The sequence below is a fragment of the Natator depressus genome, chromosome 5, assembly GCF_965152275.1.
Source record: "Natator depressus isolate rNatDep1 chromosome 5, rNatDep2.hap1, whole genome shotgun sequence".
In the NCBI taxonomy this organism is placed as follows: domain Eukaryota; kingdom Metazoa; phylum Chordata; order Testudines; family Cheloniidae; genus Natator; species Natator depressus.
This window is the reverse complement of record NC_134238.1, coordinates 42419460-42539813: the sequence shown is the minus strand read 5'-3', so window position 1 is coordinate 42539813 and position 120354 is coordinate 42419460. Positions and strand designations below refer to the sequence as shown.

Sequence of the window (120354 nt, the reverse complement as noted above, 5' to 3'; positions counted from 1 at the left end):
TTCAAATATATTGATTTCAATTACAACACAGAATACAAAGTGTATAGTGCTCACTTTATATTATTATTTTTATTACAAATATTTGCACTGTAAAAATAATAAAAGAAATAGTATTTTTCAATTCACCTCATACAAGTACTGTAGTGCAAGCTCTTTATCATGAAAGTGCAACTTACAAGTATAGATTTTTTTTCGTAACATAACTGCATTCAAAACCAAAACATTTTAAAACTAGACCCTACCAATCCACTCAGTACTACTTCTTGTTCAGCCAATCACTAAGACAAACAAGTTTGTTTACATTTACAGGAGATAATGCTGCCTGCTTCTTATTTACAATGTCACCATAAAGTGAGACCAGGCGTTCGAATGGGAGTTTTGTAGCGGTATTGCTAGGTATTTACGCTCCAGATATGCTCAACATTCGTATGTCCCTTCATGCTCTGGCCACCATTCTAGAGGACATGCTTCCATGCTGATGACGCTTGTTTAAAAAATAATGCATTAATTAAATTTGTGACTGAACTTCTACTCTTGTTTAACAGTATGATTAATCACATGATTAATCGCCATTAATTTTTTAAATTGCGATTAATTTTTTTGATCACTTAACAGCCCTGCTTCTTTCATATTCTTGTTATTGAATATGTGTCTATTATTGGTATTGTTTCTCTTTTAATAATGATTAAATTTTTATGAACTACACAATTACATTATTGTGAATTACAGTATACTAAAACCATTACAATCACCTACAAGCTGTCTTCACTAACGTCCCAGTTTAAAGACATTACCTCTCACTGTAGCCTTCTGGATAATTGTCAGCAATCTTATTTACATCTAGTTCCCTGGTATGCTCTTGATGCCCGTTAAGAACATCTACATTATTCAATTGTGTCTGTCCCATTGATGACGACATAATTTTTAAGTTTTCTGAAGATGGAGAATGAGTGTTTTGCAGTGCAGGATGATATAGGCACAGTGAAAAGGATTCTTATAAATGTGCAGTAGTCTGGAAGCATAGTTACTCCAAGCGCTTTCCTGATGGGTAACAGCAAATTAAGACACCGTCATTTTGTATGTGTAATTGGGATTATATTTTGCCATGTGCACTACTTTGCATATAACATTGAATTTCATCTGCCATTTTGTTGCCAAGTCAGACAGTTTTGTGAGATCCCTTTGTAATATTTTGCAGTCAGCTTTGGACTTAACTGTTTTGAGTAATTTTGTATCATCTGCAAATTTTGCCCCCTCACTGTTTACCCCCTTATGCAGATCATTTATGAATATGTTGAACAGCACTGATTCCAATACAGGCCACTGGGGGACAACACTATTTACTTCTCTCCATTCTGAAAATGGACCATTTATTCCTACTCTTTGTTTCCTATCTTTTAACTGGAGTGCCTGGCAATGGTTTCAGGATCATCTAATTTAATTTCATGACAAGCCTTTTGTTATCTTAATCATCCTGCCTCCGTTCATAAACAAACTTCCTGCCTCAAGGGCAGAAGCTGTTAGCAGCACAGAACTCATCACATGCCACACTCAAGCTCCGTCTGGAGCTAGGGTGTGTGCTGTGAGCAGACCTCAGGTGCGAAACTATGGCTTGTGGGTGCTGAGCGCCCCCTATTCTTTTCCTGTGGGTGCTTGAGCCTCGGCGCACCTAAGGAGTCAGCAGCTATGCTTGGTGACAATAATACAGTTGTTTATCATTTCAAAGTGAAACTAATCAAGTTAATAAGCTGATAAGGAAAAAGCAACAATAAATGAATTGGCAAAAACAAATGAAAACCACTAAAGGATTGGTGTCAGCCCCTAGTTTTTTCCATGTCAAAACTGCCTTAAGCATCAAATGTTCCCAGCTAGAATAGCTAATTATGTAAATAGTGTTCTCATCAGAGAACATAGATGATCCGGTGCAAGATGCACATGCGCACAACTCCCATTGACTCGCAGGCTCCTTGGATGATATGGATACAACAGCTTTCACTAAAAGGAAAAGCAGATTCAAAGACAAGGCCAGATTCTCTGCTGCACCCAATTTCCACCAGCTGCAGGAGAAAGGGATTCTGTTGGAAGCCCTGATGCTCTGCCTCTCCTCAGGGACAGTTTAGAGTGGACTCAGGGCCACTTTAAAAAATGCCAGCTGCAGTGGATCCATAAGACTACCACACTGACAGGGCATCTGCTCCCATGTACTGCTGGTAAGTCCCTTCTCTGCCCCAAGATACCCCCAGGATTGTCAGTATGAAGCAATCAGAGCCAGGGCTGAAAATCTGGTCCATTAATTTTAACATTTTACTGCTGGAAAGAATTTAAGAGGCTAATTTAAGAAGTAGCAATGGTAAAATAACTAAATAGAAAACAATATACCTGCTGGAGCAATAAGCACCAGTAGAGAAACAAAGTGAACACTGGTTTTAAGTTATTTTTGGAGAGTAATCTTTTTCAGGGATTGGCTTTGTCTCATTTTGCTCTCATTTAGCGTGGTGCAAAACAGGACTGACTTGACTTAATTCAGTAGAATTACACAGGTTTAAAAATGAGGTGAGAACATGGTCTGTAGAATGTCTAGTTCTGTGGTGTCTGTTATAAACCTGGGAATACAAACAGAGCTCTTCTTGTATATAAAATGAAATTCTTTTACCTTCTTAAGGAATATTCTCAGCCATAAAGAGTGATAGGCTGATAAATACACGGAATGCCAAACAGGCAGTTTCATTATTGATTTTTTGTAGTAAAAAGCCTAACATTAGAAGAGCATGAAAGATGCTGTAGTGTGAATATAGTGCTTGGGAAAGGTTCCGGAAAACGCTGGAGATGACACTTATCTATTTGTTCTATAAACAGGTACTGCACAAGGACATATCACCCCACCAATGTGACTTGTAGTCATTAAGTGTCCTGTGACCACTCAGTCCTTGGTCTGTCTCTTGTGACAGGCTGCTGACCAAGGCACTTTGTGAATAAGAAGGGCATTCACTGTGAACTCAGCTGAGACTACTTCATTTCACATAATCCACCCAACAGCCATCAAATACAAATAACTCAGTCACAAGTGACCTGGGCTGGATTCAAGCAAGTGATCCCTGAACATACGGTTCCTTCTCTTGTAGATTCCACATACTAAATGTGAACATGTGCGTAATATAGGGGACATTCCTCCATTGGTGGGATGATGGACATAATGGCCTAATTAGGTCTTCTTGTCTTTAACATCTTTCATTCTCTGACGCCCAGAAGGTTACTTTAAAAACTCCCATTCTTATTGACAAAATAGAGTTCTGTAGAGATAAATCAATGGCTATATAACATTAAGTGCCAAAACAGATAACCTAGGACTTCCTTGGCTTGTGCACGGTCTCTCTATGTTGCATGTTTATAACCCTTCCCCTGCTCTCTCTGAAAAGTTTACATCCTATAACATTTAGACCTCAATCCAGCAAAACACTAATCATGTGAGTAGTTCCATGGAACAAAGTCAAACAAAGGAAACAAAGTCAAATAATATTTTACGTTGTTTGTTTCCCATTAGGGTAAAGTTGTCAGTGGGTACGGTGAGTTGGAGTGAGAGCAACAATGAAAGGCGCTATAACATGACATTGTGTATATCTTTATTCTTTTATAGTAGCAACATTCATAGCCCTACAGTTAGATTGTGTCATCATTTCTGTCAAAAAACCCTACTCCACTCCTGGGCTTGTATCTGCAGCACATTTCTTTAAAAAACAAAAATAAAACAAAACAACGGCAAAGCAATTTCCATAAGATATTATTTTTCACTTCCTGTCATAACCTATTGTGTAGTATTGCTGTGCACAGTTAGGCAGCCCAGAAGCGACTGCTTTTCCCTGGTGGGTGAATTAAGTGTTTTGAGATGAAAGGCTTTATATAACTGTACCTTATATTACTATTTTAAAATCACACAAGCACAACATATTCTTAAATAACCACAAACCTGCAGCCAGGAGGATTTCTTTGCAATTTTGTATAAATAATGATGTGCTTCCAAGATGAGCCCTTGTATGCCAATTTCCAGCCTGGAGCAAAATTCTGAAGCTAAGTTATAACTTCCTGAACATGAAGACTCATTATGAAACACCAATGAACCTTTCACCATGGCATTGGGAATGGTACCAATAGGTGAAATGCTTCTGAACAAAATCTGAATCATTGATCTAAATTGAACCCTTAGTCCCACGTCACCTGTCTTAGATATTCAGGCCTTATTCTTATTTACACTAAGATCATTTTATATTGCCATGAGTTTAAAGGAAATGTATGGCTACTTTAAGGCCCCTTTACACACGTCTTAGTGTAAATGAGAAACTGCCCCCCGACCCCAGTGTTGGATCCAGCAGCTCTGGCAAACACTCAGCTGTCTCCATACATAACTATGGTGTGCAGTGCAATCTGGGACATCCCAGACAGAGGAACCCCACCCAGAGGGTGGAGGGTGGCTGTCAAAGTAAATAGATTCCAACTTTGGATCTCATCCTGCAAGGTTCTAAACAACTCGCATAACGTGCTTGCAAGGCCATGCCCTTATTAAACCCTGGTAAGGAGTCTCGGACTGCAGGATCCAGGGAACTGGAATGTAGGTGGGACAGCCATAGATGATTGTGCCTAGGAATTGGGAGGCTTGTGGTATACTGAAGTGTGTAAGGCACGTTGCTGGGAACCAGAAGCCAGGCAGGCAGGCAGAGTCACAGACGAGGAAGTACACAGATGCCAGTTCATATCCAGGGGAATGATATAATGGGTTGTGTCTTGTTTAAAAGCACACAATAGAAGTACAAAATTTGCAAATGTCACCATTTCATTCTAACTGTTTTCTTCTAACTACTTTGTAGCACTGCTAGTAATTCACAGCATGTTTCACTAGTGGAGAGTACTGTGAACAAGCCAACAGGATTAATATACTATAGAATTGGTTCACAAGAAATATCAACAGCATCATAGTCGCTGAAAGGAGACTTCGCAGAAGATGAGGGTGGGCTATGAAATGCTGGAAGTCTGTCTGGATGGCTGAGGGAAGAAGGAGGAGCTTCTAAATGAGGTCATGGGGAGTGAAGAATTCTTGCAGTCCTGGGTTTGCATGAGTGGCTAAATTATTCCCCTCCTATCTGAAGTGAGTCTACTGATCATTTCAACTTCACTCTTACTACTAAATAGGGTAAAGCACAAATCGGGCTCCCAAGTCATTAATGCAATGGATTCTCTATTTTTAACTTTCATAATGTGTGTACATTTCTGAAATGCAAATTTGATGAGCCTTTACATCTTATTCTTTGATATTCAGCACATTTAGGGCATGACTTAAATCACAGCCTCCCTTTCCGCATCTGCCGGTAACTATAGACACAATTACTTGTAGGTTCAAATGAGGATGTGTCTTGCAGATGACTAAGTACTTGATTGCTCCCCCAAATCAGACAGTTAGAACTCTGCATAGCCTAACTCACATTCACAAAGAGTTGCAGGTACAGATATTTGCACGCATAACATTCGAAGTGAAAACATGAAGACAAGGATGCTTTAATAATTAGGCCAGTCTTCTGTAGTCAGTGAAATTATATGGAGATATTTTCCTTTTATGTATAGGAAATTATTTTAACTAGGTCATTGAGATACTGGATGTTATCCACATTATGTTCCCTTTGCCACTTTTCTCAGCTCTAAATTTACAAACCAAAGATGTTACTTTTTATAAAAATGAGTGACTCTGTATTTTCATTCTGTTTAATGTGCTATGGCTATTATCTTTACAGAAACTTATTAATGATTTTTAAAGCATAGGGATTCTCTTTCAACCTTAGTCATGCCTCATGTACACACTCAAGTGACACAACTCCTTATACAAGCCAACTGTTAAGGGCAAAAAAGTTCATATTACAACCTATTTGTACCCACATAGTATACCAGAGCTGAGCCAATAATTAAAAAAAAATACAGTCAACCAATTTCACATTTTTCTGTTCACAACTCCATCAGCACTTTCAAATGTATTCATTATTAAAATCATTCATGTATTCCTTCAGCAAATAATTTTGGTCTGCAGGTGATTTAAATTATGAATATGGCAATGTGCAAGTTTTAAAATAGGATCTACAATTCACAGTTTGCCCTTTGTTTGTTATATAAGTCATGGGGTCTTGTATCTGTTCCTTGACAGGATGACTTAGGTAAATAGCAAACACTTAGCAAATTTTAAACTGTATACTGGCTTGTATAGATGCAATTCACATTTGTGCTGTATTAATTACTGCTAATTATGGATTGCAAATTTTACTATTGAATTTACCACAGAAATTTGCTTTAGGTGAGTATTCAAGCATTTGAGGTTAAAAAAAAAAGTTTTTGCAAGGATTTGTGGTAGTGAAGCGTTCGAATTCTTGTAGAAAGCAAACAACGTTCACACTGAAATTCACTTTGGAGTTTAAAAGAATGTTTGCAGCTAATTTTTTTTTTGCACTATTTGCTCCGCTGTCCTGTATAATGACTATACATCTCTTAGTTCTGTAGTTGTGTTTAGGACTAGCACCTTGGGGTCCTGACCCATGATGGGGGTTCCTAGATGCTATGGTAATATGAAATGAAAAATGGAAGGGAGAACCCAAACTTCAAAATAATGGGCCAATACAAAGCTTCAGGCTGATTTTTCAAATAGATTTCCAGTTCCCATTCATTTTCATTCTCATTGGAATGAGAACTGAGCATCCTACTCCTGAAGATGGAATTGAACTTCTCAGCCTTAAATTACATGTGAATGAGACTTCCTAGCTGTGGTTATTGTAGAAGAGCCTTTCCTAAAAACATTCCCCTGTCTTAATGTTACTCCTCCTGGTTTGTTTTCGTTCTAGTTTGTTGGCTGAATTATGACTTTCCAATTTCTCTTTAAAACCACAGTAGCTCACAAGAGAACCAGATCCTTGGAGTGAAGAGTGACTGGTGAAAGGGTAGTAATTATTTCTTTTCCAGAACATTTTTTAGGGAGAAATATCCCACAGGGTCAGAAGTTTACCCCTGGGTACGGTATTTTGGCCATACAGTGTCTGATCCAACCCATAGTGATTATCACATTATGTAGAGTCTGTATGCCAAACCCCAGAACAATGCCACAGCAATTCTATTCATACCCTCCATGAAGCAGGCAGATCTGAGTCTTAGCAATACATTGGCATTCCAAAAGACCATATTCTTCCAATGACCTTAGAATAACATGAAGTGCATTGAGACATTAGCGGTTCTTTGGCATCGTCTGTGAGGAGATATTTACATAAGTGAGGCTCGAGTGTATCACTGAGGCTTATGCTCAGGTAGCAGTTCCTAGCTGATTACAAGAGCCACTTGTGATGTTCTGGCCATAGAATGCAATACAAAAGCCCAAAGCTTGAATATAGAAATGTTTATTGTTTACTGATTAAAACAACATGAACAAGCAGTCATTTTGAATTTCCCTTCTTGAGTACACCACCATTTTCATGACTCAGGCTGACTATAGTTTAAAGCTGAAGTGCGCATCCAGTTACATGTGCATTCCTTTTCAGTTATTCAGTATCAAATTAGGAATGGACTTGAGCAATATAACAGTAAACATATTGCTTCCATTCCAGCAAACTGTCTTCACAAAACCCACTTAATTTATTGTCCCAGGTTCACATGCACCAATGCCCTCTAGAATTTCCTACAACAATTCCTGCTTCAAAGAATTTCTAATCTAAAGAAAAAGACAAGATACAACAAGCGGGTGTAACATAATTTGAAGGATATTTTTTTTCCTCTCCAAGACCTTGCATCCAACTGCATAGGCAACAAAGGATCCTGGTCCTCTCTACAACTTTTTCTAAAATATCATTCCAAATTCATGTAACTAGCTATACAGAGTACACAAAGAAGTGGTTTGGTGTACTGGGTTTATTGGCACTAGTTTGGAATGTCCGGGATAAACCCCATGGTTTTGCCACTCCTGAGTAATGCAGCCATCCCAGTTCACACAGCTGTATTCTTTACTTCAATGTAACTAATCGAGGTAAGCCCCAGGTGGGGACAGAGGGTTGACCACGACTAGCTACATCAAGGTAAAAACTACCTATGCCTTCTCTCCACTAGGATTTTATGTGAAGAATGCTATATTGCTGTAAAAACATATATTTTTACAGTGAAGACAAAGCTTAAGCTAAAACGATCAGAGCTGGATTAGAAGACAGTGGTGGCAGCAGCTGCTCTATTAACATAGCAAGATGGCGAATGATGAATGGGACTGTCTTTATAATCGGATTCCAGCCATGGAGATATTTTATCACTTTTTTAATGACTTTTTAATCAGCTTACCTGAAATAAATTGTAAGGAAGAACCCTTGATAGGAACTGCAGCAGTAAAGCAGGAAGGAATGCATGGCTGCATTTTAGATTTGCAAAGGAATTTAACTTAATTTATTGGGCCTGATTTTCCATTGCCTTTCACCTTGTGTAGTCATCTACAATGTGCAACGTAAATGCAAAAGGCTACTGTGCTGATTTGGCAGCATTTCACACCCATTTAGGAAGTGACAACACAAGGCTGTGGAGAAAAGGCCCTCAGAACAGAAAAAATGGTCGGGAACCACCCATTCAAAAGTGGTAACCATCTCAGGCTAGTGAGGCACTGAAGGTCAGGGTTCTGGTAAATAATAATGGGCAGTCCTCTATACTATACTGTGTGTTTTCATTTGAAGGCTAGGTGCCCAGAACATAGAGTGTATGCTTATGCATGTATGTATGCATTTGAATACATAAATCAACTATTAAGCAGCTATTGGTGTGGCAGATTCCCACATTTGGGAGGTGGTCCGTTTGGAGAAGAGTGTTGCACATTCATCTCTACAGAAAGATTCTTCAAAAGCAGAATTAGTCAACCCAGAGTGAGTTACAGAAATGTCAATACTTGTTCCACTAATACACAGCCCAAAGGGTAAGCCTGACTTTCTGTCTGCCTGAAGGGAATGGTATAACTGAAAAAAGTTTTCTGCTGCTCAGAAAAAGTAATAGGTCTGCAGTGAATTTGTTTTTCCTAACTCCACCTTTGAGAACAGCATTTATAATAAAATATGTACAAAGAAATGACCTATATATGTAATTAGAAGCTAATGGCAATAGTCAGTTATTAAGAAATGAGCAAATACTTTTCCACACATTTGACTGTAGTTGACAATGCTTTACACTATAATTCTTGCAAAAGATTTATATGGTGCTGTAAATTTGTACAGCACTTTACAAACATAGATAAGCTGTGTTCCCTGTCAAATATGACAAGGCAGACAAAGGCTAGACAAAACACAGGACAACAGCGTGAGAAAGGGGGGTTCTTGGCAAGCATAAGGGAGCAGAGTTCCTTGAAGTGTACATTCATTTTTATAATACTTCAGCAAATATAGAGGCTGATTCTCCAGTCACTTGCACTACTTGTACATCAGAGTCACTCCATTTCTTCAATGGAATGAGTTCTGATGTACACCAGAGTGAGAGGAGAATGAGGTCCAACATGTTCTTTAGAAATTACTGATGGTCGGAAATCAGAACACTGGACATTGAACTTTGGGGACACTCAGATCCAGATCCAAACTTCATGACAATGACCAGTCTCTATAATGGGCTCAACTAGAACTACTAATCCAAATACCCATAAACAAAGGAGAAGTTCAGATTCAGATCCAGTTGTGGACCCAGCTTCTTAACCTGGACACGTCTCCACTGGACATAAGGATCTCCTAGGCAGAGGGAATCCTGTGGTGGATCAGTCTGCTGGTTTCAGGACTACTCTACGTTGCTGCAGTGGCACAAAGAAGCTGGAGTATTCTGGAGAATAGGGACCATGATATTGCTATTGGACAATTCTGTTCCAAGCATGCATTTTATCACTTCCAATTACTGTAGCAGCTTCCCTTTGATGCATTCTCCTTTATCTCAGTCAAGTGATCAATGTAACAAACTTGTAAAACTCCGTCCCAGGAGCTTGTAAACTGGCTCAACTTTTAAACCTCTCAAATGCTTTCTTGCTCCTGCAAAGCACTCAGAGTTGTTAGTCACACAGCCTGTACTTTTTGCCTGGGAAACTTTCTCTGTATTACTTTAAACACAAAACTCCACTTGTGCAATAACAGTATCATGTAACGACAGGAAAGGAAGTGAAAACTGCTTCAAACCAAGCAAAAAAGGATAAAAGAAACATTAATGCAGGGGTTCCCCTTAACTTGTCGTTCTGTGTCCACATCATGACTTGCAAACCACACTTCAGTTTAAAGACACCTTTGCATAACTCCCATTTGCTTCCAAATTAGCACCAGCAGTTTGTGGCGAGGCTCACCTCCCTTTTTTCAGCACATTAATAATTCCTGAAAGCAGAAAGTTTAAAAAACAGACTTGCTCAGTGGGCAGTCTGTTAAAAAAATGTTCCCCCAGTTTGACAGACTCCTCCCCTGCTTACTTCCTTTATCAACCTTTGTGTCAGCAGGATCCCTGGTGACCAGATTTCACAGGAGGAAAATATTTGAAATTTCTCCTGGAAATTTTTTTTTAGTTTTCTGGCCAGCTTTAATAAATATTAAATACAATGTAATAATGTGGATCTCTTGGCCTTAATGTTTTACAGATACCACCGTTCTGCTTGTAAGATGTAAACGCCTGTGGCTTTTTTAGGGTGCAAAGTTGAAAGCTTTCCAACTTTCAGGGGTACAGTCTCACATCTCACCTTTGTTCTCATTTCACATGTTTCTCTCATGTGTGTTTGGCTTTTAGTTTGTCTAGTATGATGACTTATTTTGTCCTCCTTTGAGTTTTTCCATTGAAGTGAGCAGCAGTGCCTCACACTTAGCCAAGGAGACAATTTGACAATAATAATCTATTTGATCTTTCATCTGTGCACCACATTGAACTGTTAAAAACCTTGGCTGAGGAGCCCATTCCCCAACCCTTTTCACTCCCCCAACAAAATTGGTTCTGTACTTGCTTGACCCACATAATCTTTATTTGATATTTTATTTGCAAGTTGTAGTCCAGAAGGACAATGTATTATGGTGTGGTTTTGCTTGAGAAAAGTAAGCATGATATAGCAATACAGATTTTTGCTGCCCCCTTCCTTCTAACCCTCCAGATGGTCTTCATTATAGAATCCAAAAGGATTTAATGTCATTGGTAAATAAGAAAAATAACCAGAGGATGGTGGGGAATGGAATTCTTGGGAGATTTCCTTCCACAATGATTCCTGAGGGTAGGTCTACACTGCAATTAAAAACCTGCGGCTAGCCCATGCCAGCTGTCTCAGGCTTGCGGCGCTCAGGCTAAGGGGCTGTTTCATTGCAGTGTAGACATTTGGGCTTGGGCTGGCGACTGGGCTCTAGGACCTGCAAGAGGGGAGGGTCCCAGAGCTCAGGCTCCAGCCCGAGCCCAGACAACTGCCCCGCAATTAAACAGCCCCCTTAACCCAAGTCCCAGTCAGCTGGCATGAACCAGCCCCGGGTGTCTAATTTCATTGTAGACATACCCTTAGAGTACCACGTAATTATTTTCCAGAAATTGCTACTGATTCGTTTTTTTGTTTGATCATTCCATATGTCTGAAAACGACGATGCTTGAACAAAATAGGCTAAATTTTGCCCACTGGCCATAAATGGATGCAACTTCAGTGAAATTATCCCCTCGTCCAGCAGGGCTCACTTAGGTTTGGTGAGTTGGGGTTCTAGCTCTTTATGAATTGGTGAAATCTAAAACCACTTTCAACACCTTTTGACGTGTCACATTTAATAAATAATAATTGAGTGCAATGCAAACATTTATTGGGCACCTGTAACCATGCAGTTGCTCTTTAATCATAGTGCATACACAATGTATACATACTAACATATTATGATAGGGAAAGGGATTGGGTCAAGTCTGGATTTGCTGAGTGATTTGGCATTTGCTCTGGGAGCAGGGGGATTGGGAAGTGCCAAGTGGTACTTAGATGCACTGGGGGAGAGGTATATTAGTTGTGAGGTGGCACTCAGGGCAGGCGGGTGATAGGAATGGGGCTGAAACTTGATTGGGCACAGGAGGTGTGGGGGCTCATGACTTGCAGACAAGGGGGGAAAGTCTTGGGGTAGAGCACAAGGATAGAGATCGGGCAAGTGTGCAAGGCATTTGGGAATTTCTAAACTGTGATTGCTTAGCAGAGTGTTGGTCCATGTCTGTGTGTATCTCTACAATTAATGCCTGGCAACAAGGCCGTATCTGGGTTTCTAGTAATAAGTGAAGTTATTGCCATTTACAGAGGGATGGGCTGAACAACCCCTTTGAAGTTGCGCTGCTGTACCTGCTTTATTATTTCATAATAACAGTTCATAACAGTCACATTTCTGAAGACAAACATCTGCTATCCTCAAATAAGGCAATTATATAGCATTTTGGGAAGCACATCCTGGTTGCATTTACGCCAGCATAAATGCAGGCACTGCACTGGGTTTCACTGGTGTTATTCACCATACACACTAGTGTAACTGTCAGCAGAATTTGGCTTTTGATGTTAAAAGCACTTGAGACTGAGCAGGTCTTGGGATCTGAAGAACATACTCAGCTTTTGGGCCAGGTCCCAGACTGCACTAGGGCAGCTTAGTGCCACTCGACTGACACAAAACTTCCCTCAATCTGCTTAATTGGCTACAGGAGGATCCCTGCCCCTGTGCAGGAGGATCGATGAGTGGCACAGAGTAGCTGTAGTGGCTCCTTTGCCATCTCCCCATCTTGCCTGTGGCCCATGCAGGGAGTGTGACCAAAGAAACAGGGGAATGGCCAGGGCATCCCTGTGCTTCTGCAATTTCTATCTACTGTAATGAGAGGCCATAGTGTAACCACCTATAATAATTTGCATCAGGGAAGCAGCCCAGTGGAGAATGACCCCAGAAACTAGGGAGCAAAGGAGGCTTAAAGTTACCTTTACTTCTGCTTCCCAGCTGCCGCTGAGGTACTAGCCCGTTCTATGGACCGTATTTGTACATGGATTTAATTATTGTGTAGGAGTCACATGCTTATTATCAAATGTATATGGAAACATGTTACTACTTCTAACTGCTCCCCTTGTGCACTACGAAGCAGAGAATGGTAGTGCTCCTCCTCAAGCCCAAATGAATAAAGTGAAGTTTGTGTTTCTCAGAAAAGCTGGTTTGGAGATATTAGGAACCAAAAGCATGTAGGTAAAATCTTCAAAAATGACGCCCATCTCAGCTTTTCCATGACAGATTTCACCTAAGCCTCTGCTCAGATTCTCTCCAGGCTTTTATGAAAAATAAACTAACTTTAAGGAAGAACTTGGAATGTCAAGCAGATTGGTTCTATTTAGTTCTATTTAGAGGCAATTAGTTAGGATATCAATAGGCATTTAATGGGGAGCTTAAACCTTAACATCAGAGAGACAAGAGTTTCTCCATGACGATATTAAAGCTGGCAGTGTTCCTTTCAGGATTCCCAAAATTGGTCTGTGCTCAAAAACTGGCTTGAAGTCTGATGAAAGGGGACTGATGTGCTCTTCAGAAATATGTCTTATAAAACACCAGAGAGCCTTCAAAGGGAAAACGTTCAGCATTAATCATCTAGGATAGTGTGCGTGACTGATCTTGTTATGACTTCAAACTGTTAACAGTAATAAACTTTATTTCTACATAGGCCTACACGACAGATGTACTTATTACTCATTTCCGATATGCCAGGCTGTGCTAAGCACTGTGGCAACAGTGTCATTAAATGGTCATCATTGTTCAAGCCAAAAGCCAAGAGGCTGTACATTCAAAAGCAAGTGCCATTTTATTGAAAAATATGGAAAAATTCTGCTTCCTTTCTGTCAATTATTGCTTGTTCATGAGTTCATTTACAATTATTTATGCCTTCTCTTTTAAAACTACCCATATCCATCATAATGCCATGAGAGATGTTATGTTTAAATAACCCTAAATCACCAGCAATCCTCTTTGCACACTGTCAGACCTCTAATTACTTTACTGGGCATTGCTGAGTTAGTGATTTCTACCAAGCCATATCTGTGTCATATCATTCACTCTGGAGGCACCCTTTTGATAGGAATCATTGCCTTGTACAGCGGTTCTCAAACTGTGGTCCATGAACCACCATTACCCCATGGAGTGCTGGCTGGTCACATCTTACTGGCTCAGCTCCTGGTTTCCAGCTGCCAGATCACATTACAAGGTAGCTACAGTACATGAAATGCTTTCCTTACGTTATTTTACCACATCAGCACTGATGTAGCTGCCAGAGAGCTGTTAGCGGAGCTCAGAGGAGAGACAAGGAGACTCATGGCACAATCCCTCTGTGAGCATGAAAAAGTTTGGGACCCTTCAAACTAGTGATTAAAGAGAGTCATGAGATTTGAGGTGAGATCCTGGCCACAGTGAAATCAATGGGAGTTTCACTGCTGCCTTCAGTGGGGCCAGATGTTCATCCCTAGGTTCTGTTTCTGAAATGTGCTGTAGACCTACTGTATAACTTTGGTCAAGTCACTCACCCTCTCTGTGTCTCAATTTCTTTACCAATCTCACTATAAAAATGTGTTACAGTAAGGGCGCAAAGCAATCCATCTTACAATGGATTACTATTGTTGTATCTGCTGTATTTTGGCTGATTAATTTCGAATGCTTCACTATTAAATATACAGAGAAGGATACACTCACATACATTTAAAGGCAGGGAGGTTGTGAGGCTTAACTTTATAAAGCACTTTGAGACCCCCAACGAGTGCAAAATATTTCCCAGTCACATGATGCAATGACTCTTACCAACAGTTAGGAAAAAAAATCAAACTGTGAATTTATGAAACAGCTCGTACAGATAGAAGTGCCCGGTGTTCAGCTGCTGTAAACTGGCATCACCACTAGCTGCGTGTCTGGTCAAAATAGTTAAAGTAGTTGGTATATCTTTTTGAGAGAAAGTTTTAATGATCAATGGATAATTATTTTCTATATTTACCACTTCAAATATCTTCCTGAGAATAAATGACCATGGATCATTAGAAGACATACAGCAGGCTCCTCACCCCCACCACATCTGCTTTCATTATCTTCTTATTTTTTTATTTCCATTCTTCTGCACTCTGTGACCTGTTGTCTTGGCGATTCATCTTCCAAAGTCCAATTGCTATAGTATATCTGATAGTCACAGCTGGGCAGTTTTTTTATTATTATTTGTATTTATTTTTAATGTAAATACTAAGCATTTGAATATTCTACAAGAGTAGGTTTTCAGCAAATGAAGAGGAGATGGTAAAAATGAATCAGCAGACATTCAAGCAACACAGAAGGTAAAATAATGTTACTATTATTTCTGAGACTTGTACTGTAAATTATACTGCTATCATTGAAAACTGTGGAAGTTTAGCCGCTGACTTCAAATATATTCAGAATTGGGCCTTAGTTTTCATAGAGTTATCTTTATGTTATAGGCCCAATCATCAGCTGGTGCAAATCAACATAGCTCCATTGGATCTGGCCCTGTATTTCCACTTTGCAAAGGGTTTTCTTTCCTGTTCTGTTGGATGATCTGTAACTTTAGCTACAATTTCCACAGAGTTGCATGCTAATTCCCTTCCTTTTCTTACCATGTAAAAAATCCACAAGGATAAAAGCCTTCACCTTGTCTTGCTATATTTATTTTTTGGTTTGATTGCCACTTCAGTCTAAAACACTTTGCTTCAACCTTAGATATGTGCAGAAGCCACCTTGATCCACCTTACTAATGGTTACCAATTAAGCGAGCTGCATTTTCAAAACACTTGTTATGCTGTGAATCTTTATGAAAGTAACATGGCTTTGGTTGGATAATTAAATCATCAAAGACCTGAAGCTTTTCATACAATCTTTATTTTTCTTGGGCTGTAAAAAAAGCCCTAAACAAGTTATGATCACTATAAAATGGAAAAATTGGAACACTGTGTACTCTGCAACTTGTTTTTATGTCTCAAAGATGAAGACAAGGCCCCAATTATAACCTGAAAGGAACACATAATTTGCACATATGGGAAGGAACTCCTGCCCCAAGACTTTGCACACTACCATAAATAAATGTAGCATCACTTGACATAAAAAATGAAGCCTTTACTTCTGAGGCTACCATTAAAGAACCAAAATGGCAAAAAGTCAGTTAATGCCCCTGAAGACAGGGTCTGTCAATTGCTCTAACTCCCTCTTTTCAAGCTAAGTCTAAATTTTCTTAGACAGCAACACATTTATATGTAGATAGATAATATTAGCCATCCTGGTTGGTTTTTATATCCTGTTTCATTATTGGGAAATGTGATGAACAGTGAATAAAAAATATTTTCTTTGTTACTAGCTGATGCTGAGGATTTCACTGGCATCAGAGTAATTAGAAATGGAAATGAATTACTGGCCATTGAGTTCATCTTCTGCCTGTGAAGGATTATAGCCTCTGTGTGACGTAGTTCTTTACCATTAGAAAATTGGAACAGTCTATAATTCTGCACAGATGGTGGGTGACGAATCCCATAAAAAATGTTATATGTGGAAACTTTATATAGGTTGTCCTTGTGTCAGCTTGTAAACAAGGTAATAACAGTAAGGAAGGGGACTCAAACCCACAGCCTTCTTTTTATAATAATTAAGAAAGTATTTCTGCTTAATGAACAAACATCCTGCCTCATTAACTGTTGTCTAGTATGGCATCTGAGACACATCTCCTACCACCAGAAACAGGACATTGCAACCGTCATAGTGCTGGAAATCAGGCACTAGCAGCAACAGAAGTCAGAATCTTGGTAGTAAACCAGTTTAATCCTGCAGGAGTATAATTACAAGGGAAGAAGCTCTTAACCTTTTTTTTATAGCGATCAGAGTTTACTCAGTCAAAAGAAACCGTGACCTATTTTTTCTCTTCCTCTTCTTCCAGCCACTCAGCGGCTTAGCACCCTTATTCTGTTTCTACTGTTTAATTTCAGAAAATTGTCCTGCATGTTTCTGATTAATTAAAAATAAAATGGGAATGAATATGTATGTGACCTGCCTGTATAACTGGATGGTATCAGCTAGGATGATACCTAGATTCCAGTGGAACTCGTTAGGTTTTTGCTCCCTGATTTTCCTCTCAAGTGCAGTGGTATAAATCAGAATTCCATCAAAACCAATGGCCTTACACCAGTGTAAGAGAGATGAGAGTCAGGCTGTATAACCACAGAAGTCAGAGGTGAAAAAAACTTAGGGTGAAGTTATGGCCCCACTGACTTACAGAGGGCCACAAGTTCTCCCATTAGATAACGTAGTAAATGCAGCATTATTCCTTATGGCAGTGGTTCCCAAACTTGTTCCACCGCTTGTGCAGAGAAAGCCCCTGGCGGGCGGGCCGGTTTGTTTACCTGCTGCATCCGCAGGTCCAGCCGGCTCCCAGCGGCTGCGGTTCCCTGCTCCAGGCCTGCGCCATCCCTCGGCCCGTGCCGCTTCCAGCAGCTCCTATTGGCCTGGAGCAGCAAACCGCGCCACTGGGAGCCACGATCGGCCGAACCCGTGGACGCGGCAGGTAAACAAACCGGCCCGGCCTGCCAGGGGCTTTCCCTGCACAAGCAGCGGAAGAAGTCTGGGAACCACTGCCTTATGGCATTAGTTTATAGAGCTTTATCCAGTCTAATTTTAAATATCGCAAGCAACAGACTTCCTTATTCCGTAGCCAAGGAATCAAATTATGCCCTCACTTGCAGCTCATGTAACTCTATTACCGACAATGGAGTTGCACAGGGTTTAAGCTCTAAATGAAGTCAATAGCCAAACTCCCATTGCCTTCAACAAGTACAATATTACATCTTAACAGACTTCACTGTTACTGTTTCCTCAGAATTCCACAGAACGCAGGGGTTCTGAAGTGGTCCATGAAGGGCAGGTTGGGGATCACGGTCTTAATATTACTTCACTGCTCTCAGTTGTACACCTTTTTGTAAGGCAAATGCTTCCTCTCTCTCTTGAGTATACAGCTTTAAGCTACAATATTGGAGACAGCTATCACACACCCCTCTTTAGTCATCTTTTAGCATTCCTTTCAAGTTTCCTCAGAAATCAGCCCTACCAGCATTTCAATAGTTTTGTGACTCTTCTAATAGTGTGACAGAGATAAATAAACAAAATAGACATTTAGAGTAAGGATGAGCTAACTTCAAAAAGTCCACAAGTTTGGAAAGACATCCAAAAGTCTAGATCCAAATCACTTTTTGGTCGAGAATTCAGCCTGGAAATATCATGACGCTAAATATTTAAAACATTTTTTTGGTAGTTTCTGGTTTGAGCACTATTGGAAATATGCCAAAAACAGCCCTTGACATTTCCATTCATAGTCCCACATAAACCGGGGAAGTGGAAAGGCACACAAAACAGGAAAAGACAAACGTTACCATTTGGTGTGGGTTTTTATGGAGGTTTGGACACAAGTCAGGTCAATTTATACCCAAACCCATTTGCCTTTCCCTAATTTAGAAAGAGGACTCTTGCCTAACCAAAATCTCAGCCTGTCTCTCTTACATCCCCTCATGGATGGCTAGCCATAACTATAAACTTAAGCTCAAGATTACTAAAACAGGGCTCTTAATCTTTCATGCCAAACTCTTCCTTCAACCTCCTTTCTTGATCATTGTGGATAAAACCATCATCCCGCCTGTCACAAGGGCATCAGACCAATCTCTAGGGCCTTGACGCCAAGTTATGTCTAAATCTTGCAAATCCCTTCTTCATAATATCTCTGAGACACTGCCTTTCTTGTCTAGTCACAAAGCCAAAACTCTTGGCTGATGTGCGGACACCACTGCCGATCATACTGACCAATATTAGCTTATTGTTTCCTTGTACTACTCCACCTGTCTGTCCATATCCATCTATTATCGCTTGACTTATATTTAGTTTGTAAATTCTCTGGGGTACGAGCCATACTTCTGTACTGTGTTTGTACAGTGTCTAGCACAATGGAGTCCTGGTACATGAGTGGGGCTCCTAGGTGCTTCGGTAAACGAAATGATAATAATAAGAAGAGGAGGGGAGAATAGGACAAAAAGAATGTAGGACATTCCCGATACATCTTTGGACTGAAATGACACGAGAAACTTCAACCTGGCAGGAAATTTTTTGAAGAAGTGAAAAGCAGGGTTTAGAATGGAATGACACTTTCAGCCTCTGTCTAAGGTCATCATGTCAGAGATATGCTTTGCAAAATTAAAAACTATTCAGAATTAATTTTGCACTTTATTACAAGCTTAGCAACGAGTCCATTTTCATGGAAAGTTTTGCTGAGATACCTGATAATTTAAGCAAAAATTACCCATGTAGAGCTCCCTTCTTTTCATCTAGAGTAAAGGGAGGCTTATAGTAAAATGCCAAAGACCAGGTGAGGCTATTTCTACACTATAAGCACTACTGCAGCCACACTGCTGTAGTGCAGTAGTGTAGACATTTACTACAGTGACAGGAGGATTTCTTCCATGGCTGTAGGAAATCCACCTCCTCAAAAGGTGGCAGCTAGGGTGATGAAAGAATCTACGGTGGGGATTAGGTCAACCTAACTACACTGCACGGGGTATGACATTTTACACAGCCCTGAGCAATGTAGCTAGTTTTACCTAAGTTTTAAGTGTAGACCAGGCATTAGGATGAACCTGGTCCTCAGGCTGTTTCTGGATGGACAGTCATACTGCGAGACTGACAAAGCGGGTGAGGTAATATCTTTTATTGACCCAACTTCTGTTGGTGAGAGAGACAAGCTTTCACGCTACACAGAGCTCTTCTTCAGGTCTGGGAAAGGTACTGAGTGTCACAGCTGCTAAATACAAGGGGAAACAGATTGTTTAGCATAAGTAGTTAATACATATTCTAAGGAACCATTCAAGGTGAAGTGGCCAGTTAACACACCTATATTCATAGAACAAAAAAAGGGGGGGCCTAGTGAGTTAGAGATTGTTGTATTAAACCATAAATCCAGTTTCTTTATTAAGACCATGATTTTTAGTGTCTACCATAGTTATGAATCTAAGCTCCCAGGCTCATCTTTTGAAGGTGCTGTGCAGGTTTCCTTTGAGGCCAAGGACTGAGAGGTTTGATTGAGTGATTGTTTTGTGGAAAGTGTTTGCTCATGGGTGATATGGTGTTCTTGTCTTTTATCATTTTCGTCTGTGAGTCCATGCGAGAGCATAGTGATTGTCTGGTTTCACCCACATAATCGTTATTAGGGCATCTAGTGCACTAGATGAAGCACGCCACATGTTGTGATATCCATGTGTCGGATCTGTGGATGCTGAATGGTGTGTTGTGGGGGTTATTGATCATTGTAGCAGTGGAGAAACAGCTACAGGATTTGCATCTGTTGTTCTGGCAGGGTTTATGCCGCTTTGAGTTGGCGGGTCCTGGTCAGTGGGGAGCTTGCTTCTGACGATGGGCTGAGAGAAGGTGGAAGGTGATTTGAAGGCCAGAAGAGGGGGTTCAGGAATGATTTCTTTCAGGATGTGTTGCCCATCAAGTATGGGTGTAATTGATGATATCCCAAATGGTTTGCAGTGTGAGTGGTAAGTGACAAGTGGCGAGGGGGGGAGGGGGGGTGTGATCGGAGGGGGGGTATTTCTGTATTTAAGCTGGTAGACTGAAATCTTTAAATTTGAGTCTGGCTGTCTTTCTAAAAGACCTTCTATAGCTCAAACAGAAGTTAGGGGCTTGTCTGAGATTGCACACAGACTGTTTATTGCAAGTATGCAGTATTAACCTTTTGAAATTTGAGCTTTTTTGCTTGGACACATAGGTCACATGTTATGATTCTACTCTTTGTTTGGATGCGCATAACTCTTATAATCAAGTTTCTGGTGCCAAAATGAATTCTTATAGATTCAGATACTACTGTTGTACAGTTTTCCCTAAATGACCTCAGAATTTGCCCCTAAATTCCTTCTTCAGACTGCTACCTGGGATTTATTTTCTTTATTCTTGAGGCAGACGTTTGCTCTCAGATTCTTGAACCCCGTACTCAGGCAAACATCCTACCAGGAGATCTTACTGAGTAAAGAATGCAGACTTTGATCCTCTGAGACCAACATGGGAGTGCAGAAACAATTATACATTTCTCCCCTCTGCATTACTAAATTCTAAACTGCAGGCTTAAAAAAAACCCACAAGCATCTGCTAAAGCTATTTATTTGTGTGTGTGAGCATGTGTAATTTTTCATGTGGCTCCAACTCAGACAGCAATAATCCATCCTGAATCATTAGCATCTAACTGAAGAATAGATGATACTTGGGACACACTTGGCTGAGGCTATTTCCCTCAACAGCCACAACTGATGCTCATATAGTTGAATATCCCTAGGCTGCCTTCACTCATGCAGAGACAAGGTGGGTGTAGTAATATTTTTTTATAAGGCCTAGGGGTCCCGGAAGAGCGGGACCTGGGGGCCATGGCCCCATCACTTTTTGCCGGCCATCAGGACAAGCAATGGGGGACGGGGTTGAGAGGAGCGAGCTGAGGGATGGAGTCTTTGGGGAAAGAGGCAGTGTGAGGGTGTGGCCTCGGGGGGAAGGGGCAGCATGAGGCAAGGGGTGCAGGGGTGGGGCGTCTGAGAAAGGGGCAGCTTGGGGGCAGGGCTACAAGGGAAGGAGTGGTGTAGGGGGCAGGCCCACAATTCAGGTACCAGTCCCCACCCCCCTTTTAGGGAGCTTCCATCACTCCTGATTGGGCCAACATCTGTTAGTGGGAGAGACCAGCTTTTGAGCTTATACAGAGTTCTTCCTCAGCTCTGTGTAAGCTCAAAAGCTTCCCTCTTTCACCAACAGAAGTTGATCCAATAAAAGATATTACCTCATCCATTATGTCTCTCTAATATCATGGGACCAACAAGGCTACAACAACATGGCATTCACTCATGCAGCTCATCTGTTATGACCTCCTGCTTAAAAGCTATTTGGCCTGCTTAGTGGGACAGCCTACAAATTCCACCCTTCTTACAGGAGTGCCTTTCTCCTTTAGTACACTTCTTTACATTTGCAGACACATGAGCAATGCAAGAACACTTAGACAAGACAGTGTTTTGTATTGACCAATGGGTAGATTCCGGCTGCATGAGGGGATGGTGTCTGGGAAATCCATGAAACACTTGAATTTAATGTATTTACCATGAGGGTAGAGGCTACAGGTGCCCTGTAATTACAATAGTGCTGTTAATGGTATCTCATCACTCACACAAACTGCATCCCAATATACTTTACAGAGGCCAAAAATACAGCTACAGACTAGATAAAGAATCAACATTAACAAATAAGAGGAAGAGAAAAAGGAGATATACAGGTGAGGAATAAGAGAACCCCTTTGAGAGAGAGGAAGGATGGCCTTGTGGTTCAGACACTGAACTGACATCTGGATTCAATTCATCCCTCTGTCACATCCTGTGCAACCTTGGGTTAGTCACATATTTTCTCTGGGCCCTAGTTCTCCAGCTGTAAAATTAAGATAACATTTCAGTTCTCCCACCCTTTGTCTGTCTCATCCATTTAGAGTGTAAACTCTTCAGAGGAGGGACAGTCTCTTACTATATGTTTGTACTGTGCCTAGCACAGTGGGGCCCTGATTATAGTCAAGGCCTCCAGGCACTACTGTAATAAAAATAAAATTAACAACAACTCCGATTTGAAATGAGATGAAAAGGCAATGATGCGGAAAGACACACAGGAAGGCAGTTACAGATGGCAGGAGCTACAGAGAATACAGTTCTCACACTAACAGTGGCCAGAAGAGACAAAGAGGAAGTCAATGCTAGTGGGAGGCAGTAAAGAAAGATAGAAAATCAAATATCAAATTATATTACAGTGGTATTATATATATTTCTAGAGAGAGATTGGTGTCAGTGTTTAGAGCTGGTCAATGTTTTCTGAATTTTAATTTTTGGCTAATTTTTTAAAAATTGTGACAAAAACACACAAAAATTGAAAGAATGGTCACAATATTTTTTTCAGTTCTTTAATGAGCTCCAACTGGATTTAAAGGAGTACTTGTGGCACCTTAGAGACTAACAAATTTATTTGAGCGTAAGCTTTCGTGAGCTTCAGCTCACTTCATTGGATGCATTGTAGCTCACGAAAGCTTATGCTCAAATAAATTTGTTAGTCTCTAAGGTGCCACAAGTACTCCTTTTCTTTTTGCGAATACAGACTAACACGGCTGCTACTCTGAAAACTGGATTTAACTTACACATCAGGGATTCCTGAGGGTGGGTGATAGCAAGAAAAGCAAGGAACAGGAGAGTTAAGAAGGTGTCAGATAGAAGGTGTGGAGGGCTGTTTTACCCTACCCTTTCGTACCTCCTGCTGTCAGTTGTTTCTCCAGATGCAATCTAGACACCATAATAATCTCTACTGTGCTCATGTGTTTGGAAAATTGAAGTTTCTATTTATGATGTAAACAATAAGCTAATATTTATATATTCCATGCCATTTAAAGGTGAAATGCCTGTCTGTAGTTCTAAGGGGGTTGCATATTGGACAGATGTTTTCAGCTTTGGTCTCTATTTTTTATAGATATAGGGGAGATATGAAAACTAATGAACCACTTCCACTGGAATTCTCAGCACTGTGATGAGGTTGTGCCATTGCTCTGATATCCCCATTTTTTCCTACCGGTCTTTGAGTTGAGGAGGAGATATTTTTGGTGTTTATTTTGGTTTAGGGCTAGACAGAGAGGAAATTATGTTTCATTGAAAATCTCTTTTGTAATAGTGCTATTTCAGGACTGATTTCCTTTTTGGTAGAGAGATGATCTATTTAGTGGGGAAACTTTTATGTTGAGGGTAACTGAAAAGGTGTGTGGAATGGAGTTTGCATTCATTAACTAGGGCTATTAGTGAACAAAATGGAGTTTCGCAATAAGACAAAACAGGATTACTAGACTGTCCTGGGGAAATTTCCTTTGCTGTGATCTCTGTAATAATTTTATATCAATATAATCCTGCAGAAAGTGATAAATCCTTTCAGAGTCCCAAAATACTGAATAAATAGTGAATAAAATTATTTATTTTCCTCCCAGCTCCAATTAACACAAACTATCACATCCAACTGGCTACTCTCTAGGACTTGAGTTTGTCATTGAATTCACATCAATGGATGCTTGCATGCACAAAAAGCCCTTCACATGCATGTGAGGCCTGCCTGTATGAATCGGACTGCAGGCAGAAGATAAGCACAAGCTAAGCATTTATCCCAGTAGGGTAGCAATCATCCAAGCACACACGAAATTTGATGAATCAGCTACAGTTCCTAAGCAAAAAAGTGACATCCAGTGCATCCCCTTTGTATATTTAGTTCTGTGTTCTACATACACTGAAGCATTAGAAAAAGGATTTAACAGATGTAGCACTGAATAAATGAATAAGTTCCAGAGGTCCAGGTAATATAAATCCACAATGTGACAATCAAGATGGCATTCAAGAACATACTCAGTTCATGCCAGTAGATTCATGAGTCTTACTTACATGCTAAATAACTATTTTTAATCTTAGTTACAGATTAATCAATCACTGGTGAGTCAATATTTTGGCCAGCTAAAACGTGTACAATTGTGACAGCATACATGATCTCTTGGCCCTGGAAAAAGGGGACTTTGCAACCCTTCCTTCTTCATGAGACAAACCTATGACTGTGGCAGACATAGGCAAAAGGTGAGCACAGAAAAAGGATCAGGAGGCTGTTAACCGTAAGTGACACGTTCACAGAAGTCTAGCAACATATTTTAGTTGTGCGCAACCATCAGGATCTAGACCATAGAAATAAAAGTTAGCAGAATCCAGGCAGCTTTCATGCTGATCAATATTGTTTCATTTCTTCCTTGTGCTCCCGTCTGTCTGTCTACATCCGCCTGTTGTCTCATGTTATATTCAAATGGTAAGTTCTTTGGGGCTTTGTAATAGGGGTCCCTGCAGGGCCCTCCTGGCTTCTGCCCCCGCTGGGTTGAGAAAGTCACACAGAGACCTTGGTGCAGTGCTCACCTGGTGCTTTTATTTACAGGTTGTGTTCCCACCACCTTTCCACCATACACGTAGTCCCTTTCTTACAGTCCACCAGCAGGAGAGAGGAGGCAAGCGATCTCTCTCTGCTTCCCCACACTGCCTTTCCTTACTGCAGCTTACAGCCTGTCTAGCTCCTCCCGTGGCTTCCTTCCCCTGGGGCTTTTATCCAGCCCCAGCCTGATAAGGCAGCAGCTGTTCCAGCTTTCCCAATGAGGGCCGGTGATCTACCCAGCTCCGATTCACCTCCCTTATTTGGAGCTGGAGTGACAGAGGGTTGGCTAAGCAGTTTTCTGCTTAGCACCCTGTCACAGGCACATACCCTCTTTTTGTTCTGTGTATGTACAGCACCTAGCACAATGAGGTCCTGGTCCATGCCCGGTGCTTCTCGGCACTATTGCAATACAAAAGGATAATAATATTAACCAGGGAAACAGTTGTAGCAGCAACAGCATTCCATAACTCTCCTTTGTATCAATGTGTGCAGGCAAAGCTTCTGAGTGCAGATCTTATCTATGGTTGAACTAAGCCTCACAATAGCAAGACCTGCATGGTACAGTAAAAGCTGTGTTATCTGGCCCTGTACCAACCAGAAAGCTCTATAAACTGGCATTGCTAATCTTTATTGAAAGTCTGGTTTATAGTCTTGTCGGAGTGGGGCCGGCAGGCTCCCTACGTGGCTCTGCGTGGTTCCCCTGAAGCGGCGACATGAGGTGGAAGAACGGACATGAGGAGTTTGGAATGTGGGAGGGACTGTGGGGTTGGGGCATGGGAGGGGTGCGGGCTCTGAGAGGGAGTTTGGGTGCAGGAGGGGGCTCAGGGCGGGAGCATGGGAGGGGTTTTGAGGTGCCTGATCCGGGGGGCACTTGCCTCAATGTCTCCCCATAAGCGGCAACGTGTCCCTGTCACTCCTAGGTGGAGGTGTGGCTAGACGGCTCTGCGTGCTGACTCTGTCCACAGGCGCCGCCCCCCAGAGCTTCCATTGGCTGCGGTTCCCGGCCAATTGTAGCTGTGGAGCCAGCGCTCAGGGCGGGGTGGGGGCAGCGTGCAGATCCGCTACTGCACCTCTGCCTAGGAGCGGCAGGGACAGGTCACCGCTTATGGGGAGCCGCCCAAGTTGAGTGCCCCCCAGATCCAGCACCCCGAAACCCCTCCCATGCCCCAAACCCCATCCCTGAGCCCCCTCCCACACTCAAACTTCCTCCCTCTTAGTTAACCAGAATTTTTCACTTACCAGCACCCTCCATTCTCCTAACATGCCAGATAAAGCAGCTTTTACTGTAAATGGTTGTGAGGGAAGGCACTGCTGAAAATTTTACTATTTTTTCTAGTTCAGACAAATTGACATTGTGAATACGCATTTGATTCCCTCACAGCCATTATGAATTGTCATGTTAATCCACAGTATGGAAATGTTATCAAATGGATCCTTTACAAGATGGCTCACAACTGCTCAGTAGTGTCTCCGTCCAAAGCATTGCACTGCTAAAATGTTAATATTAAATACGTATTAATTAAAGCTAGTAGAGGTAGGACGTGTGGGCTAGTCGCAGTGGTTCTCAACCTTTTTTCTCATTTGCGAACACTTAACAAATTTCAAATGGAGGTGCGGACCCCTTTGGAAATCTTAAACATTGTCGACAGCAGGGGTGGGCAACCTTTGAGAAGTGGTGTGCCAAGTCTTCATTTATTTACTGTAATTTAAGGTTTCGCATGCCAGAGGCTGGCGGCCGGAACCCCAGACTGGAGGCTGGCTGAGTGGGACCGGCAGACGGGACCCCGGCTGGCAGGGGCCGGCAGATGGGACCCCAGACTGGCAGCGGACTGAGCCGCTCAGCCCGCTGCAGGTCTGGGCTTCCGTCCGCCAGCCCCTGCCAGCTGAGGTCCCGGCTGCTGGCCCCACTCAGCTCGCTGCCAGCCCTGGGTTCCATTCATCCAGGCCGACAGCGGGCTGAGCGGGGCCGGCAGCCAGGACCCCAGGCCGGCAGCAGGCTGAGCCGTTCAGCCCGCTGCCGGTGTGGGGTTCCATCTGCCAGCCCCTGCCAGCCGGAGTCCCGGCCGCCGGCCCCGCTCAGCCCGGGGTTCCATCCATCCAGGCAGGCAGTGGGCTGAGCGGGGTCAGCAGCTGGGACCCCAGCTGGCAGCAGAGTGACACTGAAAATCAGCTCATGTGCCGCCTTTGGCATGCATGCCGCAGGTTGCTGACCCCTGGTCTACAGACTATGCAACCAGGGGTCCATGGACCACAGGTTGAGAATCGGTGAACTGGATGAGAGACTCACGAGATCTCCTCAATTAATCCACCCTTGTGCCACAGTTCACTATTTGTAAAATGGGGATAATCCTTCCTTACCTCACAGAGGTGTTGTGAGAATAATATTCCCTCAGTAACTGTGAGGCAAATGCCTCACAATTCAGACAGAATAGTAGGAAAAATGTATTGCACATGAGAAATGTTACTGAGATTTAATACTAAGATGGAAACAAAATATGAGAAGTCCAGTTACGAGCAGGCAATAGAAATCTGAGAAATCCAATAACACACCAAATAAATTATGTTGAGGGTGGGAGACCTATATTTTCTTTATTGAGAAAGAAATTTGATATATACTAGGCAGAGAACAGAGGACTAATATAATCCTCTATTCTATAAACTGTAATTATATTATGTACAGAAAATGTAAATATTAATACCGCAGAATCCTCTTTAATGTCATGTTTGCAGGTTGAAGGAATGCAGGAAATGTTTAAAAAACAGTGGCCTGTTTGGGATGAATGTGTAATCTGAGGCAATATGGTGATGAGAGTGGAATAAAACCCAGATTCATACATAAGATTAAATGTATTAAATAGATTTTTTAGCACTGCAACATTTTCCTATGCTGTCTATAGCCTCAATATGCTTTATTTAAACAAACAAACAAAAATACTTACCACTGTTTATAGGGTTCACAACACCAGGCTGAAATTCACACCACCCACATAACACCAGATTAATTGGGCCTCATGTGAGTGAGGTGCAGGGGAGCAAGAGGGTGTAACACGAGAAGAGTGCAAGACTGCAGTATACTGCCCTTGTGCAATGTTGTGAGGGCACTGGATCATCAGTGACTCCATGGCTCCTACTCTGGCTCAACCATACCCATCCTAGCCAACATAGGGCCAGCACAGAGAGGCCCACAGAGAGGCACCTCAGTGCAACCACTCCAATAGGCAACCAGTAGTGCAGAGGGACTTCCTCTTGCCTCCTTCACCAGAACACATTTCACCCTACGTGAACAATATGCTTTCACTTGGATAAGTCTTCACCAAATGGTGGTTTTTTTCATGCGCTAACTACTGTATTTCCCAGCAAATGACTGCTCATGCTTACCTTGCAGGAAAAACTGCAGAGCTCTGACTTTGGGTTTAATAGATATCAAATGCCATTTAAACATGTTTAGAAATGGACACCAAGATGCTATGCTTGTCATGGAAGGGATGGCTTGAGAATCTAGGAGATGGCTCAGAAAATGGGGAAGGAATTTGAGAGCTAAATAATCAGAGTAAACAAAAAGGGATGAAATCCTGTCTCTGTGAAAGTCATGGGAACTTTGCTATTGATTACAGTGGAGTCAGGATTTCACCTAAGGAATGGAGATGTTGCGGTGAGGGGGCAGAAACAAATCTCATTTTCCAAATAATCGGTTTTGACTGACCCAGTTACTGCAACTTGCTTTAAACTGGAGGCTAATGCTCAAATAATTAAAAGGATATTATGCATCGGCCATCACAAGCCGTGACTCATTCATTGCACAGTTCAATCAATCTGCTTCTAAATCAATCAGAAAACTTCTTACCAACTGCAATAATTGCAGCCTTGGACTTCAAATGCCTTCTGTCCATCTCCAAAAGAGCTTTATAGAGACAGCAGCTAGATCCTGTCTCTCTCCAGCCCACAAAGTTTCTTGACGTATGTTTTTTTATGACTCTAACCTGATTCTAGTAAGTTACTAACTCCTAAGAGAAAAAAAGAGAACAAGATTTTCATACAATTCCATTAAACAAGGAACTAAAAATACAGAAATCATTGTACCCTCAGGTTTCATTGACAGTAAATAGCCATAGTACACCAGTTAAGACGTTGATTAACTCCAAGATATACAACCTCCTGTCCCACAGCAAAAAGGGGGATTGTTCATTCTGTATGTGACTAACCCATGACTTTCAACAACAGGTGCTTAAAGGATGTTCAGGCACCTAAATAAGTGGTCTAATTTTCAAAGCAGTGACCACTGCTTTTGACTTTAATGGACTTTGGATCAGACCACAAACGCTGTTTTTCAGAGCCACAGTAAATCTAGGGTTGCCATGCGTCCAGTTTTCGACCAGAACACCCGGTCGACAAGGGACTCTGGCAGCTCCAGTCGGCACTGCCAACTGGACCATTAAAAGTTTGGTCGGCAGTGCAGCAGGAGCCCAGGGCTACAGCAAGTTCCCTGGCTGAGAACTGCCACCAATGGGAGCTGTGGGGGTTGCGCCTGCGGGCATGGGGGCAGTGTGCAGAGCCTCCCTGGCCTAGGAGCTGGACATGCTGGTCACTTCCTAGGAGCTGCAGTAAGCACTGCCAGGACCCCAACCCCCTGCCCCAGCCCGGTGAAAGTGAGTGAGGGTGGAGCAGAGTGAGCAAGAGAGGGACAGGGGATGGAGCAAGTGTGGGGAGCCTCGGAGAAGGGCCGGGCAGGGTCGAGGCATTGGGGTAGGGGCAGGGTGTTCAGTTTTGTGCTAGTAGAAAGTTGGCAACCCTAAGTAAATCATTGTATTGCATTTAGCATTTTATGGACTTATCTGTAGTGACCAAGAGATAATATCTGATAGCTGTTTATCAGCTATTAATGGTAAAGCAGATAGTAACCCTAGTGCTCAGATTTCTGCATTAGAAATCCCACCACAATTGGGCAAATAACCTTGTTTGGTAGCCTGCTCTCTCTCACTAGAGCTGGCCTTTTCAGGGCAATGTTGCGGCAAGTTGGATGGTGGCAGTTTGGGACGCTTTAGCTGTCACTGTTTGTCACTGTTCTCAGGTTAAATAGATGACTTCACTTACCAGAACCATCACAGTTAGCGCCTTTCAGGGGGTAGAGCAGGTAAAAAACTGGAAGTATGCTCATGAAGAAAAACAACTTTTGAAAATGTTCGTGACACATTTTGAAAATTTCCAAATATTTCAGTAAAAATGGAAATTGAAAAGTGGACTCTTGTTGGTTTTTTCCCCCCATTTTTAGATTTTTCCTCAGACTCACTTTTTTTCTTTTAAAACCCTTTTCGGACAAAACAGAAAAAGAGAAGGTGTGGGGAGGAAAAGAGAGGGAGAAAATGAAAACCAAAAAATGTTTGTTGTATTGTGTTTTTTACAAAATGATAATTCTAAGTGAAAAAAATTCATTTTCCAAAAAGAAAATGTGACTGAGTGGTTTTATTTCTGAGCAATAAAATTTACCACCACCAAAGACAACCCCAAAAAAAGAATCTAACCACTGAATAGGCTATTGGATTGTCTAATGCTACATTAAATTGCTACCTAATGAACTTGGGTTTAACACTACAGAGGCAGTAAGCGTTATACATCAATTAAGATTAACCACCTCATGTAACTTACCAGTCCAATTATTTTTCATCGTGTCATGAATTGATACTTTTGTAGGTTAAGCCCATGCTAGAAAGCCTATGGGTAAATGCTGCATCTCATTTATAGTCTATATTGCTTTTTCCCAAGAATGAAAATGAAAATTTGGTTTCATTTTTGTCTTGTCTGCCTCCTTATTCTTTTCCTCTTGTTTATAAGATTTAGTCTTCATTTCCTGTGTGACCCATTTTGTGCCCGGTGTATAAAGGAAAAATGTATTTCTAGTTCATGGTGAGTCTGGATACTGGAGCTCTCCTTTTGTATGTCATAACATGAATAACAGCTTACTTTAGCCATGAACAAGTGAGCCAGTAGACAATACAGCACACTTACTGGAAGGGCCTTCCCCTAGCTTGAGAAACTGTTTAGCTGCAATTGATGCAGCCTTCTTCAGTGCAAGGAGAGAAAGTATAGGTCAGGTATCTTTATTGTACTATATTATTTGTGTATCTGGGTGCATTCCATGCCCTAAAAACATAGAGCTTGACTTTTAGAGATGCTGAAAGCTCCCCTCATTTCAGAAGGGGCCTAGATCCTCTAAGGCAATGATTTTCAAACTGCAGGAATGTAAGGCACTGGGTGGCGGCGGCTCTGATTAGCACCCCCGACCGGGCTGTTACAAGTCCCGTTGGCGGTGCTGCCTGGGTACGGCAGGCTAGTTCCTACCTGTTCTGACACTGTGCTACGCCCTGGAACCAGCCAGCAGCAGCTCTGGCGCCTAAGCAGGGGGTGCGGAGGAGCACGGGGCTCCACGTGCTACCCCCGCCCCAAGCACTGGCTCCGCACTCCTATTGGCCGGGAACCAGCCAATGGGGTCGGGGGGGGGCGGGGGACGGTGCCTGCGGGCGAGAGCCACGCAGAGCCGCTTTTGCACCTTCACCTAGGAGCCAGACCTGCTGCTGGTCACTTCTGGGGTGCAGCTCAGTCTGTGATGCCAGGACAGGCAGGAAGCCTGCCTTAGCACCCCCCACCGTGCCGCTGACCGGGAGCCACCCGAGGTAAGCCTGCGGCCCAACCCCCAGACCTGAGGGCCCTCCCCCCATCCGGAGCCCCTTCCTGTACCCCAAACCCCTCATTCCCAGCCCCACCCTGCAGCCCTCACCCCCACAGCCCAACCCTCTGCCCCAGTTCTGAGCCCCTCCCAAACCCAAAACCTCTCATCCCAATCTCTGTTGGGTTGCGGGCATCAACAATTTTCTTCAACTGGGTCTCCAGAAAAAATAAATGAAAACCACTGCTCTAAGTATTTATGTGCCTAACTCCTACTGAAATCAGTACGATCTGCCCTGGGTGCTCAGTATCTCTGAAAATCAGGCCCAAAAGGTACAGCCTTGTTCCCGTTGAAGTGAATAGGGGCTTTGAAGTGAGCAGAATCAGACCCACAGCTTTCTCTCTCTCACCGTTTCCTGCCAGCCACTGTGGTCAGCAATGAAAATATTATAGAAGCAAGCTCTTAGTATGATATTTCTTCCAAATTATAATGAGAACTGCTGTTTCAATAACATACCCAGGCCAGGATCGTGTATGTGTATGTTTGAGCACTGAGGTCACAAAGATTATGGATTTTGTGGTCTGTTGATTTTTTTTTTAAATGAAGTACAGATCCTCCTTATTTGCCCAGTTTCTGGTGCTGTGCTCCTGTGCTAGTCAGCTATGTTCACCCTTGCATTGCAGTGAGAGTAACTTGAATTGTGATTGGTGCCCAGGTGCAGACTCCGTGGGTGCTCTGAGCCCCCACGGGGAAAAAATGGTGGGTGCTGAGCACCCGCCGGCTGCCCCACTATCAGCTCTCCTCCACCCTACCCCACCCCAGTGCCTCCTTCCTGCCAGAAGGCCCCTGAGATCAGTGCCTCCTCCGCCCTCCCTGGGTCTCTCGCCCGCCACAATCAGCTGTTTCATGGCGTGAGGAGGCTGGGAGGGAGGGGGCAGGAATGAGGACGCAGCATGCTTGGGGGAGGGGGTGGAACTGGGTGGGAAGAGGCAGGGCAGGGGTGGAGCGGGGGCAGGCAGAGGCGGGGCAAGGGTGGAGCGGAGGTGGGAAGAGATGTGGTGGGTGTGAGGCCTTGGGGGAAGGGATGGAGTGGGGGGGGAGCTTTGGGCAGAGCCAGGGGTGGAGCACCTCCCGGCATTTGGAAAGTCAGCACCTGCGGACTGTTGAAGGTATATGTGGAGGTTCTTCAGAATTTGAGATTCAAATCATATTCATTGTGCTGCAGTCACACTCATAGCAGAAAGGGGGATAATACAAGCACAAGGGGGGCGAGAGAGAGAAAGAACAGCATAAGGGGAATGAAAAAACTTTGAAAAAAAACATCAAGGGGTTTGTCTACACACAAATTTGCACTGGTTTAGTTAAACCAGTATGAGTAAACTGGTGCCAATTCCTGTGTGGGTACACTTGTTTTAGGCTATGTCTACACGACAGCTTATGCTGGCATAGCCCTCTAGTGTAAGCACAGCATACACCAATAGAAGGAATTTTTCTGTCAGTGTAGGAACACCTCTTCTCTCAACAACTCTTCTGTTGGCAATGGTGGTTTTGTTGACGTAGCTTTGTCGCTGGGGGAGGGTGGAGGAATTTTCACTGCCCCGACTGACATAGGTATGCCAGTATACGTCTTAAATTTAAGAGTGGCTTATTTCAATATATCTTAAACCTGTTCCTAATTGACTAAAGCTAAACTGAAATAAACCTGGGTTAAATCAAGCAGCGTGTGTCGACACAGCCTTTCACACTGGTTTAACTGAATCAGTTTAAAATCACACATTCACTTACTGGTGTAACGAAACAATCCCAGAGTCCACAAAAGGGGGAGGACTATTTGGGAAATGTATTCTAAGGCTTTCACTTACTTCATCCAGCCACGATGCTCTGAACTGTGCGTAGGCATTTCAGTATACATGCTGCATATTAATGGGAGAGGCAAATCAAATAATTCATGTGATGTCTGAATGTTTTTGTGGTTTTTTTTTTCTTTTTTAGCTCATTTGTTTGCACAGTTTCCCATACAATGCGGTTCTGATCCTGATGGGGCCTTTGAGAGCTACTACAATACAAATAATGAATCATATTAAAACAATGGCAATAATTAGTTAATTCATATGAGCTAAAAAAAAGACCCATATTACACCTGGGTGAAAATTTTTTGGCCAAAACTTGTGAAAAATGAAGATTCAGCCACACCAACATGTTTTATGGATTTGTGTTACTTTGCCAGATTGTTTCAGCAAAATAAATAAATAAATAAACCAACCTGAGAAATATTCTGAAAAAAATCAAAATGTTTCTTTTTGACATTTTTTCTAACTGAAACATTTCGATTTTTTTTTGGGGGGTGAAAATGACGTTTCATTTTGGAATTTCCTTTAATTACATTTTTTTTAAATCTAGTAACATTAAAAAATGATCAAAATCAAAAAGAAACATTTCATTTTGGGTCGAACAAAAGTTTCCATTCAACCCAACTATTTTTTTTTCAATTTTTTGCAATTCGCAGTGAACCACAAACTCCATTATTTTCACATCTCTGTCCCATATACATGAAAGACATGCCGTACGTGAGAAGGATTAGAACTGGACTGAGGTTTTTAAATTTTTCACAAACTAACAGACACTTTTTACATTTAAAAAGACCTTTCGGAACTGAAAAGCCATTGCCAAGGAAAAGAGGAGGTCTCCAAAGTGTTATGGGTATTTTCATGAGATTTGAAAGCCTGGATTATTTATCACATACAAGGTTGGGAAGCTCAGTTCTTTGATGGAGAGATGGAATTATCACAAGCAGTAATTGTCATCACTAAAGCTTGGAGGGAAAAGACAGCTCAAGATCTTGGTGAATGAAACATTTAGGGGGAGGGATAGCTCAGTGGTTTGAGCATTGGCCTGCTAAACCCAGGGTTGTGAGCTCAATCCTTGCGGGGGCCATTTAGGGATCTGGGGCAAAAATTGGGGATTGGGTCCTGCTTTGAGCAGGGGCTTGGATTAGATGACCTCCTGAGGTCCCTTCCAACCCTGATATTCTATGATTCTATGACACCTCTCACTTCTAGGTCATTGCTTTGAATCCAGCCCTGATTTATAGTAACTGAATGTATTTACTATTTGTGACAGAAGAATGGCCTACGAAAAATGAGTTTGGTGGCCTCACTTCAGTTCCTACTGGAGATGTCTTGTGCAGTTCACAAAAAAACATTTCCAGAATTGGTACTTTTGTTGGACATAGCAGCAGAGAGGTTGGCTGAATAGACATAGACTAAATTATCCTCCCTTCCCTAGAGAGCATTTTCCAGATTAGGGCTGAATCACATTGACAGGACAATAGGAGGAACTTTGCACTTCAGCTTCCAATGCTGTAAATCCAGCTACTCTCATTACACTGACTTCAAGAAAATAAAAAAAAAAAAAAAACTGACCTGTTTCAGATGAGGAGAGAGAGAGAGAGAGAAGGTCAATTGTATATTGAGATTTCATTTCAGAGTGAAAGACATGCTGCTCATATCATTAAATACTGTATTGGTATTTCTATAGTTGCCCGTGCAACCTGCTTTGCATACATTTACACTCATTTATTCACTCAGATTCGCTGTCTGCACATATACCTCTATGCTTACTTAAAATTCTTTGTTCCCATGAACATTCTTACTGCTAAATTCATTTGCTACTCAACATTTGCATAAAAATTTCAAGAAGGAGCAAACACACTCCAAACCCACTCGGTCCCAGTTAGCAACAATCTCATTGCAGTACATTGATATTTACTGCAGAGCGCACTGGGCTAGAGGGCCCCGTAAAGCTTTCAGTATGATTTAAACTCGCATGGTCTTTATATAGGTCAGCAAAGAGAAGTGTAATTTCCCCTGGTTTCATTTGGTTGAAGTTGCCTGTTCTAGCACTTAATTAATGACTCTGGTGACATGTTTGGAAAGCAGTAATGTTTCTAACCCCAAGTGCACTGCCAAATTGAGTACTTCCTCCTCGTTGTCTATTTTGGAGAGAAGAGTGAACTTAAATCTATGTTCTGCTCATAAAAAGAAAGGAAACTATTTTTATGGCTTCTGAAAAATGTATTTCTGCCCCAGTGCCCATCTATTTCAATTATGGTTGCATGAAAGAAAAGGTGATATAAGGATTTTGGAAGCTAGGGAAAGGAAGAGAGGGGAAGACAAAGAGAAATATGCAATATGGTACCAGTCACAATAATCTGCATCATTGCTTGACTTCAACAGTAAACCTTACCACGCTCTTTATAACACCAGCCTTCAAACCCAAGCAGTTAGTGTCTGTTATACCAGGGAAAAGGCCTCTGAGCTTCACATGCTGCATTCAAACTGAGCTGTAGTGAGGGTGAAAATTATGGAGAAAAATGAAGACAGAGACAAATCAACAGCAATGGGTATATGTCCTGCAGTTATTACTCAGTCCTTACTGAGACACAGCTTCCATTGGCTGAAGTAAAAGTTTTGCCTGAGTCAAATACTGAGTAAGGACTGCAGGAGTTAGCCTGGAATAATAACAGGTTTCAGAGTAGCAGCCGGGTTAGTCTGTATTCACAAAAAGAAAAGGAGTACTTGTGGCACCTTAGAGACTAACAAATTTATTAGAGCATAAGCTTTCGTGAGCTACAGCTCATTTCATCGGATGCATGCAGTAGAAAATACAGTGGGGAGATTTTATATACACAGAGAACATGAAACAATGGGTGTTACCATACACACTGTAACGAGAGTGATCAGGTAAGGTGAGCTATTACCAGCAGGAGGAGGGAGGATAGGTTCCTGGGTTGGTGTTTTTGTTGTGTAGTGTGTGGTTGCTGGTGAGTATTTGCTTCAGGTTGGGGGGCTGTCTGTAAGCGAGGACTGGTCTGTCTCCCAAGATCTGTGAGAGTGATTTTTCAGGATAGGTTGTAAATCTTTGATGATGCGCTGGAGAGGTTTTAGTTGGGGGCTAAGGTGACGGTTAGTGGCGTTCTGTTATTTTCTTTGTTGGGCCTGTCCTGTAGTAGGAGACTTCTGGGTACTCTTCTGGCTCTGTCAAACCATTTTTTCACTTCAGCAGGTGGGTATTGTAGTTGTAAGAATGCTTGATAGAGATCTTGTAGGTGTTTGTCTCTGTCTGAGGGGTTGGAGCAAATGCGGTTGTATCGTAGAGCTTTGCTGTAGACGATGGATCGTGTGGTGTGGTCTGGATGAAAGCTGGAGGCATGTAGGTAGGCATAGTGGTCAGTAGGTTTCCAGTATAGGGTGGTGTTTATGTGACCATCACTTATTAGCACCGTAGTGTCCAGGAAGTGGATCTCTTCTGTGGACTGGTCCAGGCTGAGGTTGATGGTGGGATGGAAATTGTTGAAATCATAGTGGAATTCCTCAAGGGCTTCTTTTCCATGGGTCCAGAGGATGAAGATGTCATCAATGTAGTGAAAGTAGAGTAGGGGCATAAGGGGACAAGAGCTGAGGAAGCATTACATTGATGCACTACATCCTTGCTTACAGACAGAAAAAGAATAAATGGACACAAATCAGACGTCAAGAATTATAACATTCAAAAACCAGTCGGAGAACACTTCAATCTCTTTGGTCACTCGATTACAGACCTAAAAGTGGCAATTCTTCAACAAAAAAACTTCAGAAACAGACTCCAACGAGAGACTGCTGAATTGGAATTAATTTGCCAACTGGACACAGTCTTGAATAAAGACTTGGAGTGGATGTGTCATTACACAAAGTAAAACTCTTTCCCCACGTTTATCCCCCCCCCCCCCCATTCCTCTCAGGTTCTTGTCAACTGCTGGAAATGGCCCACCTTGATTATCACTACAAAAGGTTCCCCCCCCGCCGCCGTCCTCCCCCCTCCTGCTGGTAATATCTCACGTTACCTGATCACTCTCATTACAATGTGCATGGTAACACCCATTGTTTCATGTTCTCTGTGTATATAAAATCTCCCCACTGTATTGTCTACTACATGCATCCGATGAAGTGAGCTGTAGGTCACGAAGCTTGTGCTCAAATAAAATTGTTAGTCTCTAAGGTGCCACAAGTACTCCTGGAATAATAGTGACCATGCACGTAGTTGACAGCCAATCGATGTAAATCAGAAAATGTATCAGCTGTCAGAGTTTTATACTGAGGATGCTTAGGAGAAGAGAGGCTACTGCAGTCCCTTTTTCCCCCCACCATCACCCTGACCATTTACATGCAATTTCCTCAGCTTTGGTCTCTCTTACTCAGTGGAAGGAAACATAGGGTACTATTTATTACAGATGTACTGATTGATTGAAAAAGACACAAAAGGACAGAATAAATTCATCTGTTTGCTTTCTACTTTTGCCTACCCCCGCGCTTTCCGTGTTTTTGTTGTCCTTTGAAATTTGGCCCAACACTGTGCACTTTCACTGACATCAATGGAAAAACTCCCATGGCCCCAGTGATGCAGGGACCACCCCACAATATTTGCTATGGATAACTCACAGGGGTGTTTTAAGGATTGTGAGGTCGACAGATACTACAGTAATGGCAGCCATATAAGTACATAAGAAAATAGCTATATTCCCAATTGCCACTCTGACTTCCCAGAACAATCTATATCAAATACTTCAGCCTTCCTTACAAGAGCAGAATAAAGTTAACATGCATTGAACAGGAACATGGACAAAACTTTTGCAAAAATAAAATATCACCATGCGATGGTAATTATGATATGACCATTCACCATAATATTTTTAGAAAGAAGAATTTAAAAATATATCCTTTGAGGTCTGTAGACTGCTAGTTAATTTTTACTTAACGGCCGGACTGCTGCATATAAACCTGAGCTGGTATAGGTAAATACACCTGTTTTCTTTAAATAGATGCTGATGATGCTGAGGTGTTCTCTGTAGTGAAACAGATACTGGAAAGATGGTCTTGCTGTGGAGAAACCAAAGCAATTTTTCAGTTTTTCAAAACACAAGCATGGAAGAAGGGACTACTGGGATCAGGTAAGACTGAGAAAAAATAATGTCTGATAAGGGAAAAAATTATTATAAACTGCTTAGCTGGACCTCGATGGTACAGCCAGCTGAAAGAATAATGGCAAGAGCTTTTATCTGGCTAATATTGACCGGGGTAGCAAAACATGTGAAATAGCACTGTACTTCTGTAAACTACGCTGATTCTTTGCAAATAATTCTTGCAAACTTGGGGTTTCCTCCAGTTGCCAAAGCAGTCAGTAGGAGCTCTGCCATTGACTTCAGTGGGAGCAGGAGCAGACCAGTAGATAAACAAGAAAAACAGAACCAACGCAAAGTTGTTGTTTTTTTCTTCACCTCGGCCAAGATTTTCAAAAATGACAGGTGATTCAGGGTGCTCCAGTTTGGGGGGACCGAAACGGAGATCCCTTAAAGGAGCCTGGTTTTCCGAGACCAAGTATTCAGCAGTTCTTGAAAATCAGGCCCTTTTAGAATGTCTCAGCCTGGGCACCCAAAAATTGAGACACCTACAATCATCTAGTTGCTTTTGAAATTCTTGTGGAAAAAAATTTAAAAGTTCAGTAGCTTTAAATGCCCGCAGCTCTCCTCCAGAAGATTGCATTATAAAGGTAAATATTTATACTTCTTACCTGTTCCTTTACAGAGCTGCTTTAAAACTGAACAGTGCTTGCAACCACCTTACCCTCCACTGGATTTTTGGGAATGCCCATTTACAGATGCAGATCTGAACTTTCCAGCTTTGGCCTATCACTGTAATGGGCTCAAAGCACAAATCTGACAACCTTCTCCCCCAAACTCTGGGGAAGTTCAGATTCTGATCCAAATCTGCAGCCAAACTCCCTGGCTCTGGTCTATCTCTAGTTCTGTTGTCATGGTTTGAATAGTAAAGTAGTTTGGTATATTGCTTAATAGTGTTTTATTTTATTTTATTCTGGAGGAAGAATATGGAGAGAAGATTCTGGAAGAAATATAATTTTGTAATAAAACCAAAGAAATGCAAAAAGGTAATAGTTATGCAATTTGTAATGCTGTCAACTTTATGGTGATGTTTCACCATGTCACTAATACTAATTAAGGAATTCTCCAGCTGATGCTTAGTTGTGTCTCACTGTCTAAAGGCAGACACTCTGTGTACCACACTAGCCTTTTTCCAGTGGGCTGGGACTGAGAGTCGATTAAGATATGGGACTTGGTATTCCATAACATCCATTAGATGAAGGGAATCCTGTTATTTAGCTGTATTTATCACTAGATCCAAATAAAACCATGCAAGCCTTGAAACACCGTACTGCACCTGCACTGCTTTGGAGAACTGTTTCAGTGAAATCAGATGTAACCTCCAAATTTAATCCTGAGAGATGTGTTAACGGACTTCAGAACTCAATTTTAAACTGAGAATGTATTAGAATTTGGTTTGTTGATGTTATGCAGGCTGTTACAGTGAGTACCAATCTGACAGGGTCTTTTTTATTTTTTAAATGGTGTGATGCATGCTTTTATCTCCATGCGATGGTGATTGGGATATGACCCATCAACACATGTATTTGTGTATTGATTGTGGTGGTGGTGTGTTACGGCATTATGCAAGCAGTTACTGTAAGTTGCAATGTGATGCGATGGCGCTGTTGTGTTATGCAGGCTTCTACTGTACGTAGTGGAGTAACGTAATGGAGTTGTGCAGGCTGCTATTGTGTGTAATATAGTAATGGGAGGCATTGTGTTAGGGGGTTTATACAGGCTGCTACTGTATGCAATGATGTGAGAGTGTTGTTATGTAATGCTGTTATGCAGGCAGTCACGGTATGTAGTGATGTGATAGCACTGGGGCGTTGTGGTGTAATGCAGGTGGTTACTGTGTGTAGTATTATGATAGTGTTGTGTTGTGTAGGCTGTTACTGTATAAGTTCCTAAAACCTGGGCTTGGATAAGGCAATCATTGTATGTACTTTAAAAGGGACCCCCCCCCAGCCAGCATTGAACCTGACCTATTCTACTGCTACTGACACCTGGCAGAAGAATTACATGAGTACTCATTTTCATTTGCTCATTTATGGCCAAATTTTAAATAGCCTTAGTTTTGTCTGTGCACAAAAGTCTCTCTGCATTGATGAACATGCAACTGTGCACACAAATCAGGTGGTAGGCTTGTGATTACATAACCCCAGAGCCCAAATCAGAATATTTGCACATACACAAAATGAAGGCCTTTTAGAGTCTGACATTCATCAAATTCAGACTTAAGATTTACCCATATTTGCATGTCTAATTTGCATTTGCAACTACCAAAACTGTGCTGGCAAATTGGGCATTTGGATCTATTTGGGTGCATAAATACACAAGTGGACAGTAATTGGATGCAAACAACATAGGCCTCGTGCCTCAACTTTCTGAAAAACAGGCATTCAGTGTCAAAATGAAAGAAAAAAAGGGGGGGAAACAGTGTAACATAATATCCCTGTGCATCACATGAGAATGATTCTTCCTGGCAGTAAGGTATTCTTTGCATTGCCTACAGTGACAAGAGCTGCTTTGGAGTCAGAATTATGATAACAGAACCCCTCTTGAAAATTCCTTACACGGGCAGGAGAGATTCTGAGAGATTGTGTCTAGCCGGTGTACAGATGCACAAGGGAGTGGATGAGTAAAAGTGCAAATGGACTGTCAGACCTTTCACGCTCCATTAGCAGCACCAGTCACACCAAAAGGGGAAGGAAGTAAAGAGAGTAGATGGAGCTATAATCTTGCCCCCCACCATACCACCCTGCAGAGCTTATTGACTAAAGAAGGGAGTGCCCACTGCCCCTTCTTAAGGGGAGCAGCCGCAGATGTGATCCCCATGTGCCTTGGAGAGCCCTGGACCACTAGCAGCATGGACCTGTGCCTGTAAGGCACAATGAGCCCATAAAACTCAATCTCCTAGTCCTTCATATCTCATACAGTGTGCAAGGATTTGTTAGGATGCAGTGCATTTGTTAGAATGCTACTACAGCTTTTAACCAAGTAGCTATTCTTTGTATGTAATCCCCTCCTCCATGTGACAGTGTCAGATTTAATAGCTGAAAACATCTAGAATCACGAACCGCCTACACACAAAGACTTGGCACACAAGTTCTCACTGAAAATAGAGTACCCCTTAAAAACTCCTGGGAATACCCTTAGACTCTAATGCCAAATACTTTCTGGGGTTAAAGCAGGGCAAACCACCCTAGAGATTCAGTCAGAAATTACCACAGTGTACAGAGAGAGAGAGAGAAATCAGAAACTGTCTGAAACAGACCAGAAATAATCACCCATTTACAGTGGTGAAGAGAGAGGTGGAAGGGAACAGATCTAGTTAGCAAAGCTGCCAAGACACTGAACAAAAGGCTTAACATACTTGTCTATTCAGTGGGAAAATTCTCTCCATGCATTGCATGAATGGCACATAGTGTACAATGCAGCTCATTGCACAGTGGCACACACTCTTTGCAAAGCCTACTAAATAGTTACACATTTAAAGTTTTAACAGGATGATGAACTTGATGATAAAGCAGTAACTACTTCATTTGTAAAGTCACATCTTAAACCAATTTTTAGACCATATGTTATTCATGTGGGATGTGCCTTTCTTTAAAATATTTCTGTTTCTGATAAAAGCCTCACAGTGTAAAACTACTCTTTTAGAGTATTTCTATTATCTTATATATTAAGTTGATCTTTAAAAAAGAATAGCCCTAACCTTATTAAAAGATTAAAATACAAATATTTTATTCCTTAGAAGTGTCAGGTTTGAGCACTCATCAGCTGTAAGGCTGGGAAGCAGCACAAAGCGATCCCAAGCATACTGCAGAATCAGGGCCATTTTATATAAGTACAAATAATGGCATCAGGTGCAAGACAATGGAGAATCAGGCCCGCAGACTTGGTGTGGACTCTGAGCCAGATGTTTTGAACCTTAAACCTATTCAGATCAAATTAAATCACTAATAATTGGTGCCTTTGGACTGTAGAAAAGTCTGCTGCTGCATCGCTGTACTATAGCCAGCTGCTCTCTTCCTGGTCCGGCAAGGGCTGGATTGTTGCAGTATTGCAAAGTAAAGGGGAATTCACAGCCCTGTTGAGCAGCATCCTTTTAAAAGGGATGTATCTTGCTCTAGTCTAGAGCAAGCATTCCAGACAGGCTCATTGGGATCCAAGTCACCTCAGTGAAGGACAATGCAAATTTCCTCTGGTCTTGACTGAAAAAACAGAGCAGTGGCGCTGGAACAGTTTTTATAGTGGGGATGCTGAAAGCCAGCAAAACTGTAAAGCAGTGGTCCCCAAAATTTTTACCTCGCCCCCCGCTCCTTACCCCTGCCTGTGCCCCCCACCCACACCCCCTAGAGCTGGGGCCAGGAGCAGGGCCGTGGCTCCAGGAGGGGGGGGGACGCAGACTGGTGTAAGGGGGTCGAGGCTGGGGCCGCAGCTGCGGCCCAGTGCACAGTGTTGGGTGTGGGGCCAGGAACAGAACCCCGAGTGCGGGGCTGGCAGCTGGGACCCTGCATGCAGGGCCTGGAGCAGAGTCCCACGTAAAAATGCAGCACCCCCCATACCCTTAGTTCCCGTGCTTATGCAACAGAGGTGTCAGGGGACAGAATAACTCTAACCTCATGTTGCAGCAGCTCTTTATGGGAGATATAAAGGATTTAAAGTAGTAAAGGTCAAAACATACCCTAATAAGAGCCTCAGGGATCTGCTAAAAGAGAGTCATCTTGTCTCCTGAACAGTGGTGCTGGAACATTTTTTATAGTGGGGGTGCTGAAAACTAGTGAAATTATAAAGCAGTGGTCCTCACACTTTTTACCTCATGCCCCCCTTACCCCTGTCTCTGCCCTCCCCCCAATCCCTTGAGCTGGGGCTGGGAGCAGGGCCATGGCTTTGGGTGGGGGGCATCGTGGACAGGTATAAGGGGGCCATGGCTGGGGCCACAGCTAGGGGTGGATGCGGATCCCTGGGTGCGGAGCCAGGAGCGGAGCATGGGGCCGGTAGCTGGGACCCCGGGTGCAGGGCCAGGAGCAGAGCCCCATGTAAAAGCTGGGGGTGCTGCAGCACCACCCGTACCCATAGTCCCTGCGGCTATGCTCCTGAATTCAGTACATGTCTTAATTTTTAAAATCTTTACATTAACCACATAACACTGCTATTCTGGGGACTAAAGACACCCTTTCATAGCTTTAAATAATGCAGTGAGATGAGCTTATCAGAGAAAGCAAGTGTATATTTAGTTGATTTAGTTGGGGATTGGTCCTGCTTTGAGCAGGGTGTTGGACTAGATGACCTCCTGAGGTCCCTTCCAACCCTGATATTCTATGATTCTATGATACATAATGAAGAGTAAATGGGTGTAAAGGCAACTATCCTACCCCTGAAATTCTCTTCATGGAACAGAATAAGATATTTGCGTTTGAAACCCCATTTCAGGCCCCAGATGTTGCCCTCAGACACAGTACATGCACGGAACTCCCACTGATGTCTGTGGGAGTTATGTACATGGATATCTGATGTCAGCATTAGTCTAAGGCAGGGTTTCTCATATTCCATTACACCACAACCCCCTTCTGACAACAAAAATTATTACATGACCCCAGGAAGGGGCACTGAGCTCTCCCAAGTCCTGCTGCCGTGGGGTGGGGAGATCAAAGCCAAAGCCCGAGCCCCACTGCCCCAGACAGGTGGAGGGGCAGAGCCGAAGCCCAAGGGCTTCAGTCCCAGGCAGGGGGCCTGTAACCTGAGCCCGCCGCTCAGGGCTAAAGCCGTTGGGCTTCAGATTCGGCACCGGGCAGTGGGGCTCTGGCCCCAGGCCCGAGCAAGTCTAAGCTAGCTCTGGCGATCCCATTAAAACAGGGTCACGACCCACTTTGGCGTCCTGACCCACAGTTTGAGAACTGCTGGTCTAAGGCATTTACTACAGGCTTTCTAAGTATAGCAGTGTTCAGGCAACATGCCAAGAGCTTGTTTCCCAAATATGAATATGGGATTAAGAGATGACAGGGAATGCTTTTTCAGGATGATTCATAGCACTTTTGCACTGAAGATGGTCTTGTGCAAGAGACTTCAGAAAAATGAGGGGGTGGTGGAAAATCAAAGATGATGTTAAGGGGGGTGAAATTAAACATATCCAAACATTGTCTCAAGAAGAGAAAACACAAACTCCCTGTAGAGAGGTCTTTTTAACATGCAACAAACTTTATTACAACTAAGCTGTACACAAAGAAAAAGACATTGTAGTTGCAACAGGATCAAAGCTTTTGAAATGTTAGAGGATTTGAGAGAAAATTGGAAAAATAACTACAGTTCAGAGCAGAATGTGTTGTCAACATACAATTGGCTATTGTACTAGGAACAGGGACAAACAATAGTTCAATCCCCAAGGTGGCACATCTGTGCAAACATCACCATCAAAGTCAAGATGCATTGCTAGTAATATGGTAATAAAGGTTCACATCACAGTAGCTGGGGGGGTGTAATTGACCTGTCTACAGAGCAAGGGAGTACAGAAGTGTTTGCTAACACCAAGGGAAATGGAGTTCTGAGACACATGTCAGGGAAAAAAGGATAAGACTTCAACAGCCTGGAGAAACTGGTAGACTCTGAATGACTAGGTGAGCCACATATTTTCTGATTTCTCTTTTGTAAGATCAGTGGCTGGTCCTCCCTAGGCAAAGCTTGGGTATGTTTTTCTACTGTTTGACCTTGAGTTAATTTGATCGAAACTTCTGACCTTTGGTGAGAGGTGGTAGGAGGCAAAAAGGTACCTGACCTGGAGTGTCTGGTCAAAGGCATGGAGGAAAAGACTGTCTCTCCTCAAGAGGTCCTCCTAACACACTGGGTATGTCTACCTTTGAGCTGGGGGGTTGTTTCCCAGCTTGAGGCAACATACCTGTGCGAGCTCTGATCAAGCTAACATGCTAAAAATAGAGTGTAGCCAGCATCGTGCAAATGGCAGGAGGATCTAGCTGCCCTGAGTACAATCCCATTTGAAATCCTAGGAGCTTACTTGGGGTGGCTAGCCCCTCCCTCACACTGTCGTACTCTATTCTTAACGAACTAGCTTGATCAGGGTACGCCTGGGTTCCTCAAGCTGGGCATTACACCCCCTGTTCCAACTATAGACATACCCACTGTCTGAAGTTGGTAAGGCACACAGGAAAATGTGATAACTGCAAATAATGAAATCGATAGGGTAAGGGACTAAAGGTTACAGCTCATTAAGAGCTGTTCACAAATGAGCTACAGACCAAAGCTCATCTACTATGCAAACATTTCTTTCTTCCAGTTCCTTCCTTTTTAACCTCACCTCTAACCAATTTTGACTGTCATTAACATCACTTCCCCTGAGACAACATCACAAATAATATTTTAAAAAAAATGAACTAAACCAAAGTGTAACATTTGAAACAAAGTTCATATAAGTTCATGATCTTATATTGTATAACTCTCCTTTCCATTGCCTTTGCTCACTCACCATCTTTCCCTGTCTCAGGTTCTGTCTTACCTAGCCTATACTGTAAGTGCCTAAGAACAGGGATGTAATTTTTTTTATTTGTAAAGTACCATGAACACTTTTGCAGCTGTATGAATTAACATTAATAATAAAACAAGCACTATAATGATTAACACAGCAAATATTGTGCTTGCAAATAGTTCAGATTATCACAAAATGTTTGCAAAATATACAACACAGTGACAAATTTGATAGCGTTTTACCACTATAATTGCTGTGGTTATTCTAATGGAAAATTTACAGGGTAAGATTCTCTGCTTGTGTAATGTGGTGCAGCTAGTGGATCTGCACCAGTTAATGTGAGAAAAATCATGAACAGAAACAAAATTGGTGCAGAACAGCACCAAGCGAAGTTGAGCCAAGTCAGCATCTAGCTTAAGTCTGGGATACATTTTTTAAAATCCCTTTATGAAAATCCCTCACTTCTGCACACAGGAAACTCACTTGCAGTTGTATATTCACAAATATTCTATGTTAGGCACTTCTCTCTAGATGAGAATATTGGAGGGGAGTCCAACATATGTTGGAATTACTTGGTGACTGCAGCCCAAGACTAAACAACAGGTAATGTTTCTCAATTAGACATGCTAATCCTCCTTACAAAAACCAGACAAGTATGCTGTACATTCATACCAAGCCCTTCAGCTTAGTCTTCTATGGCAATCTTCTTATGTTGCATAGCTGAGACAACCCAGCTGTTGCATGGCCTATAATGATTCCAGATAATAGATGAAAAGTAATCCTTTTAAAATCATACAGTGAGATTATATGTATGCATCCCCACAAACCAGTTCATTTCCAGTAGAAAAAAGTGTCATAAAGTATCAAACAAATTGACATTGTTTTCTTTTACCAAGAACCAAATGAAATCTGCAGTTTGAGCAAGCTTAACCTTAGGTGAGAAGTAAAAACCACTATGTAAAATCCATGTGGAGAATGTCTTTTTAGCTGTCTTCAAGAATGATCATATATCTAATAACCCAATATCCTAATCGGAACTGCCCCCCTATGCAAGTCCACAGAAATCAGTGGGGCTGGGTGGAGTGCAATGCACTCTGGAACTTACCCAGGTCATACAAACCAAAAGACCATGACAGGACAGTGAGCTACAGAGCATATCTCTGCCTGTCAGAGAAATGTTCTAGTTTACAATACTCCTTCAAGACTGGATTGTAAATAGTTAGCTCTACTACCCCATCTTCTGACACAAAGGACAAGAGCGCCCCTCCCCACCCTTGGGTGCCTAAACTCTGCCCAGTGCAGGTGGGGAGTAAGAGGGCCATACATGCCTTGCTTGTGACTTGCTGTCCCTGAAATCCAGGGCAGCCCCTAACAAAAGTAACTTGTGCCGCTGGAACAGCAATTACACCAGCCCAGGGTCACCTGAGCATAGTACATTCTGGCCACACTGCCTCCGACTCTTGGTGTATTCCCAGAGTGCTCACTATGTGCAAAGGTGAGAACAGTGAATCTTCTTTCAAGAAGCAGTAACCAGACTGCCTTCTCCTCTGGCATGGTGGGTCACCTATTCATAGAGAGGCTGGGAGCTTCCTAATTCCATTCTTCTTCAGGGATAGCCCACAACTAATCTAGACTGGAATTTCACTCAACCCTTTGGTGCAGTGGGACTCAGTAAACCGTCCACCTCCTCCTTATACTCAAATTTAGTATCACCGTGGGTTTATGCCGAAGAGCTCACCTTGGAATTTGGCAATGTCTCCCCTTTGGATGAGAGTACACCGGGAACACCAAATGTTCTCCACTTCTCTCATTTGCTCCCTCCTCTGCCTCACCCTTCAAATATGCTCCTGTCGTGCTTTTAAAGAGCACTTGTCTGCATATCTTGTTGACATTTTGCTTCACTACACAATCAAGCTTTTCCTCCATTTCCTCAAGAGTCTGAGAAGCAGTTTTTAGGTCTTATTCAGATTAATTGCACTAGTTTGTATCTGCTTTCATTAAGAGCCCTTATACCAGTGAATAGGGCACCAAAGTAAAATTCTCCCTTTTAAAGATGTTTTGCCTACTTGAGGATCACAGAAACAGTAATCAGTATTAAAAAAAGTAGTCTCTCTCTTAAAAGACAAACTGCATGAAAGGATTTAAATTAAAGGAATACATTTGAAAACAGGATTTGAAAAATTCAAATACAGCAAAATGAAGTATTGAAAAAAATAACTGAAACAGAAATAAATCCATGGTCTGCTAAAAAAAAAAAAAAGATTTTAAAGAATAAAGGTTTCCCCAAACCATTCTATTAGGACACTTGGAACCATTCAAAAATCTTTCAATAACATTTTACAATCATCCAGATTGGTTTTCACTGGCTTCCTACAACATTGTTATATTACATTACAGGAAAATATCCTAGTACCATTGTGTTATCATGGAAAGAAATGTAAAATTACAAACAAAGCAATTAGCCTTTTGCAATTAGCAATTGTTTCCTTCTTTACGAGATAAATATTTATTAAAATGCTGTAATCAACAAAAGACTGCACAGTTAGAGAGACAAATAAAATAATGAAATATATGTTATTGTAAACACTCCACAGGCCACACAAGTAAACATCAGTTGAGCTATAACGATTTACACTAGCTAAGGATCTGCTCCCACATGTTTACTATCACTGTTAAAATGGTGGCAGGAACTAATTAAAAACAGTATTTTAAAAGGGGGCCTTTAAAGGTTATCCCGCACTCTTTGGAAGTGAACTGTTTGCACACATAGTTGAAAGAAATGGAAAATACCTGCAGTAATGAAGTAAGAAATACAGAGCACACAGAATCTTGAATGAGAGAACCTTTAGTGGGTCACAGAATGCAAAATTCTTGAGATCTAGGTCTGCATATACAGAGCAACTACCATTGCCAACACCAAAGCACCAGCTTATCTGGAATATAAACAAACTTGCTTTAACATTTCAGGTTTCAGAGTGGTAGCCGTGTTAGTCTGTATCAGCAAAAAGAACGAGGAGTACTTGTGACCAACAAATTTATTTGAGCATAAGCTTTCGTGGGCTAAAACCCATTTCATCGGATGCATGCAGTGGAAAATACAGTAGGAAGATAGATATATAGATATATACATACACAGAGAGCATGAAAAAATGGGTGTTGCCATACTCACTATAATGAGAGTGATCAGTTAAGGTGACCTCTCCAGCTCATCATCAAGGATCTACAACCTATCCTGAAGGACGATCCCTCACTCTCACAGATCTTGGGAGACAGGCCAGTCCTTCCTTACAGACAGCCCCCCCAACCTGAAGCAAATACTCACCAGCAACCACACAACAAAAACACTAACCCAGGAACCTATCCTTGCAACAAAGCCTGTTGCCAACTCTGTCCACATATCTATTCAGGGGACACCATCATAGGGCCTAATCACATCAGCCACACTATCAGAGGCTCGTTCACCTGCACATCTACCAATGTGATATATGCCATCATGTGCCAGCAATGCCCCTCTGCCATGTACATTGGCCAAACCAGACAGTCTCTACGTAAACGAATAAATGGAAACAAATCAGACATCAAGAATTATAACATTCAAAAACCAGTCGGAGAACACTTCAATCTCTTTGGTCACTCGATTACAGACCTAAAAGTGACAATGCTACAACAAAAAAACTTCAGAAACAGACTCCAATGAGAAAGAGCAGAACTGGAATTAATCTGCAAACTGGATACCATTAAATTAGGCTTGAATAAAGCCGGGGAGTGGATGGGTCATTACACTAAGTAAAACTATTTCCCCATGCTTATTTTTCCCCCTACTGTTACTCACACTTTCTTGTCAGCTGTTGGAAATGGGCCATCCTGATTGTCACTACAAAAGGGGTTTCTTTTGTTTTTTGTTTTTCCTCCTGCTGGTAATAGCTCACCTTAACTGATCACTCTCGTTATAGTGGGTATGGCAACACTCATTTTTTCATGTTCTCTGTGTGTATATATATGTATATTCCTACTGTGTTTTCCACTGCATTTATCCGATGAAGGGGGTTTTAGCTCACGAAAGCTTATGCTCAAATAAATTTGTTAGTCTCTAAGGTGCCACAAGTCCTCCTCGTTCTTTTTTTAAAAAATTTCAGTGCATCATTGTTTGCCTTTGGTTTTTTTAATGTGGCTATTTTTGAAACTAAAAAGCTTGCTGCAGTTTACATCTTGTTAATTTTGCCAAGTCTTTTAAGCTTGTGGCAAACAAATAGTTAGGATACACTGCTTAGCAAGAACAATGACTGAGCACTTTTGGAGTCAGCCCACAGGGAAGAAATTCGGTTCTCACAAATAAGAGAAAATGAGACCTGTACTCATAAGAATCCTATAATAATATTTGCATTTCATTAGTGCCTTGCATCCAAGGAGGCCTTATAATACCCTTATGAGCTCAGTAGGATTATCCTTATTTTACTAGTGGGAAAACTGAGACAGAGAGATTAATTGGTTTCCCTAAGGTCATGCAAGCATGTGTCCCAGGCAACAGGTCTGACCTCCCAGTCCTGAGCTTTAACCACAAGACCAAACTTCCTTGTTAAATATTTAATTATAGTAGCTGTAACCACAGTACCACCAAGAGAAAAATCCAGGACTGCTGTGATAAGAGTATAAAGCAATTCACGGTTACTGCCATATTTATTATCCTCTCGCAGAAAAACAAACTGCTGAGGAGCAAAGTTGTTGGTTGATGGCACTCCTGTTACTGTGGTAACAAAAGGTAGTTGTATTGTGTTACCTTATTATATGGTACTTCTTTTAAAATAATATAAGTGGTAGATAATACTGCCTTACTATATCCCATTCTGCTGCAGTACCCAAAGTAGCCTGAGTGGGGCTGAGGCATAACTGAACTAGTCTCCTGGGACGCCAATAACATCTTAAATGACTGTCTTTGAAAGTAATAAAATAAGTATTTAAATTAATGTATTTGAGGTCTGTTCAAATTGGGGAGGGAAATTGTGGTACTCTTCCGAGCTCTGCCCACAAGCCAAGCTCTACCAACTTCAGATGCCCAAATGAGATACTATTCACAGCAGATTAAACAAACATTTAAAATCGGATCACATGTGCTCTGCTCAGACTTGGCTCACCTTCAGTGAGACTTGTGTGCCCACTTGGACAGGTCCAGATAAAGACATAAGCATATCCTTAGGGCCACAGCTACCTGAGTCATGTGATGATGTCAGAATCTAAGCTTTCATTTGAAAGAGTCCCTCCTTGCCTGATTGAAAGAGGTGAAGGCAGGAACAGCAGTATTAGCACCCACAACTGCACAGGAAAAACAATAGCAGAGGCAGTAATCCAGAATCCCATCAAGGACAGCCAAGAAGCCTGCTGAGCTGGGGTTGGAGGCAGGCTGCAAACCTCACCAGGTATAAGCAGAGCCTCAGGAGCACAGCGTGTCTTTATCAGTTAGAGCTTGAAAAATATTGTGAAAGGTGATAGAGGGAAATGGGGAGGGATAGACGGGGTAATGCCAGAGAGAAGCAAAAACAGGCAGCAGCTTAGTCTTGAATTTCCAGCCAGAAACTTCACAGCCCAGTTTGGGTTTGTGTTGTTTTCTTCTTTCTCTCATTTAAAAGGCAACCAGCCAAATTAAAATATAATGTAGATTACTCTTAACAACATGAGTGTGCTTCCTGTTAATTCTATAACTGCAACCAAAACTCCTTGGCCTTTGGCCTCAGAATTTATTGCCAATGGCTAGGGTGACCATTTTTCCCAGAGTAAAAACAGGACACTGTATGAGCTGCCGGGCATTGCCACTCACCTGAGACCCCACCCCGCGTGAGGCTGGCCTGAGCCACCTGGCATCACTGCTTGCCTGAGCCCTGTGCCGCCCAGGACCTGGGCTGACAACCTGAGCTCTGTGCCGCCTGGTACTGACTGCCCAAGCTCCGCACCGCCCAGGACTGGAGCTGGGGCTGACCACCTGAGTCCCATGCCTCCCAAGGCCGACAGCCCAAGCGCTGGCACCCAGCACCTCACGTCACCACTTGCCCCCACCACAAAAATTCCTCCGGTTCCCACTAGGAGGGCACACACTACTTTTGGGGGAATACTGGGCATTTGTTCCATTTGCTCTTGCCAACTGATATTCAGTTGGCAAGAGCAAATAGGACGAATGCCCATTTTTGCCAGACGAGTTGGGACAGGGCCTGAAAAGGACTCTACCAATGGACTCATCAGCATGTGAGTGAATTCAGCCCAGGATATTGCTATTACCTTAAACACTTGAAAAACCTGCAAGTTATGATTACGGAATAATAACTGCAACTAATTAGGATAACCATGGTGTGACACTGCACCCCATATTCTTCTCAGTGATAATATTACGATATGATTAAGACATAGTTATGATTTATTTCATGCAAGATAAGTCATGTGAGATGTCATTGGAATGGTTACGATTTGCTGAATATGATTATCCTATTTGTATGCATGAATCATTTTTATATCTGAAGTTATTAATATTGACTATGTCTGTGCATTTCAAATGTAGTTACACCTGGGGAATGCCACTAGACAACATGCTTTAATTCTAGATAGCTGGGTGGGGAAGGGCCTATTCAGGGAAATGAGCCATTCGGAAAAACCAATAGGCCTTAGGAGAAACTTATCTCCTACCTGGGGAGCCTTCCTGAGAACGCTACAGACAGCCTCCAAGTAATGTTCGCTATGACTCTAAAAAGGCATGTGATGTGACCACGTGTCTCTAGACTCCATCTTGGGATGTCAGTGTTTTTCCACAGACTGGCCTGGGGAACCAAGCTTGGAAACAAAGGGTTCCCGCCATATACAAAAGCGATATAAGGCGGGAGTGACATCATCTGTGGTTCTTCACTCCCCACACAAGAAGACTCCTGGAAACACCTGAGGAACAAAGACTGAACTGGGGGAAGTGCTGGACCCAGGCTAAAGGGATTTTTAGCCTGTGAATGGAACACCTGGGGATTCCAATGGGTAAGCAAGTGCAGCTTGAGCCTTAAGAATCTGCAGCCTGCTTGTATCATCTCTTAGGGTGAGAATCTGCTATTTATAACCAATCTATTTAGTATATTAAGTTTAGTTTGTGTTTTTTGTTTATTTGGTAGGCAATCTGCTTTGATCGGTTTGCTATCACTTAAAGTCTATCTTTTGGAGTTGTTAAAATTATTTTTACTTTATCTAAACCAGTGTGTGGGAATCATAATTCTGGGGCAGAAGGCTGTTGCATATTTTTCTCAACGTTGAGGGAGGGGGTGAATTTTATGAGTTTACACTGTACAGTTCCCTGTGCAGCGCAAGATGGTATAATTTTGGGTTTATACTCCAGAGGGGGTGCATGCCTGAGAATCTGATTCTTACCCTAGCTGTCACCTTTTTATGCAAGGCTGGTCAAAACTCCTGAATGTAACTGCAGCTGGGTGTGTCCCTACCTGTTGTATGCTGGTGAAAGTGCAGGTTGAAGCCTGGAGGGCTTTGCTGCTTGTCACAGCGGCACAGTGTAAGAGGGAGCCCAGGCTGGTGGGTCGGGGGCTCAATAGTACCCCAGTTCCAGGTGGCACCCCAGGGGGAACCCGTCATATATGGTACAGTATATCCTTATATATATGGTGGCAAGGCATTTAGGTAGGGTTGCCAACTTTCTAATCATGCAAAACTGAACACCCTTGCCCCACCCCTGCCCTGAGTCCCCGCCCCCTTCCTCCATCGCTCACTCTCCCCCATCCTAACTCATTTTCACTGGGCTGCGGACGGGGGTTGGGGTGTGGGAGGCAGTGCAAGGTGCGGGCTCTGGGAGGGAGTTAAGGTACCAGAGGGGATTACAACCTGGGGCAGGGGTTGGGGTATGGGTGGGGGTGCAGACTCTGGCCAAGAGGTGCTTACCTCAGACAGCTCCCGGTTGGTCGCGCATTGGGGCTAAGGTAGGCTCACTGCCTGCCCTGGCTCCATGCTGCTCCCAGAAGTGTCTGGCATGTCCGGCTCCTAGGTGCAGGCGCAGCCAGGCGGCTCTGCACAATTTGCACCGCCCACACCCATAGGCGCCAACCCCACAGTGCCCATTGGCCACAGATTCCGGCCAATGGGAGCTGTGGAACCGGTGTTCAGGGCGGGGGCAGTGCATGGAGCATCCCTGATTGCACCTGTGCCTAGGGGCCACAAGGATATGCTGGCTGCTTCCGGGAGCTGCACGGAGCCAGGGCAGGCAGGGAGCCTTCCTTAGCCCCACTGCACTACCAACCAGACTTTTAACAGCCCGGTCAGCAGTGCTGACTGGAGCCGCCAGAGTCCCTTTTTGACCAGGCATTCTGGTTGAAAACCGGATGCCTAGCAACCCTACATTTAGGACCTGATCCAATGCCCACTGAAATCAATGGCAAGCTTTCCTTTATTTTTTGGGCCTTGGATCAATCTCTTAGGATGGGATCCACCAAGCGGCTTAGGTGCTGCAATGCTGAGCACCATGGCACCTAGAAAATCACAGGAACAACAATGCAATCCACAAAGCCTAGTTAGGCTACTAGGTTTCCCATTCAATGAATGGGGAAAGTCAGGGGTCTAAGAATGTGATCCACAAAAGCCAGCACGGTAGGCAGGGAGCCACCGAAGCAAGCCAATGGGAATTGCTAATTGGAGTGGGGTTGTTCTATGCCCTGCCTCTTGGAGATGGGTGCCTAGATCCAGACTGCAGGAAGGTGCCTAGCCCTGATTAGCAATCCACAAATGGCTACCCACTGCCTGCAGTTAGATGCCTTAGGCCTCTAAAGCATTTCTTGCAGGAATGAATTAAATGCCTGCCTCACTCCACACAAAATGGCCAGAGGAGGTGATTGTGCTCACATTATAATTTTTAGCTTATTGGTTAGAGTACTTGTTTCAAGTGGGGGAGACCCTGGTTCAAATCCCCTCTCTCTCCCAAAGGGGGAGAAAGGATTTGAACAGGGTCTCACACCTCTCAGGAGAGTGCTCTAACCACTGAACAAGAGGGTATTCTTGTGAGGTGGAAGGGAAAGGGCTCCCTCAATCTCTCCCATTGAAATTGTTCCACTGTGGAAAAATAATGAAAGAGTGGTTGGAGCTGGGGGTCTGGACTCAGGGTTTCCCGTGTCCCAGGTGGGTGCCCTGACCACTGGGCTACAAACAAGTCACTCCCATGTGCTCTGGCTTTGTCTCTAGCCCAATGACTGTTCCATTGTGGATAAATACTTAAATATTCATTGGGCCAGAGCAGGCTCTTTCTCCCCCACTAACAGAAATGGGGGTATTGAGTCTGGGTCGCCCCCATCCCAGGTGAATGCTCTAGTCACTGGCTAACAGTTATAAGGTGGACACCTGCTGTTGCTGATGGATTTTGAGTGAGACCCAATCCGGTAGGCACATGGTGAGCACGCTTCCTGGATCAGGCCCTGCATATGAGTTAGGTGGTTGAATGCTTATGGATCGTTCTGGCCTGTAGGCAGGAGACAGGCATCCTGACACTGAGAGTGAAGTAGCAGCTTGAATGCCCAGAAGCAGAAACATAGGTGGCTTAGGAGCTTTTACTCTGAAAATGTAGAGTACATCCACACTACAAAAATAACCCTACTCTATAAACAGCTAAGTGCTGTCAGTTGTCCCAGGCTCATGCTACAGGGCTAAAAATAGTCATGTAGAGGTTTCCACTCAGGATGAAGCTCAGTCTCTGAAACTTACAAGGGAGAAGGGTCTATGAGCCCAGGCTCCAGCCCAAGAGAGAACATTTGCACTACTAAGTGTAGCCCTGTAGCACAAGCTCCACAAGCCCAAGTCATTTGACCTGGGCTCTGAGACTCATTCGCTGCCACATGCTTTTTTTCCCCCCAGTGTAGGTGCATCCTTAGGTGCCTACAGGGTTAGGCAGGAGTTTTGTGGATCACAGTGGAGCCAAACCTGGGATTTAGGTGCCTAAAACAGGAACTTAGATACCTAAGTACTTGCATGGATCCCACCCTTAGTATCTCCATGAAAGAATGCATTTAGTTTTTTGGTAGAATCTTTGAAGTTTTTTCAGCTGGGAAAAAATAGAAAGAAAAACATTTAGCACAGTGACTTCTGAGAGCCACATTACTGTTAAAAGCTATGTCTACTACGCCCGATCCTTTTGCTTCATCAAAGGTCATGGGTTTCCCCTGAAAAAGGAAATTAATTGCTATTGCTCAGTGTAACTCTCCTAGAAATTCCTTTTCCTTTGGAGTTCTTTGATGAAATGTTTTGCTAATGTTGTATTTTAAGTCTAGCCTATCAGTGAATTATAAGGTCTGATCTAAAGCCAATTAAAGTAATCAGAAAGACTACCATCATTACTCCAATAGCCTTTGGATCTACTCTATAAACAGCTAAGTGCCATCCTGTGTAATAACTTACAAATAATTTCTTTCCTCTTTACATCACAAAATGGTTATATCATAGCAAAAACCAGTGTAAAGACATTCACTAGTTTTGATTGCACATTTTATTGTGGGTAGATTAATATTTTCAGTGGTTCATGACGTGGCCTTTACTTGTTCTTGGCTCAAAACTTGAAGAATGTTTTTGGTTTTCTTTTGAGTTCTCTAACCATAAAAGTTTTTTTCATCCATTTCAGCAATTTAATTAAATTTAGATAGTTTAAAAAGTAGGATATGCAACTTGAAACTTGGAAAATAAAAACCTTTTAGGGACTGACAAGTTAGGGCCAGACTCTCAGCTGGTATAATCTGGCACAGCTCCACTGTGCTATCCCGATTTACACTAGATGAGAATCTGACCCTTAATAGTTGCACCATTTTTTGAACTTGGTAAAGCAAAAATATACACAGCTCAGTTACTACTCAGTGGAAATGTGTGATATTCCAGAAAAGGTCAAACTTATCCAAATGCTTGGGGTAAATTAGACTGTAAAGCAGTTTTATGTTGGACTGGTTCGTCCTTCCAAAATATATTTATATTTCTGTTTTAAGGATGCTGATCCTTCACTCCTTCCACAGCAAAACTGCCAAAAGAAGTTAGCACTTACAAATATCTTTGCATCTTTTTTCTGCACCTCAAAGAGACTCGTTGACATCAGAGACATAAATTGCTGTCAAAAGTGTGCTTGTGATTCAGGAAAGTATCCTTCTTCAGGAAGGTCACTTAAGCTTGTGCTTAATTTTAAGTCAGCTAGAAGTTTACTTTCCTGAATAGGGATAGATTTAAGACATTCAGGTTTTTAGAAGAGAAAATAAAGTTTTCAATTAATTAACTATCCATAATTGCCTAAGAAAAGCCTCTTCATCTGATCACAACCCTGTTCTCTCAGAAAACTAGTGTTCTCTATGGCTACTGAACAGCTGTGTTCCAGCTGATAAAATTCAGTTAAAGTAAGTGAATAGCTACCACCTGATAAAATACACTCATTTCCCAGCATGGAAAATTATCTAGCTTGCACAATACTATGCTTGATGTAAATATAAAGTATACTTCATTCCAGAAACACCTACTGATTTGCTTTAAATTGGTCTAATAACTGTTATGGCAATGAAATAGCTCCTGGTTTTTTCAAGGTTCATTTTTACTGCAGGTGATATTTATGTAGGCTTGGCAGAATTTTATTTTTTTAATTTCAATGAATAATACTGATGTTTATTTTAAGCATTTTTTCCAATTTTTATCTATTTAAATTGTCACAGTTGTGGAAATTATGGGGATGTCAGATAATTGCCGATCCTGATACCAGTTATTTAATGAGACCAGACATTAAGATTCAAAAAGTTAAACTGTCAACATCACATGTCAAAATATACAAAGTAAAGATCCTTAAATCATACTCTAATACATTTTCAAGCACCATTTTTCTTACTTTGCCTATCTATACATTTCTACTATTATCAATGGAAATACTTTTTCATTGGTTTGTGTGTGTGTATGGTGAAATTGACATTTACTAATAAAAACTTAATCCTTCAAATTCTATATTTATGCCACTGTATTTTTTTCCTATAAAATCATTACCGCTTAATTATGACTAGCAGCTGCTTTAAAAATATTTTACCCACATAGTCATGTTTTGATTGATGATAATAATTTTTGGTCACATTGCTCTACTTAATGCTCTACCGGAGTTACCATTATATAACCTGATTTACAGAGCAACTATCTTGACTTTCTCAAACCACATAAAACTGAAGCTTGGTTGTCAAACTAGAAACAATTTATTTTAGTGATCTTGTGATATAAAATTACTGTAAATCATGGGACTATTTTTGAGTTCTATGATTAGGCCTGGTCTCCAATCTCGCCAGTTTTAAACCTTTATCATTCAAGAATTATTCCAGAGTTACAACAGCATTAATGAGATCAGAAGCAGGTTGCCCCTAGTTTTACAAATATTTGAGATTTTTTTCCAGCGCTAGATCCAAAAAATGAGTAAATTTAAAAAGAAAGTGACATTTTCCAGGCAGATAATCTTTATAAAACTGACAAACCCTTTTGAAAACTTGAAGGAGAAAAGACTTTTTATCTACATTCATTATTTTTAAATGTGAAAAGTACCAACCAATATATACATTTAATTAATTTCATAATTTTAATTCTCCAGCAAGTAAGAGTTTAAAACATCATTGCTTAATAAAGTTTATCACTTCCTATTCAGATCAATAAAATGTTTCCCCTATATTTGCCTATATGTAGGAAAGCGGAGACCAAAACACAAGCAAATGGTTTGCATAAATTATATAATTTGAAAACCTCGTTCTGAAATACTGTGCATTTCGAGGGATATGCACTCTCACACAGGTTAAGGCCCCCTCAAATACTAACCTTGTACATAGAAACCAGTGCTACCTCTCTGACTATTTGCATGTATTATACAATTTGTATTCTCTACGCAAGAGGTTCCAAAACTGTGGTTTGCGAATTAGTGCTAGGTCAGAAATTACTTGTTCTTGGTCTACATAGAGCTGGGTGGTCACATTGTTCTGAGAGGGCGAGATGAAATGAAATGCAAAATTAGGGTGATGAAGTTCTTCCATCAAGTAAAAAACATTTATTGCAAGGAAGACAGTTAACAATACATAAATACTTGCCTAATACTAGTTTTCTATGTAAGCAATTGCTATAGTTGTAATTTTATGGGAGGTCAAGGTGATCTGTCCAATTGTGATTGTGAGAAGAGATGATTCCTAAAACAAACTGTCTGTTAAAATATGGGTCAGACTATGATAAAAATGTAAGAACTCCAGCTAGATGACTTAATAACAGTGGGGTTGTTTTTTTCTCCAGTGGGGACATATGTTATTGTTCTTTACTTGTTTGGTTCTCCCCCAATTATTTGAGCAGCATTGTTAAGAGTTTTGATGTACTTTGGGCAATGTGGACTGAGATATTCTGTTTTATTCAAAAATAATTAATAAAAAATACATTTTAATAAGAATCAAAGCAAAACCTTCTTAAGAATAAGGACAATGATTTTAACTCCCATCTGTTGTAGCTATTTGTTGCACCACACACTATTTTGAGGAGAAAGTGCACACTAAACACCATAAAGTGAGTAAGGAATTTTTGAATGATAGCTCATCCCAGATGCAGCATCTGGTTTTCAACTTTTAAACAAGATTACAGCTTGGTTTATTGCAGCACAAGGAGGTCAAGTGATTTGCCATAGGTCTCACAGTGAGTGGTTGATAGTACTCAATTTGAACCCACATTCCACCTGGCTCCCAACTTTCATTATATTTTCTATAGTAAAATCTGTTCATGCCAAAACAACAAAGACAGTCAGATTAGATTTTATGGTTTTAAAACTCATTCCCCCAAAGGAAAATGCATGAGGTACAAAAGGATGTCCTGAATCCTTAGAGCAAACCAACAACATCGTGAAGGCCAAACTGTGCTACCCTGAGTGAGTGCGCTGGAGTGGAGAGAGACCCATTTTCACTCTCTCCCCACCACTGTCACATGGGGGCAGCCATAAAGTGCCCTGATGCATTTGGCAATCTTTAGGGACTGCCTGTGGTTCCGAAGCACAAGGCGCTCAGGAAGTAGTGCCACCAAGAGCACCCAACACTCCTTAAAAACATGTCTGGCTGGGGGGTAGCCATGGCCTACGCCTTCTGCCTACAAGAAAGAAGATGCAGGCTGTGCTGGGTGGGAGCTCATTTGAATTACTGCTGCTGGCCCAGCAGGCGGAGGAAGGTTGCTGTGTTCCAACACTGCTGTGAGCCTGGGCTACTCGTGGGCACAGGAAAGGTACAGTCCTCTGCACGGAAGAGAAAGAAGTCTCAATGGCCTACTATATCCATAAGTTTCTGTGCAAGAGAATTAGGTAAGAAAGGGATGTGACCAGAGGATGGACATGTTTCCCCACCAGGGCAGACAGTCTGGTTTGCATCAGTGGAGTGAATGGGGCCAAACACAGATAGCCTGTGAAAGAGACATGGGTGAAATGAGCAGGCACTTCAGGTTGGGCAGAAATTCCCAGAGCAGAGCTGCATGACACTCAATAGGCTAGGTTAGCCAGAAATGTTCTGTTTCTTTTGGTTTCGCAAAAAAAGAAAAAGTTTCTATTTGAGTTTCTGGGTTCATTCTGGTTTCAAATGAACTTAAAAACAAATCCAGTGGAAACTGCAGTATTTCACCTGGTTTCTCATCAAAACCATAAATGGACCTAGGTTCACAAATCTCAGCTGAGTTGGAGTTTGTAGTGAAAACAGGTGTGGTTTGGGGGTTCCTACTGAAAAGTCAGAAGAACTCTGATTAAGAGCCCACTCGTATAAGAACAACATCTTGCCAAGAATGCTACGCTGCAAAAGCTGAAAAGCAGCTATTTTGCTGTATCCACACCCTTGCCTAGTATTGGGCCTAAACTGATAGACATGGAACAGACCGTTCATGATATGCTCCTGCCTGAACCAAACTGTCCCAGAAGCAAATAAACTTATGCGCAGGTTAACCTGTCCCTCCCTGGAGCATATCTATCGGTGTCAGAGAAACCCCCTCTTAGACAACTTCATTTCAGAAAAGACCTTCTATGGGACAGTTAATGCGAAGTGTTATGCCTCTAGGTGCAAACAAATGAGACAACCTTTTTTATTGACTACAATTATTTTAATTGGAAGAAAACAAAATGATAAAAAGGAATCAAGGTAGCCCACCAAACGGGTTCTCATTTACCAGCTATCTCCAGCTTCAACTGCTACCAAATGACAGGTTTTATCAACTTAGTCATGAGGAATGTTCCAGGCCTTAAAGGAACAGTAAATTCACCCACAGTATGTCTACATTACAAGTACTACAAAGGCACAGCTGCAGTGTTGCAGCTACGCTGCTGTAGCGCTGCAGTGTAGACACTACAGTGAAAGAAGGGGTTTTTTGCCTCAAGAGGCAATGGAAGAATTCTTCTGTTGGTCTAGCTGTGTCTACAGTGGGGGGTCTGCTTGCCATAACTACGTCACACAGGATGTGATAAATTTTTCAATGTATCTAGGTCAATCGAATTTTTAGGTGTAGACCATTATTGGTACATTATGAGGGGTGTGGACCATGGCTCAGAGCTCTCAAACTCTCTCTCTCAGGTACTTGACTGGCTGGCTGGAGCTTGCTCACATACTCTGGGTCTAATTGCTTGCCATACATGGTGTCAGGAAGGAAATTCCCCCCAGGGGGCAATAACCCTGGGGTTGTTTTGCCTTCCTCTGCAGTGTGTGGGTGCCAGGATTATCTGGGTATATCTCCTTTATTCATTTCCCTGCCATTGCAGGGGACTCAAGCAGTGGTGCACCTCATTTCCCCCTCCTCCCCCCCCCCACTCAGTTCTCCTGTGGACTGTAATACTTTGGTCTCATTTTGGTGGGTGAGTTTAATGTGCGGGTGGTGCAGATTGTCAGACTAAAGGATCTAGTGGTCCCTTCTGGCCTTAAACTCAATGATTCTATGAACACAACACAATCCCCACATTTCTTAGGGCAGGTCTACACTATAAATTTACATCAGCGCAGCTGCACCATAGTAGCGCGTCTGGTGAAGGTGCTCTAAGCCAACAGAAGAGAGGTCTCCCATTGGCTTACTAACTTCACCGCCGCCTGAGGCAGTCGCTCTGTCAGCAAGAGACGCTCTCCCACTGACACAGCGCTGTCGAAACAGGGGGTTAAGGTCGGTGTAACTGCGTCACTCAGGGGGGTGGATTTTTCACACCCCTGAGCGACACAGTTATACCAAAGTACGTATACAGTATAGACCAAGCCTCAGCCTTCATCTAGTACATCCCGTAAGATCTGATTAGTGTCTGGTTGTCACATGGGGACCAGCCCGAGCCTCCTTCTGGTCATGCTCCTTGCAGATCTATCAGAGTTATGGTGCAAAAGAATCAATATCAGGGAATTTCCTACCCATAGCAGTGAGTTCCACCCAATTTAATCAGTATAAAGGGATGTGTGATCTGGGCTAGTGTCAGAGAAACTTGATGGTTTTATGGCAATTGTGAGAGAATATAAGGTGCTAGGACCCTGAAAAGTGAGGCAGCAATAGTCTGCTGATTCATGCTCCCTCAGGCTGATAGCTTAGGCCAGATGGGTCTCATTAGCTTCAATGCAGAGTAAAAAATGTTTTTTTGTTCCCCCGACTCTTCTGGCAAAGGTGGGACTAATGGGTGAAATGAGATGTTTTGCAGGGCAAGTATTAGACACAGAGAGTTTGTAAGGAAGCTCTGACTATTATTTGTGTTTCGTTAGTCTTAAATAATGAACAAAGAAAACCTCAGAAAGGGAGACAGTTTGAATGTTTAACTGTGTGTGTGTGTGTGTATGTGTGTTATGTTAAGCATGGACTCTGCTAATTCATAGCAACCTTAAATAGGCTTCTACGGTGCAGAAAGAACAGATATGTTTCTACTGAATCAAGTCCTTGACTTACGCAGATGGTTATGAGATAAGAAAGAGATTCCTCTTTTTCAAGATAAACTATATTTTTTGTGGAGGAAGTGAACACTAGCCAAAAAGCAAAAATATAATCCATGAATTCCTGTATTTTCTCTGTCTCTCATCCTGAATTAATAAATAAAAGTTAATCAAATACTTACTAGCTGAGTAAATATTTTTCCTTCTATATATAAACCAACCTAGGTCAGATTCTAACGTTTTGGCTCTGTATTAAGAACTGTGTCTTTGAAAAGCTACTCAAGGTTGACAGATTCAAAATTAATTTAACTTTTTTTCTTAACTCTGTATGCTTCACCCATGAGATATAGGTAGCTATACACACACTATCAAAAGACTTTTCTTTTCCTGTAAAAGTAAAATCAATCCATGCCAGTGCCCATACACAATCTTATAATAACAAGTCAAAGTTCACATGGCAGTAGTCAACAAATTTAAGCAAGGTAATATATTCCCGCTTGCTACAAGCTATAATAAATACCATAAGGGGAAGGCAGAGGAGCTCTCTTGTACACATTAAAAATGTGAGAAAAACACAATATTGTTGGGACCAGAAGGGGCTTAAAATTGTTAAAGGAGGGAGTTTTACTTTGGTGTGTCTCTTGGGTAAAGAGCTAATTAATGATAATAATAGTAATAATAGTAACAGAGTAGTTTCCTTAATAAATTTCTAAGTGCTTTAAAGTGGTGGGTATCATTAATCCCATTTTACAGTTGGGGAACCTGAGGTGCAGAGATGCTGAGTGAGTTGTCCCAGGTCAGCAGATCTAGGAACAGGACTCTGGTCTTCTAATCCAGTCCTGTGCCCAAAGCCCAAACACTCCCCTCACCATTTGCAAACTGGACACCATTAAATTAGGCTTGAATAAAGACTGGGAGTGGACGTGTCATTACACAAAGTAAAACTATTTCCCATGTTTATTTTTCCCCCCTACTGTTCCTCACATGTTCTTGTCAACTGCTGGAAATGGCCCACCCTGATTATCACTACAAAAGGCTTTTTTCTCTCCGGCTGGTAATAACTCACCTTACCTGATCACTCTCGTTACAGGGTGTATGGTAACACCCATTGTTTCGTGTTCTCTGTGTATATAAAATCTCCCCACTGTATTTTCCACTGCATGCATCCGATGAAGTGAGCTGTAGGTCACGAAAGCTTATGCTCAAATAAATTTGTAGTCTCTAAGGTGCCACAAGTACTCCTTTTCTTTTTGCGGATACAGACTAACACAGCTAGTACTCTGAAACCTGTAGTTTATAAATGAATTCTTGAATATTCTTTGGAGCACTCATAACCATTTAGCCACCAGCCCTGTCTAAGGAGTAGTGCAGACTGTGCTGTTCCAAGGAGAGCTGGGGGAGGCAAAATCTCTCCCCATATTTACTAGTGTGCAGAAGGAATATACAAGTTGCCCCATCCCCAAGCCATAGCTGGCAAGACCACCTTCCGATTCCCAACTTTGGTGGTATTTGTTTCTCCTTAGGCACATGGATGGAGCAGTTCTGTGATCCTTTAAGCAACAAGACATCTAATGGGCTTGGCCCTTGCACAGGGAGTGTGATGTGGCTACTTTGTGCCCACCCCCTTGTACTCCTGTGTTAGAGTTAGGACCTAACAATCTGGCCCCTAGTGCCTAAATTGGAGAAGACAAAACCGTTTTTGGCCTACAGGTTGAGAAGGATTTTTCCCCACATTTACATGGCTAGGGGCATTGTGGGGATGAAAAGTAGAAGGTCATTTTCTGAATCATCCAATACCAGCCATTGCCGAAGGCAGAATACTGTATTTGATGGATTGAGTATGGCAGCTCCTATGTTCCATTACAAAGTGGGAGGGGCGGGAGGGTACAACCGCTGTCTCAGGGCTGCTGCCTTCTGTTGCCAACACTCTGTACTATTTATAGTAGCTGTACTGACTTTTTCTGTTTGTTTATTTTTTAACAGTCAACAACAAGCAAAGCGCATGGAGGAGCAAGGACAGCCAGTGACAATGAGTAGAGCACATCTGTGACATGAGATGGAAAATGAAGGCCCTGCCTACTTCTTGTCATTGAATACCCCTTGTCATTTTTCTTAAGAACAGGAGTGATAACCTCAGGCACTTCTCCAAATTCCTCATATTCCACTTATTTAAAAATTCATCGGTTGTTTCACAGTGAGGAGATATACTCTACTCCTCTTTTAAAAAAATAATTGTGTCACTGGGATAAAATAGCTGACATGTTTCTTTCCAGAGGTGGCTGCCTTTCAAAGGAGGTGTGGTGCAACTTGAGAAGTGGTGAGAACCTGTTTGCTTTGAAAACAATTACCCCTGTGCAGCAAGTGCTGTGTGAGTGGAACTCCCACATATCAGAGTTATAGCCCTGGTCTACGCTACAAGTTTAGGTCAGATTTAGCAGCGTTAGATCGGTTTAGCCCTGCACCCATCCACACTACGAAGCCATTTTTTCCGACTTTAAGGGCTCTTAAAACCGGTTTCTGTACTCCTCCCCAACGAGTGGATTAGCGCTGAAATCGACCTTGCTGGGTCGAATTTGGGGTAGTGTGGACACAAATAGACAGTATTGGCCTCTGGGAGCTATCCCAGAGTGCTCCATTGTGACCACTCTGTACAGCACTCTCAACTCAGATGCACTGGCCAGGTAGACAGGAAAAGCCCCGCCAACTTTTCAATTTCATTTCCCTGTTTGGCCAGTCTGGTGAACACATCAGCAGAGGTGACCATGCAGAGCTCTTCAGCACAGGTGACCATAGAGTCCCAGAATCGCAAAAGAGCTCCAGCATGGACCAAATGGGAGGTACTGGATCTGACAGCTGTATGGGGAGATGAATCCGTGCTATCAGAACTCCATTCCAAAAGACGAAATGCCAAAATATTTGAAAAAATCTCCAAGGGCATGAAGGACAAAGGCTATCACAGGGATCCGCAGCAGTGCCAAGTGAAACTTAAGGAGCTTAGGTAAGCCTACCAAAAAACCCAAGAGGCAAATGCCCACTTGGGGTCAGAGCCACAGACATGCCACTTCTATGATGAGCTGCATGCAATTCTAGGGGGTGCCCCTACCACTGCCCCACCCCTGTATGTGGACTCCTGCAAGGGGGGAGTCTCACGCAACAGGGATGAGGATTTTGGGGACGAGGAAGATGAGGAGGAGGGGGAGGTTGATGATAGGGCATACAAGGCAAGCGGAGAAACGGTTATCCCCAACAGCCAGGAACTGTTTATCACCCTGGAGCCAATACCCTCCCAACCTGGGCTCCCGGACCTTGAAGGCAGAGAAGGCAGCTCTGGTGAGTGTACCTTTGTAAATATAATACACAGTTTAAAAGCAAGCGTGTTTAATGATTAATTTGCCCTGAAGACTTGGGATGCATTCGCGGCCAGTACAGCTACTGGGAAAGTCTGTTAACGTGTCTGGGGATGGAGCGGAAATTCTCCAGGGACTTCTCAATGAAGCTTTCCTGGATGTACTCTCAAAGCCTTTGCAAAAGGTTTCTGGGGAGGGCAGCCTTATTCCATCCTCCATGGTAAGACACTTTACCATGGCAGACCAGAAACACGTAGTCTGGAATTATTGCATAACAAAGCATGGCAGCATATGGTCCTGGTGTTTGCTGGTGTTCAAGCAACATCCATTCTTTATCTCTCTGTGTTATCCTCAGGTGAGTGATACCATTCATGGTCACTTGGTTGAAATAGGGGAATTTTATTAAGGGGACATTCAGAGGTGGCCGTTCCTGCTGGGCTGTTTGCCGGTGGCTGAACAGAAATCATCCCTGCTGTTACCCATGCAATGTGGGGAGGGGTGAAGCGATCATCCCAGAGAATTGGGTGTGTGTGTGTGTGGGGGGGTGTTAGTTGGGTTTGTGCTGCACGTTAACCTGAAAACCACAGCCCCTCCTTTTAAATGGCCAACCCATTTTAAAGGGCCAATCCAACAGGTGCTTGGTATGTGAAATGAGGGTGCTGCTGTTCGAAACCATTCCCACATGTTAGGAAGGTTAAAGAAGCCAAAAGACTGTGGCTTACCATGGATGCCTGCAAGCCGAATTCTGTTGCCCACCAGCCCTGCATGTGTGCTCTCTCACACCATACCGGCAGGCCCTCAATATAAGAGGCACAATGCGACCTTGTAAAGAAACCACACATGCTATGTAATGTTAACAGCTTGGTTCACCACCATGAAAGAGTCTACCCATTGTTCTCTAAAATGTCTCTTTTTAAAGACTAATCTCCCCTTTTTCCCTCCCGGAGCTGCAAATGTGTCAACGCTCCCCCTATCATCTCTGTCCCAGAGGCTATCAAAGATTAGAAGCCGAAAAAAATGCACTCGTGATGAAATGTTCTCTGAGCTCATGCAGGCCTCCCACGCTGAAAGAGCCCAGCACAATGCATTGAGGGAGACAATGTCAGAGACCAGGAAAGCACAAAATGAATGCGAGGACAGGAGGGACGAGCAAGAGGAGAGGTGGCAGTAGCGTGATGAGAGGAGGCAGGATGCAATGCTGAGGCTACTGGGGAATCAAACGAATATGCTCTGGCGTATGGTTGAGGTGCAGAAAAGGCTGCAGGAGCACAGACCGCCGCTGCAGCCCCTGTGTAACCAACCGCCCTCCTCCCCAAGTTCCATAGCCTCCTCACCGAGACGCCCAAGAACGCAGTGGGGGGGCCTCCGGGCACCCAACCCCTCCACCCCAGAGGACTGCCCAAGCAACAGAAAGCTGGCATTCAAGAAGTTTTGAAGTGCAGTGTGGCCTTGTCCTTCCATCCTCCCCTCCTCCTCCACCCCACCAGGTGCTTCCCTCCTCCCCCACGCCTCCCGGGCTATCTTGGCAGTTATCCCCCCATTTGTGTGACAAATTAATAAAGAATGCATGAATTTGAAACAACAATGACTTTATTGCCTCCGCAAGCAGTGATCAAAGGGGAGAGGGGAGGGCGGTTGGCTTACAGGGAAGTAGAGTGAACCAAGGGGGCAGGTTTTCATCAAGGAGAAACAAACAGAACTGTCACACCGTAGCCTGGCCAGTCATGAAACTGGTTTTCAAAGCTTCTCTGATGCGCAGCGCACCTTACTGTGCTCTTCTAACAGCCCTGGCTGCGTGTAATCAGTGGCCAAGTGATTTGCCTCAACCGCCATAAATGTCTCCCCCCTTACTCTCACAGAGATTGTGGAGCACACAGCAAGCAGTAATAACAATGGGAATATTGGTTTTGCTGAGGTCTAACTAAGTGAGTAAACTGCGCCAGCACGCTTTTAAACGTCCATCTACACATTCTACCACCATTCTGCACTTGCTCAGCCTATAGTTGAACAGCTCCTGACTACTGTCCAGGGTGCCTGTGTGTGGCTTCATGAGCCATGGCATTAAGGGGTAGACTGGATCCTCAAGGATAACTATAGGCATTTCAACATCCCCAGTGGTTATTTTCTGGTCTGGAAAGTAAGTCTCTTGCTGCAGCCGTTCCCACAGACCAGAGTTCCTAAAGATGCGAGTCCACGTTGATGTTGGTGAAACGTCCCTTGTGATCCACCAGTGCTTGCAGCACCATTGAAAAGTACCCCTTTCGGTTTATGTACTGGGTGCCTTGGTGGTCCATCCAAGATAGGGATATGCGTTCTGTCTATCACCCCACCACAGTTAGGGAATCGCATTGCAGCAAAGCCATCCACTATTGCCCAGAGTCACTACCCTTGATAACAGCTGCTCAGTGAGCGTGTTGGCTACTTGCATCACAGCAGCCTCCACAGTAGATTTGCCCACTCCAAATTGATTCCCGACTGACTGGTAGCTGTCTGGCATTGCAAGCTTCCAGAGGGCTATCACCACTCGCTTGTGAACTGTGAGGGCTGCTCTCATCTTGGTATTCTGGCGCTTCAGGGCAGGGGAAAGCAAGTCACAAAGTTCCATGAAAGTGCCCTTACACATACGAAAGTTTTGCAGCCATTGGGAATCATCCCAGACCTGCAACATTATGCAGTCCCACTAGTCTGTGCTTATTTCCCGGGCCCAGAATCGGCATTCCACGGCATGAGCCTGCCCCATTCTCACCAGGATGGCCAAATTGCCGGGGCTCGTACTTTGAGAGAAGTCTGTGTCCATGTCCTCATCACTCTCCTCACCACGCTGCCGTCATCTCCTCGCCTGCTTTTGCAGGTTCTGGTTCTGCATATACTGTATGATAATGTGCGTGGTGTTTAGAGCGGTCACAACTGCCGCAGTGATCTGAGCGGGCTCCATGCTTGCCATGGTATGGCATGAGCAGGAGAGCACAGTGGCAGCGGAAGTGGCGGGTGGATGACGATGCTGATAGCAATATGGCACCCGCACGGAAAAAGGTGCAAAACAATTGTCAGTCATTGATTTCCTGGAGGAAGGGAGGGGTAAGCTGGCAGCAGACGGTGCTGCTGGCTGGGAGAGCTATTCCTCTGCCAATATTCCAGGCAGGACTGAATCGCCATTAGACAAAACTTAAAGAAGAGAATGACCTGAGTCACTCCCATTTATGTGCAGGCGCCCCTGACAGACTTTACCGAGGTCTGTCAGGAGCACCCATGTCCCACCAGAGCACCCAGGAGACAACGAGGATGACTACCAGTTGTACTGTACTACCTGCTGCCACAAGGCAATGAGCTGCTGCTGTGTAGCAATGCAGTCCCACGTCTGCCAGCACCCAGGAGACGTAAGGTGACTGTGAGCTGAGCAGGCTCCATGCTTGCCGTGGTATGGCGTCTGCACAGGTAATCCATGAAAAAAGGCGCGAAACGATTGTCTGCTGTTGCTTTCACAGAGGGAAGGAAGGAATGGGGGCCTGACGATATATACACAGAACCACCTGCGACAATGTTTTTTGCCCCATCAGATATTGGGATCTCAACCCAGAATTCCAATGGGCGGCAGAGACTGCGGGAACTGTGGGATAGCTACCCACAGTGCAACACTCCAGAAGTCAATGCTAGCCTCGGTACTGTGGATGCACTCCGCCGACTTAATGGTCTTAATGGTTTTAAGTGGGGACACACACAATCAACTGTATAAAATCGCTTTCTAAAAATTCGACTTCTATAAATTCGACCTAATTTCGTAGTGTAGACATACTAAAAGCAGAGGGCTAGGATTAGGCCTAACAACTGTAGAGACAGAATTAATGTATGGCACTATGAAGATAGAAATAGAGACAGAAGTAAGCAAGAGAAATCAAAGAACACAAGATACCTTTGAAGTGACATCCCAGTGACTGAGATCTGGGTGGATGAGCAAGAGTTTAATGAGCTTTCCTTTGTGATGAATACTAGTGTGAATCTTATAGTACCCGAATGGAGCTGGAAGTGTTGGTGTTAAACAAAAAGAAGAGACCTTCAGAAGGTGCACCCAAAGGGAAAGAATCGTCACACTGTAAAAACGTCAGCTACATGAGTTGTAATTGCAGAGATGCAAGTAAGTCCGATGGGATAAAAGCTCAAAAGATGAAAACTGCCTCTAAATTCTCAGAGCTTAATTAATACTGTAATATTACTCAGCTGTTTTTAGCACCTTACATTTTTCAAAGTCCTGTACAAAAGTAACTAGTCATTTCTCAAAACAGGCTTGTGAATCATTGGGTTAGAAGATTCATCTAGTCAAGATGCAGGATTTGTTGTGTCTAAACCATCTAAGACAGATGAAAACCTCCAGTGAAGAACCTTCCACAACCTCCCTATGCAGTCTGTTCTCCAAAGTATTGGCAACCACCGCCTAGCTTTGTGTCATCTGCAAACTTGATCAGTATGCTCTTTATACCTACATCCAGATCATTAATAAAGATGTGAGGCACCTGACCCAGAACATACTCCTGTGGAACCCCACTTCAGATGTGTCTTCAATATGACATTATTCCATTAATAGTTATTCTTTGTTTGTAGCTGTTTAACCAATTATGTATCCATTTAATGGTAGTTCTGTTGAGCCCACATTTCTCCAGCTTACTTATCAGAATGTCATGTGGGACTATATCAAAAGCCTTGCTGAAGTCCAGGTATATTATGTCTGCCGCATTCCCTCTATCTACCAAATCAGTGACTCGGTCATTAAGGAAATCAAGCTTGATTTAGTCTTGGGAAATCCATGCTGGCTGCTAGTCATTACCCCTTCATCCTCCAGGTATTCGCAAATTGAATGTTTTCTACATCGCTCTAGTAGCTTCCCAAGTATCGAAGTCAGGCTGACTGGTCTATAGCTTACCCGACTCCTTCTTTTTTCCCTTTTTAAAGATGGGCACTATGTTAGCCCTTCTTTGGTCTTCCAGGATCTCTCCTGTCATCCAAGAGTTTGTAAATATTATTGCCAGTGGCGCCGATATTTCTTCAGCTGATTTGAATTCATACAAATTGGTCAGAAGATCTCTGACTTATTCTTTACTTATCCCGATCTGTATCCCTTTCCCCTTTGTCGTCTATGGTAACTTCACTAGTCATCTGGTCACATGTTATTTTTTATGAGAAGACTGAACCAAAGTAGGCATTGAGCAGCTCTGCCTTCCTAACATCTTCCATTACCAGCTCAACTTCTGCATTGAGCAGTGGGACCCACACCATCCTTGATCTTTCTTTTTTGTCTGACATATTTGAAGAACCCCTTCTTGTTGGCTTCAACATTTCTCGCCAGCTGTAACTCATTCTTTGCCTTGGCTTTCCTAATTTTGTGCCTACACGCTCATGTTATTCCCATGTATACTTCCTTGGTGACATGCCCCTCCTTCCATTTCCTGTATGTATCCCTTCTGGTTTTTAGATAGCTAAAAAGCTCCTTGTGCTGCCACATTGGCCTCCTGTGGCTCGTCTTGTCTTTCCTCTGTGTTGGAATATCTTGATGTTAAGCCTCTAGTGTTACATCTTTTAAGAACTGCCAGTCCCTTCAATTTGTTTTCTTCCTAATTGGTCTTTCCATAGGACCTTGCCTACTATTTCTCTGAGTCAGCTGAAATCCGCCGTTCTGAAGTCCAGTGTCCTTGTTTTGCTGTTCTCGTGTCCTCCTTCCCATAGCATCTTGAATTCTATCAGATCATGATCACTTCCTACCAAGTTCCCGACCACCTTCACATTCACAACTAATTGATCCCTATTGGTCAAAAACAGATCCAAAACGGATGACCCCCTAGTTGTTTCCTCAACTTTTTGAATCAGAAAGCTATCCCCTACACAAGCTAAGAATTTGCAGGATGTATTATGTTTTGCTGCAATGGTCTTCCAACTTCAGGGAAGTTAAAATCCCCCATTAATGCTAGCTCATGTGTGTTAGCTAATCTTGTTACCTGCTTGTAGAATGACTCATCCACTTCCTCTTCCTGATTTGGTGGTCTATATACCACAACATTGCTACTGATCTTTTCCCTTGTTATTCTGACCCATAGACTCTCAATAAGCCTGTCACTCATTTCCCCTTGGACCTCGGAGCAAGTGTACACATTATTGATGTACAGCATAACACCTCCTCCTTTTTTTCCCATACCCATCCTTTCAGAACAAGTTATATCCCTCAATGCTGGTACTCCAATCATGAAGTCTCTGTGATATCAACTAAGTCATCATTTTCTTCATATACCATGACTCCCAATTCATCCAGTTTGTTCCCCATAGTCCTTCAATTTGTATACAGGCATCAAAGATATTTTGTAGACTGCCCTATTGCTTTTCTTTTTGCCTTTTTAAGACAGCTGTTATTTCTAGGCACTTCTCCAGAAATTAGCTCCTTCCCCTTGTCTTCGTTACTTGAGCCTAGATGCATATTGGCCAGATTTTTTTGTCACCATCTCCCACAGGACATAGAATCATAGAATATAAGGGTTGTAAGAGACCTCAGGAGGTCATCTAGTCCAATTCCCTGCTCAAAGCAGGACCAACACCAACTAAACCATCCCAGCCAAGGCTTTGTCAAGCCGGGCCTTAAAAACCTCGAAGGATGGAGATCCACCACCTCCCTAGGTAACCCATTCCAGTGCTTCACCACCCTCCTAGTGAAATAGTGTTTACTAATATCCAACCTAGACCTCCCCTACTGCAACTTGAGACCATTACTCAAGTTTAAAGACATAGTTTGAAGCTTTCCTTATCAGATTGGCCAGACGATGTTTAAAGATGTTCTTCCCAGTATTTCATAGATAGAGGATTACTGGGCAGAACTGGGCTCCATCTTGGAACATCATCTCATTGTCAAAGAAGCCAAAGCCCTCTCACAGACAGCATCTGTGTGGCCATGCATTTACTTCCATGGTTTGACAGTCCTTGCCTGGGCCTTAGGTAAATAGGTAACAGGGAGTAGGTAAATATCCTCATTTTATGGTTGAGGAACATGAGATGCAGAATGGTTTAATGTTACCTTGTCTATGATTTGACATTGCTCGGTCCACTAATCAATGCTACCTTTCTTATTGTAGTGCTAACATGGAGAACACAAAAGGAAAGTAATGAGTGCGGATGAGAAAAAATATCAAGGGACACAAAAATTTAGACTGGTAAAGTGCCTCCAAATGAAAAAGGAAAAATGAGAGAGCAAAATCAGTGTACAGCTCTACCACTAATTATACTTTACCAAACAGCTGAACACAACAGGTCATTTCTGCCTTTCAGACAGAATTACAAACATTGAATAGGTGTGAGGTAGTATGTTCACTAGAAGTGGATAGGCTATTTTGGGTAAAATAATAACAGGATATAAACCAAACCTTTTTGGACGAATCAGAATAATTCTGTTATCTTTATTTCTTTGCATGCACCTCTATCTCTTGGTTTCAGATCTGACCAGATAGTATAAGCAATGCTTTTCCAGTAGTATTTCCAACCTGGTTAAACCAAGAATTTCACATGCAAGCTGAGGCTTCTGAGATATCCAATTTAATTTTTAATGTATATTCAAATCAAACTTAGAAACTATTTGAGATTCTCCCATTTCCTATGCTCATAAAACTGAGGTCACTTAAGAGTTGTTTCCCATAGTAATGGTATCACTGTGGATTGAAATCTCTATTGCAATGCAGTGGTTCTGCCACATATACCTCAGAAGCCCATACACTGAATTCTGGGAGAGTTGTACAAGTTCATGTGATGGCTTAATTTGGCCCAAGATCTTGTGGTAAGAAGGATCTAACTATAGGCAGATTTAGATAGGAAAGTGATGAGCATTATAAGTATGTCTGTAAATAAATTCAAGTGTCCTGATGTGACTTGGCTCTCATTGACTTGGTTTCAGAAACTGTACAGAACAGAGAATTTTGAAAATAAGCTCTGCTGAAGGTCCTGCTCTGATAAAATAAATATATTGGAGAGAAAGATGAGAAAAAATTATGTGACCATTTTGAATTTGATCATGATGTTCCATTCTCACAGAGTACAAAGAAATTGCATGTTATATTATCCCTGAAGGATAAACCCTTGCAGTGGTAAACTATAAATAGTGTGCCAGTTTCAAACCCTGAATGAGAAAGGAAAACCATATTGCGTGACTCAGACATACACAGTTTCCTATGAAGAATACATCGGCACTGGTATTTTTAAAACAAGTCCATACTGCTGAAGAAAAATATAACTGAGAGCCGTAACTTGCCCACTCTTCTGAAGTTCATGTCAGAGGTGGCCTGAACTAAAACCCTGGGTCAGAATTCTGCCACACTTGTGGAAAGCTCCACTCCAGATCCAAACTTGGCAGCATGCTTCTCTCTCTGTAGGGCTGAACCAAAACGCCATATCCCAAAAACCTTTGCTAGGGATTGAGTTTGGGGTTCATACTTTGTAACTTGGGCCACTCTCCAGATACAGGCAAAATCTGGTGACATGAAGTATAAATAAAAATGCAATCAAAATTGATGATATGATCCACAGTAGAAAGGATGTGGTAACTTGTGGAAGATTATGGTACAACAGCAGCAGAAATTGCATGTTTGATAAGTCCCCTGCAGACCTTACCCAGGCTTGGAACCCAATCTACTAAGGGGCCCTTCTGCTCCTCAGTTAAGCAGCAGGATCAACTGTGAGAAGAAATGTGGTTTTGCACTGCCGTGTGTGTGCTCTCAGCTCAGGGATCTGATCAGTGCTGAAGGCAGCACAGACTAAAGCAGTAAATTGAGCATCGATCTTTCATATTGCCAGAAGCGTTTACCAAAGGAGCGGAGGAACAACAAGCGTGTCACTGAACTGACTGCTGCTACACAAAACTATATTCTTGAACCTTCCCATAGCATAACCTTGGAATCCATGAATCAATGTGCAATGTCAAAGCATCTTCCCCTGTGTGTCTGGGAGCACATATTTGGCACTGTTGCTCAGGGGTACCATCACACACATGTAACATCACTAATGTACCATGGCAAGTAATGTTACATCACTAACGTTACAAAGAAATAAAAGGTAAAATGCAAACTTATACCTAACTTAACAAGCTAACAGGTTCAGAGTGGGAGCCATGTTAGTCTGTATCAGCAGAAAGAATGAGGAGTACTTGTGGCACCTTAGAGACTAAAAAATTTAGCTAAAGCCCACTTCATCAGATGCATGCAGTGGAAAATACAGTAAGAAGATAGATATATACAGAGAACATGAAAAAATGGGGGTTGCCATACCAACTCTTAACTAGACCAATCGATTAAGGTGGGCTATTATCAGCAAGAGAAAAAAACTTTTGTAGTGGTAATCAGGATGGCCCATTTCAAACAGTTGACAAGAAGGTGAGAGTAACAGTAGGGGGGAAATTAGCATGGGGAAATAGTTTTTAGTTAGTTTCAGAGTAACAGCCGTGTTAGTCTGTATTCGCAAAAAGAAAAGGAGTACTTGTGGCACCTTAGAGACTAACCAATTTATTTGAGCATGAGCATCCGATGAAGTGAGCTGTAGCTCACGAAAGCTCATGCTCAAATAAATTGGTTAGTCTCTAAGGTGCCACAAGTACTCCTTTTCTTTTTAGTTAGTGTAATTACTCATCCACTCCCAGTCTTTATTCAAGCCTAATTTAATGGTGTCCAGTTTGCAGATTAATTCCAGTTCTGCTCTTTCTCATTGGAGTCTGTTTTTGAAGTTTTTTTGTTGTAGCATTGCCACTTTTAGGTCTGTAATCGAGTGACCAAAGAGATTGAAGTGTTCTCCGACTGGTTTTTGAATGTTATAATTCTTGACATCTGATCTGTGTCCATTTATTCTTTTGCGTAGAGACTGTCCGGTTTGGCCAACGCCCCTCTCCCATGTACATTGGCCAAACCAGACAGTTTTGCATCCTAGTTAGCCCTACTCTCCCAGACCTCCAGTGCAGTTAGTGTTGGTAACAACAGACATCAGCTAACAGACAGTATTTAACATGTTTGCCATATGTGAGTTGCAGCCTGAAAGAAAGTGTATACTTTGAAGGATTCTTTCACAGCTAAAGAAACATTTCTTTGATTTCTAAATAGAAATCTCTATATTACCTTTGGAATAAATTACAGCAGCTAAATCTGCTTAGACCAAAAAATGGTTTTACTTAGACTTTTTATTCAGTTACTTTTTAAACCCTTGGAAATAGTGAATTATCAGAAGAAGTCAAAGAAAGGAGACAACATCTCAGTATAAGTGAAAAATTGTGCTTACTATTCACAGAAGAATATATGCTGCACTGGCAATAATGTGTTATGGGTGCATTAAATTAGCGAATGGTTGTTTAAATTAAAAAAACATTTTATCAACTGTACTTGATAAACCTCATGTACTTTGTGGGCCACCCACTATTAAAGAACAAGCAGTTTTATTGGATTCATTTGGCATTGCCAGTCAGCCATCTGAAACTAACTAAACTCACAATGAACTTTCCCACTAGGTATTGGTTCTCAAGAAATGCTCTGGATGGACTCTAAGTGGCTGGTCTGGAAAATGGAGAGGTTAATTCCAGGATTGTGTAAGCATGCCAACTTTTACAAACATTAGTTTCTGATAGATTGGGGAACACTGCTCAATAATTGTCAATACTGAAGGATGGTCTCCTCCTTCGTCTCATAAAACTATGCCTGGATATTAGTGTAATCTACAAATGATAAAAATAACGTAAAGGGCAATGGCTGTAATTCCAAGTTCATTTTCATATTCATCATAAGTATTTTCTTCTGCCTGATAGAGGTCTCCTGCTCCTGCCACTTCATAGACTGTCTCTGGGTCATATTCTGACTCCCGCTGACTGACTGCTTCTTGGTAGTCTGACTCTTCAGCTTTGTAGCTGGATTCCGGTTCATGTACAGTTGAATATATTGTATTAGAATTCTTGTAGGTTGCCTCTGACTCATATGAAACTGTATCCTCATAAACTGGGCTTGAAGGCAGCTTCTCATCAGCTGGCTGTGGGGTGGGAGATGGAGGTAGAGTTTGTTTTTTCTGTTTAGCTTGTTCTTCTAGTTTCCTTCTCGCCTCCTCCTGTTCTCATTTCTCCTGGGCCATTCTTTGCGCTCTCTCGGCTTCTGCTTTCCTGCTGTCTTCCTATTCCTTTTCTTTAGGTAGGGTTTAAAAGTTAGCTCAGATGTTGCTTGTTTTATTATTCACAGTTGCTACTGGATTAGTCTTCTGATAAGTTGATGACAGTTTCTCAATCTACTAGAATTCTTTGAGGGGATCAACAAACATGTGGACAAGGGGGAACCCAGTGAATATAGCATATTTAGATTTTCAGAAAGCCTTTGACAAGGTCCCTCACCAAAGGCTCTTACGCAAAGTAAGCTGCCACCGGATAAGAGGGAAGGTTCTCTCATGGATTTGTAATGGTTAAAAGATAGGAAACAAAAGGTAGGAATAAATGGTCAGTTTTCAGAATGGAGAGAGGTAAATAGTGGTATCCTCCAGGGGTCTGTACTGGGACCAGTCCTATTCAACATATTCATAAATGATCTGGAAAAAGGGGAAAACAGTGAGGTGGCAAAAGTTGCAGATGATACAAAACTACTCAAGATAGTTAAGTCCCAGGCAGACTGTGAAGAGCTATAAAAGGATCTCTCAAAACTGGGTGACTGGGCAACAAAATGGCAGATGAAATTCAATGTTGATAAATGCAAAGTAATGCACTTTGGAAAACATAATCCAAACCTATACATATAAAATGATGGGGTCTAAATTAGCTGTTACCACTCAAGAAAGAGATCTTGGAGTCAGTGTGGATAGTTCTCTGAAAATTATCAATGTGCAGCGGCAGTCAAAAAAGCGAACAGAAAGTTGGGCATCATTAAGAAAGGGATAGATAATCAGACAGAAAATATCATATTGCCTCTATATAAATCCATGGTTCACTTACATCTGGAATACTGCGTGCAGATGTGGTTGCCCCATCTCAAAAAAGATATCTTGGACTTGGAAAAGGTTCAGAAAAGGGCAACAAAAATGATTAGGGGTACGGAATGGCTGCCGTATGAGGAGAGAATAACAACACTGGGACTTTTCAGCTTGAAAAAGAGATGATTAAGCAGTGATATGATAGAGGTCTATAAAATCATGACTGTGTGGAGTAAGTAAATAAGGAAGTGTTATTTACTCCTTCTCATAACACAAGAACTAGCGGCCACCAAATGAAATTAATAGGGAGCAGGTTTTAAACAAACGAAAGGACTTTTTTTTCTACACAACACACAGTAAACCTGTGGAACTCCTTGCCAGAGGATATTGTGAAGGCCAAGACTATAACAGGGTTCAAAAAAGAACTAGATAAATTCACGGAGGATAGGTCCATTAATGGCTATTAGCTAGGATGGGCAGAGATGGTGTCCCTAGCCTCTGTTTGCCAGAAGCTGGGAATGGATCACTTGATGATTACCTGTTCTGTTCATTCCCTCTGGGGCACCTGGCATTGGCCACTGTCGGAAGACAGGATACTGGGCTAGATGGACCTTTGGTCTGACCCAGTATTGCAATTCTTATGTTCTTATGCATGTAACTCAGTGGAATGATAGAGTGTTCAGTTGGTTCCTGACATAGAATCAGAAGTAGGGCTGGCTGGAAAACAACAATTAGTTTTTCAGGTTTTCAAATTCTCCACACAAAAAACAAGATAATGGGACCCACCCTGAAATACTCAATAGCCCAGTTATTGTCATTCATCTAATAGATCCACTCTCTACTCTGAACCTGGGTGTGTGCTCTAAGGCATCCTGCACCTGAGAAACCTTCCAGATGAAATTTTCATTAAAGCCAATATGTTTTTGTGAAATATTTCTGTTCAGATGAGCCCACATTTTTCAATGGAAAGGAGTTTCATTGAAATTTTTTTTCAGCCAGCGCTAATCAGAAAGCTGTAATATAGGCCAAAAATAAAACTCACTGGGTTCCATCTAGAAGAAAACCTGCTGCCTTACTCAGTTTTTATTTTATTTTTTATGGTAGCAGATGGAGTGAAGTTCTTCTTTGCTCCAGTGGACCTTCATATCTGTGGCCCTCCACTAGAAATTTTTTCAACACTACTTAATTGGCCAGAATGCTTACTTACTATTATGTGATGCAGGGCATCCTCCCAGAAAACAAAGGACTGATACAAAGCCCATACTGAAGTCCAAAAAGCTTCCCTCCCCCACTCTGCCCACCCATTTCACTTTTACAGGCTTTGGATCAGGCCCTAAGAGCTTAATATGGTTTACCACCTTTTTAAAAAGAACAGTCCCCTTTTACAATGGGTTAGCAGATCAGAGGCCTGGAAGCTCCCATGGCCAAGCACAATGGATCTTCTTTCTATTTTCTCTGTCTTCCTCCTGTCTCTTTTCTGCTCCCATTCTCCCTTTATTACATGTTCCTGGCCCTTCCTGGTTTTTGCTCCCTCCTTTCCTGACGGCTCCACCTCCATGCATTGGAAATCTAGGTGGAGTTAGGGTACAGGCATCCACTGGTGGCTCTCAGAGGCCAAACCACTTGTGCTAATGTGGCTATGCTGAGTTCTGAGGGAGCAGAGAACATTGTAGAAAGACTTGGGCAGGAGGTTGCTGACTGAGTCTGTATCTGTTAATAAGAGACCAGGAAAAGACAGTGAGCACCTCTGAAGGAGCTGCACCACTACTGTGTATGTGTGGGAGGGACATAGCTAGGCTCATACAGCTTTTCTATCCCCACTGTCCATTTCTTTTGTCCTTTGCCATTCACCCCCTTTCTGTAAACTAATTTGATACCCATTATCAATACCTGTGGGGGAGGGGGCCGACCTCCCCCTCAAAACTCAATCACCAGATTGAGAAATACTGGATTACAGTTTGTGGCATCTTTAAACCCCTGTTCTTTATGTCCCACTGCTATTCAAAATATCTGGAATTTATGTTATGTATGTCACTATTCTTCATCACTTGTTACCAGAATAGAGAAGAGATCATAGTTTACTCACTTGTCTGACACGCAGAGACATTAGATGCTATGCTCTTTCAGCAAGAGAGTATAATCCTGTACTAGAATGGCCATCCTTATACCCTCCCTTCCCCTTTGCTGTCTCCATTGTAGGGGCATGGTTGAGGGAAAAAGATGTTGCCAGAGAGCCCCTACACTCCAGCTATCCATTGGCTTCAAGAATGACTTCTTTGGCCATGGCCAGATGAGTTTAATTTAGAATAGCCCTGAAGCTGTATTAAATTTAACTGGAGAGCTGGCCTGGCCTATGGTCAGCCCCAGGAGCCACCCCACTCTTCTGCTGCTCATAGTGTACCTCTGCCACAGCAAAGGACATAGCCCATAACCTCGTTCTCCTCTGTCTGTGAGGCTTTTTCCTTCTTCATTACATGCATACTTATTTTTCCACCCGAAATGTTCTCATTCACATGTTTGTTGCACAGCACAAGCATTTCAAAAGGAATAATTGTTACTATTCCTGACCTCCAAGAATCTTTTGTCTCCAAGAATCATGATCTTTTGTAGCCATAAATTAATATCAATTAATTCTTGATGCAAGTGCTAGATCAGAGAGGTTAGTCACAGATCTAAGTTTGCTTCATTATAGCTCTGTATAAACACGTACTACCTAGTACAGGGGCTTGTGGTTTGCAGAAAGTACACCACAAATGACAGGAAGCCTCAGATAAATAATCTAGGCTAAGAGAATAAACAGTGGTTCTTCTCAGTTTGCTAATCTTCTGAATATTTCCATTTTTAGAGTGCTTCTGACATGTTTTTAAAAATGTAATCTGAAAATCTTCATATAAATTGTGGCACTCAGTAGCACCATTCCACTATATTTAAGATTGGGTCAGTGTTTCCATAATATATCCAGTTTCTCGAGGAATTGTTATGATTAAAATCATAACATTTTCCTCTGTGCTAAAAGCTAGCAAGACTTCCGAGGAGAGGCTGAGGGAACTGGGGTTATTTAGTCTGTAGAAGAGAAAAGTGAGGGGGGATTTGATAGCAGCCTTCAATTACCTGAAGGGGGGTTCCAAAAAGGATGGAGCTCAGCTGTTCTCAGTGGTGGCAGATGACAGAACAAGAAGCAATGGTCTCAAGTTGCAGCGGGGAAAGTCTAAGTTGGATATTAGGAAAAACTATTTCACTAGGAGGATGGTGAAGCACTGGAATTGGTTACCTAGGGAGGTGGTGGAATCTCCATCCTTAGAGGTTTCTAAGGCCCAACTTGACAAAGCCCTGGCTGGGATGATTTAGTTGGTGTTGGTCCTGCTTTGCGCAGAGGATTGGAGTAGATGACCTCCTGAGGTCTCTTCCAACCCTAGTATTCTATGATTCTAAGACTTCAACCTGATGTAAATATATATTTTTACCTTGATATCTTTAAAAATTAGTTTGGTCTTTTTAGGTTATATGGATGTGACCAAGTGATGGTTTCTTGTGTATAGGACATTGTAAGGTTCCTTGGATCTCAGGGCTAGGGCATCCCCTTCAGCGGCAGCAGGGAATCAGTGCTTGCACCAGGTTGGTTGATCAGGCTTCCTGGTTCAAAGTCAAGCCGCTGGGCAAGTGGTAGCTCAGGCCTCCTGGATGGGGGCAAAGCAAGTAAGCAGTCAAGGGCTCAGACCTTTGGTGTAATGGCTGAGCAACCAAATAGTCTGTGGCTCAGGCCTCCTGACCAAAGGGTTGGTGCTTATCCAGCACTGAGTGCACAGCCAAAGGTAGGGGGACCTGGGTCCACCCTGCTCCACCAAGTCCCAGCCCAAGGCCCTAGAAGTGATGGGTGATCCCACCACAAGGTTGGCAGGGAAGTGTAGGGTCACTGCCTTGTCTCCCAGCAGCACAGCAGAATCAATGTCTCGCTTTTCTGGGCTACTTCCTACTGGCGTCCACTGGGGCCTGGATCCTCATCTCTGTGCCAGAGCAGCTCACTCTCCGCTTCCTCTTGGGATGTCTCCATCTCCCAGGACAGCAGCTGGGCTTCTCTCCAGGATGGCTCAGGGAAATTGTCGCCCGCCACAGCTGATCATGGGCTCCACAGGGGGTTCGGCTCCTTGGAAAAACTTCTGGCTCCTTCCCTGGTTTGCCTCCAACTGAGCTGAAGGACCCTGCTCTGGCAAAGGGGGCAGGGTTGATTTAACCCTTGTGTCCTGGAATGAGGCCAATGCCTCATTGCGGACATAGATTTGCTTCTTTAACTGCCTTTTCTCAATGTGACATTGAAAATCTCTATCAACAATACACTCGGTTTTTCTCTGTAGACCTTCACCAGCCTGCAATGACCTGGATCTTGAGTACAAAGTGATGGCCAAAGTGCTCCTAATATATCCAGTGTCCCAGAGAGAGCAGCTCTAGCCAAACTCAAACTCAAGCATAGAAAACTTATTGTTTGTCCCTCTGTCACATTCTTTATTCCCTTGGAAGCAAACAGTTCTGACAGAATCCTAGCAATTTTATCTGAAAAGTAGGCAGGAACTTCCTCACAACAGGGGGTTCTTGATTCAGCCCTAGAGCAGAGACAGCTTGGATTTCCCAAGCTTCCCACAACCCAGAACAAATCCACTGATCAAGATTTTGCAGATGCTAAGGCAAGGAACCATTTCCTTGCCTCCCTCACAGCCACAGCATACATTTAGAAAAAAACTATATCCCAGTCCAAAAATCAAATTTTCATACCAGCACCGTCGCAATGCGCCCTTATGCTTTTATTGCTGTGGGTTATCTATAAACCATTGTGACCCATAAGGCCAAATTAGTGAAGAGGGCGCTTAGTTGTGACTTTATGCTTGGTGGAGGAGAAAAGATTGTCATAATATTCCAACAAACTACCAGCCAGAAAAACAAATTGAATAAAATTTGCAATTTCCATTTTATCTGTGTGACGCAACACTGTACTTTTTGCAGTCATGTAACTGAGATGAGTGCTCCAGGAAGAGCAATACAGTAAGAGTGTCCTTGACCTAACTTTTAGAGTATATTGTGCTCTTTAGCAGCACTAATAACAATTGATCTTATAAATTCCCTTCATCAGGTTAAAAGCTTTCTCAAGGCTGCCATGAAACCACTTCTTCTTTCGGTAAGAATATGCTGCACAACCTTAAACCTTCTTGTAATTCAAATCTTTGAAAACTAATGTCATTGTAGTTGCTCTGTAGTCCATCCACTGGAAGTTTGTTTTACTTTTTCTGATTGCGGTTATTATGAGCAAATGCACAAATGGTACAATAAATCTGAATGTGGTGGCCAGCATATTAAATATTAGCACACTATTATTGTGGAAATTCAATGCTTTACACTTAGGGCCCTATGCTGTCCTTAGTCAGGGAATTTTCACTTGGGGGCATGCTATCCTGTCCCTTCAATGGGAATTTTGTCCAAATGAAGATTGCAGGATTGAGGCCTTTAGACTTACATATATACTTAATTTTATGGAAATGAGTGGTTTACTGGAACTACTCACATGTGTAAAGTTAAGCATGTGTGTCAATCTCTGTGGGGTCAGGGCCTCATGTAGTAATTACACTACAGGGGTTTCCCACGTGCAATGTACCTGTACACTGCCTCAGAAGGTATGTCTACACAGCAATTAAACACCTCAGGATGGCCCATGTCAGCTGACTTGGGCTCACGAGGCTCAGGCCAAGGGGCTGTTTAATTGTAATTCAGACATTCTTGTTCGGGCTGGAGCCGTGGCTCTGGGACCTTGTGACGAGGGAGGATCCCAGAGCTTGGACTCCAGGCCAAGCCCAAACGGGGGAGGGATAGCTCAGTGGTTTAAGCATTGGCCTGCTAAACCCAGGGTTGTGAGTTCAATCCTTGAGGGGACCAGTTAGGGATCTGGGACAAAAATGGGAGACTGGTCCTGCTTTGAGCAGCGGGTTGGACTAGATGACCTCCTGAGGTCCCTTCCAAACATGATAGTCTATGATTCTATGAAATACTCTAATTAAACAGCCCCTTGGCCTGAACCTCTTGAGCCCAAATCAGCTGACAGGCCAGCTGCAGGTTTTTAACTGCAGTGTAGGCATACCCTGAGTCACAATTCAGTCCCTGCTTCTCTACTGGAAAAATAAGCTACTCTAGCCATTATCCTGGTGGTGGTTACTTCCGCCTCCTGGCCAGTACAACTGTGTTGGCTGAGGCACTGGAGATGGGAACAGAGCCATAACTTGACCACCTGGACAGAAAGGGAAGTAGTGAGTGGCCCAACAGCTGCTTTCCCTAGCCCTCCAATTGTGACTTGTGATGCACGTAGCTTAGGCAGAGTAGTAAAGGAATGCTTGATGCTCTCTTACTAACCCCTATGCTGTTTCTCATTGTTGCTGGAATCTCTTAAATTACCACAGGCATAGGGTTTGTTTGTTTTTTTTAATGCATGGGCATGTGGGCCAGTTCACAATCAAGACCCAAATAAATACTATGCAATTGTCATAGAGATAGTATGTTACTGCTGAGTCTTTGGCAATTATATATTATAAAGCTACAGGTAATCAATTGCCTTTTTTCCTAACCTTCAACTATTTATTTATTTTATGGTTACATCCAAAATGATTTGATGTAATTTATTACAGTGAATCATTGGCAAAATAATGCAACATGGGATTATGGCATTACCAAGTGTATTGTAATGCATGTACAACACAATCAACGTGATTTTGAGGGGGTTTCACCTACACCTAAAAGTTGCATGTGAAAATTTAATTGTAGCATTGCTGATTTCTGAGTACTCAGCCATGTAACCTTAATGTTCTCGCAACAGTTATTTTCCGTGAAATTATGGTATAAATAGGATCAAAGACTATTCAATCACAAAAATAACAAGGAAGTAGGTTTGATATACTAACCCCTATGCTGTTTCTCATTGTTGCTGGAATCTCTTAAATTACCACAGGCATAGGGTTTGTTTGTTTTTTTTAATGATGGTCATGCCGGCCCTTGGGAAAAGAACTAATTAACCTCATGTCAAGAAATCTAGTATTTTATATTGTGTCTGACATTAATAGCTGTGTGGATGCCAGAGGAACTTAGTTTTCAAGTTAATATGTGGTTTTATTGTTGTTGCTCAAGCCATGTCAAGATATATTTGGCCTATCTACACAGCACAATAAAATTTATATTTATATTTATATAAAATTTATTTATAGCCCCTTCCATACATAGTATCATCACATGCTGTATCAAAGAAAAAACACCTTATAGGATACAGAAACCTTTACATAAACACAGAAGGAAAACAACATACAGAGACAAACAAGGGAAAAGTAAAACAAAAGCTGAAACTTATTAGTAATACAATATGTCCCAGTTCAGGGCAACTACACCTATATTCCCCCCTTAGTGGGCCAGCCTGGGCATGTGCTCTAGGCTCCCAGCTCCCCAGCTGTTGCCGCTCTTGGGACAAAATGCACATCTCTGTCTCTCTCCTTTCTGACCGGGGTAGTTCCAGGCTGCATAGTCCCCTGACTACATTGTGTTATCCCAGAAAAATACTGTCTGTCTAAGCAGACCTGCTTCATTTCTCTCCTTAGAGATGGTACACAGTGTAATTGCCACAGTTATAAGTTACCACACAGCGTTTTCTTTTTTTAATTATTTATAATTTTTTCAAACACAACAAATATACCAAAATACCAGATTCATCATAATACACAAAGTAAATAAAGAGGCTTAGGATAAAGGGAGGGGAAGCAACACATCTATCTTCAGGGTCTACATTAATCATAAATCTAAAAAGTCAGCCCAAATTGCTTTGAATTCCCTTTCTGTGGAATGCTAGTCATTCCGTAGCTGTGAGGTTGGCCATATTACTCAGCCAGGCATCAATATCTGGTGGGGATCAACTTTTCCATTTTTGCAGGATTAAATTTTTAGCGACCAAAGCTGAACATTGGAACCATGCCACCTTGTTACCAGACAATCTCCACTTATCAGAGGGAAGGCTCCAATTTAGCAACCAATATCAAATTGGTCCTTTCACCCACCTCGTATCAGAAATTCTTGATACAGGGGCACTCCCAAAACATATGAGCTAATGTAGCACCAAGGAAGTTACATTTCCAACAGCAGTCAGCATTTATGAGGCCCATTAACATTAGCCTATGTGGGACCAGTGTCTTCTGGTGAATGTGATATGGTGTTCACCCTCACAAGGTAGAGCAGGTTAAATTAGATTAATTAACCTGACAGGCTGCATCTGGGGAGGTCCAGGGATTGAAAGCCTGAAGGAACAGAGGGGCTGATAAAAAGCCAGGAAGTTGGCAGCAGAAAGGGGCTTCAAGAGTAGTAGTCTGCAGTCACTTCCTGGAAGAAGGAAGACACGCTTGAGGCTGTAGATTTAGGTATTCTACAGTTACTCCCTGGGAGGAGGGAGTTTGGGCTAGTAAATCCGGAGAGGGAGAAGCCAGAAAATGTAGGAAGGAGTCCAGGGAAAGAACAACAGGATCTGAGGGAATGCAAACCACAGGTGATTGACATAGGTTCCCTGGACTGGGGCCCCGGAGTAGAGGGCAGGCCAGGGTTCCCCTACCAGACACTGGGGGAAGTGGCACAGACTGGGAAATGGAACAGAAGACTGCCTGGGACAGTTGTCCAATAGAACTTTGATACCCCGGAAGGAAAGCGTTGTTAATACTTTGGAGAATTGCTGTTACTGCTGCTAGTGCTACTGTTCTTGGAGCTTCGGTGTTATCTGCAATAGCAGAGAATTCAGCATGCTGATTCATCGGACCACAAAGTTATTCCTAAAGAAAGGCCACAGGCTCGGTTCAGTGTCGAAGGCACTCAGCCAGGTTTATTGTTGACAAAGCAGGATACTAGCACCCCATAGGAACTACAGGTACACTAATACAATTATGCCCACAACAATGGTACAAGTTAAATCAGGACACCAGGCTCCTGTCCCCTAGGCTAGCACAAAGTTGCCCATTCTATGACTTCTCCTTTTATACATTGATACAAACAACTTACATAGTAGACTCCAAATGTTGTTAGTTACCATCCTTATCCTTGTATCTGCTAGTTCAAACAAAACATCCTTATTCATTATCTATCATCCCCTCCTTATCTAATGAGGGGTAGTGTCTGATCTCAAGGTGGAGTGTGCATGGCCATATCTAACATCCACAAAGATGACTGGCTTAACAAAAGGAGATATGACCATTTTCCAAGTTGGGAAAACTAAATCCTCCCAGAGATAAGGGGAGCTATAATTTGTTCAGAGCCAGTTTAAGTATCTTATCTGCTCCCCAAGGGAACATTCTGAAAATATTATTGAATTAATCGAAATAAATTTTAGGAATAGAAAAGGGATATACAAAATTCTTAGGACATACAAAATTCTGGGAAGGATATTCATTTTCAGTATATTAATTTTACCTCAAAAACTGAAGGTTAATGAACTCCATCTCCCCAAATAGTTAGCCACTTGGGCAATTTTTTAAAAAACACCATAATAGAGGCTCAAATTAACTGTATACCCCATATAAAAATAGTAAGAGGATCAAAACAAATGCCACCGTGGCTAAACAAGAGTAAAACAGGCAGTTAGAGGCAAAAAGGCATCCTTTAAGAATTAAAAGTCAAATCCTACGGAGGAAAATAGAAAGGAGCATAAACTCTGGCAAGTTAAGTGTAAAAGTATAATTAGTCAGGCTAAAAAAGAATTTGAAGACTAACTAGCAAAAAACACAAAATTGAACAACAATTTTTTTTTAAATGCATCAGAAGCAGGAAGCCTGCCAAACAATCAGTGGGGTCACTGGACTATCAAGATGCTAATGGAGCAATCAGAGAAGACAAGGTCATTGCAGAGAAGCTAAATGAATTATTTGCATTGGTCTTCACTACAAAGGAATGAGGGAGATACCCACACCTGAGCCATTCTTTTTAGGTGACAAATGTGAGGAACTGTCCCAGATTTAGGTGTCGATGGAGGAGGTTTTTGAACAAATCAATAAATTAAACAGTAATAAGTCACCAGGACCAGATGGTATACACCCAAGAGTTCTGAAGGAACTCAAATATGCAATTACAGAACAACTAACTGTGGTATGTAACCTATCACTTAAATCATTCTCTGTACCAGATGACTGGAGGATAACTAATATAATACTAATTTTTTTAAATGCTCCAGAGGGGATCCTAGCAATTACAGGCTGGTAAGCCTAACTTCAGTACCAGGAAAATTGGTTGAAACTATAGTAAAAAAAAACAATTATCAGACATATAGATGAACACAGTTTGCTGGGGAAGAGTCAATGTGGCTTTTGTAAAGGGAAATCATGCCTCACCAATCTCTTAGAATTCGTTGAGTGAGTCAACAAACATGTGGACAAGGGTGATCCAGTGGATATAGTGTACTTGGACTTTTAGAAAGCCTTTGACAACATCCTTCACCAAAGGCTTTTAAGCAAAGTAGGGAGTTATGGGATAAGAAGGAAGGTCCACTCACAAATCAGCAGCTAGTTAAAAGATAGGAAACAAAGGGCAGGAATAAATATTCAATTTTCAGAATGGAGAGGGATAAATAGTAGGTCCCCCAAGCATCTGTACTGGGACCAGTGCTGTTCAACATATTCATATATAGTATCATAGCCCATGTCATTTATATTCAAAAATTTATGCAAACATTTGAGATCATCCTGGTTTGGCCAGTAGAGATTGGCAAACATGATTATAGAATTGCCAGTTTCAGCCTTGAGGACACTAAATATGCCTCACTGTGAGACCTTGTGCTCAGAATATTAACATTCAACCTTTTATGTATTAGTATAGCAACACCCCCTTGCCTTAGAATTAGGGCTGTCAAGCAATTAAAAAAATTTATCGTGATTAATTGCACAATTAAAAAGTTAATTGTGATTAATTGCACTGTTAAACAATAATAGAATACCATTTATTTAAATATTTTGGATGTTTTCTACATTTTCAATATAGTGGTTTCAATTACAACACAGAATACAAAGTGTACAGTGCTCACTTTATATTTATTTTTTATGAGAAGTATTTGCATTATAAAAAAACAAAAGAAATAGTATTTTTCAATTCACCTAATACAAGTACTGTCATGCAATCTCTTTATCGTGAAAGTTGAATTTACAAATGTAGAATTATGTACAAAAAACCCTGCATTCAAAAATAAAACCATGTAAAATTTTAGAGCCTGCAAGCCCACTCAGTCCTACTTCTTGTTCAGCCAATCACTCAGACAAACAAGTTTATTTACATTTGCAGGAGATAATACTGCCCACTTCTTGTTTACTATGTCACCTGAAAGTGACAACAGGTGTTTGCGTGGCACTGTTGTAGCCAGCATCACAAGGTATTTATGTGCCAGATACGCTAAAGGTTTATATGTCTCTTCATGCTTCAACCACCATTCCAGAGGACGTACATCCATGCTGAGGACGGGTTCTGGTCAATAACCATCTAAAGCAGTGTGGACTGACACATATTCATTTTTATTATCTGAGTCAGCTGCCACCAGCAGAAGGTTGATTTTCTTTTTTGGTGGTTCGGTTCTGTAGTTTCCACATCGGAGTGTTGCTCTGTTAAGACTTCTGAAAGCATGCTCCACAGCTCGTCCTACTCAGATTTTGGAAGGCACTTCAGATTCTTAAACCTTGGGTCAGTGCTATAGCTATCTTTAGAAATCTCACATTGGTACCTTCTTTGTGTTTTGTGAAATCTGCAGTGAACGTATTCTTAAAATGAACAACATGTGCTGGAAGAAGAAAAGGAGTACTTGTGGCACCTTAGATGCAATGCATCCGATGAAGTGAGCTGTAGCTCATGAAAGCTTATGCTTAAATAAATTGGTTAGTCTCTAAGGTGCCACAAGTACTCCTTTTCTTTTTGTGAATACAGACTAACACGGCTGCTACTCTGAAACATGTGCTGGGTAATCATCCGACACTGCTATAACATGAAATATATGACAGAATGCTGGTAAAACAGAGCAGGGGACATACAATTCTCCCCCAAGGAGTTCAGTCACACCTTTAATTAACACATTTTTTTTTAACGAGTGTCATCAGCATGGAAGCATGTCCTCTGCAATGGTGGCCAAAGCATGAAGAGGCATACGAATATTTAGCATATCTGGCACATGAGTACCTTGCAATGCTGACCACAAAAGTGCCATACAAATGCCTGTTCTCACTTTCTGGTGACATTGTAAATAAGAAGAGGGCAGCATTATTGCCCGTAAATGTAAACAAACGTGTTTGTCTTAGCGATTGACTGAACAAGAAGTAGGACTGAGTGGACCTGTAGGCTCTGAAGTTTTATATTGTTTTGGCTTAGAGTGCAGTTACGTAACAAAAAAATCTACATTTGTAAGTTTCACTTTCACGACAAAGAGATTTCACTACAGTACTTGTATGAGGAATTGAAAAATACTATTTCTTTTGTTTATCATTTTTACAGTGCAAATATTTGTAATAAAAAATAATATACCCTTTGATTTCAATTACAACACAGAATACAATATATATATGAAAATGTAGAAAAACATCCAAAATATTTAATAAATTTCAATTGGTATTCTATATTTTAATAGTGCGATTAAAACTGTGCTTAATCACGATTAATTTTTTTTTGAGTTAATCAGATGAGTTAACTGCGATTAATAGATAGCCCTACTTACAATTAAAGCAACTAGAAACTGAGAGGCCGACACAATCTCTATTCCGTTTACAAGCACCAGGTTCTGTCAGATGTGTCTCCTGGAGCATGGCAATGTTAACATTCTCTATCTGAAGCATTTTGTCACCATAAAGGATGCATACATTACTGCCAATGGGAGTTACATGGGCATAGGGAAAGCGGAACAAACTCTTTTAGAACAACTGTTATTAACTTATTGTAAAATAGGCAACTGCCCTGCACAAAGGTACCAAATTAACAACATTCAATAACTAATCAAATGATGTGATGCATACGGAAATGTATGTCATGGATATAGGCAGGAGGCCACAATGTCTTAGACAAATTATTGATTGCTTAGCAGATAAAATCACTAAAGACCCCTGATGGTCCATAATCAAATCAGAATCTTTGGTTCGTGTGTCATAATTTCCAACATAGTGATGGACACAAGAGACTGAGTACCCTTGAAGACCAATACGGTACACAGTGCCACAATTCTGACTAAGGAAGTCCTTTTCAACCTCAGTATATTTTCTTATAATCCAGCATATTAATCAGGTGTTAAACTATCACTACCAACTATCATTACATTGCCTAATGTACTTAACTGCTAAACTAGCTACAGCAGTCTCCTTATCCTTATAGCTCTAAAATTAAAAAAAAGAGTGGGAACTGCTGGATGCTGGTTGCGTCAGAAACCCAGAAGGCTATGAGTTCCTTCCTGATTAAAAGTGTATAACACTATTAGAGGCCAATCCTATTATTTTATATTTAATAAAGGAACCTTGCAAGCAAGGTACCCATCTAATTGAGATGTGCATTGGCTGAACTTAGTTGTTGAAAAACAGCTTTCAAAAGGTGGTAAAAAACCCCAGAAAAAACAGTTGAAGGCCCGTTCCTACACAGCCTTACTCACATGAGCAGCTGAGTTTTGAAGGACTATCATCATGAATAAATGTTTGCAAACTTGAGCTCTTAGCTGGAACTAAGGAAACACCACCTATCATTAAATCAGTGTAACATCTAATTGCTCTAATGCTGGCTGCTTAGTTACACTGAAAACTATGTGAAAGAAACATACTTTTCTGCAGAAAACTTAGGGGGATGAAATTGATCTGAACCTTCACCTGAAATATAAAGCAAATGTGAGTCTTTTTTTTTTTTTTGAAGTTTAGAAAAAGTTCCAGTTAACTTTATTTATCAACAGGTTACTGAGGCAAAACCAATTTGTCTGCAGTTGTTTTTACTGCACAAAGCAGCCTGATAGCTCTTCTTTTGAGCCTAAGGGACAGTGCTTGGAACACCACTTATTTTTATCCAGTTCTGTGATTGTCTTGCATCCAGGACCCCTGATGGCAGTGATTTAACACTGTCACAGGCTGGCTGACCCTTTCTGGCAAGCTGGGCTCAGCCTTGGCCATGACTTAGGCTAGGTCTACACTCAAAAGTGAGGTTGGCCCAACTATCTGGCTCAGTGCGGGGTGTGAAAAATCCATTCCCTGAGCAACATAGTTAAGCCAACCTAACCCCTGAGGTAGACAGCGCTAGGTCAATGGAAGAATTCTTCCATTGCCGTAGCTACTGCCTCTCTCAGTGGAGGATTAACTACAGCAATGGGAAAATCCCTGCCATTGATGTAGTGAGTGTCTAAGCTGCAGTGCATTTCAAGTATAGACAAGCCCTTACCAGCTATCCCTCAGCCTGACTGATGGGCTGGCAACCTAAGGCCTAATTAGTGACCCTAGCTGGGGGTAATGGGGCTTAATGAGAAAGACTGACCCAACTATGGTGGTGAAGCAGAGAGAGCTCTACTTAAGCAGAGTTGGGAACTCAGTGCAGGAGGAAGAAAGAATGTGGAGAGAGGAACTAGGGGATTTCCCCTCTGGGAAGAGCCTGAGGATGTCAGACTGTCATCCACGGGAAGCAGGGTAGGCTCCTGTGAGGGGAGACCTAGAGTTAGAGCCTGAAACAGGAAAAAGAGACCCAGAGGGAGCAGAGCAGGCTCCTGTGCGGGAGTCGTGAGATAGGGCCTACAAGGAGCAAGGAGAGCCTTAGAGGAGGAAGTCCCTGGTGAAGGGAAGCAGTGGGAGGAACCCTGCTGGGGAAGAAGTGCGTCAAGAGAATCTCTGCTGGGACCAAGAGAAAGGACCTGGAAGAAGAGGATTCAGTTAAGCCTAGGGAGGGGCAGAAGAACTATAAGTATGGACAAAGTTTGCGAACTTGAAGTTGGACCTTCACTTCCCCAGAAAGGGCATAAACTGTTATGTGACTTTGTTGGAGGGCTGAGCCACAGAAGACCCAGAGAGGGAGTTGGGAGAAGATGTTGACTAGACCTGGCCATTGCAGGGCCAAGGAAGTGGCCACCAGGGGATGCAAGAGACAAAGTCCCCTGCAATACTGTGTCCAAGCATGAGGGGTTGCCCTGGAGCTGAGGTGGTGTACTGACAAGGATCTTTCAGCACACCAACACTATTATAGCTGAGTAGCAGAGGTTGCTTCCTGTTTGAAAGATGGCACCTTAGAGACTAACCAATTTATTTGAGCATAAGCTTTCGTGAGTTACAGCTCACTTCATCGGATGCACAGCATGCATCCGATGAAGTAAGCTGTAACTCACGAAAGCTTATGCTTAAATAAATTGGTTAGTCTCTAAGGTGCCACAAGTACTCCTTTTCTTTTTGCGAATACAGACTAACACGGCTGTTACTCTGAAACCTGTTTGAAAGATGACTCTTCTAAGCACATGACTATTCTTAAAATCCACATACTGACTCCAATTGTCTTTAAATTTGCTTTACCCCATGGGAGCTTGGGGTAGGATTAACAGACCACATTTGGGGTCATTTGAGCAAGTGGTACCTGAGCAAGTACCATTTTGTCTGCAGCAAGTGGTACCATTTGAGCAAGCCCCCCCCATAAAACATATGTTTTCAAAATTACTTGGGATTTGTTTTTTTTTCTTATCCCCACTCCTGGGGCAACTCTCATTGAATCTTCCCCAAACTGATATCAGTCCTCAGGATTTATATCAGCGAATGCATGGCTCTCACTGCCCTTTTGCGTAGGCAATACTGAAAAACCTATTGAGAGTAAAGCTTGCTGCTCAAACATGGGCTGGTCCACACTGACAAAGCAAAGAGAGTGAAATGTGCATATGTAGCAAGACAAGAATTCTGTTGCACGCCAGAGGGTTGGCAGGCAGTCTGTTGTCACAGTAACCAGGACATTGAACCTGAGCAGCATTCAAGCACTATGAGTTCATGCCCTACCCTTGGCAGCCTTCAGCAAATGTGAGTTTGTGCACATTCCCTGATCTGTGTGTGTTCTGCAGTAGGATCCTTTTGGAAGCTTTGCCTTGAGACCAGAATTCCTGGGTTTAGTGTGAAATTTTGAAGTGCTCTAAAATCCACACCGAGACTTTTACTTTAGAAGTATTGTCAAGAACATTAGCATTCACTAAATAAAGAGACGATGAAAGATTCTAGTAAGCAGCAATGGTAATGTAATCACGACTCACGCTCTTCACACATTCCCTCAAGAATGGAACTTAATGTATTCACAAGAAAGCAAATCACTGAGTCATTTGGTCATGGGGTTCCTGTAGGCCATACGTACAGGACTCTATCCTGGGAAGCAGTGACTCTAAAAAAAATTTGGGGATCATGGTGGCTAATCAGCTGAACATGAGCTCCCGGTGCAATGCTATAGACAAAAGGGTTAATGCGATCCTGGGGTGCCTAACAAGGATATCTCAACTAGAAGTAGAAGTTATTTTACCTCTGTATTTGCCACAGGTGTGACTGCTGCTGGAATACCTGGAGTAGCCAGTCCTGGTGTTCACAATTCAAGAAGGATGTTGATTCATTGGAGAGGATTCAAAGAAGAGCCATAAGAATGATTAAAGGATTAGAAAACTTCCCTTATAGTGATAGACTCCAGAAGCTCAATCTATTTAGCTGAAAAAAGTGAAGTTTAAGGGGCAACTTGGTTACAGTCTAGAAGTACCTACATGGGGAACTAATACTTGACAATGGGCTCTTCAGTCTACCAGAGAAAGGAAAAACATGGTTCAGTGGCTGGAAGTTGCAACTAGACAAATGCAGACTGGAGATAAGGTGAAAATTTTTAACAGTCAGGATAATTAACCTTTGAAACAATTTACCCAGGGAGATGCTGGATTCTCCATCACTGGCAACTTTTAAATCAAGATTGGATTTTTTTCAAAAATATATGCTCTAGGAATTCTTTTGGGGAAGTTCTACGGCCTGTGTTACACAGGATGATCACAATGGCCTTGGAATCTATGAATACACAGCCCCTCTAACATCCGCAGCTCATAATATTTTCAGATTTTCATCATTCTTTTGGTACAGAGCTAGGGAAAATGGGGGATGAGAGCAGTGAGGGGCATTGTCAAGAGAAGGGATGAGTTCTGAAAGTGTGAGAGGATTGGGAGGGTACGGGGGGGGGCTGCCCCTTTGCCAACTTTCTCCTTTTAGGGCTGTGCTCAGGCACAGCTCCTGGGGGGCCAACACCCCCTCTGCACACCAACCCTTACAAGTGCAAGGGATTAGCCAGACACTGTTTTTTTGAAAACCCAGTTTGAGAGAGAAAGCTTTGACCATGAACTGCATTTCCAAAAATATACTTTTTCCACTACTCCTTGATTAATAAGGGATCATCCTCAAAGATACCTTTGATCCCTGGGAGCTTGGAAGCACTAAAAGGTGCTGCTCCACTAGGTCACTCCTTCCCTGCACTGCTCCTTGAATGAGGGAAGGAACCCAGAGCTTTCCACCTTCCCCTTGCTGCCTCCAATGGGGAAGGGACATCAGGATTAGCTCTTCCCACCCCCACCCCTGGTGCTGCTGCTGCTGCTGCTTCTAGGATAAAAGGGGCAGTCAGAGCAGTGCAGGAGAGTGTGGGGAAGAAAAGAGGGGGTCAGAGCTGTGCAATGAGAATATAGGGAGGGGCTTCAGCTCCCCCAATACTCCCCCCCATCCATACCCCTGCATTTCTGCCCCCTTCAAAACATGCCCCCACTGACTCCATGTTAGTTCTTGCACTGTTCCTGCAGCCTCAGCTCAATTCCTCAACTGTAGGCAGTATTGGACAGGCCTTCTGTGGCTGGTTTAATCATTGCCAAGGAGCTGGAGCAGCAGAGGGGGAGAGCTGGGCTGCAGTACATGGAGGTGCTGAGAAATTATTTTAAAAAACCAAGGAAATTAACTGCCCTAAGTCTTTATTAATGCAGAATTAAGATTACCTGGTGCTACCTCATGCCCTTTTGGAACATCTAGTTCAGCTACACTCAATCCTGTGAAAACCAGCGAATGAAGAGGTTAGCTGCGCACCCTAACTCTGCCCTCTTTGGGTGATGCCCCAACACACCCATAACACACATCCTAGCACTCTGTTCTTACAGATGCTACAGAACACTTTGGGAACAGAGCACCTGGGTGCTGCAGGACACAGTCTCACACCTTCTCCTTGCTAAGGCCAAATTTGGAATTAGGTCAGGTGTAGCAAACAGGAGCTGCCTTCTCTCAAACACTGAGCCTACTCCATATGAACCACCCCAGACTTATAAAATGTTACCACCCCTTCACCTTTGTTCTGAAGATTTCTTCTGAATCGCTTCTTTCTCTTTCCCCTCACTAAGGCTCAGAGATGACGGTCATATATTCCGCCATACTGCTGACAATCCCCAGGGCAGGACCTGGGCACCTCTCCTCATTTCACAACGGAAGTTCTCCAATCTGCTCCAACTAATCCTTCCACCATTGAATATAGTTACACCTCACATAGCAAATGTAGCAGCAGTGCACGTAGATAAATGCTGGAATTCAAATCCACGGAACACAACACAGTCAATGGCACATTCTGAGTCATCCCTCATGTCTGCTTATTATGGCTCCCCTTTCCCTGAACCATTCCCAGCACCTATTGCCAGCTCCAGGGGGCAAAGTTAAGGTCACATGTTAAGACATAGAAATGTAGAGATGAAAGGGATCTTAAGCGAGCATCTTGTCCTTCCCCCTGTGCTGAGGTAAGACCACATACATCAAGACCATCCCTGACAGGTGTTTGCTTACCTGCTCTTTAAAAACCTCCAATGACAGGGATTCCATAACTTCCCTTGGTAACCTACCCAGTACTTATCTATCGTTATAGATAGTTAGAAAGTTTTTTCCTGCTATCTAACCTACACCACCCTTGCTGCAGATTAAGCCCTTTATTCTTGTCCTACCTTCAGTGGACAGGAGAACAATGAATCACTGTCCTTTTTCAACTGCCCTTAACATATCTGGAGACAGTTACCAGGTCTCCCCTCAGTTGTCGTTTATCCAGCGTAAACATGCCAGTTTTAGTCTTTTCTCATAGGTCTGGGGAATAAATGACATGTTTTGATAAAGTCAACATGAAATAGTTTGTAAGATTTCATTTAGTGAAAAATTCCAAGATCTCTCTATATCTGGTCCCACTTCAGGCCAGGATGAAATTTCAGAAACTCAGAATTTTAAATGGGATGGGAATTCTATTTTTTGATCAGCTCTACTTTTATGGCAGCACTGGGTACTTAGTAGCCCCTCTAGTGGGTGGGGAGGTTGTGGCTACTTTCCATTGCTGCAAACTCCCCACCTGGAGAACTTTCCAATGCTTAGGGGCTCTGCCTGCTATATACCAGGAATAAATCTGGCCCATATACTCAAAATATATAATCAGTTATAGGGAGAGATGCACAGAGCCTTAATATTGAAAGAGTCCTAAGATAATTCAGTGGCAAATGAGACATGAGTTTGCTCTATGATGGAGGAGCAAAAAAGTCAATATGGCTTCAGGCTGCATATGCATAGATGTAGCCAGATGCTCCTAGAAAACAACCCATGCCTCTGAGGAAGGTGAAAACCGCTCCAGGTCACTGCTAATCTGATTTGGGGTGGGGGGATTCCTTTCCAACCCCACATATGGCCATCAGTTAGACCCTGAGTATGTGAGCAAGAACCAGTCAGCTAAGCATATGAGAGAGAAAATTCTCAGTACCACTTCAGAGGACTGGCCCAACTTGTCCAGGGTCCCATCTCCAGATGTGGCCATCCATGATACTTCACACAAACACAGTACAATGCAGAAAAAAATTTCCTTTTAGACCCCTACAGGTGAGTGGATGAAACCCTGCAGGGTCTCCCCACCCCTGCCACCAGGTTGCTGAGCCCTGTCCCCCACCATCTCCATAAGCAACACCGGCATACAATTGCACTCATAAATTTGTCAAGATGTCTCTTAAAACTAATTAAGTTGTTTGCCCCCACTCCTCCAACTGGGAGGCTGTTCCAGAGCCTCACTCCTCTGATAGTTAGAAACCTCTTTCTAGTTACCAGACTGAATTTGTACATAGTCATTTTATATCCATTTGTTCTTGTGCCAACGTTGCCCTTCAACTTAAATAGCTCTTCACCCTCCCCGATGTTTGTTCCCCTGATATATTTACAGAGACCAATCATAGCCTTCATTTTGCTAGGCTAAACAAGCCACAGTCTTCCAGTCTCCTAAGATAGGCTCTCCATTTCCCTGATCATCCTTGGAGCTCTCCTCTGCATTTGTTCCAGTTTGAATTCATATTTCATGAACATGGGTGACCAGAATTGTGCATAGCATTCCAAATAACTTACCAGTGCCTGTACAGTGGCATCAACACTTCTCTAACTCTACTGGAAATACCTCGCCTGATACATCCTAGGGTCACAATTTCCTTTTTGCAGCCACATCTCATTGGTGGCTCATCATCATCAACCTCTGATTGACCCACACATCCAGGTCTCTCTTTCTTCCTCTGTCACTTTCAATTAATGAGCCCCCAGTTTATAGGAGAAATTCTTATTTTCAGACCTTACATGCATAATCTTGTACTCTTAAATTTCATCCCATTTCTGTTACTCCAGATTTCTAGGTCATCAGATGTTCCTGTGAAATATTCCGATCCTCCTCTGTGTTGACAATGCTTCCCACCTTTGCAGCATCAGCAAATTTAATTAGTTATATTGGCACAAGAAGTAGGAGGGTGCTAATAAAAATATTAAATAAAATCTGTACAGTAGGGAACAGTCCTGCAATTGTAAAAAGCTGGACTAGTTGGCTTGATAGATCTTTTCCATTTGTAACATTTTTAATTAATGCAACACCTAACATTTACAGCATTCTTTAAAGAAGGAGGAACATTGGACTGACTTGACTTCGCACCGCTGATATTAAAAATGGGAAGTGAGTTTACATCTTCTCAGTGCAGCCTCTAATAAAGTAAACCTCATGGATAAATGAGAGCAAAACCAGAACATAGCCCTTTGAATTAGAGATACTGGACAAATTCAAAAAGGGAGAGCAGTTCAAAAAAAATAGGGATGCTGACTCGGTGAAAGGAAAGCAGAAAAGCTGAGTGTATGAGCCTACCAAAGAATAACAAATCACAGTGTATTCGGGCAGCAGGCAGAACATTTCATTCCGCTTTTTAATATTCTGATCAGTCAGGCAGGCATAAAAATGACCTTTCTTGCATGCATATTTTCATCAACCTGTTTCAAACTAATGCTTATTTTATTTGACTGGAACTCTATTGCCCTTTGGTGTAGCTGATAGCAGATGTTTTCTATTTAAGGATTGTGCTCTTGAGAGTTAAGGTCAGGGCATCACACAGCAGATGTCTAGGTGTACATGTGTAATCTTGTGTGTCCATAGTATTGTTATATGTTTCATGGCTTTAAGTAAAGGATACAGGAGAGTAGAATGGTGGGTTTCAGTTGTGTTCTGTTTTAATTATGTGAGTGGCTGTTATGAAGGATATGATAAAATATTTTATCTCATCTAGGATGACCTCGTGGTCCTGAAAACTGGAATTGGGCCAGTTTTCAAGGTTTGTTTGTCCAGGTGCCTCTGTTGGCTTTCCAAAAAGTAGTGTTTTGTCTCACTTTTGGTAAATGTTGTAGACTAGCAAAGTGAAAGAGCCATCTGCCATCACAGTTGTAAACAGACAGCAGCCTGACTGACAGCATGGGCACTACAAGAACACAGATTTGATAATAGAGGGCTCTTCAGGCCAGCAGACAAACGTATAATAAGAGCCAATGGCTGGAAGTTGAAGCTAAACAAATTCAGAGTAAAAATAAGAAGTGATTTTTAACAGTGAGAGTAATTAACCAGTGGGACAACTTACCAAAGGTGGTGGTGGATTTGCCATCCCTGGAAGTTTTAAAATCAAGATAGGATGTCTTTTTTAAAAATATGCTGTAGTTCAAACTGGTATTAATTCGGGAAGTCCTATGGCCTGTGTTATGCAGGAGGACAGACTAAATGATCACAGTGGTCCCTTCTGGCCTTGGAGTCTGTGAATGTATCTGCAGAAAGGTTGCTTGATAAAGAGCAGGGAGGAGTATGAATCCTTTCCTCCACACCCATTGAAACCATCCCCTAGGCACCTTCCCCACCATCCCATCACTGGTGCCTATAATATAAACTGGTCTGCCAATACTGTGACAGGGAGAAAAATGTCACTATTCATCTGTTGCTCTTTATTCTGGCCAGCAGGTGAAGCTGGACTGGAGGCTTTTGTGTCATCAAGGGAAGGAAAGAAAAATCAAGGATCAGACTCAGCCTGATCTGTCACTTGTTCTTGGTCCTAATCTTACCCATGCAACTGAAAGGGAGAGAGAATTTTTTTTAATTACAAAATCTGCTTAATGTAAGTGAAAAAGCCAGGCTTTTGCTTCCTGTCTGCCTCCAAGCATAATTTTAACATAGTGAACTTCCTACCTCCCCAGCCCACCCTTTTTGGCAGAAGATATGCACATTGCTTGGGAAATTGGAGTCCATTGCTGGAATTGCAGTGGAGGGAGAGAGAGAGAAATGCAAATAGCACAAAGGGGGAGCAGTTTTAAAAAACAGTGAGAATGAATCTGTCAAAGAAGGAAGAGAAAATAAACCTCCTAAAATTTGTCTGTAATCCAGCCCAAGAAAGAAGCCTCATGATAAATGGGTGTAGTTAAACCACTACTTCCATTTTTCTTGTAATGACCACTACCATTACTTACCCTAACGTCCTGCAAAACCCAGGTGACAGCGGTAACAAAAGGCCTGGACTGGCAAAAGGCTGAAGTGAAAGAGGAGCTGCTGTGACCTTCTGATGAGGGAGTGAAACATGACCACTGTGGGACAGCTGCTAATCCTAATCCATTTAACAGTCAGGATTTTGACTTTGAGATTTCCTAGTCTGCCCCAGACAGAGGAAAGTGAAAGAGAATTAAAGACGTTTTTTCAATCACTTCAGTGTGCATTTGAATGGACCAGCTTGTTTTGCTGGCACTGAGACATTTCAAAAGTAATGTTCTGAGGCCGCTCCTGGAATGGATGCAATGTTACAGGGTAACAGGAGAGTTGCTTTCAAGTTCTCTTCCATTTATTGTACATAGGGTTGCATGGTAAGGTCATTTCAGTTTATTCATAATATTTAAGAATTTTCCCCTTGTGGCCTGCAGCAACCTAAAATGAGTTGTCATAGCTTTCATGCGTCTCAGCCTCTGCAGCCTACGCTACATTATGGCTAGCCTTGCACAGGTGCCCATAAGCCCTTTACTCCTGGATGCCTACATACGATTGCAACTGCCTCTTGGTTCTTGCATTCCTAGGCTGCAAGGACAGATCATGGCCAACACTGGGCACTCTAAAAAACCAGGTCTGCTCTTGGCAGGAAAGCTGGGCCAACACAGACGGGAATGTGTGCTCCGGTGAATGCTCTTGGAGACATTCTGAGTCAATCCAGAAGACCTTGGACTGCTGCTGCTGACTCTTCCTCTTGCAAAAAGAGTTGCCACGGTGTATAGAAATATTCTATTTGGTAATCTACTGCCACCGTTTCCCATTTGTTAAAGGTTTTTTTTCTCAAACATTTCTGAGTGAGCTTGGTGTATATAAAAGGTACCCGATTGCCAGTCCTGGATACAAAAATCCTTTCTCCACAGAGACAGCACAATATGGGCTAGTTTCTTCATACCATCTCTCAATTATGGGGAAGATGCAGGAACCACTTGGTTAAATTTTATGGTCTGTGTTATATAGGAGGGCAGACTAAGATGACCATAGGAATGTAGGGCTGCAGGGTACTTCACTAAATTATCTAATCCATTCACCATGCGTAGGAAGGATTAAATACACCTATGGTCACTGTTGTCCTTTCTGGCTACTAAATCTATGATTCTATAGGTGTGGGAGAGTAATTCAGCTTTCTTGACTTATCTAATCTTGATCTTTTTGCTGAGCGTACCAACTAAGGCCAGTTTGCTATGTGTACATTCAGCTGCTACAAACTAGGCTGAGAACACCCACGTGCTTCACACAGACTACAAAAGAGCATCCCATGTTCGTGATTTTTATCCACCACCAACATGGTCCAGATTTCAACCAATTATGAACTAAAGATGAAATGGCCTGTAACCTCTTTGCAACTCCAGTTCCCCACAACTTTATTTACTGATTTTTACCGAATGCTTGTTGAATGAAGCTGCTGCACTGGCTGCAATGTGTGTGTGACTGTCTTGTCTTTTATGGATTGCATTTAGTGTCTCATGCAGTAAATAGTTTGCAGACTAAATTCCATTAAGATGTTTTACTCCAAAAGTGTGATCAGTTAATAGAATCATGAAATTATTTAAAACATGTTACGAACCATAACAAAAAAGACACCGATTTTTAACAGTTCTTTTTTAACAATGTTATAAATTATTTTGAAGGTCTTAAAAGAGAATTATTCTCAAAACTTTTATGCCATGGAATTGGTCAGTTTTAGTTTTAAAAAAACTAAATTACCAAATACGTCAATGCTTCTTTGAAATACCAGGGCACAGCATTATTTGTACGTCTAGCTGCTAGGTTCTGAAAGTGGGGCAGTAATCACTGGTAATCCCTAGGTATTTAAGATTATCATGGAATAATACTAGAAATAGCTTAGCAAATGATTTAAGAATACTTCAGACTGTAATTATGTGCAGATAAAGGTCCCTGGATAAAATTTTCCTAATATGGTTAGAAGTGTATAAAACAGTAACAGCCTTATTGTGGGGCACTCCTAATCCTATTTTGCGTAATTTGGTTGGGAAAGTGGCAGCATGTTACCCTCCGATTTAATTTATATGTAATCAGTATCTTGCTAATAGGATTTTTCCACTGAACAATAGGATACACAGGCAGTATGTGAAAGAAGGGTCAAGGAAAAAGGGAGAGTCTGCACATATCAAAGGGGCAAAAACCATCCTGAATTTGCACCTGTTTGACAAATGAAGAAAGTAGACACACTCTATAAAAAGTCAACATGCATAAAGTCTTCTACCTCTTCTTGATATCCAACCTCTTTAAATGTTTCCTTTATGACAGGGTCCCCACTACTAATCCCTACCTCAATCCTTTGTCGTCTCAGTCATCTCACCATTAAGGCAACACCCACTGAGAGGAAGTTTGATACAGCCACTCTCTCCCTTTGTAAAAAGAAGAGTTCTCTTGTGTTTAGGAACTGGACTGGGACTCAATCAGGAATCAATGCCCAGCTCTGCCAAAGGCTTATTGGGTGACCATGGGCAAATCTCTCTGTGCCTCAGTCCTCTATCTGTGAAATGGGAATAATAATATTCCCTTTGTCTCTCTCATTTAGTTAGATTATAAACTGTTTGGGACCGGGGCTGTTTTTGACTATGTACTTGTGCAGTGCCAAGCACAAGGGGGTGCTGATCTAGGCTGATGCCTCTCAGTTCTACCATAATATCAGCACAAACAATCACTGCTGAATTAATGTTCGCCATGAATCACCAACATATGCAAGGTCACTAATGACACTACAGAGAGTTTTCCTGTACACGGTAGCCACTGTTACAGCCGAGTAAATACTGCCCACCCACCCCTCCCCAAAAAAGTGCACACAAACTTTCAGCTTCAAGAAGACTACTCAGCTTCACCATGTTCATGTCTCTTTTCATTTCCTATTTACAGAATAGCTGTTCTTCACTGAGCATGTCATAGTTCAGGGCAACTGCTTCTGTATTTCCCCTCAGTGGCCCAGCAAGGGCACAAACACTCAGGCTTTCGCCTCCCCTGGCTGTCGCCTCTCATGGGTGGAACCACATTTCTCATTCCCTTCTGACCAGGGATATTTCCAAGATGCAGAGTTCCCAAATCCCTGCCTTCACTGTGGTATTCCCAGCAGAGACACACTGCCCAGGCAGGCCTGCTTGCTTTCTCTGCAGAGATGGTAAACAGTGTGACTGCCTATAATTATAGGTACCACACAGCTCTTTTTATGCCAGGGGCGAGCAAACTTTTTGACCCGAGGGCCACATCGGCGTTGCGCAACTGTATGGAGGGCTGGGTAGGGAAGGCTGTGCCTCCCCAAACAGCCTGGCCCCCGCCCCCATCCACCCCCTCCCACTTCCCGCCCCCCTCAGAACCCCTGACTCATGCAACCACCCCTGCTCCTTGATCCCTGACCGCCCCCTCCCAGGACCCCCCACCCCTAACCGCCCCCTGGAACCCCACCCCCATCCAACTCCCCCTGCTCCCCGTCCCAACTGCCCCCCCCCCAGAACCTCTGCCCCATCCAACCGCCCCCTGCTCCCTGTCCCCTGACTGCCCCTCAGGACCCCCTGCCCCTTAGCCAACCCACTCTGCTCCCCGCCCCCTTACCATGCTGGAGCCAGCCACGCCTCCATGCTGCCCGACAGTAGCGGCGGGCCAGAGTGCTGCCCGCGCAGCAGTATGACTGCGGGAGAGGGGCGACAGCAGGGGAGGGGCCGGGGACTAGCCTCCCCAGCCGGGAGCTCAGGGTCCGGGCAGGACAGTCCCGCGGGCCGTATGTGGCCCATGGACCGTAGCTTGCCCACCTCTGTTTTATGCAAACCTATTTTAATCTTAAGGTAAAAGCACTACAGAGAAAATGTATTAAAATAATAAATGAACCTAGATGCAGACTAACATGCTTACCAGAGATCACCCCAACCCTAAGGGGCTCTGGTAGGAGCAGTCCTTCAACACCCACCCACAGGGTTTCCTTGTGGCTTCAAGTTCATTACAGCTTCAGCTCAGAACTAGCATCCAGTCTTACAGGGCCTCAGTATGCCAGGTCCTGCCAACCCTCCCCTAAGGACTGGGGACTTCTCTGGACTAGGGGTCCTGTCCATTTGCTGGATTAGAAAGAAGGCACTGAGCCTGTTTACAATCAGGCTATTATCCAAAAATCCTTCCTCTGTCTGTTGGTCCCTGGACAATCCTATCGGAACTAGCATATGCAAACCTCTCTGGGGTGGGACTCCAAAGGGCTGGTAACCCAAGGAATTACATAGCATCCTCCTTGTCCCAGAATAGTTACATACAATTCCGTAATAACACATAACCAATTGCATTTTTAATACAGTGGACCCCAAAAGTACTAAAACTAACTGAACAGGGTTTAACTTTATTGAATTAAGTTTACCTCAATTCCATAAGGTTTGTGCAGGATGGTGCAGGATATTGTCAGATGGCCACAGGCCAAACTTGCGAAGGCCTTACACTCAACCCAATGGGGTTTCTCAGTTTAATCTGTATGTATGTACATAATGCCATAATTTCTGAATGCCCCATCCAACCAATTCCAGAATTTCAGGGAATGCTCACGGCATCAGTGGCCAGAACCCTGTTGATTTGGAGAAAATTGGAAACCCAAAAGGGGGGGAATGGAAGACACATGAAGCCCCTTGAAAATGCTTTAGTGCAGCCACAGCCTCAAGCACCTCTGCAATTGCCTATAGATCAAAGAAAACTGGTTAATGACACCCATCAATGCCTTCCAACATAACAGTACTCCTATCTCATCTCTGGCTTCAAGGTACTGAGTTTGGTAAGTTTATGGAGAGGATGGTATGATGACCCTGCCTACAATGGCACATGGGCCCCCTGTGACTTCTAGTAGGAAATATCCCCAATGGCCGGATATGGGACACTAGACGGGGAGTTGTGATTGCAGAGCCATTGGCCATTATCTTTGAAAACTCTTGGTGATCCAGGGAGGTCCTGGATGACTGGGAGAAGGCTAATGTAGTGCCCATCTTTAAAAAAGGGAAGGAGGAGGATCCGGGGAACTACAGGCCAATCAGCCTCACCTCAGTCCCTGGAAAAATCATGGAACAGGTCCTCAAGAAATCAATTTTGAAACACTTTGAGGAGAGGAAAGTGATCTGGAACAGTCAGTATGAATTCACCAAGGACAACTCATGCCTGACTAACCTAATTGCCTTCTATGATGAGATAACTGGCTCTGTAGATGAGGGGAAAGCAGTGGACATGTTATTACTTGACTTTAGCATAACTTTTGATATGGTCTCCCACAGTATTCTTGCCAGCAAGTTAAAGAAGTATGGGCTGGATGAATGGATTGCAAGGTGAATAGAAAGCTGGCTAGATCATCGGGCTCAACGGCTAGTGATCAATGGCTCCATGTCTAGTTGGCAGCTGGTATCAAGCGGAGTGCCACAAGGTTCAGTCCTGGGGCTGGTTTTGTTCAATATCTTCATTAATGATCTGGAGGATGGCATGGATTGCACCCTCAACAAGTTTGCAGATGACACTAAACTGGGAGGAGTGGTAGATACTCTGGAGGGTAGGGATAGGATACAGAGGGATGTAGACAAATTAAAGGACTGGCCCAAAATAAATCTGATGAGGTTCAACAAGGACAAGTGCAGAGTCCCACACTTAGGACGGAAGAATCCCATGCACCGCTACAGACTAGGGACCGAGTGGCTAGGCAGCAATTCTGCAGAAAAGGATCTAGGGGTTACAGTGGACAAGAAGCTGGATAGGAGTCAACAGTGTGTCCTTGTTGCCAAGAAGGCTAACAGCATTTTGGGCTGTATAAGTAGGAGCATTGCCAGCAGATCGAGGGACATGATCATTCCCCTCTATTCGGCATTGGTGAGGCCTCATCTGGAGTACTGTGTCCAGTTTTGGGCCCCACGCTACAAGAAGGATGTGGAAAAATTGGAAGGAGTCCAGTGGAGGGCAACAAAAATGATTAGGGGGCTGGAGCACATGACTTATGAGGAGAGGCTGAGAGAACTGGAATTATTTAGTCTGCAGAAGAGTGAGGGGGGATTTGATAGCTGCTTTCAACTACCTGAAAGGGGGTTCCAAAGAGGATGGATCTAGACTGTTCTCAGTGGTAGCAAATGACAGAACAAGGAGTAATGGTCTCAAGTTGCAGTGGGGGAGGTTTAGGTTGGATATTAGGAAAAACCTTTCCACAAGGAGGTTGGTGAAGCACTGGAATGGGTTACCTAGGGAGGTGGTGAAATCTCCTTCCTTAGAGGTTTTTAAGTCAGATTTGAGAAAGCCCTGGCTGGGATGATTTAGTTGGGGACTGGTCCTGCTGTGAGCAGGGGGTTGGACTAGGTGACCTCCTGAAGTCCCTTCCAACCCTGATATTCTATGAGTTACTACAGTGAATTCTTTCCCAGGTGTCTGGCTGGTGGGTCTTGCTGACATACTCAAGGTCTAACCGATCGCCATATTTGGAGTCAGAAAGGAATTTCCCCCCAGGTCAGCTTGGCAGAGAGCCGGGGGCGGGGGATGGGGGGGGGTTGCCTTCCTCTACAGCATGGGGCACAAGTCACTCTCAGACTTAAACTAGAGTGAATGGTGGGTTCTCTGTAACTTGAAGTCTTTATGATTTATGAACTTCAGTATCTCAGAAGTCTATTACAGAAGTAGATGGGTGAAGTTCTGTGGCCTGTAATATGCAGGAGGTCAAACTAGATAATCACAAAGGCCCCTTCTTTAAAGTCAATGAGGCTATGCCCATCCTCCCAATAGAGTTTAACACCCTGGATTACTTCTCTCCTGGGCAGAAATCAGCACAATGGGAAGGGGAAACAGGAGGAGAGCATGGGGGCTTGTACAGTGCCCTTAGAATATGGGGGACCTGATGTGGGGACACAGGAGCAAACAGCATCTAGCATCAGGGGAAGGAAGGAAGGGGGGAATGAGGGACGCTGGAATGTAGGACAGGGTGCCACAGAGCCCCTGACATTGTGGTAAATGGAAGGAAGACAAGCCTCTGTCATGGAGTAACAAGGGTTCACACAGACCCACTGCCATGGAGGAAGAATGTGGGAGGGGCGGTCACAAAGAATCCTTGCCACCGAAGAAACAATGGGGGACCTGGTAGAGGAGGAGGGGGATTGGGGTAAAACAGAACACAGGGTGGGGGAGAGATTGGGGTGGGGGAGTTGCAGTGAGTCCATGAGTGGGATGGGAGAGTGGCACACAGGGAGCTTGTGAGGCAGGGAATGGAGGAATGCAAGGAGTCCCTGGAGCATGCAATAAGCTTGGCCTAAAGAAGTTTTGAAGTATGCACCCCCTAGTGTAAATACCTGTGTTATCATGCAAACAAGGGAACTTCTGCGCTAACAGGGAGTATTCACTACTTGCTGTTATCAACTATTTGCGAGTCATTGGTCATTTGTTCTGCTTTTAAGAAGTTTAATTATCCAATCAGGGACGAAAAACCATTGTTTGTGTTTTAGGTGGGCACTCATACACACCCTACGAATAACGAATAGTCAAGCTGAACAGCTTGCAAACAACTCAGACTGACACTTATTTACACACAAAAATAACAGGTAGTGCATGGATCAGAAAAACTATATGTGAACAGAAAGAAAGGCTACATAAAATTGGCTATTTTATTCACAGCAAATAATTTGGCTCGTTTTGGCCACTAAAACAAACCCATAGTCTATGTGATCAAGATTCAGAAAGTAATTACAGTTATATCATATGCAGGATGTCTCTCTACGATTAGATCATCAGTTTCACTGTCTAATACTTGAATTAGAGAACAGAGAGGTCAGGGAGAGGGGGCATGGCACTAGAGTCATGCAAAGACGTCAACGTGAAACTAACACTCAAAACCCGCCTATTTTCGAGTCAGAGGAGCTGCCATGAACATACTGGGGTCTTTAGAAAAATATAACAGAGTAATGTGGATTTATTATAAAGAAAATAATTCATTATAATAAAAATAATATTTTGAGAAATTACATGTAAATTATATTTTGCCAGGAAGCAAAAACTGACAATCAAATAGAAATGCTTTGAAGGGTCATTATGGCAGCACAGATGTGCTTCTGTCACATTTCACTTCAACTCATCCTTCTCAAGTTGCTCTAAAATAGATAATCAAATCAGAACATTTAGCAGCAGGATATCGGCCTTTCCAAAGAGCCTGGTCAGCAAAACAATTGCTCCTAAAAAATAGTTCTTGGAAACTGAAAGAGCTGAACACAGTTTCAAAGAAATTTGTTTGCTCAAATTGAAGCTGAGTGAAACTACTTATGTGCATTTTCTGGTGGGAGTTGATCAACTACCCTACTGCCAACAAATCAGTTTTTTTCTTTTTGACAAGCCCTCTGTACTGCTTACCATGAGCATTTCATGGAATTAGACTGAAGTTCAAAGTCAGGGCAGAATGTGCAGTTCTCAGAATATCAAATAATTTGTCTGCTGGGAGAAATCAAGTGCTCCAAACTATCACTTTAAAAACTGTGTGGAAAGTGCTTCTGTAAAAGCAAACTTTGCATACAGGATACAATCTCTTTTGATTTATGTCAATGAATGTGTATACAGTAATGACTTCTGTGCACGTTAGACATGAAGGCTTTTATTTCCAAAGAATCTGAGGGAATAGGCACCCAACTCTTTTTGAAAGTCAATGGGAATTTGATGCCTCAGCTTACTCAGGACCCTTTGAAAATACTAGCCTAAAATTCTGCATCTCTGGAGGCGTTGCCATTATAACCTTCTGTTGGAGTAGTTTTATCATAATTCACTCATTAAAAATTGCTTCAGACTGAAATCAATAATAAACTACATTTATTTTAAGTTGAATTAGGAGTTTCAGAAGCTTTTTGTCAATTGAAAAATGGGCTTATTTTGGTCTTTGCCCTGCTACTGTGCAATATTTTGCAGGGTGTGTTAGGATGTTGTGCTATAGTGCCTGGTGAGTAGTACATGTTACCAGAGTATTCGCACTGATGCAGGCAAATGGCTGCTGCCTGTCCACAGCTCAGCTGGATGGATCCTAGCTGAACTGCAGACAGGTGTGATTGGAAGCATGACTTGTGGCAGCCCTGAATGAAATACCTAGCTATTCTAATACCTAGCTTATCTGAATATTCTTTAACCTGTTCTTTCCCTTTTTGGCTTGCAGTCCTTCCCCCTTTGTTGTACATATTTATTGTGTTAAGTATCTGGTCGCAATTAACATTTCTAGTGGAGACTGAATCAAGATAGGTATTAAATACCTGAGCCTTTTGGATGTCATCAGTTATTAACTCTCCTTCCCTGCTAAATTAGAGGACCTTTATTTTCCTTCATCTTTCTTTTGTTCCTCCTCTTATTGCCTTTTCATGTCCCTTGCTAGGTGTAATTCATTTTGTGCCTTAGCTTTTCAGATTTTGTCCCTACATGCTTGTGCTATTCTTTTGTACTCCTTAGCAATTTGTCCATGTTTCCACTTTTTGTCAGATTCCTTTTTTATTTTCAGGTTATTAAAGAACTGCTGATGGAGCCATATCAGTGTCTTACCATCCTTTGGATCTTTCCTTTGGATCAGGATAGTTTGAAGTTGTAGAAAAGCCTCATCCACCTCCTTTTCCTGATTTGGTGGTGTATAATAGACGCTATCATGACATCACCCTTATTTTTTCCCATTTTATCTTTACTCAGAGACTTTCAACTGGTCTGCCTCTCACCTCTTTCTGGACCTCAAAACAAGCAACACCGCCTCCCTTTTTTCCCCTCTCTATCCTTCCTGAAAAAGTTGTACCTCTCTTAACCAGTATTCCAGTCATGAGATTTATTCCACCAAGTCTCTGATGTCATGTAGGCACTACTTCTGTTCTTTTTCCTTTGGTTGTTCTTTTAATTATAAAGGTCATTGTGACTGAAAGCATACAGTTGTGCTAGTTCTACGGAAAATTTAGATGTCTCTGTTTATTGCTCCTGGCTGGAAAAGGAAACAAAGCTGAATAAAAAAAGAAGTGGCTCGAGACAAAAAAAGCATCCTTTAAAAATTGCATGTTAAATCCTACCAAGGAAAATAGAAAGGAGCATAAACGCTGACAGGTCAAATGTAAAAGTATAGTTGGGCAGGCCAAAAAAGAATTTGAAGAGAAACAAGCCAAAGACACAAAAACTAACAGAACAATAAATGTTAGGTACATCAGAAGCAGGAAGCCTGCCAAACAGTCAATGGGACCAATGAATGATTGAGGTGCTGAAGGAGTACTCAAGGAAGATAAAGCCATTGCAGAGAAACTAAATGAATTCTTTGCATTAGTCTTCACTGCAGAGGATATGAGGGAGATTCCCACACTTGAGCCATTCTTTTTAGATGACAAATCTGAGGAACTGTCCCATACTGAGATGTAAATAGAGGTGGTTTGGGCACAAATTGATAAATTAAACAGTAATAAGTCACCAAAACCAGATGGTATTCCCCCAAGTATTCAGAAAGAACTCAAATATGAAATTGCACAACTACTAACTGTGATATATAACATATCAGCTGCTGTACTACCTGACTGGAGGATAGCTAATATGACATCAATTTTTAAAAAAAAGACTCCAGAGGCAATCCTGGAAATTATGGGCTGGTAATCCCAATAAGCCTAACGTCACCACCAGGCAAATTGGCAGAAACTATATTATCAGAGACATAGATGAACACAATTTGTAGGGAAGAGTCAATACTGCTTTTGAAAAGGGAAATCATGCCTCACCAATCTATTAGGATTCTTTGAGGGTGTCAACAAGCAGGATCTGGTCTATACAGTGCAGTTGGACTTTCAGAAAGCCTTTGAGGTTCCTCACCGAAAGCTTTTAAGCAAAGTAAGCAGTCATGGCATAAGAGGGAAGGTCCTCTCAAGGATCAGTAACTGGTTAAAAGACAGAAAACAAAGAGTAGGAATAAATGGTCAGTTTTCAGAATGGAGAGAGGTAAACAGTGGTGTCCCCCAAGGGTCTGTACTGGGACCAGTTCTATTCAACATATTCAGAAAAAGGGGTGAGGTGGCAAAATTTGCAGACAAAACAAAATTACTCAAGATAGTTAAAAGTCCAAGCAGACTGCGAAGAGTTACAAAGGGATCTCACAAAACCGGGCAATTGGGCAACAAATGGCAAATGAAGTTCAATGTTGATAAGTGCAAAGTAATGCACATTGGAAAACATAATCCCAACTGCACATACAAAATGATGGGATCTAATTTAGCCACTATCACTCAAGAAAAAGGTGTTGGAGTCATTGTGGATAGTTCTCTGAAAACATCCACTCAATGTGAAGCAGCAGTCAAAATAGTTAACAGAATGTTAGGAACCATTAGGAAATGAATTGATAATAAGACAGAAAATATCATAATGCCACTATATCAGGGGTGGGCAAACTTTTTGGCCTGAGGGCCACATCGGGGTTCCGAAACTGTATGGAGGGCCGGGTATGGAAGGCTGTGCCCTATCCGCCCCCTCCCACTTTCCACCCCCTGACTGCCCCCCTCAGAACCCTAGACCCATCCAACCCTGCTCCTTATCTCCTGACCACCCCCTCCTGGGACCCCTCACCCCTAACTGCACCCCCGGGACCCCACCCCCTATCTATGCCCCTCTGCTCCCTGTCCCCTGACTGTCTCGACCCCTATCCACACCCCTGCCCCCTGTCAGGCCCCCTGGGACTCCCACGTCTATCCAACCCCTCCCCCCCGTTCCCTAGCCTCTGTTTGACAGAAGCTGGGAATGGGCAACAGGGGATGGATAATTTGATGATTACCTGTTTTGTTCATTCCCTCTGAAACACCTGTAATTGGCCACTGTCAGAAGACAGGATACCGGGCTAGATAGATCATTGGCCTGACCCAGTAATGTCATTCTTACACTCTTGATGAAAAAAGGTGAACTACACCACCAACTGTTTTATGGGGAAAGAATTACATCCAATCACATTTTCCCTGCCCTACCTCCCCCCACCACAAAAAAAAAAAATCAACACATTCTGTGAACATTACTGGGACTTAGATCCACATCCGTCTCAAAAAAGGAGTTTTCAGCACTGTCCCATTGTGCTTAGTAAGTAAAAGCTGTTTTATCAGGTGTGTTGCGAGAAGGGGGTATGCCAATAAATGAAAAATGCCGGTTAACTAAGAGGGAAGGAGTTTGGGTGTGGGAGGGAGTGCGGGGCTGCAGGGCAGGACGCTGGACGCGGGGGGCACTCATCTCAGGCGGCTCCCTGCAAGCGGTAACTTATCCTGGCTGCTCTTAGGTGGAGGTGTGGCAGAGGGCTCCGCGCACTGCCCCCACCCCACCCATGAATTTGGTCTGGGGAAAAGCTGTCCTAGGTTCTCTGAAGTTCTTTTGAACCTTCATTCCTGCAGAAGAGAGAAGCTGAGGAATTTTCACTCATTAAGAGCAAAGATGGCTTTTTTGTTCACAAACCACAATGCAAATTCCTTCATTTACATATATTCTGCACCTATTCTAGAGAACTAGGAGACATGTAATGTTTATGAAATTCATCTAAGATCTTTCCATGCCAGATTCTGATGGTATATATGCAGCCTGGTATTTCCTCATCACTGAATATGTTAGTTTTCTGTTCAATATTCACATTTGACTTTCATTATAAAAGGATTCATGTACAGATTTGCAAAGTAGGAGGTTTATGTGATGAGAATCAATTGGATTCCTAGTCAAAAAGTGTCTCTAATTCTACTAACATAACTGAAGAAGTTTTTTTCTGACATATCATTTAATGGTACCTCTTATAAATGGATGGCTGAAGGAGGATGGTTTCTTTCATTCCTTTATGGGCTTTAATGCTTCTTAATTTACAATATTTTGCTTTATTATACAAATATGGTTAATCAATATTGCTTCCTTTTCTAACAGATATTTCTTGATAACCCTACGAGTCGTTGCAACACACAACCCCACAAGCATTCCTTCTTCCCAGATCAGCAACAATGAGTGCAAATGAGATTAGAGATTGCTACTTTCTTAAAAGTAGGGTGATGCCATCTACTGATGGAGGCATTATATGCATTTCTCATTACAACATGTATATTCAGTTTCTAAAAAGGCTCCCTTTGAAAGCAAACTTTCTTTCCAGTAGAAGTATTTAGTTAGATGAGACAAATATAAATTAAATGTCTTCGTAAGAAAAATTTTCTTTACTGTTCTTTACTGTTTGCTTGTTCACCTGCACATCTACCAATGTGATATATGCCATCATGTGCCAGCAATGCCCCTCTGCCATGTACATTGGCCAAACCAGACAGTCTCTACGCAAAAGAATAAATGGACACAAATCAGACGTCAAAACTTATAACATTCAAAAACCAGTCAGAGAACACTTCAATCTCTTTGGTCACTCGATTACAGACCTAAAAGTGGCAATTCTTCAACAAAATAACTTCAAAAACAGACTCCAACAAGAGACTGCTGAATTGGAATGAATTTGCAAACTGGATACAATTAATTTAGGCTTGAATAAAGACTGGGAGTGGATGTGTCATTACACAAAGTAAAACTATTTCCCCATGTTTAAATCACCCCGCCCACCCCACTGTTCCTCAGACGTTCTTGTCAACTGCTGGAAATGGCCCACCTTGATTATCACTACAAAAGGTTCCCTTCCCCTACCCCCTTCCCCGCCTGCTCTCCTGCTGGTAATAGCTCACCTTACTGATCACTCTGGTTACAGTGTGTATGCTAACACCCATTGTTTCGTGTTCTCTGTGTATATAAATCTCCCCACTGTATTTTCCACTGCATGCATCCGATGAAGTGAGCTGTAGCTCACAAAAGCTTATGCTCAAATAAATTTGTTAGTCTCTAAGGTGCCACAAGTACTCCTTTTCCTTTTGCGGATAAGACTAACACGGCTGCTACTCTGAAACCTGTTCATAACCAAGTTGCCTTCACTGACATTATTCTGCTCATAAACAGATCTCTTCATAATTTCTTCTCAGAGTGAATTACTGAGCAGATTGACAAACTGAGCAAGGAGAAGCAAAGATGTAAATTACTATGATTCGTTATTATACTCGCACAAAAAAATATGCATCTTTAATAGCTGAGAGAAACCAGGAACGCTTCCACTTGATGCATTACACAAGTTACAATCATGGCCATGCCTAGGTAGTCACACATGCCCACACACTTCACCTCTAATCTGAATTTAAATCCTCCACCTCCTGCCCTCAAGCATCGTAATTTACATTGTGTGCATGTGTTTACTTGCACGTGCGTGGTAGTGTCTGTCAGGTAATTTTGCTAATCGTCTGGCTCCTGAAATAAGAATACTATGCCCATATTGCACATTTTCTCTATTTTATTGACCCATCAAAAAGAGATGCTGTACTTGGGACCAGAGCATATTCTTTTTCTTAAAATAAATAAAAATAAAATACCTCCCACACACTCTTCTTACAAACAAAAGATCTGAACTTCACCTCGCTTTGGTGTCACACCTAATAAGAAGAGAGAAACTCTGTTAAAGTCACACACAAAATGGCTGAAATTAACATCACTGATCGTGAGCTGATGGCTGTAATATACTACAGTATATACGTTTGTTTTAAGCTTTTGCCTGAGATTATGGAACACAAACAGCATTTTTCAAACACACAGACCTAACAACCCAAACTACAACAGGAATTAAACACTAACTCATATATGTAAGGAACACTCTCAGATTACCTTACAAACGGGGATGCTAGGCAGACTGAAAATTTTGAGGCCTATGGTCGAAAAGCACTCTGAGTGTGAGAACTGCTGATTGCTAAAACTGATAAGTGACCACGATAATATTTTCACACATTTGGCTTCCAGCCTCTCTTGATACCACTGTTTTTTAGTATGGTTTCTGTTAGAGAGGCACACAAACAACTGCAGCCCTTACCAAGCTCTTCTTGAATAAATAGGCAATACACCTACCTGGTACGCAATTAGAGGGGACCAGAGCAGACCAAATTCATCGCTAGCATAAATCCAAGCAAGTTAGTGAAGTTACTAGCAATGAATTTGGCTCAGGATGTCTGGAACTCTGTTTTCTGCCTCCTTTTCTCCCTCCCATTGTGACTTGCCCTTGTCATCACAGTCACATACTGGTAAATTTGCATTCCTGTTGTGACTCTGAATTTAATTCCCCAACTGGGATTCAGTGGCAGAGAACAGCGAGATTGTGAGCCCCCAGCCTGTTTCATTCTGGCTGGACAGATCCGCCCCAGGATCCAGCAGCCACACTCAGGTTGCTTAAAGCCACCTTTGACCCTTCCTGTCCCAGTCTTGTTTTGAACACAGCTCATATGGACCAGAGAAAGTAGCCCAATAACTTGCTCTAATTACTAGTTCTTACATTCTTTTAATTCTGGTCTGTTTACACAGAGCTGCTAATTATTAAATTATCACAGAGTTGAAAAATATGGGAACACCCCTGCCACTCTTACTGAATTCATCTCAAACCAGTGGAACTGCTTGCAACATAAGGAGTATGCCTGAAGCTTTGCCTGTTGGGCCCTACAGAGTAAATGTCTAGGCCAGGGGTGGCCAACCTGTGGCTCTGGAGCCACATGTGGCTCCTTGTATAGGCACTGACTCCAGGAGTGGAGCTACACGCGCCAACTTTCCAATGTGCCTGGGGTGCTCACTGCTCAACCCCTGATTCTGCCACAGGTCCAGCCCCCACTCTACCCCTTCCCATCCTCTCCCCTGAGCCTGCTGTGCCCTCACTCCTCTCCCCCTCCGCCCACCACCCTGAGCCTCCTGCACGCCATGAAACAGCTGACCCGGAGGTGCGGGAAGGGAGTGGGAGGCACTGATCGACAGAGCTGCCAGTGGGTGGGAGGTTCTGGGACCTGTGGTGGGGGGAGCTGATGGGAGGCTGCTGACATATTACTGTGCCTCTTTGGCAATGTACATTGGTAAATTCTGGCTCCTTCTCAGGCTCAGGTTGGCCACCCCTGGTCTATGCAGACAGATTTTCCAGAAAGAGCTGCATTCCTCTGTAAGCACCAAAATAAGAGGGCAGATCTTTCTAAAGATGTTGGTACACTGGGTATCACGTTCTTTTAAAATCTGGCTAGATGCATCCAATGGGAGCTTCTGAGTGATTAGCGCTTTTGAAAAACTGGCCCCTGTTTAACAGGGAGCGAAGGGCCTTGGAAAACCAGGTCCCGATTGTGGGTGCTGGGAATTTGGAAATCTGGCCCTGAGCTGTTTTGAAAAGCTGGCATATAAGGAAACCAACACCAAGCTTGAAATATAGTAGCACCTCTGGGGCAGGATGTGGCAGCCATACAATGGAATCAGTAACATTACAGCACAATTTAAGGACAGAAAGTGAAGAATACTGTACCCAGCTAAAATGAAAAGGAATTTAATTAGGTGGAGAGTAATTGGGAGGCACTCCTGCTCTTGTGAAAGTTGTCATGGGATCTTTATTTCAGGATTTGAATTTGGAGCCAAGCTTTGCACCTAACTATCCAGTTTCTTTTTCTGTTTGTTCTTGTAGTAAATATTATTATTAATAAATAAAATAATAAATAATATTAATAAATATTATTATTACCTCAATTTGTTGTCCTGGAAATGATTGACATCAGCAACTCACATTGTTTCACTTCAAGATCAAGTAAGAAGAGAAGATTGGGATAAGTGGAGAAAAACGATTTAAGTTAGACACACATTCCTTACGAGTAGCAAACTGGTACAAGAAGGTGTTAAAAATGTGTGTTTGATTAATAGATTTAAGGTCTAGGTAAAATCCTGGAATATTTTCCAAAATGTGAGTGTACCTCTTTGGGTATTGTCTATACAACCTGCAGCAGTGAGCCTTCCAGCCCGGTTCAACAGATTCGCGCTTGAGGGGCTCGTGCTAGCTTTTGAAAAATAGCTGTGTAGACAGCCCTTTGAAGTTGTGGCTTGACCTGCAGCTCTGAAGCCTAGGGAGGGAGTGGGCTTCAGAGCCTAAGCTTCAACTTCTAAGCACTGTCTACACAGCTATTTTAAGAGCACTAGCATGAACCCCTCAAGACCGAATCTGCCAACCCAGGCTGGGAGGTTTGCTGCCATGAGCTGTGTAGACATAATAGCCTTGCAGACCTGACAAATCAGTGTGATAGCTAAAGTGTCAGTCACTAGACCCCCCCTACTTTAACACCACTTCTATTGCTTTGTGTTTACTGTTAAATTTCAGATCATTCCACCATTGTAAGAGTTCCAGCCAGGAACTCTCTGCCCTCTTACTCCTTCCTCTTTTGCAGATAAACTAAATATTTGGTACATCCATTGTTCCACTCATCAAAACTATTTCAGATGGCACATCTAAAAATGAATAGCATCAATTCCTAAAACAGAGCTATTGATCTAGATGAATTAGAGCTATGCTGTTGGTAAGTTACCTTAAGACTATAACTTCAAGCAATAAGATAGGTATTTGGTTTGGATAAGATGTCTCTCACATATGACCTATGTTTCTTTATTAGGTCCCAGATAAAGTTATGGCAGGATGCAAATTGTAAGGGAGAAAAAAAGAGATCAATTTTCAGGTCAGACACCCACCATTAACTCAGAGAATGATAATAAATAAGGTTATATGCATTAATTGGAGATGGCCAACCTCCAGAATTTGTATTCATACTAGTCCAATCTTCCCCAAAGGTTTGGGCGTGGAAAAGAACTTTCACTCATGTTATCATGCTAGGAGCCCTAAAGCCCAGTCATGAAAGTTTGGATCCAGGCTTTTGATTTGGGCCCAAGCTAGTACCAATATTTCTTTGTTCAGATTCTTCCCTTTATCCACCCATAGAAGACCCTGCTACCACACCATTTAGAGAATTCCGAGTCCTGAAAAAGAGAGGTACCGGTACTTTCTGTGCCTGTTTTACAATAAAAGTACACTGTAAACTCTTTAAATATTTCCATCACTTCAGCACACAGCAATACAGATTAATCTGCTAAAGATATGGCCTGTAAGAACTGAGCTAGCAGACTGAGGTAATGTGAATGCTTGGGTGTCCGGGAGATGGAGAAGGTGAATAGCAGAGTCTCTTGATTCATGACCATGCTAGATGACCATACTAAACTATTTAAAATTGCATGTTAGTTTAGGCTAATCTCAGCCTGTCTCTGGGACAAAATGTTTCTCACAGGAGGACAGGACTAAACAGGCAATATTTACTACAGTTTTGTTCTCAGGGACTCTTTCAGTGTAATTCTCATGTGCTGGCTAATAATGTGTTTGTCCAAAGCCATAACTTTCAGTGGATAGCAAAGAAATAAACTTAAAGTGCTCACAATTCTGTATCATCTTCTGGCCAGTGATCTCAAAACACTTTTTGAACTAATGAATTTAACTTCACACCTCCCTTGTGAGGTTGGTAAAAACTGCTGTCCGTGTTCACCATTCAAACATAACTACAATACCTTTGTAAAAATCAATATTTCTCACCCATACTCCAGCACGACAGGACCCATAGTTAATTTAAACTGATTCACAACAAGATCGTTTTTAGCACTTGACAATCTTTAGCACTTGAGTCTCCTCCATTGCCTTTCATTTTTTTCATAGATATTACACCCCAGCACTTGGCTAGGGTTTCTATCACAAGAGAGGTTTCAGCTTACTCATGGCACAACCCTTGAAACAGTTGTGTGTGGCATAACCTGACTTGAATCAGTGCACACACCATAATCCTTTAACAGTTACAATTAAAATGGCCTCTCTCTTCAAAGAGGAATTCCAGCTCTACAATCCATGGGTCAGTGGAGATCCTGAACTTCTTGATACCTGAACTGTAAGCACTATTGTTGAGCAACAAATCTCTGTTGGGAGCTGTTTTCCCTGCAGGAGATAGTTGAGGGAGATTTAAATCACTCCCACCAAAATGATCAGTATTCCATAAGAAATTTTGTGAAGGAACTAGAGAAAAGCAATTTCTCCATTTCTGTGCTTTTTTATGAGTCAGTGACAGCAAGCGTCTGCATCGTTAAGGAGATCTTTCAGCACATAATACCTCAAACACCACACACAATTCTCTTGGGATGGAGAAAAACTTACTAGTTCTAACTCTCTGACTTCACAAAAAGAAGCTGAAGACGTCTGGAGAGGAGCAGGAAGCTCAGTTGCATTAAACATAATACATACTTACAGTCTTTGTT

The 120354-nt window shown here is 42.5% G+C and overlaps 1 long non-coding RNA gene and 1 pseudogene across 1 annotated transcript; both read right to left on the bottom strand.

The window, feature by feature from the left end:
• Nucleotides 1-35843: 35843 nt before the first annotated feature.
• LOC141988130 (uncharacterized) lies at nt 35844-119888 on the bottom strand. Its single transcript, XR_012639666.1, has 4 exons — nt 119645-119888; nt 117764-117814; nt 115605-115664; nt 35844-36040 (listed from the first exon to the last, which is right to left on the bottom strand). It is a non-coding gene; the product is annotated as an uncharacterized LOC141988130 (long non-coding RNA).
• LOC141987888 (src substrate protein p85 pseudogene) lies at nt 77098-100306 on the bottom strand (annotated as a pseudogene).
• Nucleotides 119889-120354: the final 466 nt, after the last annotated feature.